Below are 144,179 nucleotides of genomic sequence, written 5' to 3' on the forward strand. Positions count from 1 at the left end.
GAGAAGACTCTTGAGAGTCCCTTGGACTGCAAGGAGATCCAACCAGTCCATCCTAAAGGAAATCAATCCTGAATATTCATGGAAGGACTGATACTGAAGCTGAAACTCCAACACTTTGGCCACCTGATGTGAAGAACTGACTCCTCGGAAAAGCCCCTGGTGCTAAGAATGATTGAAGGAGAAGGGGACAACAGAGGATGAGATGGTTTGATGGCATCACTGACTCGACGCACATGAATTTGAGCCTGCTCCAGGAATTGGTGATGGACAGGGAAGCCTGGTGCTGCAGTCCTTGGTGTCACAAAGAGCTGGACATGGCTGAGTGCCTAAAATGAACTGATAAGACTTTGCTGAAAAAACTGAAGAAGACACAGATGGAAAACATTCTGTGTTCATGGATCAGAAGAATTAGAACTGTTAAAATGTCCATATTTCTCAGAGCTATCTATAGATTCTGGAGTAGGAAATGGCACCTCACTCCGATATTCTTGCCTAAAGAACCTCATGGACATGTAGCCTGTGGGCTACAGTCCAGAGGGTCACAAAGAGTTGGACACAAGTGAGATGACTTAGCAGCATGTCTATACATTCAACACAATCCCCATCAAAATACCAATGGTATTTATCAGAGAGATAGAAAAAGCAATCCTAAAATTTGTATGGAACTACAAAAGACCTTGAATAACTAAAGCATTCTGGTGGAAACAAAACCAGAGGTATCACACTTCCTGATTTCAAACAAAATTATCAAGCCATAGTAATAAAAACTGAATGATACTGGTCCAAAAGCATATGGGACTACATCAAGCTTAAAACATTTTGCATAGCAAAAGAAATAATTAACAAATTTAAAAGGCATCCATGGGAAAAGATTTTTGGCAAAGCATATTCAGATAAGGAGTCAATATTCAAATATATTAAAAACTCATACAATTCAATAATTAAAAAAGAAAACAATCTGATTTCAAAATGGGCAGAGGACATTTTTCCACACAAGACACCCAAATAGTCAATGGATGCATTAAAAAAATGCTCAGCACCATAAATCATCAAGGAAATGAAAATCAAAACCACAAGGAGATATCACTTTACACCTGTTAAAATGGCTATCATCAAGGAGATAAGAGACAACAAATGCTGGTGAAGGTATGGAGAAAAAGAAATGCTTGCACAGTGTTGGTATAAACTTAAATTGGTTCAGTCACTATGCAAAGCAATATTGAGGTTCCTCAAAAAATTGAAAATAACCAATCACAGTTCAGTTCTGCTGCTCAGTCATGTCCGACTCTTTGCAACCCCATGAACTGCAGCATGCCAGGCCTCCCTGTCTGTCACCAACTCCCGGAGTCCATCCAAACCCATGTCCATTGAGTCAATATGCCATCCAACCATCTCATCCTCTGTCATCCCCTTCTCCTCCTGTCCCTAATCCCTCCCAGCATCAGGGTCTTTTCCAATGAGTCAACTCTTTGTAGCAGGTGGCCAAAGTATTGGAGTTTCAGTTTCAGCATCAGTCCTTCCATTGAACACCCAGGACTGATCCCCTTTAGGATGGATTGGTTGGATCTCCTTGCAGTCCAAGGGGCTCTCAAAAGTCTTCTCCAACACCACAGTTCAAAAGCATCAATTTTTCAGTGTTCAGCTTTCTTTATAGTCTAACTCTCACATCCATACATGACCACTGGAAAAACCACAGCCTTGACTAGATGGACCTTTGTTGACAAAGTGATGTCTCTGCTTTTTAATATGCTGTCTAGGTTGGTTATAACTTTCCTTCCAAGGAGTAAGAGTCTTTTAATTTCATGGCTACAATCACCATCTGCAGTGATTTTGGAGCCCAGAAAAATTAAGTCAGCTGCTGTTTCCTTATTTATTTGCCATGAAATGATGGGACCGGATGCCATGATCTTAGTTTTCTGAATGTTGAGCTTTAAGCCATCTTTTTCACTCTCCTCTTTCACTTTCACCTAGAGGCCCTTTAATTCTTCACTTTCTTCCATAAGGGTGATGTCATCTGCATATCTGAGGTTATTGATATTTCTCCTGGCATCTTGATTCCAGCTTGTGCTTCTTCCAGCCCAGCATTTCTCATGAGGCATTTTGCATATAAGTTAAATAAGCAGGGTGACAATATACAGCCTTGACATACTCCTTTTCCTGTTTGGAACCTGTTTGTTGTTCTATGTCCAGTTCTAACTGTTGCTTCCTGACCTGCATCCAGGTTTCTCAAGAGGCAGGTCAGGTGATCTGGTATTCCCATCTCTTTCAGAATTTTCCACAGTTTATTGTGATCCACACAAAGGCTTTGGCATCGTCAATAAAGCAGAAATAGATGTTTTTCTGGAACTCTCCTGCTTTTTCAATGATCCAGCGGATGTTGGCAATTTGACCTTTGGTTCCTCTGCTTTTCCTAAAACCACCTTGAACATCAGGAAGTTCACGGTTCATGTATTGCTGAAGCCTGGCTTGGAGAATTTTGAGCATTACTTTACTAGCGTGTGAGATGACTGCAATTATGCAGTAGTTTGACGATTCTTTGGCATTGCCTTTCTTTGGAATTGGAATGAAAACTGACCTTTTCTAGTCCTGTGGCCACTGCTGAGTTTTTCAAATTTGCTGGCATATTGAATGCAGCATTCTCATAGCATCATCTTTTAGGTTACGAAATAGCTCAACTGGAATTCCATCACTTCCACTAGCTTTGTTCATAGTGATGCTTCCTAAGACCCACTTGACTTCACATTTCAGGATGTTTGGCTCTAGGTGAGTGATCTCACTGTCTTGATTATCTGGGTCATTAAGATCTTTTTTGTACAATTCTTCCGTGTATTTTTGCCACCTCTTCTTAATATCTTCTGCTTCTGTCAGGTCTCTACCATTTCTGTCCTTCATTGAGTCCATCTTTCCATGAAATGTTCCCTTGGTATCTCTAATTTTCTTGAAGAGATCTCTAGTCTTTCCGATTCTATTGTTTTCCTCTATTTCTTTGCATTGATCGCTGAGGAAGGCTTTCTTATCTCTCCTTGCTATTCTTTGGAACTCTGCATTCAAATGGGTATATCTTTCCTTTTCTCCTTTGCTTTTCACTTCTCTTCTTTTCATAGCTATTTGTAAGGCCTTCTCAGACAGCCATTTTGCTTTTTTGCATTTCTTTTTCTTGGGGATGGTGTTGATTCCTGTCTCCTATACAATGTCATGAACCTCTGTCCCTAATTCATCAGGCACTCTATCAGATCTAGTCCCTTAAATCTATTTCTCACTTCCATTGTATAGTCATAAGGGATTTGATTAGGTCATACCTAAATGGTCTAGTGGTTTTCCCTATTTTCCTCAATTTAAGTCTAAATTCGGCAATAAAGAGTTCATGATCTGAGCCACAGTCAGCTCCCGGTCTTGGTTTTGCTGACTGTGTAGAGCTTCTCCATCTTTGACTGCAAAGAATATATCAGTCTTATTTCAGTATTGACCATCTGGTGATGTCCATGTGTAGAGTCTTCTCTTGTGTTGTTGGAAGAGGGTGTTTGCTATGACCAGGGCGTTCTCTTGGCAGAACTCAATCAGCCTTTACCCTGCTTCATTCCATACTCCAAGCCAAATTTGCCTGTTACTCCAGGTGTTTGTTGACTTCTTACTTTTGCATTCCAGTCCCCAATAATGAAAAGGACATGTTTTGTGGGTGTTAGTTCTAGAAGGTCTTATAGGTCTTCATAGAACCTTCAACTTCAGCTTCTTCAGTGTTACTGGTTGGGGCATACACTTGGATTACCATGATATTTAATGGTTTGCCTTGGAAACAAAGAGAGATCATTATGTCAATTTTGAAACCTACCACATAATTCAGCAATTCCATTTCTGGGTATATACGCAAAGGACATTTTTTAAAAACCAAGATATCAAAGATATATATATGCATTCCTACATGTATTGCAATATTATTCACAATAGCTAAGATATGGAAATAATCTACTATCCAATCAATGAGTGTATAGATACAAAAGATGTAGTGTGTGTGCAATAGTACTAGTGCTAGTTGCTCAGTCGTGTCCGACTCTTTGAGACCCCATGGACTGTAGCCTGCCAGGCTCCTCTGTCCATGGAATTTTCTAGGCAAGAATACTGGAGTGGATTGCTATTTCCTCCTCCAGGGGTCTTCCAAACCCAGGAATAGAACCTACATCTCTTTCATCTCCTGAATTGACAAGTGGATTCTTTATCACTGATCCATCTGGGAAGACTTAAATATACACAGTGTTGCATGTCAGATATATTTCAATAAATATATGTTAAAACCACACCAAAAAAAAAAAAAAAAGAGAAAGTGTACAAGACAAAGATAGGAACAAAGAATGAATGCAATAAAAAAAAAACAGTAGATATAACATGGTCGATATTAATCCAACTATGCCAATAATTACTCTGAACATCAATAGTCTAAATGCATCAATTAAAAAGACTCTGTCTGAAAGATTTTTTTAAAATGAGATCCAACTATCTATATGTTGTCTACAAGAAGCCCACTTTAAATATAAAGACATATATAGACTAAATGTTAAATGGATGGAGGAAATTGTACCACGCTAACATTAATTTCAAAAAGCAAGCGTAACTGTATTTCAGACAGTGAAGTGAAGTGAAAGTCGCTCAGTCATGTCTGACTCTTTGTGACCCCATGGACTATACAGTCCATGGAATTCTTCAGGCCAGAATACTAGAGTGGATAGACTTTTCCTTCAGACACAGCAGACTTCAAAGCAAGGACAGTTATCGGAAATAAAGGAGCACATTCAGTTCAGTTCAGTTCAGTTGGTCAGTCATGTCCGACTCTTTGCGACCCCATGAATTGCAGCACTCCAGGCCTCCCTGTCCATCACCAACTCCCAGAGTTCACCCAAACTCTTGTCCATTGGGTCGGTGATGCCATCCAGCCATCTCATCCTCTGTCATCCCCTTTTCCTCCTGCTCCTGATCCCTCCCAGCATCAGAGTCTTTTCCAATGAGTCAACTCTTCACATGAGGTGGCCAAAGTACTGGAGTTTCAGCTTTAGCATTGTTCCTTCCGAAGAACACCCAGGACTGATCTCCTTTAGAATGGACTGGTTGGATCTCCTGTAGTCCAAGGAACTCTCAAGAGTCTTCTCCAACACCACAGTTCAAAAGCATCAATTCTTCAGCACTCAGCTTTCTTCACAGTCCAACTCTCACATCCATACATGACCACAGGAAAAACCATAGCCTTGACTAGACAGACTTTTGTTGGCAAAGTAATATCTCTGCTTTTGAATATGCTATCTAGGTTGGTCATAACTTTCCTTCCAAGGACTAAGTGCATTTTAATTTCATGGCTGCAATCACCGTCTGCAGTGATTTTGGAGCCCTGCAAAAATAAAGTCTGACACTGTTTCCACTGTTTCCCCATCTATTTCCCACGAAGTGATGGGACCAGATGCCATGATCTTCGTTTTCTGAATGTTTAGCTTTAAGCCAACTTTTTCACTCTCCTCTTCCACTTTCATCAAGAGGCTTCTTAGTTCCTCTTCACTTTCTGCCATAAGGGTGGTGTCAAAGGAGCACATCACATAATGATAAAAGGGTAAATTCTAGAGAAGACACAACAATCCTTAACGTGTGTGCACCTAACAACAGACCATTAAATTACATGAGGCAAAAACTGACAGAACTGCAAAGAGAAATAAATGAATCCATTTTCATGGTGGGAGACTTCAACATCCATCTCTCAGAAATGGAAGACTGTAGGGAGAAAATTATAAGGCTATAGCTGAACTTAACAGCATTATCAATCAACTGGACATAATTGACATCTATAGGCTACTTCATCCAATAACAGAAAAATATACATTCTTTTCAAGCTCACATGGAACATTTGCCAAGATGGACCATGTTCTTGGCCATGAAACACACTTAACACGTTAAAAACAATAGAAGTCATACCATGTCTGCTCTCCAACCACAATGGGAATAAAGAAGAAATCAGTAGCAGAAAGATAATTGTAAAATCTCCAAATACATGTAGGTTAAACAACACACTTTAAAATAATACATGGGTAAAGGAACAAATCTCAAGAGAAATTGAAAAATGTTTTGAACTAAATAAAAATGAAAATATAATTTATCAAAATTTGTAGGATGCAGTGAAAACAGTGCTGGAGAGAAATTTATGGCATTGAACACATACATTAGGAAAAAAGGAACACATACATTAAATCAATCACTTAAATTTCCCCCTTAAGAAACTAGAAAACAAATAGCAAATTATATCCAAAAGAAACAGAAGAAATTAGAGCAGAAATCAATGAAATCAAAAGCCAGAAATCAACAGAGAAAATCAACAAAACTAAAGAGTTGCCATAATTAAAGAAAATAAGCTGACATACAGCTCACACCAAGGGGACTGCTGTAAAGGAAATCTGACCTGGAGGACCCACATCTGCCCTTGACTATTCATCTTTGGCCTGGGATCCACCCTCACACACCTTCTGTGTACTCCTGGTGGGAGTCAGGGGCCATCCCTAACTCTGATGTAGGACCTGAGTATGCCTCCACATGAAATCACTCAATCTGGCAAATGCGTATGGATTTGAGAGTTGGGCTGCCTCATCCATTAGATGCAGGAAGCATAGTGTCTAAAGCCCACAATAGTTTGGTGGGGGGAGTGCTTGAAAGTATTTCATTTCTTTTAAATTGAAAAAGGTAAAATTTGAGTTCCAAGAAAACGTTTTAATATATAATGTTGATATATTCATCTTTATATCATCTAAGTTTTAAGATATAATTTTAAATATCTTTTAAGTGAAAAAGGAGCCCACCAAGGTGAAGGTGCTTTTTGCCAAGGAAAGTCAAAATGATGCTCTGAAATCACTGGGGTGCAGTTTCTTGTTGGACGGATTTTCTCAACCAAACAGTGCTTTAGGTGAAGGAAGTCTGTAAAGCTTATGGCTAGAGAACTAGGGTAGGAACTAGGAAATAGAGATGCTCTCCACTGTAAACATTTTCCTTTCTTTTATCTTGTGCATGGATAAGTAATCTTAAATCCTTCCTGGAGCACAACAGGGCACACAGAGATTAAAAAAAAAAAAAAACCCTCTGCAGCATGGGACACTCAGTGCGAGTCAGTTTGTCTCCAGAAGGAGTTCATTGGCCTTAGAGCATTCACTGCAGACCAAGAGGCAGATGCAATGTGTTGGAAAGATTCCCATCACAGTGGCTAAGCAGTTAACATACATAGTGGGAATTTTTCTTTCTCTGGATATTTTAGTAATGACAGTAGTGTATTTTTTACAATTTGCTGAGAGAGGGAGAGACAGTGAGAGGCAGTTCACGTCACAAATAAAAGACTGAGACAGGGACTTCCCTGGTTGTCCAGTGGTTAAACTCCATGTTTCCAATACAAGGGACAAGGGTGGGTTCAATCCCTGGTTGGGGAACTAAGATCCCACACGCCACATGGGGTGGTTAAAAAATGACAATAAAAGGAAAAGACTGAGGCATAACAACCAAATGCATCGTGTTACCCTTACCTAACTGTACTCTGGAGAAGTGAGAAAAAAAAAAAGTTTTAAAGGACATTTGGGGAACATTGTCTAAATTAAGTATTGATGATACTTGGACAACAGTATTTTATCCATGTTACATTTGGGGATTGGATTGGTAGTTATACAAGAAAATTGGAAGATATTGTTATTCTTAACAAACACACACCAATATTAGGGGATCAAAGGGTGTGATGTCTACAGCTACTTTGTAAATGGGTCAGCAACACACACACACACACACACACACACACACACTGATAATGAGCAGGGCCCTATGGGGCTCCTGGGCACAAAGCTTTTCTGTATTCCCCCATTTCTTTGATTACAGAAAATAGTCTTCATTCAGCATGACCTTTCCTGAGTTCCAATGGGTAGACAGAGGAAGTTGTAAATTAGGGAAGAGGGGATGTGAGACAAACGAGAAACAAAGTCAAGTGAAACAATATTGCAGCCCTGGGACAAGGTCCTGGTTCCCCATCAAGGGATTCACACAAGAATTTTTGAGCTGTCTTGCAGATACTGAAATCCCTACTAGGTGGAAAAAATTAATGGCTGAGGATGGTATGCCATAGACCCCAGGCTGGTTGGAATCAGAAGGTTAATGATGCTGATTCCCACGTAGCTCACCACCAATCAATCAGAAGAAAGTCCATCAACTGATCATGCTCTCTTTGAGCCTTTACTGTGAAACTTCTCACTATCCCCTCCAAGTTGGGGGGACTCACAATTTTGAGGGCATTAGCTCACTGTGACCCCCTTTGCCTGGCCAAGCACTAAAGCTATTCTTTCAGTTTTGAACTTCACCTAAAACTCTGCCTCTAAGATTTAATTTGACCTTGGGACACAGAGGCCAGATTTAGCTTCAACACGAAAAGAAAAGAATAAAACAAATACGTCAAAATATTAACTGGTGAACCTTGGTGAAATGCTCTTTGGGCTAGTCTTGCAACTTTTCTGTAAATGTAATACATTTAAAAATAAGAAGTTAAAAAAATGAGACTGTTTAAAATTAATCCAGTGTTTAATTTTAAAGTGTTGAAATAAGGTCCAAAGAAGACAACACCACTAATACACTAATTTCACAGGTATTCAACCACGTATCTGTACTAGTAGGTTGTCATTGTTTGCAGGGCTTTCCTAATAAAAATCATTTCAAAAATTCAAGCTACAACTACTGGAATGAATAACTGAAAAATAACTGAAAAACTTTACAACTGACTTGCAGGATAAAATTCAGATACCAGTGCTTGTGTTCAGAGTGCGCATGAAACATGTTTTAAATGAATAAATACTGCATTTGCTTTCTGAATGAGGCTAGCCTAGTTTGAATAAAAAATGTTGCCTAAAAAAAGAGAAAGAGAGAAAAATGTTGCCTGATATATCAGTAAACATAGAATGTTAAAGTCGTGAAGTCAGCGTGTGTGTTCCTTGCTCAGTCGTGTCCAACTCTTTGCAATCCCATGCAGTCTGCCAGGCTCCTCTGTCCAAGGGATTTTCCAGTCAAGGATACTGGAGTGCATAGCCATTCCCTTCTCCAGGGGATCTTCTCAACCTAGGGATGGAATCTGGGTCTCCTGCATCCCAAGTGGATTCTTTACTGTCTGAGCCACCAGTGAGGCCCAAAGAACAGGATAGTGGCCCTAAATAGTTAAGGGGCATATCAAAGGAATAGTTTCAGTGAACACAGACTCTTGAGAAAGCTCATAGATAAAGCAAGAGGGTTCCAGAAAAATATCTACTTTTGCTTTATTGACTATGCCAATGCCTTTGTCTATGTGGCTCACAACAAACTGGAAAATTCTTTAAGAGATGAGAATACCAGACCACCTGACCTGCCTCCTGAGAATTCTGTATGCAGGTCAAGAAGCAGCAGTTAGAACTGGACATGGAAAAACAGACTGGTTCCAAATTGGGAAAGGAATACGTCAAGTCTTATATTGTCAACCTGCTTATTTAACTTATATGCAGAGTACATCATGCAAAATGCTGGGCTGGATGAAGCACAAGCTGGAATCAAGATTGCTGGGAGAAATACCAATAATCTCAGATATGCAAATGATACCACCCTTATGGCAGAAAGCAAAGTGGAACTGAAGAGACTCTTGATGAAAGTGAAAGAAGAGAGTGAAAAAGCTGGCTTAAAATCCAACATTCAAAAGACTAAGATCATGGCATCTGGTCCCATCACTTCATGGCAAACAGATGGGGGAACAATGGAAACAGTGAGAGACTTTATTGTTTTGGGCTCCAAAATCACTGCAGGTGGTGACTGCAGCCATGAAATTAAAAGACATTTGCTCCTTGGAAAAAAAGCTATGAACATAGACAGCACATTAAAAAGCAGAGACATTATTTTGCTGACAAAGGTTCATCTAGTCAAAGCTATGGTTTTTCCAATAGTCATGTATGGATATGAGAGTTGGACCATAAAGAAAGCTGAGTGCCGAAGAATTGATGCTTTTGAGCTGTGGTATTGGAGAAGACTCTTGGGAGTCCCTTGGACTGCAAAGAGATCAAACCAATCAATCCTAAAGGAAATCAGTCCTGAATATTCATTGGAAGGACTGATGTTGAAGCTGAAACTCCTATACTTTGGCTACCTGATGTGAAGACCCTGATGCTGGGAAAGATTGAAGGAGAAGGGGACAACAGAGGATGAGATGGTTGGATGGCATCACCAACTCAGACATGAGTTTGAGCAAGCTCTGAGAGTTGGTGATGGACAGGGAAGCCTGGCGTGCTGCAGTCCATGGGGTCACAAAGAGTCAGAAACAACTGAGCGACTGAACTGAACTGAACAGACTCTTGATACCTCTTCTCTTAGGAGCAGTCCCTCTGAGCTGAGAGACTGCCTCCCAGGCCTGAAGTCTGCAGAAAGACCGCTATATAAAACAAATTCTCAGCTGTTAAACTGTACTTTTTTTGTTTCAGTTGACACTAGGTTCCATCCAAAATAGAACCTGAGATAAGGGTTTGCATGCAAGTAGTCTATTTAGGGAAGTGATTGCAAGACACAGTAGAGAGGGAGAAGGAAGAGTGAAACAAGGGAGGATGGAGTCCACAGAAGAGTGAATTACCAGGTGGCCACCACTGTGACATTTGATACTTGACCCCACTCGAACCTTCTGTGAAGCCATAGAAGGTACCACAAAACAGTCTGCCCAATGGATGGAGAAGGGAGTATTTACCCATCATTTCCCATGACACACTGGCCAAGTGTGACATGAGATGTCAACTTCTTCACACTTCCAGGTTTGCTCCTCTGTTGGAATGGCTGGGTGAGTTCCTGTGGGTATCCTGCGGTAGCAGAGAAGCCCCAGGATAGAAGCTGGGGGGAGAGAGAGGTATGGTGCAGCTGAGGTTACACTGTGTGCAGCTGATCACCACAGCAAGGGCTGGAGCTAAAAGGTGGGCAGAAGAGAATGTGATGGGTGGCACACGATAAGACTTGTCCAGCACTAGGAACGTTATGAGCCAGTATGTGCATATGAACAGACTTGACACAGATATGAAACATGGCAGAAATTATATTAAATAAACTTTTGTAAAATGTGTTCCTCACACGTGCTTATGATAATAATGTCAAAGAAGGCAGTTAGCTAGACATGAGCAGAGAAAGGGGACATGGGCCAAATGGCAAGAACCCACATGCTTTGCAAACAGTGGGGGTCAGTGAGGATCCCTGGGCGGACAAGGAAGAGCAGGAATCTCTAGACACCATGACAATTCCAATCAAGACTAAATAAGAACAAAAATTCCTGCATCTCTCAGGAAGGTGGAGCTGGGATGAAAATCGGGAATATGACTCCCAAAACCTCCCCTCCCCAGTGAATATTCTACGTCTTCATTTCTACAATCCACATAACCAACCTGCCAAAGAAGCTCAGGACAGCCACTCACCTGAGTCTGCCTGCTTTCCCCTAAGAGCATATCACCTATATAAACCCTCATTTTGCTTTCCTGACCTCCTTCTTTTATCTTTGAATTCTTTATGCCATGATACAAGAACCTACTCTCTGGTATCAATAATAACTAATTATACAATTTGTTATTGTTGTTCAGTTGCTCAGTCGTGTCCGACTCTTTGAGACCCCATGGATTGCAGCACACTAGGCTTCCCTGTCCATTACCAACTCCCTGAGCTTACTCAAACTCCTGTCCATCAAGTCGGTGATGCCATCCAACCATCTCATCCTCTGTCATCCCCTTCTCCTCCTGCCTTCAATCTTTCCCAGCATCAGGGTCTTTTCCAATGAGCTGACGCTGCATCTGATGGCTAAAGTACTGGAACTTCAATGTTTATTACATGCCACACACTACACTGTGTCATTATTATTATTTCATTTAATCCTCAAAACAGTCAAAACAACTTTGAGAGGTAGCCATATCTTGGTGGGTCTTCATTTTTGTGTGTGTGGTTTTTTTTTAAGTTTTTTTTTTTTTTTACTGTGGACCATTTTTAAAGTCTTTACTGACTTTTTTACAGTAATGCTTCTGTTTTATGTTTTCGTTTTTCAGCTGTGAGGTATGTGAAATCTTAGTTCTCTGACCAGGGATTGAACCCACACCATATGCACTGGAAGGCAAAGTCTTTTTTTTTGAGGGCTGGGGGGGGGATTGCTCTGGGTCTTCATTACTATGCATGGGCTTTTCTCTAGTTGTGATGAGTGGGCGCTACTCTCTGGTTGCAGGGCTCAGAATTCTTACTTCAGTGGCTTCTCTTGTTCCAGAACATCAGCTCAAGAGAGGCGGCTCAGTACTTGTGGCACGTGGGCTAAGTTGCCCTGAAGCATATGTGATCTTCCTGGACTAGGAATCAAATCCATGTCCCCTGTATTGGCAAGTTGACTCATAACCACTGGGCCACCAGGGAACCCTCAGTGGTTTGTAATCTAGGGCAATTTACCCTGCAGAAGACATTTGTCATTTTCTACGGACATTTTTGGTTCTCACAATGACAAGAGATACTGGTGTCTAGGGAATAGAGGCCAAGATTACTACTAAACATCCTATAATGTATAGGACAGGTCCCCCTCTCCCCAAATAATGCGTTATCTGGGCCAAAATATGAATAGTGCCAGGGCTGAGAAATCCTGGCATACCTTTGTCTCCATTTTACAGCTGAAGAAACTGAGGCTAAATGAGATTAATTACACGTTCTTGAGACAGAAAGCTAGTGGGTTGAAGGAGTTAAGATATAAATTCTAATCTTTAGGACTCTAAAGCCCATGTGTGCTTGTAACCATGCTATGAATTCTCGGTTACAGGGAATACACAAGTGCCTTTAAAAATCATATGTGGAGGTCACAGTGTGAATTTATATGTCAGTTATTATAATAATTATAGTAGAGAGTTGAAAATGCAGATGATGATTGGAAATAATCAATATTTCTGATTTCATAATGAGTTACTATTTGGAAAATTGAAAGGATTTGACTGTTTGAAGTTGTCTGTGGTGTTCTCCACAACTGGGTATTGTTTTTGCTTTGGCTCCATCCCTTCATTCTTTCTGGAGTTATTTTTCCACTGATCTCCAGTAGCATATTGGGCACCTAATGACCTGGGGAGTTCCTCTTTTGGTATCCTATCATTTTGCCTTTTCATACTGTTCATGGGGTTCTCAAGGCAAAAATAATGAAGTGGCTTGCCATTCCCTTCTCCAGTGGACCACATTCTGTCAGGCCTCTCCACCATGACCCGCCCGTCTTGGGTTGCCCCGTAGGCATGGCTTGGTTTCACTGAGTTAGACAAGGCTGTGGTCCAAGAGCAATATTGCATAGGAATCTGGAATGTCAGGTCCATGAATCAAGGCAAATTGGAAGTGGTCAAACAAGAGATGGCAAGGGTGAACATCAACATTCTAGGAATCAGCAAACTAAAATGGACTGGAATGGGTGAATTTAACTCAGATGACCATTGTATCTACTACTTTGGGCAGGAATCCCTCAGAAGAAATGGAGTAGCCATCATGGTCAAGAAAAGAGTCCGAAATGCAGTACTTGGATGCAATCTCAAAAACGACAGAATGATCTCTGTTCGTCTCCAAGGCAAACCATTCAATATCACAGTTATCCAACTCTATGCCCCAACCAGTAACACTGAAGAAACTGAAGCTGAACGGTTCTATGAAGACCTACAAGATCTTTTAGAACTAACACCCAAAAAAGATGTCCTTTTCATTATAGGGGACTGGAATGCAAAAGTAGGAAGTCAAGAAACACCTGGAGTAACAGGAAAATTTGGCCTTGGAATGCGGAATGAAGCAGGGCAAAGACTAATAGAGTTTTGCCAAGAAAATGCACTGGTCATAGCAAACACCCTCTTCCAACAACACAAGAGAAGACTCTACACATGGACATCACCAGATGGTCAACACTGAAATCAGACTGATTATATTCTTTGCAGCCAAAGATGGAGAAGCTCTATATAGTCAACAAAAAGAAGACCAGGAGCTGACTGTGGCTCAGATCATGAACTCCTTACTGCCAAATTCAGACTCATATTGAAGAAAGTAGGGAAAACCGCTATACCATTCAGGTATGACCTAAATCAAATCCCTTATGATTATACAGTGGAAGTGAGAAATAGATTTAAGGGACTAGATCTGATAGATAGAGTGCCTAATGAACTATGGAATGAGGTTCGTGACATTGTACAGGAGACAGGGATCAAGATCATCCCCATGGAAAAGAAATGCGAAAAAGCAAAATGGCTGTCTGGGGAGGCCTTACAAATAGCTGTGAAAAGAAGAGAGGTGAAAAGCAAAGGAGAAAAGGGAAGATATAAGCATCTGAATGCAGAGTTCCAAAGAATAGCAAGAAGAGATAAGAAAGCCTTCTTCAGTGATCAATGCAAAGAAATAGAGGAAAACAACAGAATGGGAAAGACTAGAGATCTCTTTAAGAAAATTAGAGATACCAAGGGAACATTTCATGCAAAGATGGGCTCGATAAAGGACAGAAATGGTCTGGACCTAACAGAAGCAGAAGATATTAAGAAGAAGTAGCAAGAATACACAGAAGAAACTGTAAAAAAAGATCTTCACGATCCAGATAATCATGATGATGTGATCACTAATCTAGAGCCAGACATCCTGGAATGTGAAGTCAGGTGGGCCTTAGAAAGCATCACTATGAACAAAGCTAGTGAAGGTGATGGAATTCCAGTTGAGCTACTTCAAATCCTGGAAGATGATGCTGTGAAAGTGCTGCACTCAATATGCCAGCAAGTTTGGAAAACTCAGCAGTGGCCACAGGACTGGAAGAGGTCAGTTTTCATTCCAATTCCAAAGAAAGGCAATGCCAAAGAATGTTCAAACTACCGCACAATTGCACTCATCTCACATGCTAGTAAAGTAATGCTCAAAATTCTCCAAGCCAGGCTTCAGCAGTACATGAACCGTGAACTCCCTGATGTTCAAGTTGGTTTTAGAAAAGGCAGAGGAACCAGAGATCAAATTGCCAACATCCGCTGGATCATGGAAAAAGCAAGAGAGTTCCAGAAAAACATCTATTTCTGCTTTATTGACTATGCCAAAGCCCTTGACTCTGTGGATCACAATAAACTGTGGAAAATTCTGAAAGAGATGGGAATACCAGACCACCTAACCTGCCTCTTGAGAAATCTGTATGCAGGTCAGGAAGCAACAGTTAGAACTGGACATGGAACAACAGACTGGTTCCAAATAGGAAAAGGAGTACGTCAAGGCTGTATATTTTTACCCTGCTTATTTAACTTATATGCAGAGTACAATATGAGAAACACTGGACTGGAAGAAGCACAAGCTGGAATCAAGATTGCCAGGAGAAATATCAATAACCTCAGATATGCAGATGACACCACCGTTATGGCAGAAAGTGAAGAGGAACTCAAAAGCCTCTTGATGAAAGTGAAAGAGGAGAGCGAAAAAGTTGGCTTAAAGCTCAACTTTCAGAAAACGAAGATCATGGCATCTGGTCCCATCACTTCCTGGCAAATAGATGGGGACACAGTAGAAACAGTGTCAGACTTTATTTTGTGGGGGCTCCAAAATCACTGCAGATGGTGACTGCAGCCATGAAATTAAAAGACGCTTACTCCTTGGAAGAAAAGTTGTGACCAACCTAGATAGCATATTCAAAAGCAGAGACATTACTTTGCCAACTAAAGTCTGTCTAGCCAAGGCTATGGTTTTTCCTGTGGTCATGTATGGATGTGAGAGTTGGACTGTGAAGAAGGCTGAGTGCCGAAGAATTGATGCTTTTGAACTGTGGTGTTGGAGAAGACTCTTGAGAGTCCCTTGGACTGCGAGGAGATCCAACCAGTCCATTCTGAAGGAGATCAGCCCTGGGATTTCTTTGGAAGGAATGATGCTAAAGCTGAAGCTCCAGTACTTCAGATGCCTCATGCGAAGAGTTGACTCATTGGAAAAGACTCTGATGCTGGGAGGGATTGGGGGCAGGAGGAGAAGGGGACGACCGAGGATGAGATGGCTGGATGGCATCACGGACTCGATGGACGTGAATCTGAGTGAACTCTGGGAGATGGTGATGGACAGGGAGGCCTGGTGTGCTGCAATTCATGGGGTCGCAAAGAGTCGGACAAGACTGAGCGACTGAACTGAACTGAACTGTGGTGTTCTCAGTGTTTCTTGTCACTGTTAGTGTTCTCACATCAATACAAGTCAATTTTACTTGAGGTGGTCAATTTGGAAAACATTATGTAAAGATTATTTTTATATTCACAACAAAGCTCAGATTTTTCAAAAGTAGATTCCTTGTCCAGATTCTGTTCTTCACCTGCCTTATTTTTTTAACATGCAGTTCATGATCATTCACAACTTTCAGACTCATTCATTTTCTAAAAACAGATTTATTACAGTGGCTTCACTAAGCCAAGACTAGACTGGTCATCTCTGTCCAAGGCTACTATACCTCTTGCACTGCCAGCCCTCAGGGCTAATGGTTTCCCAAGACAACTTAATAAAAGAATATTCCGATGTGAAATATATAAATAAATAACTTCAATAAAACATCTATACAATAAGCAGTCTATAACCTCTGCACAAGCTTTCAATATATCCATAGATGTATTTAATAAAGTTCTACACATATTCATGATTAAAGTAATCTTTGAAAATTAAGATTAGAGAGGAGCTTCCTTAAAATGTGAAAGATTATAAACCTGATATTTATGGCAAACTCAGAATGGAAACATTTCAGACAGTCTCCTTAAAGTCAGGAAGAAAACAATATCAGCTATCACAGTCACTTTCAAAACTATACAGGAAAACTTGACCAACATGATAAGACAAGTAAAAGAAATAAGAATAAGAAGGGATGAGATAAAATTACCATTATTCATAGATGACATGATCATCTAAATGCAAGCTTAATGAAATCAAAGGACAAGCTATGTAAACTAAGGAGTTCAGCAAATCAGATAAACAATATCAACTTACAAAAATCAATATCCTGTATCTATATTAATAATAACCAATTAGAAAACATGATGAAAAAAGATATGCTTCAAACTACTAATAAAACTATGTTTCCATAATTAAATAATATATAAGGCTTTTATGAAAAAAGTTAAATTCTATTACAGGATATAAAGAGACACTTGAATAAATGAAGAAATATAACACAATAAGAGTGGCAGTTCTTCTCAAACTAATTTATGTATTCCATACAATGCCCACTGGAAAGTAATCAGGAATTTTAAAGAAGCTTGACAAACTTATTTTAAAACTTATATGGAAGAATATAGTTTGCAAAAAATAAATCAGAGAATCAAAAAAAATATCAAAGAATAAAGACTAACCCCACCAGATTTTAGGAGTAATGTAAAGAAACAATGCCGTCTATGGGGTTGCACAGAGTCGGACACGACTGAAGGGACTTAGCAGCAAAGAAACAATAATTAAAAGAGGTAAAGTCCTGGGACTTCCCTGGTGGTCTGGTGGTTAAGATCCTGTGTTTCCACTGCAGGGGCTGCAGGTTGATCCCTCCTTGGGGTACTAAGATCCCACATGCCATGCAGTGTGGCCAAAAAATAAAAATAAGTAAATGCTAAAGTCATTAAAATTCTTTTAAAGAGGTAAAGTATTGATTCTCTGAGCAGATATAAATAAGCAGAATAGAAATGGAAGACACAAAATCAGATTCAGATACATATGGGAATTTGCTATTTCTTCACAATGCCTCCAGAAACCATTACATAAATTTTATATATGATGTCAGGGGTAAACAGCTTGCCATAATGAGATAAAGTTAGATCCATACCTCACAGTATGCATATCATATAAATAAATATTTATATGTATAAATATAAATTCTTAAAGGATACAAGGTAGCTTATGTGACTAGAAAACATAAAATTAATAAATGTCATATGAAAGTGAAAGAAGTGAAAGTGTTTGTTAGTCCCTCAGTCATGTCCAACTCTTTGCAACCCCATGGACTGTCCATGGAATTTTCCAGGCAAGAATAGTGGAGTGGGTTGCCATTCCCTTCTCCAGGGTATATTCCCAACCCAGGGGTCAAACCCAGGTCTCTTGCATTGCAGGCAGATCCTGTACCACAGGAGCTACCAGGGAAATACAATGTCCTATGAAGTCCTAGTTAATTCAAGGCAGGGAAATTTTTCTTTCAAGAAAACCTGAAAACATTAGTAGATTTGACTACATCGAAATTAAGACTTGATTAGATAAAGAACGTCATAGTTAAAATTAACAAGTGATAAATCAAGAGTAGGTATTTGCTATGTTATGAAAAAAAGTCTTTCAAATGACAAGAAAAACATGAGAAGTACAATTTAAAACAGCCAAGGATATAAACAGACAATTCACAGAACAATAACAGAAAACCCTCACATCTATCACATAGGTGAAGAGATGGCTACCCTTTTTTTTTAAAGCATTCCTGCACATTTTTCTATTAATTTAATTTTAAATGAATTCTCCCAATGCCCCAGTAGGCTAATCAGATACTTCTCAGAAACAACACTGACATGAAATATTCAAAGAAATCAAGAAGCAGGAACAGGAGTGAGCAGGTAACACAGACAAAAAAGTGTGATGCAACCTTATATACACATCTGATGGGCAAAAACTAGAAAGCTGGATAAATTTGAGGAGGGGCAGTTCAGTTCAGTTCAGTCGCTCAGTCGTGTCTGACTCTTGGCGACCCCATGAACCACAGCACGCCAGGCCTCCCTGGCCATCACTAACTCCCGGAGTTCACTCAAGACTCACGTCCATCGAGTCCGTGATGCCATCCAGCCATCTCATCCTCTGTCGTCCCCTGCTCCTGCCCCCAATCCCTCCCAGCATCAAAGTCTTTTCCAATGAGTCAACTCTTCGAATGAGGTGGCCAAAGTACTGCAGTTTCAGCTTTAGCATCATTCCTTCCAAAGAAATCCCAGGGCTGATCTCCTTCAGAATGGACTGGTTGGATCTCCTTGTAGTCCAAGGGACTCTCAAGAGTCTTCTCCAACACCACAGTTCAAAAGCATCAATTCTTCGGCACTCAGCCTTCTTCACAGTCCAACTCTCACATCCATAAATGACTACTGGAAAAACCATAGCCTTGACTACACGGACCTTAGTCAGCAAAGTAATGTCTCTGCTTTTCAATATGCTATTTAGGTTGGTCATAACTTTTCTTCCAAGGAGTAAGCGTCTTTTAATTTCATGGCTGCAATCACCATCTGCAGTGATTTTGGAGCCCCCCAAAATAAAGTCTGACACTGTTTCCTCTATTTCCCATGGAGTGATGGGACCGGATGCCATGATCTTCGTTTTCTGAATGTTGAGCTTTAAGCCAACTTTTTCACTCTCCTCTTTCACTTTCATCAAGAGGCTTTTGAGTTCCTCTTCACTTTCTGCCATAAGGGTGGTATCATCTGCATATCTGAGGTTATTGATATTTCTCCTGGCAATCTTGATTCCAGCTTGTGTTTCTTCCAGTCCAGCGTTTCTCATGATGTACTCTGCATAGAAGTTAAATAAGCAGGGTGACAATATACAGCCTTGACGTACTCCTTTTCCTATTTGGAACCAGTCTGTTGTTCCATGTCCAGTTCTAACTGTTGCTTCCTGGCCTGCATACAGATTTCTCAAGAGGCAGGTTAGGTGGTCTGGTAGTCCCATCTCTTTCAGAATTTTCTACAGTTTATTGTGATCCACAGAGTCAAAGGCTTTGGCATAGTCAATAAAGCAGAAATAGATGTTTTTCTGGAACTCTCTTGCTTTTTCCATGACCCAGCGGCAGATGCAAAGAAAAGTCTGGCTGCAATCTCCCACCGCTTCCGGCCCACGCGCTCCCCGCCCCCTCTGGGCGCCGGCTCCACCCACGCGGGAGCCCCGGCTGCGATTCTGCGTAGATCCACCCCCTCCGCCCCTGTTGGTGCTGTGCTGTCTGGACGCCGGTGAAGAAGCGCCCTCACGGAGACTTGGCTGCCTCTGGGCTCCGCGGGGACATGAGCGGCCGCGCCCGCGGGAGGGCACGGGGCATGGCCCGGAGCCCCGTCGCCACGGAGGTGGGGCGTGCCCGGGGGCCTCCAGCTGAGCTGTTTCCCTCCCTCCGCTCCTCCGTGGACACTGCCTTTCTCTGCCCATCTCTTTCCCTCTTTGCTAGAAAGCAGCGACTTCTCTTCTCTTCTCTTTCAACTTTGAGTCTTTCCAGGGTTTCTCATATACATGTATATGTATTTTCCGTTGGGAAGCTTATCCGAGTATGATATTAATGTAGATGTTTTGGCCGCTGAAAAGGACTGAAAGTGGGAGGCGAGTGGATCACTCTTTTCTGTTTCCTGAGTTTTAATTACTTTATTCGTTTGCAAGGCTCCTGGTGAAAAAGACTGTACCTTTAAAAGTACTATTATTTGGTATGTAACTTAATATGACCCATCTCCCTAATTTATATAAAAAAGAAATAATTTCAAACACAAATGGCTGGTGCACTGGAATGACCCAGAGGGATGGTACAGGGAGGGAGGTGGGAGGGGGGTTCAGGATTGGGAACACGTGTACATCCGTGGTGGATTCATGTTGATGTATGGCAAAACCAATACAATATTGTAAAGTAAAATAATAATGATAATAATAATAATAAATTTTTAAAAAATTTAGAATCAGCCACTGTGCATAGGGCTTCTTATTAAACTTAGGCAGCTTGGTTGAATTGAGAAGCATATCTGCAATTTCTGAGTGATGTTACACTTGATATTTGGAGCAATAGTTAGCAAAAACTTAGTATTTGGAGTAACATCTTAGACCAGAAGTGCTGTGTGAGTAGTATGTCTTTATTATGCCTTTACTTTCATAAAGAGGTCTTCTGTTGATTTTTCCCTTTTTTTAAAAAAGTAGACTGATTTATACCTTCTTCAACAGAGAATTACTGTAAAGAGAAAATATTAATGGTTCTCCATCTGTTTTGTGAACTAGTTTTGGACCAGTTTTTTTCAGGAGTGTCATCATCAGACTGGTGGCCCAGATCCTCTGGGCTCAGTTTATTTTCTTGCTACAAACTTGTTCACATCAGAGTCCCTATGTCTGAGGGCTACAGAAGTGTGAGGTCTTTGATCATCTGTGTGTGTGTGTTAGTTGCTTCAGTCGTGTCCAGCCCTGTGCGATCCCATGGACTATAGTCCAGCAGGCTCCTCTGTCCATGGATTTCTCCAGGCAAGAGCACCGGAGTGGGTTGCCAGTTCCTTCTCCAGGGATTGAACCTGTGTCTCCTGCATTGCAGGCAAATTCTTCATCATCTGTCACCAGGAAGCTTGTGACCACCTGTACCTCCTTCCATTTGATGACCTTCTTGGAGAAGGAAATCCAACCCACTCCAATATTCCTGCCTGGAAAATCCCATGGACAGAGGAGCCTGGTAGGCTACAGTCCGTGGGGTCCCAAAGAGTCGGACACAACTGAGCAACTTCACTTTTGGGTGCAAGGCTCACACCTTTGCCTCTGGAGGCTAAAGGCCTCTGGCTCAAGGTTAGCATTGAAATCAAAGATTAATGAATGGGGAAAACTGTGGCTCTGCTTTATCTTCTTTTCTAAAATGGGCAGTCTTTGCTCCTCTCTCAAGCATCTTACCTGCAAACATTTTCTTTTCCTAGCTCATGGTACTCTAGTGACATAGGACATGATGCCATTCTCATTCTCATCTCGTGCTAAGGTTTTAGTTTATGACTTAATATCTTAACTCTGACCAAATATCTTTACTCATTTCAGCCTCCATCTATTGCGCTAATTGATAATGAAGCATCCTCTAGCAGTGACTGTGCGAGAACAAGCAGGATTTCACAGAAATGTAAGTGCAGCTCCGTCTGTTCCATTCAGTTCCATCCCATCTGAATGGAATAGGAGTGACTCAACCAAGCCTTTGAGCAGCAGATTCGCTTCTTGAGCATCCTGTCTTCCTTTCCTTGAAGCATCCCTCTGTGTTTGTTGTGTTTCTTTGAGACCTCCAAACACAGAGTCTGCCACTGAATTTCCTGATAGTGTTCGGCAGCTGGGAACCCCCAGACATTAGGAAGCGAGTTTTTCTGATTTCTTGCTGTTTCTTACTGAATAAATTTGGAAAAAAAATCTTTAAAAATACTTTATGACATACAAATGTCGATACTATTGCCTTGCAGAGATGGTAGAAACCTGGCATGCCTGTTTCCCATTCTGTCTTCCTTTCCCACCTGTGGTAGACATCACCATTTGATGGTAGTCCTCTTCCCTGCAAATCCAGATTTGACCTCAAGATACCTGTCGACATGCTACGCTAAATAGCCCATAGCACACAGTGCGAGTTGGCTGCCCAATGGGCTAGTTTCCCAGGGCCGCTGTGATAGAGTACTGCAGACCAAGTGACTTAGACAATGTAAATGTATGGTCTCGTAATTCCAGCCCTGTTGCCATTATGCAAGTGTTATTCCAGCTTTTTTTTTGAGAATTTCTTTCCACATCTGCTGCACATCCTTGTGACTAGCAAGTGATGGAAACTGTTCATCCGTTGAGGGTAGACTGAATATTTTTAGTTTTAAAAATCGTGGTAAAATATGTGGAATGTAAAATTGACCGTTTTAACAATGTTGAAGTGCACAGTCCAGTGGCATTAACAATATTCCCCCTGTTGTGCAACCATTGCCATTATCCATCTCTGGAACCTTTCTGCTCTTGCAAAATTGAAACTTTGTACAAATTTAACAATATTTCTCCATTTGCCCCTCCCCCCAAACTCTGGTGGTCTTCCCTGATAGCTCAGTTGGTAAAGAATCCGCCTGCAATGCAGGAGACCTGGGTTTGATCCCTGGGTTGGGAAGATTCCCTGGAGAAGGGAAAGGCTACCCATTCCAGTACTCTGGCCTGGAGAATTCCAGGGACTGTATAGTTCACGGGGTCACAAAGAGTCGGACACAACTGAACGATTTTCACCAGACTCTGGCAACTACCATTCTATCAGTTCAGTCACTCAGTCATGTCCGACTCTTTGCGACCCCATGGGCTACAGCATGCCAGGCTTCCCTGTCCATCACCAACTCCCGGAGCTTGCTCAGACTCCTGTCCATCGAGTTGGTGATACCATCCAACCATCTCCTCCTGCCTTCAGTCTTTCCCAGCATCTGTGGTAGGCTGAATTTTTAGAAACCACCAGACAGTATTTGAACAGTAAGTTATATGGATAATTAGCAAGAATAATCAAATTTTTAAAAATGAAATAAATTACGTTATTTTCCTGGAAGACTCCGACTCCACTGAAAGGGTATGGACAGCAGTTTTGGGTGAGTGGGTAGTGCCCTTTGGGGTAGTTGCATATCATGACTATATCAAAGGAAAGAGATTTGTATATTAATAGTCATGTTACTTTGTAGTAATAATTTTGTGATGTAAAATTTATATTTTCATATTATCTTCAAAGTGTCAAAGTTATATCCAAAATCGGCATCGCTATACTCGTTTAACAAAGGAGATATTCATCTGGAAATAGACTTCAGTTTCATGTTTTCTAGATCCTAAAACACTGACATGCCCCAAGGTGAAGTGCTGACTTTCATTCTCAGAGGAATGCTCTAGCATAAAAACTGATGACAGCCTCTGGGCATTTCTCTTCCTGTGGTTGGGAAAGTTGGGAGATTTTCAGCCTCAATCTGTGCAGAAGTTGATGTGGACAGTCTTAATTTGTAATTCTTCAGGTGTTATACAAGAGCTACAGGAGGGAGACCAACCCTCCAACAGTGGGCATGGAGCAGAATGTAGGGAGAGAGAGCCTCCTCCTTAGTCAAGAGGAGAATCAGAGCAGCCCCATATGTTATATGAGGTGGGACTAACCCAGGGTCTGTTATTCTTAAGAAAACATACCATGCTTCCTTCACAATTTTCAATTTTCAGGCCGCAGACTTCTGTACATTCCCCATTGTTTTCAGCAATATGGGTCAGTTTTATTAAAAGCCACAAAAATCTGAGTTTTGGTTCTAGATGCACTTTTTATATAATAGTTGTAAGCAGTATCACTAGCATGAAATATGAGATGTTATGGTGTTTTCTTCATATTTTAGATGCAGGTGGTATATCTTCGAGTGATTCTGGATGTACCTCCAAGGAAAGAGGTGGGAAAGTCAGACGAGACGTCATGGATTTGTCTGTCTGTACCAGGGAGAAACTGACCCATGTGAGAGACTGCAAAACAGGTACTCACTCTTCATGTTACTCACCTTTCTTTCTTTTTAATATTACCAAATCTTGCCTAAGGAATTTTAATTTCCAGATCTAAAATAAATTCATATCTTGACTTCAAAGATATGTATTGAACATCTGCTATATTTAAAACATTATGTAAGGGTGGCAGGAAGGTTTAGGAGGGAGGGGACATATGTATACCTACAGTTAATTCATGTTGATGTATGACAGAAATCAAACCAATATTGGAAAGCAGTCATCGATCAATTTAAAATAACTATAGAAAAAGAAAGGCAAAAAAACCCAAACCAAACAAAAACATTATCTAGACACTCATTGTTTTAGCCTTAATTATCTCTTTTAATAATCGGAAGAATGACATTTTCTGTAAAACTACATTTCATACATTGAAAACATTTTCTCCTTACCTCTGAGGTAGGGGCCTGCAAAGATGCTTTGTCCCTTTCTCAACTTTTTCTTATATGGGGAAAAATAACCTTTCTGGACTTAAGCTCTAAAAAGAAAAATGTAGCCTGTTTGGGGAATTCTTTATGATGATTCTAGGTTTACCCTTGAAATTGCAACCTAAAATTTTATGTGTATTTTTGGAAAAGTAGGCCTACTGTTTTTATAGGATCCTCCAAAGACTGTAATTCCCTCCAAAAAAAGACTCCGTGATGCAGAAAGCCTGCAGATCAGTCTTTTGCAAACTCTTTCAAACCATGCAACAGACATAAGTAGATAAATCCTTATCCATCATACACGCAATTGAAACAAAGTTTCATGCGGCAGTGTTGCCCTTCCAGTGGCAGGGCTCTTGGATCCATTCTGTTGTATCCTAGTCTTTCTGTGAAATGTGATGCTTTGCCTCACTTATTTTCATAACTGGAGCACTAATGAGACAGGATTACAGTTTGAACACACTTGGTTAAGTCATCTCAAAGGGTTGCTTGCCCACTCGGACACTGTAGTTTGTCCATTAATAGGAGCAGCTAAAATATGTTGGCATGGCCTTTGGGAGGACAGTGACAAAAAAGCTTTCCTTTGAATAAAATAGCACAATGATTCCTTGTTCCTACTGAGTATTTACACATGTCAATGAAAAAAAGCATTGCCTACTGTGTCAGTAAATTAAGGATGTTGTTAATTTACATTAAGGATGAAGCTGCCCACTGCTAAGCCCTCAGTTACTGCAGCCACTCTCCAACAGTGTACCCTAAGGAGACTTGGGGTGGGAAAGAATAGGATACTGGCCCCTGTAGCTGAGGTGCATTGCAAAGAAATGATTTCAGTGAACCCTGACCTTTGCATCTTCCCATGTAGAAAGAATCCATCTGCAATGCAGGCAACCCAGGTTTGATCCCTAAGTCAGGAAGATCCCCTGGAGAAGGGAACGGCAACAACCCACTCCAGTGTTCTTACCTGGAGAATTCCATGGACAGAGGAGCTGGGGTGGCTTATGGGGTTCGCAAAGAGCTAGGCATGACTGAATGACTAACACTGTCACTTTGATACATAGAAAGGTGCTAAAGTCATTAACACAGGATGTCTGGCTTTCTTTAATTACAATCATCTTTAGAGCTTCCGACTCGCTGGTCTTTGTTGCAAAAACTCCTATCTGGCTCTTCCCTTGCTTCCTTACAGGCAGACTCTCAGGAGTTATCTGAGATGCTGTATCCCAAGCTTAAGCCCTCAGTTTTGCCCACTGAATAAAACATAATTCTCATCTTTTAAGTTGTGTGTTATTTTTCAGTCAATACACATGTCAAAACTGAGGGAATATTTCCTAAGGTACACAGGATACTCTTTTATCCTCATGACCTCAGGGTTCATGTTTCCACTTCCTCCATGAGAAATGCAAAACAGTGACTGTTTGGTAATTCTGTCTTGTTAGGCGAAACACTGGATAGTTCCTTCGGAGGAGAGGTGAGAGTATTTCCTTTGTGCCCTCCTAGAGTTTGTCCTGTAGAGTTTTTTAAAACAATTTTTAAAATGTGTATTTATTCTTCGGCTATGCTGGGTGTCTTCATTGCTGCATTCAGGATCTTTGGGTGTGACTTCTAAACTCATGGCTTCCCTGGTGGCTCAGAGGTTAAAGCATCTGCCTCCAATGCGGGAGACCCGGGTTCGATCCCTGGGGCGGGAAGATCCCCTGGAGAAGGAAATGGCAATCCACTCCAGTATTCTTGCCTGGAGAATCCTATGGACGGAGAAGCCTAGTAGGTTACAGTCCATGGGGTCGCAAAGAGTCGGACACGACTGAGCGACTTCACCTTCACCTTCACCTTCTAAACTCTTGGTTGCAGTGTGTGGGATCTGGGTCCCTGACCGGGGATGGAACCCAGGTACCCTGCATTGGGACCTGGAATCTGCCACTGACCCAGGGAAGTCCCTGTCCTCTAGATTTTGAGGAGGTGAATAAAAGTTCTGTAGGGCCTGGAGTTCCGGGAAGCTCACATGGCCTTCCTATGCCTGCAAAAAACAGAAGCCCAGAGTCCTGTCTGTTCTCACACAGGGAAGATGTGAAATTTCTTCTTCTGTTCCTTCTCTGGGGCTTACAGAGCCATCTGACCACTGACTGTAGTGTTTCAATATTTTCTGAAATATGGTGAACTTTTTATTATCTGAATTTCCAAGAGAATGGGGTGGGGGGCTATATTCATGGTAAAAAACTGGAGAGTTTCTTTCTAATCTGAGAGCAGCATCTAAAGCTGTTATCAGACCAAGCAGGTCCCCTCACCCACGTGTAGTAAAGTCAGTCTACTGACACACTGTGTTGTAGTGAAGGAAATTGCAGTGTTTATTGTGAGGCACTGTACAAGGATCCATTGATCACACAGTCCATGGAATTCTCCAGGCCAGAATACTGGAATGGGTAGCCTTTCCCTTCTCCAGGGGATCTTTCCAACCCAGGGATTGAACCCAGGTCTCCTGCATTGCAGGCAGATTCTTTACCAGCTTAGCTATCAGGGAAGCCCTATAATTTAAGAGCAGCATCTGAAACTTATCAAACCAAATGGGTCCCCTCACCCACGCGCAGTAGTCAATCTGCTGACACACCAGGTTGCGGTTAGGGAAAGTGCAGTGTTTATTATGAGGCACTGAACAAGGAGTCTAGGACAGCTAATGCTCAGAAAGCCCAAACTTCCTGGTGTGTGTGTATGCTCAGTCGCTCAGTGTCCGACTCTTTGCAACCCCATGATCTATAGCCAGCCAGGCTTCTCTGTCCATGGGCTTTTCCAGGCAAGAATTCTGGAGCAGGGGATCTTTGTGACCCAGGGATTAAACTCATGTCCCCTGCGTTGGCAGGCGGATTCTTTACCACTGAGCCACCTGGGAAGCCCTATTAATCCTTAGGTGCCAGTAAGTCTAGAAGCTACATGATCACTTTTAGCATCTGTAAAACAGTTCAGGAAATGTGCACTAGATACTATTATCTAGGTACTTAGAGAGGAGCGAAAGCAGACGATAATGGAAGAAGGGTCTGTCCCAGGAAGGCCCCATGGGGTCTTGCTCAGTTACAAAATTTTCACTTGAATGATTTGAATTGCACAGAATCAGCGGGAAGGCAGTCTTTGGAAAGAGTTCTAGGGTAGTTGAATTCAGATGTTTCTCTTCTCCCCAAACAAGGTCACTTCCTGCTCTTTGGTTCTTATGAGGCCTGCTTTGCCAGTGTGATCCTTTAGTTTGTAGGACTCTGCTTTCCAGGTGGCTCTAGTGGTAAAGAATCTGCCTACTGATGCAGGGAACATGAGACATTGGTTCCATCCTTGGGTTGGGAAGATCCCCTGGAGGAGGGCATGGCAACCCATTCCAGTATTCTTGCCTGGAGAATCCCATGGACAGAGGAGCCTGGTGGGCTACAGTCCATAGGATCCCAAAGAGTCAGACACGACTGAAGTGACTTAGCATGCATGCATGTAAGGTTATCAGGCTGCTGGTTACTCAAGCTTACTTCGTATCACTGAACAAAAGTCCTTGCTTTCCAGTAGCAATTATGCATATGCACATAAATTTTTGAATGCCACGATTAATATGAACATGATGCATTTTTTTTCATTAAAAAATATTTTCTATTTGTTTTCTTCAGGTTCCAGTGGAATACCTGTGAAACTGGTCACAAATCTCTTTAATTTAGACGTGCCCCAGGACTGGCAGCTATACCAGTATCATGTGACATATAGTCCGGATATAGAATCTAGAAGGCTGAGAATTGCTCTGCTTTATAGTCACAGGGAACTCTCCAACAAAGCAAAAGCATTTGATGGTGTCATCCTTTTTCTCTCACAAAAGCTAGAAGAAAAGGTATAGTATGGTTAATTTTTAAACACACACATATGCATATATTTATACTCCTCCATATAGATTTTAGAGGTTAGCTGATTTTCATGACAGCTGGAATAAGTGGGTCACTCGCTCCTTTTCTTTCCTATTCCCATGCCTGAGAGCAAAAGACTTCTTAATTAAGACCTCATCAGCAATTGATTTCCTAATTAAGAAGCTGCTGGTCAGGCATTTTAGAAAGAAGAGCTGTAATACAAATACTGCTTTTTTGACAATTTTTTTTCAAGGCAAAGTGTCCTTGAGAGAGGAATCTTTTTTAAACTTTTCCCAAAATAGGCAAGAGTTTAAGAAACAGCGTTTACCCTGTGGCCTCAGACCTTTAAATTTACTTTTTTTTTTTTCCGCTCCTGTGCATTCTGTCCATCTGTCCAAAGGATTGACTTTACACCAATCCTGATTCTAAAACTGTCATTTTTCATGACTTGTTCCATCATATGAAATAGCAGTTACTTATATCAATCTTGCTCCTTGAAAGAAAAGCTATCACCAACTTAGACAGCATATTAAAAAGCAGAGACATTACTTTGCCAACAAAGGTCCATCTAGTCAAAGCTATGGTTTTTCCAGTAGTCATGTATGGATGTGAGATTTGCACTATAAAGAAAGCTGAGCGCCAAAGAATTGATGCTTTTGAACTGTGGTGTGGAGAAGACTCTTGAGAGTCCCTTGGACAGCAAGGAGATCCAACCACTCAATCCTAAAGGAAATCAGTCCTGAATATTCATTGGAAAGACTGATGCTGAAGCTTAAACTGCAACACTTTGGCCACCTGATGCAAAGAACTGACTCTTTGGAAAAGAGAAGGGGAAGACAGAGGATGAGATGGTTGGATGGCATCACTGGCTCAATGGACATGAGTTTGAGCAAGCTCCGGGAGTTGGTGAGGGACAGGGAGGCCTGGTGTGCTGCAGTCCATGGGGTCGCAAAGAGTGAGACAAGACTGAGTGGCTGAACTGAACTAGCTGAACTGAACTGATGTCGATCTTAGGGCTGCCCTGGTAGCTCAGCAGAAAAGAATCTGCCTACAATGCAGATGTAGGTTCCATCCATGGGTTGGGAAGATCCTCTGGAGGAGGGCATGGCAACCCACTCCAGTATTCTTGCCTAGAGAACCCCATGGACAGAGGAGCCTGACAGGCTATAGTCCATAGGGTCGCAATGGGTTGGACATGGCTGAAGCAACTGAGGACACATGCGTATATCAATCTTAAGGATATTTTTGAATGGTTATGACCTTTGGATATGGCAATTGCATGATTCATATCTATTTTTTTACACCTTCCCATTTTTAGTCCTAAAATCAAAATACAAATATTGAGGTTTTTATCATATGCTTTGTTCTAAGGCAATAGTAAAATTATTACAAAGAAAAAGAACCAGTTTCTGTATGAAAAACTAAAGCAGAATATTGAATTAAAACTTGATGCTTCTGTCCCTTGGAAAGTGTAATCATTTTAGTTCAGCATCTTGAACAGGATGACAAGCTAGAGCATAAATGTAAATTTCTAGATTCCCTGTGAACCTTTGTGAATTTCCTCAAGAAGTGCTTTTCTGAACACTCTTGGAGCCTTTATCGGTTCATGAAATTCTAGGATTTATAGGAGCTACCTGAGTGTTTATTTCATCTGAATATGGAATTTTAAAATTATACCATATGATTAGATTTAAGAACACGTAAAATCTGGATCTATAAATTTAGAAACATTTTCATTCATCCTAAGTCCTTATTGGTCCCTCAATATTTTGTCCCATGACAGATGTTGATAGCCTGCTAGTATAGTCTCATACTTAAATGACATATTTCAAGGGTATTACTATCATTGAAGATCATCTTGTCCTTCCACGTACAGGCAGATTCTTAATCACTGGACCACCAGGGAAGTCCCAGACTTTTGTACAGTTTTACCTGAGGCAAGAAACACTTCAGTGAAGTATCTCATCACTTGTGAAAGGGTGCATTTCTCTTTGTTTCCATCCCTGCCCTACATTCTTGGTTCAGCCTGAAAGCCGTTAAAACTACACTTTCACTATAGAAAATACATAAATGCCTGCTAATGAACTGGCCTCTTCTAATTCCTCACCCTTCTGAAAAATCCTCGACCATTGATTCTACTGGCTGATCTATTCATTCTTTTATTCCAAAAAAAATCTCTACTGAGCCTTGCTTGGTCTAAGGAGCTTTACATTTAGTTAGGCACCTGGTATAAAGACCCATTCATGCATTCACTATACTGTTAGCATGTGGTTCCGGATTATTAGAGCTCTAGGGCTTTCTCTAGGCCTTTTAAAAATGAAATCAGATTTCCTGTCTAAACTGTCATGGTTTTCTTCTCTCTTTCCACACTTACTTTCCCTATGGTCTGTTCTCTATCCTTTGCTTTCTTTTCCTCTGCTCCTCTGTTGTTTTTTGTTTTTTGTTTTTTGTTTTTTAAATGAACTTTTGAGAGGCTTCTTTCTGAAATCCATGAACTCAAAGTGGGCAACGTGCAACATGCATGCGTCCTCAGTCATGTCTGACTCTTTGTGACCACATGGACCATAGCCTTCCAGGCTCTTCTGTCCATGGGGTTCTCCAGGTAAGAATACTGGAGTGGGTTGCCATTTCCTACTCCAGGGGATCTTCCTGACCCAGGGATCAAACACACGTCTCCAGCATCTCCTGCATTGCAGGTAGATTCCTTACTGCTGAGTCATGGGGGAATCCCCAAGATGGGCAGGACACTTTATTAGTAGGCTTTTGGGCATCCATGAACTCCTATAAATGGGTACATGATATGCCTTGCTGTGGTATTCAAATACGTGACATTTTCTTGGGAGAATGTCTGTAACTTTCATCAGACTCTCAAAGTAGGTTGTGACCTGTTTTCCTGTACCTCCCCTTCCCCCCAAAAGGTCAAGAACCCTATTCCTGAATTCTCTTTGGATTGAATCTTTGAACCTTGAGTCTGGTTTTGATTCTCAATTAAGAAATCTGAGACCGGAGAGATGTGTTGCTTTTCTGGGATTAGCAAAATACAGAGGAAAAAACCTTCCAAACCTAACCCGATGATTAGATTATCAGTCCCATCACTAACAGCTGCAGCTTTGTTTTTGGTAGAGCTTGTGAAGTTTTGACGGCTTTAGCAGAGCCACATTCTGTGCATTGGAGGATAAGCTATAGAGTCCCTTTTAAGTACTTCTTTTTCCAGGTCACGGAGTTGTCGAGTGAAACCCAAAGAGGCAAGACTGTAAAGATGACTATCACTCTGACAAGAGAGCTGCCGGCAAGTTCTCCTGTGTGCATCCAGGTCTTCAATATCATCTTCAAAAAGTAAAGTGCCTCCAGTGTGAATTTAATTTAGGCCAATGATGCCTTTCCGCGTAGAGCCTGGGTATTAAAAGTATTTGCAATTTTGTAGGTGGTGTGCCAGCAGCAATGTCCTCTTCAGGGCAGTTTTCTGTGTACTTCTGTGTATTACTGCAGTAATACTCACCACAGCCCATCACAGCCTTGAACTGGCACCTCTGTCATTATTCAGTGTCATCTGTGTTGAGACAAGGGCCTCAAGGGTTGTGATGTCTCGGGGACCAGGGCAGGTGCCTTTGCCCTTTTCCTGTACCCACTCCCAGCCTCCATCCCCAGACGTAAAAACTGGGTCAGTAAACTGAAGGAGTGGCTTTTCTCCTGGCTGATTTGTTTTAGGTGTGAAAGGTCATCACCATCTGCTTTCAATGCTTTCAGACCCCTTCCTTTCCCCACTTGTCCCTGGGGACAGAGGAAGGTTGTCACTAAGCTTTTCAGTGTTCTTCAGACTGACCTGAGGATCACTTGCTTCAGCGTCAGCTTGGGTGTTAGGTGCAGCTTCACAAAATGCAGGTTCCCTAGCCCTTCACTGGACCTAGTGAACACAATCTTGTGAGTGAGGCCTGAAAAATCCATATTTTTGGCAAGCTTCCCAGATGGGAGCTCAGAAGCTTGAGAACCCCTGTTTTCCATGCTGTTGGTGTGGATCACTAGGGTGATATGTTAAAAACCTAAGATTTTAGCCCTTTGCTCTGGACAGGATGAGAGGAGTTTGGGTTTACTGAGTAGAACACATAGACGAATTTCCATCACACAGATACACTGATTCCTAATTCTAGTCAGAAGTCTAGGCAAGTGTCTTCCGATCTTATCTGGGTCTCAGCTCAGCACTGTAAAAAACGCTCTTCAGAATCCATTTTTGCATGTGCCGCCCTGATTATTTTAAGTCAGCTGACATTTGGAACGTGCTTTGTAGTGATAGAGCTCTTTCTTTGGTGCTAGAGTTTTCTTGATCTTTACTCAGTTGCCCTGAGGCAGGTATGATTAAACTCCCCATTTTACAGATAAGGAGGCTGAGGCTCAGGTGACTGTGGGTAGCCAAAAAGCACACAACTGGAACCTCTGTTTTCAGACTTGAAACTCTTCCATTTCCCCAATGCACAGGGCAGCTTCAGATAGTAATGTGTCACGTTCCAAAAGCAGCCAGGGTTAGTCGCTGAAGAGGCAGCCTTGTCATTTGGTAGCAGCGAGGAGCCGGAATAGACTCATTAGAAACAAACTCCTCAGGAATGTAACTTGGTGCAGATACTGCGGAGAACAGCATGGAGGTTCCTTTAAAAACTAAAAATAGACTACTGTATGATCCGGCGATCCCACTTTTGGTATATACCTAGCAAGAACTCTAATTCAAAAAGATACGTGCACCTCAGTGTTCATAGCAGCACTATCTACAACAGCCAAGACATGGAAGCATTGTAAATGTCCATCAGCAGATGAATGGATAAAGAAGATGTGCACATGTATGCAGTGGAATACTATTCAGTCTTAAAAAGAATGAAATAATGCCGTTTGCAGCAATATGGATGGACCTAGAGATGATCATACTGATTGAAGTAAGCCAGAGAAAGACAAATATCATATGATATCACTTGTATGTAGAATTTAAAAAATGATATCACTGAACTTATTTACAAAACAGAAACAGGCTCACAGACAGAAAATAAACTTATGGTTACCCAAGGGGATGGGGAGTTAGAGGTAAATTAGGAATTTGGGATTAACATATACACAATACCGTATATAAAATAAGCAACTAGGACCTACTGAATAGCACAGGGAACTATATACAATATCTTGTAATAACCTATAAGGGGAAAGTATCCAAAAAGGAATATACGTACATAACTGAATCACTTTGTTGTACACTGAAACCGATACAACATTGTAAATTACCTATACAAAAAGAAAGAAAGAAAAAGGAAACGACCTTCTCATTTCAAAATAAGAACGGGGCCAGAAGAGCCTGTGGACATGGCTTTTCTCGCCTCAGCCACAGCAACCAGGATGTTACCGTCACAGTCAGATCTACTAAGGGACCACTTCCTTTTGCAGTTAAACCCAGAAAAATAGAACTATTTTCAATTGTGTCATTCCCAAATATGGAGTGATAGTTCTTGTATATACCCTCATAGGTATATACAGTAGCTAACCTTTCAGCATTATAACAATAAGAGTTCTGGGCTTTTCTACTAGTTTTTATTTCAGCATGGGTGCAAACTTAGAAGTATACTGTTATAGACAGATGTTTAACACAGATTTAAAATATATATACTTTCAGGATCTTAAAAAAGTTATCCATGTACCAAATTGGACGGAACTTCTATAAGCCTTCTGAGCCAGTGGAAATTCCCCAGCACAAGTAGGTTTATTTATGTTTTCTGTTACTCTGAAATTGTTATAATGTGAGCAGTATCATTTATGATGCAATATTATACCATTATGCCTCCTCTGAGAGACTCCGTGGTAAGAAAAGTAATGGATTTTTTTAATTTTCAAGTTTTTTTTTAATAGAATGGTGAATGTCAAAAGGTAGCAGTCTGTTTTCTTATATTATTGTGCTAGATCATTATCATAAATCCTAGAATTTAGAAACTGAGCTTCCTGTGTGTGACAGTAATCATGAGAGCAAAATAAACTCTCTTATGTTATGCCTCATAACTTGGGCTCTGTTTTCTGGCTGACAGAAAGTTAACACAGGCAGGGTGGTAGGTAGGAAACTATTGGGTAAAAAGATGTCAGATACTCAAGCCAACTAAGCTGCCCTAGTGAATGATAGAACCATTAGGAACAGTTGCAAAATCTTCATCCTAAACTAGGAAGTAGAGACTGCAGCGAAGGTGGTCTTGAGCTTTCCAAAACATGTGGTTGAGCCCAAAACAGAGGCAACCAGTGACCCAGAGGGAGAAATACAGATGTTTCCACTTAATGACATTTTGGCTTTACAATCGTGTGAAAGCGATACACCGTCAACAGAAACCACACTTGGAATTGCGGATTTTGGCCTTTTCCGGGGCTAGCAATACGCGGTATGGTACTATCTGGTGATGATGGTTAGCTGCCACACCCACAGCACCCAGGCAGCCACCCCATCACGAGGCTAAACGATTGATATGCTCACAACCCTTCTGAACCCATACAACCATTCTGTTTTTCACTTTTAGTACAGTATTCAGTAAATGATGCAAAATATTCAACACCTGATTGTAAAATAGGCCTTATGTTAGATAATTTCGTCCAACTGTTGGCTAATGTAAGTGTTCTGAGCACACAAGGTTGGTGATGCTTAATGTTCAGTAGGTTACTGAAGAAAATGCATTTTCGACTGAGGATATTTCAACTTATGCTGGGTTTGTGAAGATAAAAACCCATTGTTGAGGAAGGTCTGTATATAAAAGAAAATGGATGCAGGGTGTTTGGCTTCTGCCAGGTGGAGGAAAAGGGCAGGGTGTCTGTGTGCTGGTTCAGTGGGTCAGACTGTTCTGTATAAAGCACCTAATCATTCACCCTGTCACTTATATCTCCACCTGGATTAGAAATTCTTGGGTCCAGTGTTGTGACGAGCTGTCGTTGGTACTGTTACCAACCAGGATTCTTTGTCTCCTTAATCAATAGAAATTGATCAGAGACCAGACAGAAAATTCAGGCAAGGCTTTATCAGGGACCCTGCTGCAACAGGGAGGAACAAGAACAAGTAATAGGTTCCCTTGTTCACTTACTCACTGAGGGGAGCAGCTGATTGCTTATGTGGGGTGAAAGTAGGGATATGTCCAGAGGTCAGGCCAGAGGGTTGGCTTAGGTGGTTTGCCCATCCCTTTGGTGGTGTTGAGTGTAGTGGCCATGCACAGTACCCTGATTTTGCTCCCAGCTCTTCAGAAGAGGCAATTGGCTTTTTGGTACATTTTTGTATCTTATTGTCCATAATTTGCCTCAACTGTGCACGCGTCCAGTTACTTTTAGTCCATGATAGTTTCGCTGCATTTTGTTGCTCGAGGAGATGTTTGTCCAGGTGCCAGTATTGCAGCAAAAGGCCCCAGATCCCAGCTTCTCTCAGTGCTAGTGCATATGCTGGTCCTGAAGCTGATATTTGGGGCTTCCCTGGTGGTTCAGATGATAAAGAATCTGCCTGCAATGCAGGACACCGGGGTTTGATCCCTGGGTTGGGAATATCCCTTGGAGAAGGGAATGGTTATTCACTCCAGTACTCTTGCATTAGTATCACAGTCAATGAAGTCCACAAAAATATCAACTGAAATGATTAAAAAAAATAATTGTTCTTTCTTGCCAGCTCCTGTAACTTTTTCTTATTCAAGACTTCAGACTATGATATTCATAAATATGGAAAGGAGATGTAGCCACTGCTGCAGTTTCTCTTGTGTGTCCATATGTGACGTCACTTAGATTATTTCTTTCTCAATGTGAAGTCTCGTCACTGTCTTTGCCATTGAATCAGTGTGCTTTTTTGAACCTAGATGTTTGCATGCTGGGACAGATCCCTCCACAAACACTTCAGTCTTGACAGCTATGCTCTCAGCCAGGGGCAGTTTTGCTCCCCAGGGGACATTTGAAAATATCTGGAGATGTTTTTGGTTGTTGCAGCATGGGAGTTGCTGCTGGCATCTAGCAGGTAGAGGGCCAGGGCTATGCTACACATTCTGCAATGCCCAGGCTTCCCTGGTGGCTCAGTGGTAAAGAATCTGCCTGTGAAGCAGGAGACGAAAGAGATGCAGGTTTGGATCAAACCCAGGGATCCTAGGTCAGGAAGATCCTCTAGGGGAGGAAATGGCAGCTCGCCTGGAGAACCTGGTGAGCTAGAGTCTATGGAGTCACAAAGAGTCAGACATGACTGAGCACACCACACCACACCATACCCCCCCCCTCCACACACATACACACTGCAGTTCACAGAACAGCCCCTAACACACACACACACACACACACACACACACACACACACACACAGTGCCTGGAGAACCTGGTGAGCTAGAGTCTATGGAGTCACAAAGAGTCAGACATGACTGAGCACACCACACCACACCACACCATACCACACACACACACACACACACACACACACACACACACACACTGCAGTTCACAGAACAGCCCCTAACACACACACACACACACACACACACACACACTGCCTGGAGAACCTGGTGAGCTAGAGTCTATGGAGTCACAAAGAGTCAGACACAAGTGAGCACACCACACCACACCACACACACACACACACACACACACACACTGCAGTTCACAGAACAGCCCCTAGCAAAGAATTATACAGTTAAAAGAAACGAAGCTCTAAAGAAATGTATTTTATCCTAAATATATGTTTAAATTTTACCCTTATTTGCTTCCCTTGTGTCTCAGCTGGTAAAGAATCTGCCTGCAATGCGGGAGGCCTGGGTTCGATCCCTGGGTTGGGAAGATCCCTTGGAGAAGGGATAAGCTACCCACTCCAGTATTCTGGCCTGGAGAATTCCACATGGGGTTGCAAAGAGTCAGACATGACTGAGTGACTTTCACTTCATTTCACTTCATATGTTTAAAGACACTCCAGCTGGAAATAGCTGAAGTGTTAAGTCAGTCGCTGAAAGAAATCAGATTTAAAGAAAAATTGTTTCATAAAATTGAGAGAATTAGAATATAAAGTCACCATTTTAAAACATTTATTGTTATCCTGATATAACATTTAAAATATTTATTTAAAAATTTTTATTTATTAAAAATGTTTTATTTTTTTGAAGATTGTCCCTTTGGCCTGGGTTCGCCGTTTCTGTATCACATTTTGAAAGCAAACTCCTGTTGAGTGCTGATGTGAGTTACAAAATACTCCGGAACGAGACAGTTCTGGAGTTCATGACAGATCTCTGCCACAAAAGTAGCGTGTCCTGCTTTACCCAAACGTGTGAGAAACAGCTGATTGGGCTCATTGTCCTGACAAGGTAAAAGCCTGCCTTTAAATAGACTTTCCTCTCGAGAATACATTATGTATGCCACGTAGGAAGAGGAAGAGCTGCAGGCACTGGCCGGAGCCCAGATCTGATGAGTCTGCTCCCTGCTGTCAGTTGCCTAGAGCTGAGGCTCCCTGGAGGGGTGTGCTGGGCGCCCGCCATCTCTCCTGGTCCTTCCTTACCTCCTCCAATACCCTCCCCTCACCCTCAGTGGTCTGCACTTTGCTGCTCCAGCCCCTCTACCTGGGTCCCCGCCTCTATTTCTGCCTTTTAGATTTCTGCTCCCAGAGTCCACTCGAAGGTCCACTCAGCTGGAATTATTCATTTCTCTGCTCTATGCTGCTCTGGAAACCCAGTGCTTATCATCACCTCTTTAGGGCCCTTTTATTTCATTTTATTACATCACCGTGTAACTGAGCAGGACCCTGTGGGGCCTTCCCGGGCAGACCCCTGCCCCATATCCTCTGCTTTAGCTCCTCTCTGAAGTTCCCACAGAGTCTGATGCACTTTCCTTCACCACAACCTGCTGTCAGGAGACTGGCTTTACTGTGCTGGGCAAGCCGACCCAACTTTGGTTCGGTAGCAACAAGACAGAGCATCAGGTCCGCATCTCATTTTCACTGTAAAGTTATGAGGTCCTTATGGCTGAGGACTTTTAAGCCTCTCGCTGTGTCTGTGTATAATTTGCCGTCAGTGTATATTGAAGCAAATGAAACATGGACAGTTAGGTGACTTCCTGAGGAACAAAAGTCCACTCTATGCTGCTGCCAGCCCATGGACACTTTTTACGGAAGACCCTCTCGCCTTCTCCTAGTCTAGGTTGCAATTTCCACTTGAAGTTGTTTTCCTGGGTTGTAGAGCAGAGATGTGGCACTGGTTGAGTTCCCTTTATCCTCTTGTCATGAGCTCTGTGAATTAGCTTACCACACTATTTCCAAGTCAGCTTGCAAGGTACTGAGAGCCTAGGAGAAAAGTGACAAGGAGGTTTCTGTCCCATGGCTGGGTTGGCATGAGAAGATGTTCCAGGCCACATGGTACCTGATGAAGAGGAGAAAGAGCTTAGAAAGATCTTAGCTGACCTGTTTTGCAGTTTTGCCCAGGGCCAGCCTTAGATGGAAGATGAGTCAGGCTGCCAGAATAGCATGGTTCATCAGCCTCCTTAGGATTTTTTTTTATGAGAAAAACTAGCTGGGAGTTCAGAAATTCTGAGTTGAAAACAGAAGCTGACAGGAAGGTTTGGAGCCATACTTCAGCTTTTGAACATTTAAGCATGATTTACCTGAAGCTACAGGGTCTCCTGGGCATGCCTCAGTTGGCTCAGCTGGTAAAAAAACCTGCCTGCCAATGTAAAAGATACAGGAGATACCAGTTCAGTCCCTGGGTTGAGAAGATCCCCTGTAGAAGAAAATGGCAACCCACTCCAGTATCCTTGCCTGGAAAATCCCATGGACAGAGGAGCCCTGGCGGGCTGCAGTTCATGGGGTCACAAAGAGGACTGAGTGCACGCACACACACACACACATGCGTGCACACACACACACAGTGTCTCTCAGTGAGAAAAGCAGATGGTGGGCCAGCGATTATTCCTTTGGTTTTGTTGCGATATGGGGGTCCTCTCATAAACAGAAGAGTTCATCAACGCTCTTAGATGATAGCTATCTTTTTTTTAAGTGACTATTCTTGAGTTATTATCTTTCATAATATCTGAAATTCTGGAAGATAACACTTTGAATTAAAGTGTAGTGAACTAGCCACTTACCTTGTAGGATTTCAGAGAGGAACTTAAAAGATTTCTTGTATTTGCCAGATACAATAATAAAACCTATCGCATTGATGACATCGACTGGTCGGTGAAACCCACACACACCTTCCGGAAGCGGGACGGTGCTGAGATCACCTACGTGGATTATTACAAGCAGGTAGCGCTTGTTTCTTCTTTCAGCCTCATCTCCCTCCTGCCTCACTCGGGGAAGGGCTATGGTCTGACTCCTGCCTGCCTCTTGAGCCGCATCGCATACCATCCTGTTTTCTTGGAAGGTTCTACTGTGCTTATGGTTCATAGTTCCTCAAGCCCATCACTCCCCTGTGCATTTTCTCACACCCCGCTTCCTCGTCCTTGACACCATTCACAGTTGGCCAATTACTGAACACCCTTCAAGACTCAGCTCAGCAGTCAACTCTTTTTTAATACGATTTTTTTATGTGGACCATTTTTAAAGTCTTTATTGAATTCGTTACACTATCGCGTCTGTTCTGAGTTCTTGGCTTTGAAGCGTGTGGGCTCTTACCTCCCTGACCAGGGATCTAACCTACACTCCATGCTTTGGCAGGTGAAGTCTTAACCACTGGACTGCGAGGGAAATTCCCCTAGCAGTCAAGGGAGCCCTAGGACTCTCCCCCAGGTCCCCTCTCTGTACTTAATTTCTTGCAGTTATCACAGGCAGGATATGAATGGTCCGACTCTCTCTCTTCAACTTTGAGCTCTTGATTTCTGGACACCCAGGGCTAGCATCTAGAAGATGCTCAAACACTTACTGATGAAATCTCGTGCTGACTCTGGGAGCTGGGTTCACAGTGATGAGAATTTCCCCATCCCCACTGTCCAACTTCAATCCCTTTCAGAGGCGCCTTCTCTTTATTGCATATTCAGTCATATTTCTGTCTCCAAAATCTCACCACTGTTTTACAAACAGAAAGAGAAAGCAAATGTGTTGACCTTTCTACACTTTCAAGAAAAATGATTTCCTTTTCCTCCTTAGCTTATTTCTTTAGAAGGTCCTCTAAACTAGCTCCAAGCACCTCTTCCATTCTTCCTTCAGGAAGCCTCAGCAATCTGGTATCCAGTTCTGCTGCTATGGAACTAGCTCTCCAAGGTCAAAGTCAGCTACTGACCTTATTTGAAGGAGCTTTTGGTGGCTCCGGACGCTAGTGACAGCTCCTGTGGGCTGAACTCCTCTTCCTTGGGCCCACGGCACATCCCTGGTGGTTCCCTGCCAGGTTTCAGGTGGTTTCTTCTTAGCCTCCTTCAACATTTTCCCCCTTAACTTCCCCCAAACATGAAATTCTGTGCCTCACCACGGCCCCTTTGCAGAGGATCTTTCCTTCATATTCTGAGATAGTTTCCAATATAGCATTTTTGTCTTGCCCTCCCTCCTAAATTATATCCTCCTCTCCATTTTCTGGCTGCATTTGCATGAGTATCCTGCAGGCATCTCAAACAAACAAAATTCAGACTGAATTCATTGTCTTTCCCACGCCTGTCTCTCCTTGGGAATTCTGCGTCTCAGGAAATCATTTTGTATCCTTCTTCTTCTTTGCCCTGTCCGCCTCATTCAGTTGTCCTTGCTAAGTCACTTCAGTCGTGTCCGACTCTGTGCGACCCCATAGATGGCAGCCCACCAGGCTCCCCCATCCCTGGGATTCTCCAGGCAAGAACACTGGAGTGGGTTGCCATTTCCTTCTCCAATGCATGAAAGTGAAAAGTGAAAGTGAAGTCGCTCAGTCGTGTCCGACCCTTAGAGACCCCATGGACGGCAGCCTTCCAGGCTACTCCGTCCATGGGATTTTCCAGGCAAGAGTACTGGAGTGGGTTGCCATTGCCTTCTCTGTCAGTTGTCCTTACAGGACACATATAGCTTTGGGCATTTGGCAAAGCATTTTGTGCAGAAAAGTGTTCTCCATTAGTGTTTATTAAATACAGAGTTTGTTAAACATTTGGAATTTTTCCTGCATGGTTAAATTCCTTTTTCTTTGATGTGTTTGAGAACCTGTGACATTCTGAAAAGGGAATCATGATAAAAATCCTTCTCACTTTCTTTGTAATGAGTTGTGATTCCCTGCATATCTATTGTAATTAGGGAGAAAGTGAAAGAAAATGGCACCAGTTTCTAGAATGTTTTCCTCTTTGTCCCAGGAAAGGAATGATAAATTACCATATAGTCTACTCTCAAAGTGAAAGACGTCCTTTTTTTCACTTCAGCCATAATGTTTTAATTTTTTCTACTATTTTTTGTGTTTTAATTTTTTTGGTGTTGGTTTTTGCCAGTATTTGTTTGTAGATTTTTTGATGACCATTCTGACTGGTGTGAGGTGATAACCTCATTGTAGTTTTGATTTGCATTTCTTTAATAATTAGTGATTTTGAGCATCATTTTATGTGTTTATTTTCCATCTGTATGTATTCTTTGGCGAAATGTCTGTTTAGGTCTTCTGCTCATTTTTGATTGGGCCGTTTGTTTCCTTGATATAGAGCTGTATGAGCTGCTTATATATTTTAGAGATTACTCCTTTGTCAGTTGTATCATTTGCAATTATTTCTCCCATTCTGAGGATTGTCTTTTAATCTTGTTTATTGTTTTCTTTGCTGTTCAAAGGTTTTTAAGTTTAGTTAGGTCCTATTTGTTTTTATTTCCTTTACTATAGGAGGTGGGTCAAAGAGGATCTCACTGTGATGTATGTCAAAGAGTGTATTGCCTATATTTTCCTCCAAGAGCTTTCTGGCTTTACAGTTAAGTCTTTAATCCATTTTGAGTTTATTTTTATATATGGTGTTAGGAAGTTAGTTTCATTCTTTTACATTTAGCTTTCCAGCTTTCCCAGCACCACTTATTGAAGAAGCTGTCTTTTCTCCATGATGTATTCTTGCCTCCTTTGTCAAAGATAAGGTTCCCATAGGTGCATAGGTTTATCTCCCGGCTTTCTACCTTGTTTCATTGGTCTGTATTTCTGTTTCTGTGCCAGTACCATACTGTCTTGATGACTGTAGCTTTGTGTATAGTCTTAAGTCGGAAAGGTTGATTCCTCCAGTTCAATTTTTCTTTCTCAAGATTGCTTTGGCTATTGGGGTCTTTTGTGTTTCCATACAAACTGTGAAGTTTTTTGTTCTAGTTCTGTGAAAAATGCCATTGGTAGTTTCATAGGGATTGCACTGAACCTGTAGATTGCTTTGGGTTGTATGGTCATTTGCACAATATTGATTCTTCCAGTCCAAGATCATGGTATATCTCTCCATCTTTGTGTTGTCTTTGGTTTCTTTCATCAGTGTCTTATAGTTTTCTGCAGGTTTTTTGTCTCCTTAGGTCAGTTTATTCATGGGTATTTTTGTTGTTGTTGTTGCAGTGGTGAATGGGGTTGTTTCCTTAATATCTCTTTCTGGTTTTTCATTGTCAGTGTATAGGAATGCAAGTGATGTCTGTGTATTGATTTTATAGCCTGTAATTTTACTGGAAGACATCTTGATATTGACCATTATACTTCTCTATTTTATCTTATCACAAAAATTATTGCCAAATGCTAAGAAAATTAGGGCATGGGAGACAGTAAAATTCACCTGATTACACAGCATAGTGAGTAGAATTCTTAACCATACTCCAGGTAAATAGTAGAATACCCTCTTCTTGGAATATGTCCCAGTTTTGCTTGAGCTGTTCCCAGAACTTATAATACTTCTGCATTTTCTTCAAGGTGCTGTCTTGGATTCTGCCTCCTTCATGAAGCGTTCCTTGATTTACCAGCCATAAATTGTTTTCACTATCTTGCTCCCTGTTCCTTGTGAGGGACCCAGCCTTGAGCGGTGTAACAAGCAGAGGCTCCCAAGTCTTAAGTGATAAATCCTGGTTTAGCTAATTTTCCGTTACATGACCTTGGGAAGTTATTTAATTTCTAATGATGTTTCCTCGTCAGTGAAGAAGATGGTAATAGTATTTGACTCACAGTCCCATTGTTAAGAGCTTCCCAGGTGGCTGAGTGGTAAAAAAAAAAAAAAAAAAAAAAAATCCGCCTGCCAGTGCAAGAGGCGCAGGTTCGATCCCTGGGTCAGGAGGATCCTCTGGAGAGCACATGGCAACCCACTCCAGTATTCTTGCCTGGATAATCCCATGGACAGAGGAGCCTGGCAGGCTGAAGTCCATAGAGTTGCAGAGTCAGACATGACAGAGCACACAACAGTCACACTCTGTTGTTAAGAATAAGTGAGGAAAGGGTCTTATTTACCAAAGAGAAATAGACTCACGAACATAGAAAACAAACTTACGGTTATGAAAGAAGTGGGGGATAAAACAAGAGTTTGGGATTAACATATACACTACTACTGTTAATATATATGTAGTAGGTATCCAACAAGGACCTACTGTATAGCACATGGAAGTCTACTAAATATTTTTATACTTAGTATTTAAAAAAAACTATACTAAATAACCTATAAGGGAAAAAATCTGGAAAGAATATCTATCTAAAACTCCATCACTTTGCTGTACAACAACATGACCTTGTAAATCAATTATAGTTTAATTTAAAAAAACACAGTACTGATCCATTAAAAAAAAGACTGGATGACGAAAAATATAACTGCTTAGCGTCGATGTATTATTTGTGCTTCTGATCTACGTTGCTTTGTAGATAATGTAGTTATGTGTAAAGGCAGGGACTGTGCCTCTTTTTTATTTGTATTCCCTTCAGTCCCTGGAATATAGCAAGCACAAGATGTGAATTAATGAAGTCATGTATAAAAACTCTTTCTACCAATGCTTCTCCAAGCTTTTCCGCCATAGCATTGTTGTAATCACCACTTTAAATTGCTGTTTCCTGAATTGTTTTTTATTTTAATGACTTAAAGTCTTTATTGAAGAGAGAAGCCCTCACTGCTGACTTCCTGCATTGTAATTATTGATGTCAGCATCACGTGGTCCCCAGGCATTTTGTAAATTATAATTCCAATTGTTCTGTCATCAGTGTTGAGTAAGCAATACTGGTGTTAATGGAAACTTTGCCTTTGGAAGGTAAATGAACTCATGGCAAGGTGAGAATGTTGAAATTCAAGTTTATGAAGGGAAAGGGGGTGGGGAAGCAACTAATGATGGCCGAGGACTCATTATAAACCAGACACCGAGCTAGTGGTTTACATGGGACATGTCTGGCCTCTTGTTCTCCTCATTTCATGGAGGAAGAAAGGTAAGCCCCTTCCCCAGCATCACAGTACAAGTAGATAGACCATCTGTGCACCAAATTTACATTTGTCAGAGTTCAAAGCTACTTCCCTGTAACATCATACTGTCTTGGAAAGTAAGGACAGTGATGCTCTTTGGGAAAGTCTGAGGTTGACTCAGTATGACCGTTGCCTCCGACTTGTGTATGATATTTGCACAATGCACACAGGTGCCAGAGCCAGTTAGTTGCACATGGGTCAGCTGGTCTCAGGCTCCAGCGGCAGTGCTGCGCTGGTCATGGTACTGTGGATTTCATCCAGCTTACGACTCTGGATGAAACTCAGAAGAGAGCAAGAAAATGACTGGGAAAAAAAAATGGTATTGAATTATAAGAGATAATAATTAAAATCATGAAGCTGGCTCTGAGATGTAAGAGATAAGTCCCAGGAAGGGAGTAGAAATGAGTAGGTTACCGTGGGGACTTTTTTTTTCTCTTCTATTGAAAAGATTTTCTTATCTATTCATTTGTTGCTTATAAGCAAGGATGCTCATTGTATAGTGTTTCCATATTAACTTTTCCCTCATTAATCTTGCATTCTGTAGCAATATGATATCACCTTATCTGACCTGAACCAGCCAGTTCTTGTTAGTCTGTTGAAAAACAAGAAAAATGACAACTCTGAGGCTCAGATGGCCCACCTGATTCCCGAACTCTGCTTTCTAACGGGTAATGTTTGTATTTTATTCTCTCTCAAGTTCTTGTGACACTTTGCAATGGGCAAAACCTCCTTAAGTTAGATGAGTGCCAGAGCTCTAATTTAACCCAGGGAGGATGACTCTTAGGTAATCTATTTGATCACAGAGGGAGTGGGAGGGTAGAGTGCCCTTTGGAAATTGGTCAACACCATGAAGGTTATCTATTTGCTTTATCTCGTGTATTCCATTTGTTACTTTGACGTTAAATTGGTTGCTAGATGTTTTCCTAAAACCAAGCTATCTTCCCCCTGTTTTTGAACTTCACTAGGCTAGGTGTTGCCAGTGCAGATGTGAGACACCCAGGTTCAGTCCCTGGATCAGGAAAATCCCCTGGAGGAGGGCATAGCAGCCCACTCCAGTATTCATGCTTGGAGAGTCCCGTGGACAGAGGAGCCTGGAGGGCTTCGGTCCCTGGGATCGCAAAGAGTTGAACATGACTAAAGCGACTTAGCACTCATGCAGGCTAGGAAATCATGTGATTTAACTTTCTTCAGGTGTATTCTTTGAGAGGTGCCAAAATACTCTTTATTTTCTTTTTGCATGAGCTCCAGAAGGTAATCTTCACTCTACACTAGAATTAAAAAAAAAAAAAGACTATCTAAGATTATTTTAATTTAATGTTCATCTGATTACCAGGGTGAGACTAAGATGGGAGGACTTTGTACATTTTACACTTATGGTGCTCGAATGAGTTTGATGTGCATGCGTTTATCCTGCAATTAGAGAAGTTAATAAGGATACCCTCATTGCAGAGAGGGATGAACGCTCTTAGTGATCCTCTGGCCTTTCACATCTGCCTGGTCCTCTTGGTGGTCTCTAGCCACACTGGCCACTGAGCACTTGACGCGCATGACTAGGGCGACTGAGGGGTTGGATGGAGCAGTGCCGGAAGTGTAAAAATACAGACTAGACGTCTAAGACGTAGTGTGAAACAAAAGCGAAACTATCTGATTAACTCACTTTTTATATTGGTTACGTGTTGAAATGATAATATTTTGGATATACTGAGTTAAATAATATATACTGTTTGAATAATTGCATCTATTTCTTTCTGGCTCTTTTTAAATGTGACTACTAGAAAACATTTTAAATGAAAAGGTGGCTTGCATTGCTGTCAGATGGTGAATCTGATTCAGTCTAAGTTCAGAGTTTTATTTCTCTGTGCCTAGATGGGCTGGATTACACTGAGGACTGCTCATTTTTCACTTTGTTTTCATTCACAATGTATAGGGATGCCTGGCCAGGCGACCTCTGATTTCCAGCTGATGAAGGCTGTGGCTAAAGAAACTCGTCTCGATCCTTTGGTAAGGCAGCAGCACCTGGCCAGGCTTGCAGATGACTTCCAGAGGTATGGGGACATCTCCACATCCAGATGCTCCACAAAATCTCTTTATTGATGTTTGTTATCAAGAATCATATCTTACCTATACTGAGCACCTAGCATGTGCCAGGCAGTGTGGTGGCACTGTCTGTGTATTACCATATTTAACCTTTTCATTACCCCTATGAAATAGCTAGGTTAGTCCTACATTTTGTCAATCAGGAAACCATGGCTTTAAAAGATTTCAGAGTTTGCTCAAGGTCCAGAATTTGTATTTGAAGCCTGACCTATTTGGCTCAGGGGCTTCTTCAGTGAGTCAGTAGTAAAGAATCCACCTGCAAAGAAGGAGATGCAAGAGACTCAGGTTCAGTCCCTGGGTCGGGAAGATCCCCTGGAGGAGGGCATGGCAACCCAGTATTCTTGCCTGGAGAATCCTGTGGACAGAGGAGCCTGGTGGACTATAGTCAATAGGGTCGCAAAGAGTCAGACATGACTGAAGTGACTGAGTACATATGCAGACACTGTTTGGCTCAACGGCCCATTTTGTTTACTGGAGGGCCACACTGGGAGCCTTTCCATCCCTTGGAGTCCCCCATGGGTGCAGTCCTCCCTGTAATTCCTTGGAGCAGAGAAAAATGGTGAATAGAAATAGAAGTCAGGAACCCTAAAAAAATCAGTCTCTGAATAATTAACATGATTTTATCTCTAATGAGTACAATTTTTAGATAGCAAGCATTTTTAATGCTTAAGACTCAACTCTGTCAACAGAAACAAGGATGCTCGTTTTGAGCTGGAGACCTGGGGGCTACATTTTGGATGCCAGATGTCTCTGACTGGCCGCATTGCACCCGCAGAAAAAATAATAATGCAAGACCACATAGTAAGTTCTGTGATTTTATTTTCATTTAAAAGTATTTTCTTGAATGTATGTCAGTTTGATCATAAGTCAGAGTGGGATTATAATATAATGTTCATATGCTTTCTCCGTGGCCTCTTCCCAGGTGGTACTAGTAGTAAAGAACCCACCTGCCAATGCAGGAGACGTTAAGAGATGTCGGTTCCATCCCTGGGTTGGGAAAATCCCCTGGAGGAGGGCATGGAAACCCCCTCCAGTATTCTTGCCTGGAGAATCCCATGGACAGAAGAGCCTGGCGGGCTACAGTCCATAGGGTCGCAAAGCACTGGACATGACTGAACTGACTTAGCACAGTATATTTCCCCACCCTCCCTTTGTCCTAAACCCCAAGACCCTCTGTTTTCCTTTTTAAGGTGCCACAAGTATTTAGTGGCACCCAGCAGATTTAGGTTAGTGTGATATGGTGTCACATTTACAGATACATTAGAAGACGTCCCTGGTCGTCCTTTGGTTAAGAATCCACCTGCCAAAGCAGGGGACGCAGGTTCGATCGCTGGTGCAGGGAGATTCCACATGCTGTGAAGCAGCTAAGGCCACATACTGCAATTACTGAAGCCCATGTGCTGTAGAGCCAGTTCTCTGCAACAAGAGAAACTGCCTCAATGAGAAGCCCCGCACTGCAATGAAGAGTAGACCCCGCTTGCCACCACAAGAGAAAATCCGCACACGGCAGCGATGACCCAGTGCAGCCAAAAATAAATAAAGATGCATTAGAAAATGGTACTTCACGCCATTGCAATCAAAACTTGTAACCTATTACTGGGTGGTGGTGTACTCTTATATCGCTTAAAAAATTTGTGGTACCTGAAAACGTTGTTTTAACTAATGGAGGCTAATTCCAGTAGACTGTTTCCTGATACCAGAGTTCTTTCTCTTCCCCAAAATAGAATGCTGCTCATTTGGCATAAACATGAAGAAATTCTCCCAGAGCTCACCTAGCCATAGCAGTTAGGCAGAGAGGCATTCAGAAACCTGGAGAGACAAATCATTGCCTCTCTGGGGTTTCCACTGGAAAAAAAAAATATGAACCAATTATATGCAAAAATTGTACATCCTCTGTTTTGCCCGTTTTAAAAGTGAGTTACATTTCATTTCATTTTTAGAGGTGTTCTTCTTGCCCTTATTTGATGCAGGGAAGTCAGCATATTGAAATTAATGATTGAGCAGCAAATGTTTTTTTTTGGCAGGATGGGGTTTCTTCTTTTTCATTATTGCTTTCTGATAATCTATTCAAATAACCAAAATCCTTGTTGGAGAAGCTAAGGAAAAATTACTTTAAACACAAAACAGTGTCAAGTCCTAAAATGTACACCCCCATTAAGATCTTGGTCAGGAGTCAGTAAAAAGAAGCTCGGTTTTAGTTCTACACGTGAAGTGAGATGTGAAATATTTTAAATGGTCTGTTTCATCATCTGTAGGTAATCATACTTGTTAGAGTTTTGTTTGCATATTTTGGCCCAGAATCAGATCTCCATAGGAGTACTGTGTGCTCAGTCATGTCCGACTCTTTGCAGCCCCATGGACTTTAGCCTCCCTGGCTCCTCTGTCTGTGGGATTTCCCAGGCAGCAATACTGGAGTGGACTTCCATTTCCTGCTCCAGAGATCCTCCTACTCCAGGGATCGAACCCGCATCTCTTCCATCTCTTGCCTTGGCAGGTGGATTCTTTACCACTAGCATCACCTGGGAATCCCCCCTTCATAGAAGGGGCACTAAAGTGGAGAACCCGCCCCCTAGAGGTGGTATTGGGTAGGTTAGAACTGTCTGTGTCAGCGACTTCTCAGCTGAACTGCTTTTTTAAAACTGGGTTTAAGAAACTGGTGCTTCCCTGATAGATGAGTTGGTAAAGAATCTGCCTGCAATGCAGGAGACCCCGGTCCAATTCCTGGGTCACAAAGATCCCCTGGAGAAGGGATAGACTACCCACTCCAATATTCTCTGGCTTCCCTTGTGGCTCAGCTGGTAAAGAATGCGCCTGAAATGCGGGAGACCTGGGTTTGATACCTGGGTTGGGAAGATCCCCTGGAGAAGGGAAGGGTACCCTGCCGGGGTCCAGCCCCGGTGGATCCAGGGAATTCGAAGGGTGGACGGCGTTGAAGATTAGATTAAGAAACAATAGTGTAGTAGGAGAATTAAGTGGAGGAAGAGGGCTGATTAACTTGGGTTACGTGGAAAACCAATAAAGTTCCAGACAAGGAGCTTGCACCATCTACGTTAGGCCGCCGGTGCCCGTTTGAATATCGGAGAGTGCCCCTCCTTGGGCTCTCTCTCTTAGGGATCTTAGAAGATCCGGGGCAAGTAAGTAGACATAGTGAGCCTCCACGCCCCAGATGGGAATTCAGCCTGAAATTAGAGTAAAGAGGAGACACGGGGGAAACCAGTCCAGCGACTGGCTCTCTTTCTATTGTCCTTCAAGGCCTTTTATACTTTTGATTATACATGGAGATCAATGGGTAATACAAATTATGTAGTGTTCGCAGCCCAGACTCTTTCTGTATATCTTTTTGTATACAAAAGGTCTCAGGTGATTTACATTATCTTCTGGCCAAGAGGCTTGTTACCACTTTTTGGCTCTCTTCCTTAATGAATGTTAATTTCGTTTCCCCTGAAGTGTTTTTCTTTAATCTGCATCTCCTTAAAGCATTAAAGTTACGTCTCTATAGAACAAAGGTGCAGTGGGTTATAACAAAGAAGGTACTTAACTCAAAGATCTAATGTTGGTAATACCAGGTCTACTACTTGTTTTTCTATATACCAACTATATCTAAAAATAAAGGATATGAAAATTTGGCAGCAAGTATTGACTCAACAAATGAAACCTTTAATCAGTCCTATTCTAAAGATTTTGACTCCTCGGAAGCCCCTACATTCCTAGGATGTTTTAAGCTTCCTGTGCCTCCTGCGGTCAGGAGGCCTCAATCACACGCGCAGCTGTACGAGTCCTGCAGGCAGGCTAGAAAGCCATCAGAGGGGATTTTGGGTTGAAACACTCTTTCAAATGCAGAAGACTAAAGCCCTGAATTGACTTTTTCCAGAGAATGTCAGAAGAGTGGAAAAGCAGAGCACAAAAGCCGGCAGATTTTTGTTGGGGTACATGCTTAGGAATTTCCAGAGGGGCCCCTGAAGTCTGAGCACGCCTTGCGTATGTCAGCTTCCTTCCTCATGACCTTGTCACGGGCGGGATTCCTCACACTGTACCCATTCCAGTATTTTGGTCTGGAGAATTCCATGGACAGTATAGTTCAGTTCAGTTCAGTCACACAGTCTTGTCTGACTCTTTGTGACCCCATGGACTAGAGCGCACCAGTCTTCCCTGTCCATCACCAACTCCCGGAGCTTGTTCATACTCATGTCCATCAAGTCAGTGATGCCATCCAACCATCTCATCCTCTGCCGTCACCTTCTCCTCCTGCCTTTCATCTTTCCCGGCATCAGGGTCTTTTACACTGAGTCAGTTCTTCACATCAGGTGGCCAGAGTACTGGAGTTTCAGCTTCAGCATCAGTCCTTCCAATGAACACCCAGGACTGATCTCCTTTAGGATGGACTGGTTGGATCTCCTTGCTGTCCAAGGGACTCTCAAGAGTCTTCTCCAACACCGCAGTTCAAAAGCATCAATTCTTCGGTGCTCAGCTTTCTTCACAGTCCAATTCTCACATCCATACATGACCACTGGAAAAACCATAGCTTTGTTTAGATGGACCTTTGTTGGCAAAGTAATGTCTTTGCTTTTTAATAAGCTGTCTAGGTTGGTCATAGCTTTTCTTCCAAGGAGCAAGTGTCTTTTAATTTCATGACTGCAATCACCATCTACAGTGATTTTGGAGCCCCCCAAAATAAAGTCTGTCACTGTTTCCATTGTTTCACCATCTATTTCCCATGAAGTGATGGGACCAGATGCCATGATCTTAATTTTCTGAATGTTGAGTTTTTAGCCAACTTTTTCACTTCCATCAAGAGTCTCTTCAGTTCCACTTCACTTTCTGCCATGAGAGTGGTGTCATCTGCATATCTGAAGTTATTGATATTTCTCCCGGCAATCTTGATTCCAGCTTGTGCTTCATCCAGCTTGCATTTTACATGATGTACTCTGCATAGAAGTTAAATAAGCAGGGTGACAATATACAGCCTTGATGTTCTCCTTTCCCAGTTTGGAACCAGTCTGTTGTTCCATGTCCAGTTGTAACTGTTGCTTCCTGACCTGCATACAGATTTCTCAGGAGGCAGGTATGGTGTTCTGGTATTCCCATCTCGTTCAGAATTTTCCACAGTTTATTGTGATCCACACAGTCAAAGGCTTTGGCAGTCAGTACAGCAGAAATAGATGTTTTTCCGGAATTCTCTTGCTTTTTTGATGATCCAGCGGATGTTGGCAATTTGATCTCTGGTTCCTCTGCCTTTTCTAAAACCAGCTTGAACATCTGGAAGTCCATGGTTCATATACTGTTGAAGCCTGGCTTGGAGAATCTTGAGCATTACTTTGCTAGCATGTGAGATGAGTACAGTCGTGTGGTAGTTTGACAATTCTTTGGCATTGCCTTTTTTTGGGATTGGAATGAAAACTAACCTTTTCTAGTCCTGTGGCCACTGCTGAGTTTTCCAAATTTGCTGGCATATTGAGTGCAGCACTTTATAGCATCATCTTTCAGGATTTGAAATAGCTCAGCTGGAATTCCATCACCTCCACTAGCTTTGTTTGTAGTGATGCTTCCTAAAGCCCACTTGACCTCACATTCCAGAATGTCTGGCTCTAGGTGAGTGATCACACCATCATGTTTATCTGGGTCATAAAGATCTGTTTTATATAGTCTTCTGTGTATTCTTGCCACCTCTTCTTAATATCTTCTGCTGTTGTTAGATCCATACCATCTCTGTCCTTTATTGTGCTCATCTTTGCATGAAATGTTCCCTTGGTATCTCTAATTTTCTTGAAGAGATCTCTAGTCTTTCCATTCTATTGTTTTCCTCTATTTCTTTGCACTGATCACTGAGGAAGGCTCTCTTATCTCTCCTTGCTGTTCTTTGGAACTCTGCATTCAAATGGGTATATCTTTCCTTTCCTGCTTTGCCTTTAGCTTCTCTTCTTTGCTCAGCTATTTGTAAGCCCTTGTCAGACAACCATTTGCCTTTTCTTGGGGATTGTCTTGATCACTGCCTCTTGCACAATGTCATGAACCTCCATCCATAGTTCTTCAGGCACTCTGTCTATCAGATCTAATCCCCTGAATCTATTTCTCACTTCCACTGTATAATCATAAAGGATTTGATTTAGGTCATACCTGAATGGTCTAGTGGTTTTCCCTACTTTCTTCAATTTAAGTCTGAATTTGGTAATAAGGAGTTCATGATCTGAGCCACAGTCAGCTCCTGGTTTTGTTTTTGCTGACTGTATAGAGCCTTTCCATCTTTGTCTGCAAAGAATATAATCAATCTTATTTCGGTATTGACCATCTGCTGATGTCCATGTGTAGTCTTCTCTTGTGTTGTTGGACGAGGGTGTTTGCTATGACCAGTGCATTCTCTTGGCAAAACTCCATTAACCTTTGCCCTGATTCATTTTGTGCTCCAAGGCCAAATTTGCCTGTTATTCCAGGTAGCTCTTGACTCTCTACATGTGCATTCCAGTCCTCTGTAATGATGAGGACATCTTTTTTTGGTGTTAGTTCTAAAAGGTTTTATAGGTCTTCATAGAACCATTTGACTTTAGCTTCTTTAGCATTACTGATAGGGGTGTAGACTTGGATTACTGTGATATTGAATGGTTTGCCTTAGAAATGAACAGAGATCATTTTGTCGTTTTTGACATTGCATCCAAGTACTGCCTTTTGGACTTTTTTTGTTGACTATGATGGTTGCAAAAAGTCAAACATGACTGAGCGACTTTCACTTTGAGAAATTGAGTACAGGAAAATTCACAGGACTCAGAGTGGCCTTGGGTGTGTGTCCTGAGTCACCTCCCAGCTGGTAAAGGTGAGAGTGTAAGTGAAAGGGCTGTGGTTCTCCTCACACTGGCTGTGACGGGAAAGAATGAATCCTGGCTCTAGACAGAGCCCTTCTGGAAGCCAAACCCTGCCCCTTGGTTCTTAGGTGAAGGTTGTCCCCTGAAGCTGAGCCCCTGCCTGGCCTTCTGTGACATGGCACTGAGAGAATGGCTGGGGCCGGGTAGTCAGAGCACTTGGTGGAAAATGCTCTGCCTGCAAAGTCAAGTCCACTGCCGCCAGCTGGCTCCATAACCGCTTTCATCCATCGCTTTTCAGTCTGTAAAACAAGGGGATTGCAATGCTTCTTAAACAGTACTGTGCGGACGAATCACTGGGGAACCCGTTAACATGCAGAGTCTGGTTCAGTGGGCCTGGGATGGGGCCCAGGACTGCATTTCTAACGAGCTCTCAGGAGACAGTGCTGCTACAAGACGACACTCTGAGTAGCAAGGGATTAGCTTATAGTGTCCTTTTAAATTCTACCGGTGGTTCTTCCTGCCTCACACACCAGGGACTTTTGATTTGATTTCAGAAGGCTGGGGACTAGTCTGAAGTCTGCCCTCTTCAATGTTGGGAGCTTGTTTTTCCTGGTTACCTGGGGAACCGTCTAAGAATAAGATAGGAGCCTGTGTCTTGGCTTCATCTTTGCTTCTGAATATAGCTACTCCTAGTATAATGTGTAGTCTTAATTGTAGGGTCTGTTCATCTCAGTATGGTGACCTGGAAGGTCAGTCATCAGCATTTCCCACTTAGGACTTCTAGATGCCTAAAGCAAAGAGACCAAACTGGACAGTCACTCACATGAGTCTTTGTAGTAAAGATCTTAGGCTTTTAGAGCTGGAAGGGAACCTAGAGATTTGTGTGGGGTTTGCTTTTGGGGTTGTTTTTTTTTCCTCTTGGTCACACTGTGCAGCTTGTGGGGTCTTAGTTCCCCCACCAAGGATTGAACCTGTGTCCTCCACAGTGAAAGCTTGGAATCCTAACCACTGGACCACTAGGGAATTCCTGGGAACCTTGAGATTTGAACCGGACACTTGCCTTTGCCATGGCAGAGCCCCATGAGGTGAAGGGGCTTGCCAAGGATCTACAGGCAAGGAAGGGTTGACCTGGGGTGTCATTCAGTTGCCTCCACTCCCAAGAAGTGTGTGTTGTGTTCAGATGTGAAGTACTTATATGTGTGTTTTAAGTCTGTGAGTAGCAAACTGTACTGAATTGTTATGTTATGACAAATATGAAATATCTCCATATTATCTTTTTTATTTAATTATTCTCTGTTATTTTTCTCAGTGTCACCCTGCCTCTGCAGCTGACTGGTCCAAGGATATACGAACTTGCAAGGTTTTAAGTGCACGGTCTTTGAATAAATGGCTGGTTATATGTAGTAACAGAGCTGAAAGTGTGACAGAGAACTTTCTGAACTGCTTGAGAAGAGTTGGAAGTCCCATGGGATTTAATGTGGATCACCCCAAAATGTGAGAAGATGCTGAAAATTCTCATTTTTTTCATATGTTAATATGGTTTGATTAGAAAGGTAATAGGAGTTAATGGCTGAAAGAGCTACAAATGTTTCTTTATGTCAGTAAAATTTCCTACTATAGAGTCCCAAGAAAATATTTATACATAGAGTTGGCAATGATTAAAATTTTATCCAGTTAAGATGTATTTTATGTTGGTTTTTGTAAAACTTTATTTTCATAATTCTTCCTAGGCAGTAGTCTCATTACCTCATGTCTTTCCAGTACTAGTTGAGATATGAATTCTTAATAAATCCATATATTGCCTTCTCAGCTTTTTTCTTAATTCCTCCATATCACTTGTTTATAAAACTTAACAGCAGTCAGGATATTAACAAAAGTTGCATTTCCTGACTAATTTGATAGATTTTATGATTTAAAATTTAATGTAAAAACAGATCTGAAACAAGTTTTCTTCTTCTGTTCCTGTGGCATAAGATTAGTCATCTAGATAGTTTGCTGATAGAACCAGGTCATTCATTTAGCCTTAGAACATTTGTTGAGTGTCTACTGCTACATAGTAAATGCTATGCTGTTTGCATGGGATGAGATAAATATGACGCTTTCTATTTAGCAAGGGGTCCATTCATATACAATCACACTCAAAGCTGAATACTGTTTCAATTTAGAAAAGCCACAAAGTTGGTCACGCCTTACTTCATTGCTTAAAAAAAGAACCACAGATACTTATTTCTCTTTGTTGTAGTGGAGGCGCAAATGTCCTAATTGCCAGGGTGGGGAGTTATTCTTTAAACACATGGTTACTAATTAATTACATCATCAGCCCAAGAATTGTTGTAAACCATAGCTGTTCCCGAAGTCTCATTTTACACTCTCGTCTAGAATTCTCTTCTAATCAAATCTGTTAACAAATCGCCTGGGTTGAGTTTCACCTGCTCTAATTTCTCTCAACCCATGAGGTAAGAAGACAGGAAAAGATTAAAGAAAGAAGCTACAGTCTCAGACCTGGACTGGCATCACAGGCTCTTTTTCACCCGGATTCCAACAAGTCTGTGCTCTTGTTCTGTTCTTGACCTGTTTTATTTGAAAGCTCATATTTTATTCCATCTTTTTCCCTCTCCTGTGATGTATCTATTTACTCATTATATTTATATGCGTAGTTTCTCCTGTCTGAAACAGCATTGCTGGTCACTCCTGTTGTAACCAGCGCGAGGCAGATAGTGGTCCTGCCACCTGGTGGGCAAGCTTTAAAAGGTCCCTGGGCACTGGGACCGTTCCAAGCATGTATACATATGAGAGGTTGAACCCATGTCAAGAAAATAGATCTATGAATTCCTCTGAGTGGAATCACTTTCTATAACCTCTGGCCCCTAATATACTGTAGCCACAGAACAGATAATTGATAAGTACTTGTCCACTGATTGATTGATTAATTAAGGCTAGATATTCCAGGCTCCATGCAAGGTGCCACAAGGAAAAAAAAATCTTTTGTTTGAATCATACAGATTAACTGGATATCTTGAGCTCATTAATCGGATGATTTTTATTTTAGAGTTCCCATGGAGATTCAGATTACAGAATTTTTAGTCCCGATTTAACTTGAACTCTGTTTCAAACGTTTGATAGTGAGACTTGTAGTTTCAAAAGTACGCCTTCAATTCCAGTTTGAACAACAGAATTGTGGTTTAGATAGAATCTGTGGGGACTCTATACAATGGAGAAAATTTTAGTTTTCACTAACCTGTTTTTTGTGTTAATAAAAATAGTAGTTAAATGTTTCTGGCATATCTTGTTTGGGAGAAGCAATTTTAGACGCAAAAGGTTTCAGTTTAATGATTTTTTCCCCCTCAAATTATAGTCTCTTATAAAAATCAACTGCTATTATTTTTAAGGCTATATGATTATGTGCTACTAAAATTTATACATTTTCAAAATTAATCTTTTTATGTAGCATAAAAGTACAAGAAAATCCAGCTGCATTTATTCACGCTATACAGAAGTATGTTAAATACGAGGTTCAGTTGGTAAGTATAGGATAGTTTTTTGTGTTTTGAGGTATAATTTTTATTTTTCTTCATATCTAACAGTCTTGAAAGAAGGAATTTGAACATATTCTCCCACGTGTTTTCAAATTGCCGTGCATTTCCCCAAACACCCAATAAAGTATTAATCTTGGTATTTTAACCAGATATTTTATTTTCCTTTCATATTTCTAATATTAATTTTTAACCCAGTGGCACTAATGGTAAAGAATCTGCCTGCGAATGCAGGAGACACAAGAGATGTGGGTTTGATCCCTGGGTTGGGATGATCCCCTGGAGAAGGGAATGGCAACCCACTCCAGTATTCTTGCTTGGAGAATCCCATGGACAGAGGAGCCTGGTGGACTACAGTCCATGGGAACCGAAAAGATTTGGACATGGCTGAGAGCCCACCCCTTTGTCAGCTTATTGGATATCTGCATATTTTCAGCTTGTTGGTGGGGGTCATCTTTTACTTAAGGTTTAAGATAAATTGACTCTCCTTATCGCATAAGTGTTGGGGCACGCAGTTTTCTTCTCGTGTTTCAGGGGGTTCTTGGAAGGTGTATGTTTTCACATCACCTATGGTCCCATGTTCCTCTTCCCCTGAATTCTTGTGCCCCTTCATGGGTGCCCTTTCCTTCTGCTTTATAACATCCTGAGGGATACCCACAATTGCTTCATTTCCCAAAGTATCGTGTGTGTGTGAGTGCATGTTGTGTGTGGTGAGTGTGTGTATGTGTGTGTGTGGTGTGGTGTGTGTGTGTGTGGTGAATGCATGTGTGTGGTGAGTGTGTGTGTGTGGTGTGGTGTGTGTGTGTGGTGAATGCATGTGTATATGGTGTGTGTATATGTGGAGGGTGTGTGTGTGTGTGTGGTGAGTGTGTGTGTGTGTCATGAGTATGTGTGTGTGATGTGGTGTATGTGTGTAGTGTCGGTGTGTAGTGAGTGTGTGTGTGTGTGGTGTGTGTGTAGTGAGTGCATGTGTGTGTAGTGTGTGCATGTGTGTGTGGTGTGTGTGTGGTGAGTGTGTGTATGTGTGTCATGAGTATGTGTGTGTGGTATGGTGTGTGTGTGTAGTGTGTGTGTGTGTGGTGTGTGTATATGTATGTGTGGGATGTGTGTGTAGTGTGTGCATGTGTGTGGTGAGTGTGTGTGTATGTGTGTCATGAGTGTATGTGTGTGTGTATAGTGTGTGTGTATGTGTGTGGTGTGTAGTGAGTGCATATGTGTGTGCTGTGTATAGTTTGTGTGTGTGTGTGTGTAGTGAGTGCGTATATGTGTGCTGTGAGTGTGGTGAGTGTGTGTATGTGTGTGTGTGGTATGGTGTGTATGTAGTTTGTGTGTGTAGTGAGTGTGTGTGTGTGTGGTGAATGCATGTGTGTGGTGAGTATATATATGTGTGTGTGGTATGATGTGTGTGTGGTGTGTGTGTAGTGTGTGCGTGTGTATGTATGTGTGGGGGTGAGTGTGTGTGTGGTGTGTGTGTAGTGTGTGATGAGTGTCTGGTCTGTGTCTGTGGTAAGTGTGTGTGTGTGTGTGTGTGTATGTGGTGAGTGTGTGTGTGGTGAGTGTGTGTATGTGGTGTGGTGTGTGTGTAGTGAGTGTGTGTGTGGTGAGTGTGTGTGTATGTGTGTGTGTTGTGTAGCTGACTTTGCTGAGGGTTTGGGGCCAAGGCACGAGTACATCACATACCACCATTCCAGACAAGTTAAAATTGACTTATATTTTCGTAAAGGATCTCTCAACCCTTCCCGTGTCTTGGAAATGTTTGCTCAGCCTCTCACTGCACTGCAGTGCTTCTCTGCCCCAGCTGTTGTCTTACTCCCCTGGCTTGTTCATCCCAGCTGCCAGCCTTGCTATGCATATCTCACACAGAGCAGTTTAGTTAGCTATCTCTTTCTTTCCACAAAAATTTGCCCATAAGGATGTTATTTTTTTATTTTATTTTTTAAAATTTTATTTTTACTTTATTTTGCTTTACAATACTGTATTGGGTTTGCCATACATTGACATGAATCAGCCACGAGTGTACATGAGTTCCCAGTCCTGAACCCCTCTCCCACCTCCCACCCCATATCATCTCTCTGGATCATCCCCGTGCACCAGCCCCAAGCACCCTGTATCCTGCATCGAACATAGACTGGCGATTCATTTCTTACATGATAGTATACATGTTTCAAGCCATTCTCCCAAATCATCCCACCCTCTCCCTCTCCCAAGGTCCAAAAGTCCATTCTAAACATCTGTGTCTCTTTTGCTGTCTCGCATACAGGGTTATCATTACATATATATGTGTTAGTATACTATTTTGGTGATTTTCTTTCTGGCTTACTTCACTCTGTATAATTGGCTCCAGTTTCATCCATCTCATCAGAACTGATTCAAATGTATTCTTTTTAATGGCAGAATAATACTCCATTGTGTATATGTACCACAGCTTACTTATCCATTTGTCTGCTGATGAACATCTAGGTTGTTTCCGTGTCCTGGCTATTATAAACAGTGCTGCGATGAACATTGGGGTACATGTGTCATTTTCAATTCTGGTTTCCTTGGTGTGTATGCCCAGCAGTGGGATTGCTGGGTCATAAGGCAGTTCTATTTGCAATTTTTTAAGGAATCTCCACACTGTTCTCCATAGTGGCTGTACTAGTTTGCATTCCCACCAAAAGTGTAAGAGGGTTCCCTTTTCTCCACACCCTCTCCAGCATTTATTACTTGTAGACTTTTGGATCGCAGCTATTCTGACTGGTGTGAAATGGTACCTCATTGTAGTTTTGATTTGCATTTCTCTGATAATGAGTGATGTCGAGCGTCTTTTCATGTGTTTGTTAGCCATCCGCATGTCTTCTTTGAAGAAATGTCTGTTTAGTTCTTTGGCCCATTTTTTGATTGGGTCGTTTATTTTTCTGGAATTGAGCTGCAGGAGTTGCTTGTATATTTTTGAGATTAGTTGTTTGTCAGTTGCTTCATTTGCTATTATTTTCTCCCATTCAGAAGGCTGTCTTTTTCACCTTGCTTATAGTTTCCTTTGTTGTGCAGAAGCTTTTAATTTTAATTAGATCCCATTTGTTTATTTTTGCTTTTATTTCCAGTATTCTGGGAGGTAGATCATAGAGGATCCTGCTGTGATTTATGTCGGAGAATGTTTTGTCTGTGGTCTCCTCTAGGAGTTTTATAGTTTCTGGTCTTACATTTAGATCTTTAATCCATTTTGAGTTTATTTTTGTGTATGGTGTTAGAAAGTGATCTAGTTTCATTCTTTTACAAGTGGTTGACCAGTTTTCCCAGCACCACCTGTTAAAGAGATTGTCTTTAATCCATTGTATATTCTTGCCTCCTTTGTCAAAAATAAGGGTGTCTATGCTGCTGCTGCTGCTAAGTCGCTTTAGTCGTGTCCGACTCTGTGCAACCGCAGAGACGGCAGCCCACCAGGCTCCCCTGTCCCTGGGATTCTCCAGGCAAGAACACTGGGGTGGGTTGCCATTTCCTTCTCCAATGCATGAAAGTGAAAAGCGAAAGGGAAGTCACTCAGTCGTGTCCAACTCTTAGCGACCCCATGGACTGCAGCCCACCAGGATCCTCTGTCCTTGGGATTTTCCAGGCAAGGGTGTCTATAGGTGTGTGGATTTATCTCTGGGCTTTCTATTTTGTTCCATTGATCTATATTTCTGTCTTTGTGCCAGTACCATACTGTCTTCATGACTGTGGGTTTGTAGTAGAGCCTGAAGTCAGGCAGGTTGATTCCTCCAGTTCATTCTTCTTTCTCAAGATTGCTTTGGCTATTCGAGGTTTTTTGTATTTCCATACAACATAAGGATGTTATTAAACCAAAGAAATTCTCACTCTAAGAGCATTTATTTTTCACTTTAAAATGAAAAATTGAACTTACAGAAAAGTTGCAAGAATAGTACAAAGAACTCTTAATTTACCATTCACTCAGATTCCCCGATTATTGGTGTTTGATTATGTTTACTATCATTTTCTTGTCATTTCCTCTCCTCTCTCTCTCCCTCCCTCTTTCCCTTCCTCCCTTCCTATCTTATTTATTTATTTTTTCCTGAACATTTGAGAGTAAGTTACAGGCATGATGCACATTACCCTTTTAATACAGTTACGCACATTTCCTACAAACAGGGTCACTCTCCTACAGAACCACAGAACAACCATCAAAATCAGGGAGCTGTACAACCAGCTAATCTACCAATTCCATTCACATTTCTCTATTTGTCCTGAGAATGTTTTCCTTAATGAATAGATCTAATATAGTGCATTTAGTTGCCTTTTCTCTTTAATCTCTCCTTCAGTTTGTAACAGTTCCATAGTTTCCGTTGACTTGGATGACCTTCCAGTCTTTAAGAGTATAATAGACCAGTTATTCTATACAGTGTCTCTCACTTTGGGTTTGTCTACTGTTTCTTTATCATTAAATTAAGTTTATGCACTTCGGGCAGCAATATCACAGGAATGATTCTGTGTTCTTACCAGGGGGTACTCCATTACTAGGTGGTTTCTGTCAAGCTTCTTCTTTATAAAGTTACACTTTTTGGTAATTAGGATTTTTTTTTCGGTAGGGAGATACTTTGAGACTATGTAAATATCCTGTTCCTCATCCAACTTCACCCACTAGTGTTAGAGTCCATTGATAATTCTTGTCTGAATCCATTCCTACAGCCTATGTGCATGCGCCCAGGTGCTCAGTCGTGTCTGAGTCTTTGAGGCCCTATGTCCAAATTGTCCTTGGTTTTGCCAGTAGGAACTCCATTCAATATGGCTTCTGTCTTTTTGATGTTTTCTTATCTTTCTTGGAACACTTCCTTACTGTCTGGCACAGTAAGATATTCCAGGTTAATTTAAGTTTTTCTGCCCAACTCTGGAATTGTATATTTCTCCAATGAGCCCTGACTCCTTTTGGAAGAGATCAGTATGACAAACCAAGATCTGGGCACTGGGTGTGCTTATTTATACTGGGATGTCACGGCCCCTAGGCTTTCCCAATGGGCAAAGCTAGGAAATATGTGTATATGTGTGTGAGCATGGGCATCCCCGGTGGCTCAGTAGTGAAAAGTTTGCATGCGGTGCAGGAAATGTGGGTTCAGTCCCTGAGTGGAGAAGATCTCCTGGAGAAGGAAATGGCAGTCCACTCCAGTATTCTCGCCTGGGAAATCCATGGACAGAGGAACCTGATGGGCTAGTCTGTGGGGTCACAAGAGTTGGACATGACTGAGCGACTAAACTACCATTGTTGCATGGGTGTGTGTATATATGCAAGAACATGTGCATCTATGTTATTACTGCGTGTGTCTATTTATATATTAAGATATTTTATCGAATTTTAAATATGAAGCGTGTTCGGGTCCCCAGTTGCAACCCAGTGCCACAGGAGATGGTTCTCCCTTTCCATATCTGTACCCCTTATCTCTGAGAGTGAGAAGCATGGCCCTTATTATTCTCCACATACTTGCTTACTTCTCATCCCTGGTGTGTAACCAGTCTCACTTGGCTCTCACCTTCTTATGGTCCTGGTTCCCATTGGGCCACTCCTTGCTTAGCCCCAGATTCCCGGGATGCAAGGCAGGAAAGCGCCTAAGATAATTTTCCTGGTACTTTCAAAATATTTTCTTCTGCTTTATATGATTAAGTGTAAATAATTTTAGCTTTTGATGTTGTGATATGGGACAATTCTATAGGTGAAAAAAAGTCACTATATTTGTTTTCTGTTGATTATGACAGTGCCTGTCTTTTCTATAATTTGGGGGATGGGGGTGGTTGAAAGTAGAAAATAAAAGACAGGAAGGAGATGGAGTTAGGCCAGGAGAGGTCCTTCTGTGAGGGAAATACCTGATGGTAAGTATAGGCAGTAACAGAGAAGACTGGAATTGACCAGGGCACCTGAAGCGTCTTTCTCCTTATTTTCCCTCCTGTCATACCGTACATTCAAGTCCGAGTAAACAAACAAAAACAAAAACTGTTGTTTTTTCTTTAATTTCGGATGTCCAGTGCCTAATGGGGAAAAGACTACAATTTAAGGGAATTCTCCACTTTGCTTGTCTGTGGATGCAGTTGGGGAGTGGGGAGGGGGGGCGCTGGAGAGCCACAGGGAAGGGTCACTGCAAAGAAGAGAGGTAACTGGAGGAAAAGCTAGGTTGGAAGGGAATTTGAGGAAACTGACCGAATCACATCAGGAGAGAAGCAGAGAGGAAGGAAGAGCCCAAGGAGGTGGCAGGATTGGAGGGGGGCTTGCTGATGAGATGGCATTTCAAAAGGCTTAGATTCATTTTCTTCTCTTTAAAGACCATTTAAGAAAACTGTAGGTGTGCTGTTTGCTTCTTGGGAGTGTAAGGGTGAAAGATGTTTTGGAAATTCATTGTTTTTTTAAAGCATCCTCTCAACATAAGTAGATTGACTTTCTTCTTTTTGATGTTGCTGCTGTCTGTTTTGTTTTTAGGTGATGTGTATTCTGCCTTCTATTCAGACGAGCTACTATGATTCCATTAAAAAATACTTGAGCTCCGACTGCCCAGTCCCCAGCCAGTGTGTGCGTGCTCAGACGTTGAATAAGCAGGGGATGATGCTGAGTGTCACCACCAAGATTGCCATGCAAATGATCTGTAAACTCGGGGGTGAGCTCTGGGCAGTGGAGATCCCGGTGAGGAACTGCCTCTCTTTTCCTTTTAGCCACAAATCAGTTATGAATTTTAAAAAGTAAATCAAAGTAGGAGATATTTTCATGTGATTCTGGAAATATTTGCACTGTTTGTTTATTGGGTCAGTTTATTGTTTATGTTTGTCTGCTCTGCGTTCCATTATACACCAGCCACTGGGAAGGTCTGGAGGGTGAGTTGTGGCCCCTGTTCTCGTGGCACGTTAGTCAAGCTGGTAGCAGACTATTTCACGGAAGAGAATCTAGTCTGGCATCGACTTGGAGGGACTTGATTTGGAGCCATCATTTAAAATCTGGGTTCTGTGGCTCCTGCCTTTCCCTGCTTTTAGCAGGGCACTACCTTGCAGAGGACCCTTGCACTCTAGATGGAACGCCTCTCCCCCCACACTCCAAGAGCTTAAGGAAGTAGCAGCACCTGTGATGTAAACCTCCAGTTTGTGTCGGGAACTGAAAAAATGCTATTCTCTTTCCTGAACTATGGGCACTGTGGAAGGAAGTGACGAAACAGGAATGAGAGCCCATTGCCTGTTCCCTTAATCAGGATATATGAGGTTACCCTCAGCTGCTCCTCCTGGAGGCATGCAGACAAGTGAGGATTCCTTTCGAGCTAAAGAATGGGGAATGGAATTTCTCTTCAAATTCCTTCAGCTCTGAGGCAAGGGATAAATGATGGACCGACCGCTTTACCGGAACCCTTAAGCCATCAATGGCCCTTGCCTACCCCAGCAGTGGTTGGTGGCCATTTTGGATTACTCTCTTAATCAAAGTATGTACTATATTCTTCCCTCTGTCTTTAAGTTTCTCTGGTTTCTGGTTTAATAACCTGCTTCATCTGGACCTTGATCTCCCTGGCAGAGATTAATTTAAATAATTTCATAACCACGGAGAGTTTTTTAAAAATTGCATACTAAGTCATTGCTTGGGAAAATAATACCTCATTCCATTAAATCATGAAAAATCTAATTTTACAGTTAAAGTCCCTGATGGTGGTTGGTATCAATGTCTGTAAAGATGCATTCAGCCAGGGAACGATGGTGGTTGGATTTGTGGCCAGTATTAACCCCAGAATCACCAGGTACTTTTAAAATTACCCTAACATAGTCTTCAACTGTTTGGACTTTAACTACAGTTTAGTTTGATTTAACTAAAGGCTATACAGCAAGGAATAGTTTGTATTCTTCACTCATTTTTAAAATATGAACACTTGTGGTCACAAATTATATTCACATATATAAATGTGATGGGTAATATTGGGGTAAAATTTAGCTTCAATAAAAAACTATTTTCATATGTACATTAGGACGGGCTATTTCTTATATGCTCTGTACTAGAAAGTTTACGTTCAAGATGTCACGCAGTTGAGAATCAGGTTGCCTAGATTTATATCCTGATCTACAACTTACCTATTCTGTGTAAATGTTCAAGACATGCTTGTTAATATTTTTAATAGTCACAGAAACTTGATATGGTGGTTGTTTATTTACACAGCTTTTAAAAACACAGGCAGTGGACTTCCCTGGTGGTTCAGTGGTTGAGACTCTGCTTTTTCACTGCAGGGGACACGGGTTTGATCCCTTGTTGGGGGACTAAGATCCCATATGCTGAGACACCCTGCCAAAAATAAATAAATAAATAAATAAGAAATAAAATACATCATCTTTAGGAAAAAGCAAACATAGGCAGGATGAGGGATAACACATTAAACATTGACTCATAGTACATGTTAAATTGTAGTTCTTAGAATTGTTTCAGTATTTATAACTAAACAATGTGTTTTGAGGCTGTTTGCAAAAGGTTTTCTTCCTAGAATTAAGCTCTTTGATTTACTCCATTAAATTTGTGATCAGGTATATATTTGGGATTGTGGGAAACAGACAAAGCAACAGTTTGCATGCCTCCAACTTCATTCCGGGTTGTATGAGATCCCTGTTCTGAGTGTCACTTCCTTAATCAAACACCTAAGGGACTTCTGGCTTCTTAGCAACATTTCTAATTGCACCATGATTATTGCACATTTTTAGAGAACTAGAGAAATGGAGATATTAGGTATCACTAAGTCATTATCTTCATGTTATAAGTGCTTTTAATTAATAATTTTAGCAAGAGAACTTGCTTCTGAAGTCTAGATTAAGTTAATCATGTTAGATTTCAATTCCCCAGAGCTTGCCTATAGAAATGAAGTTTATCCTTGAGAAATATTTGAATAATTTGAAAGTAGAAAGTCTACTGCTAAACTAATACATTTCCTTAATAATGTAGTGGCCTGTATTAATCAGTGCTTATTATGTACCAAGTGCCGAACCAAGTACTTTGGGTATTTTATCTAATTTTTACAACAACCCTATGAGATACTAACTGCTTTGCATGCTAAGTCACTTCAGTCACATCTGACTCTTTGCAACCCCATGGAACCCCATGGGGAGCCATGCAACCCCACCAGGCTCCTCTGTTCATGGGATTGTCCAGGTAGGAGTACTGGAGTGGGTTGCCATTTCCTCCTCCAGGGTCTCTTCTGATCCAGGGATTGAACCCAAGTTTTCTGTGGCTCCAGCATTGGCAGGCAGATTCTTTACCACTGAGCTACCTGGGGAGCCCACTAACTACATTACTATTTTGTATATTTCCTTGGCACAAATGAGGAAACTGAAGCTTAGGTTCATATAATAAAGTCACACAGTTGGTGAATTTACCAGCCAAGACTTGAACCCAGAGACATCTGATGCTTTAGTTTCTAGTATCAGTAAATTTTATTGAGTGGGAGGGGGGTGAGGGAGAGCATTTTAATATAATAGTGATCATATAGTGTATACAAAGTTATGAACATTGATTTAGCTATAATGTCTACTTCTTAAGTTAATACATATGCATGTTAATAGCAGAACTTTCAAAGGTGAACTTTACTTTGGTTCTTTGCTTACTTTAGGTGGTTTTCCCGCTGTATCCTTCAGAGAACAACAGCTCATGTTGCAGACTGCTTAAAAGTGTTCATGATCGGTACTAAACTCATAGCAGTGGGGTGGGCTCCACGGACTGCTCCTTCAGACCCAAAGTCCATAAGCTTCTAGCAGATCAGACAGGTGGAAACAGACTCCTTAAGTCTCCCTGAGTCAGTTGGCACCTAGTTGGAGACCCCAAAGCTGTGGCCTGACTCAGGCTGATAGATAGGCACTGTGAAATTTACGTTTCTGTCTCTGTGTGAAAAACTGAAAGCCAGGAGGAAAGAAAAGTTTGTAGCTGCTGGTGGCTCTGGCAAGCAGTTTGAAAGCCAAAAGAAACTTAGCCTGGAGGAATAAGGATTGTGACAGACCAGGTCTAGAAACAGGAGAGAAGCCTGAGGGACTGGCGTGGGGGTGCTGGCAGGTCAGGTGTGGCATCAGAGGAGAAAATGGGGAAGATAGCAGATGGGGCGGTGCCCTCCTCACAGAGGAGTGCAGTGGAAAGAGGGGTCCGGGGTTCACATATCTTTTCCAACCCAGGTCCGAAACTGGCTTGGCCCCTGCCTAGCAATGTGTACAACTCCCCCCGCCCCCAGTCTGCACCATCACAACTATAAACTCTGAGGGGTTGTAAATACTTGTTTCCCAAAAAGGTGCATTTGGTGATATGTACTGGTAGTGGACTTATGCATATGGTCATCTTCTATCAAACTAAAATTAATCTCCAGGACCATAAACTCTCCTAATACAATGGTGCCATATATGCAGGAAAAGAAATATTTTATCATATTACTTTCCCTTCACTTCAAAACCTGGTCATTTTTTTAGCAGTAGTTATGAAAGTTTGGGTAGGAGTCTCTGCTCTTTAGGCAGTTTCTTAAAGTGTGTGGAAATTTTTCAGAGTTCATATTGTCAGCAAGACTTACGGGTGAGTCGGTGTGAAGAGACGTTTTTTTACAGGAGCAGCCAAGTCTTTCCCTTATGTTTTCATATTTATGCTCATTAGAGAAGAAAATTATATAATATTACCCAGGCTTTCCTTATTGAGAGGATTTAAAGATTGAAAGAAACTAAATGAGAATTAATTTGGCTTGGGGGAATTTGTATGTCTATGGAATAAGTTGAATTTTAATTTATTGCTTAGATATTAAAATTTTACTAAAGAGATATGCTGAGTTTGAGTATATATTATGCCACAGAAGCCATTATGATTCCTTAAATAGCAGAAATGCAGCAATATTCCAGAAAGTTATCCAATTTTATATTATTGCAAAACAACCCAAAATAGGTATTACCTATCTCACTGTGGTCTGAAATAGCAAGCTATTTAAACATTGAAATATATGGGAATGTTATTCTTTGTTGGCATCGGACAAGTCATCCTTTTCTTTCTAACATCAAATCCCACAGGGGCACTGAACAGGTGGTATAGGAATAACCACGGTTTGCCAGCACGGATAATTGTGTACCGTGACGGTGTTGGCGATGGTCAGCTCCAGACACTCGTCGACTATGAAGTCCCACAACTGCTGAGCAGTGTGACCGAAGCAAGTTCAAATACCAGGTATCAGTTGAGTACTCTTTTCCTACTTCCAATTCTAGCACATTCATCGTAACTATTAAAATTATTATGTGCATCTCTTTTAATTTTCATGCAGTTAAGTTTTGCTCCATTTCTGCCTTATGCGAATGCAACCACCCCTAGATTGGAGAGTGGTTGGGATAGTCTTATGTAAATGGTCTGGGTGCTGTGAGTTTTTGGGGGCCCTGGGTAGGGGTACCAGAAGAAGGCAGGAATCTCCAGAGCAGCTGACACTGAGATTCAGCAGGAAGCTTGCAGGGCTGCTGGCAGCTAAAGATGCTTCATAAATATTAACATGCTGGGGGGAAAACAAGCTCTGGTTTCAAATTCGAGGCCCAGATCAACACAAGGGTGAAAGTCTCTGACGTGCAGGCACTGATCTGCAGCTCAGGTGTGTGGAAGATGCTGAGGGCAGTGTGGGTGCTGTGAAATCAAGGCTGAATTTGGAAATCAGACCATTCTAAACACCAAGAACCTTCCTCTACTTGTCAGATTTCTAGATTCGATGCCTTGGTCCACTTTCCTCCATGATTATATCCAGTGGTAAGTGCAAGAAAAATGTTAGAACCGGGAAAATGGAGAAGGATTATGATCTTAAGATGGCTTCTTAAAATCCTCAGAAAGCTTTACATTCCAAGTTGTGCACGGCACTCCCTCTCCTCTCTGGAGTTATACCATCATACAACTGTCAAGGCTCAAAGGAGCCAAACCTTGACCTCATCAGAGACCATCAGAGAGGAGGGTGAGCATCATAGCTCAGTGGCAAAACCACCTTTAGCTGCATTCAAACTATCAGAGCCAAACTTTCTCATTCCCCACTGACCTTGCATCAGTTCAGTCGCTCAGTCGTGTGTGACTCTTTGTGACCCCATGGTCTGGAGCACGCCAGGCCTTCCTGTCCATCACCAGCTCCCGGAGCTTGCTCAAACTCATGTCCATCGAACCCATGATGCCATCCAACCACCTCACTCTCTGTCGTCGCCTCTCCTCCTGCCTTCAATCTTTCCCAGCATCAGGGGCTTTTACAATGAGTCAGTTCTTCACATCAGGTGGCCAAAGTATTGGAGCTTCAGCTTCAGCATCAGTCCTTCCAGTGAATATTCAGGACTGATTTCCTTTAGGATTGAGTGGTTGGATCTCCTCCAACATCACAGTTCAAAAACATCAATTCTTCAATGCTCAGCCTTCCTATGGTCCAACTCTCACATCCATACATGACTACTGGAAAAAAACCATAGCTTTGACTAGATAGACCTTTGTTGGCAAAGTGATACCTCTGCTTTTTAATATGCTATCTAGGTTGATCATAGCTTTCCTTTCAAGGAGCAAGCATTTTTTAATATCACGGCTGCAATCACCATCTGCAGTGATTTTGGAGCTCAAGAATATAAAGTCTGTCACTATTTCCATTGTTTCCCCATCCATTTGCCATGAAGTGATGGGACCAGATGCCATGATCTTAATTTTCTGAATGTTGAGTTTTAAGCCAACTTTTTCACTCTCTTCTTTCACTTTCATGAAGAGACTCTTCAGTTCCACTTCGCTTTCTGCCATAAGGGTGGTGTCATCTGCATATCTCAGGTTATTGATATTTATCCTGGCTATCTTGATTCCAGCTTGTGCTTCATTCAGCCAGGCATTTCACATGATGTACTCTAAATAAATAAACAGGGTGGCAATATACAGCCTTAACATACTCCTTTCCCAATTTGGAAACAGTCCATTGGTCCACATCCAGTTCTAACAGTTGCTTCTTGACCTGCATACAAATTTCTCAGGAGGCAGGTCAGCTGGTCTGGTATTCCTGTCTCTTGAAGAATTTTCCACAGTTTGTTGTGATCCACACAGTCAAAGGCTTTAACATAATAAATGAAGCAGAAGTAGATGTTTTTCTGGAACTCTCTTGCTTTTCTATGATCCAACAGATGTTGGCAATTTGATCTCTGGTTCCTCTGCCTTTTCTAAAACCAGCTTGAACATCTGGAATTTCTTGGTTCATGTACTGTTGAAGCTTGGCTTGGGGAATTTTGAACATTACTTTCCTGGTATGTGAAATGAGTGCAGTTGTGCAGTAGTTTGAACATTCTTTGGCATTGCCTTTCTTTGGGATTGGAATGAAAACTGACCTTTTCCAGTCCTGTGGCCACTGCTGAGTTTTCCAGATTTGCTGGCATGTTGAGTGCAGCACTTTCACAGCATCATCTTTTGGGATTTGAAACAGCACAGCTGGGATTCCATGACCTCCACAGGCTTTGTTCATAGTGATGCTTGTTCAGGCCACTTAATTTCGGACTCCAGGATGTCTGGCTCTATGTGAGTGATCACACCATCGTGGTTATCTGGGTCATTAAGATACTTTTTTGTCTAGTTCTTCTGTGTACTCTTGCCACCTTTTAATATCTTCTGTTTCTGTGAGGTCCATACTGTTTGTGTCCTTTATTGTACCCATCTTTGCATGAAATGTTCCCTTGGTATCTCTAATTTTCTTGAAGAGATCTCTAGTCTTTCCCATTCTACTGTTTTCCTCTATTTCTTTGCACTGATCACTGAGGAAGGCTTTCTTATCTCTCCTTGCTATTCTTCGGAACTCTGCATTCAGATCGATATATCTTTCCTTTTCTCCCTTGACTTCAGCGTCTCTTCTTTTCTCAGCTATTTGTAAGGCCTCTTCAGACAACCACTTTGCCTTTTTGCGTTTCTTTTTCTTGGGGATTGTCTAGATCACTGCCTCTTGTACAATGTCACGAACCTCTGTCCGTAGTTCTTCAGCCACTCTATGAGATCTAATACCTTGAATCTATTTGTCTCTTCCACTGTATAATTGTAAGGGAGTTGGTTTTGGTCATACCTGAATGGTCTAGTGGTTTTCCCTACTTTCTGCAAGTTAAGTCTGAATTTGGCAATAAGAAGTTCATGGTCTGAGCAACAGTCAGCTCCTGGCCATGTTTTTGGTGCTTCTCCATCTTTGGCTGCAAAGAATATAATCAATCTGATCTCAGTATTGACCATCTGGTGATGTCCACGTGTAGAGTCTTCTCTTGTGTTGTTGGAAGAGGATGTTTGCTATGACCAGTGAGTTCTCTTGGCAAAACTCTGTTAAGCTTTGCCCTGCTTCATTTTGTACTTCAAGGCCTAACTTGACTGTTACCTCACTTCCTATGTTTGCATTCCAGTCTGTTGTGATGAAAAGAACATCTTTTTTTGGTCACTTTTTTGGGTTAGTTCTAGAAGGTCCTGTAGGTCTTCATAGAACCATTCAGCTTCAACTCTTTGGCATTAGTGTTTGGGCATAGACTTGGATTACTGTGATATTGAACGGTTTGCCTTGGAAACAGAGATCATTCTGTTATTTTTGAGATTGCATCCAAGTACTGAATTTTAGACTTTTTTGTTGACCCTAAGGGCTACTCCATTTTTTCTAAGGGATTCTTACCCACAGTAGTAGATACAATGGTCAACTGAATTAAATTCAACCATCCCAGTCCATTTTAGTTCACTGATTCCTAAAATGTCAGTGTTCACTCTTGCCATCTCCTGTTTGACCACTTCTAATTTACCTTGATTCATGGACCTAACATTCTAGGTTCCTATACAATATTGTTCTGTACAGCATCGGACTTTACTTTCACCACCAGTCACATCCACAACTGGGCATTGTTTTCACTTTGGCTCCGCCTCTTTATTCTTTCTGGAGTTATTTATCCACTCTTCTCCAGTAGCATATTGGGCACCTACCAACCTGGGGAGTTCATCTTTCAGTACCTCTCTTTTTGCCTTTCTATTCTGGTCATGGGATCCTCAAGGCAAGAATACTGAAGTGGTTTGCATTGAGTCAATCTAACTGATCCAAGAGTCACCAGCATGCAATTTGGGGATCTCAGGATACATTCTACCAGCTGACAATGCTAAAGAGTTAGTTCTCCTGCAGGATGACATCAATTTAAAAAGTTTCGAGATTGAAAACATCAATAAAGTATTTTCAAGATAAAGCGCTTGAAGTGAATTTTCGGTGATCTGGAGGTTTCTCCCATAATGGCAGACATTTGTTGTTGTTTAGTTGCAGTCATTTCTGACTCTTTTGAGACTCCATGGGCTGTAGCTCACCAGGATTCTCTGTCTCTGGGATTTCGCAGGCAAGAATACTGCAGTGGGTTGCCATTTCCTTCTCCAGGAAATCTGGATGCAGGGATTGAACTTAAGTTTCCTGCATTGCAGGTGGATTCTTTACCACTGAGCTACCAGGGCAAATATTTGGATTTTATCTATTAACACTTAACACCTGGTCATTCAGCATTTGGCCCCAAGGTGTATGTGGTCTGTCCATTCACCCTCCCAGGCATGTGTTTTGCAGGATTCAGAAGCAATGACTGGAGGAGTAAGGAGAGCTTCTAGTTTTCTATTTTTAGAAATTGAGAAGAAGAGTGAAGGTGAAACAGGGAGATGATTGCTAATGGAAAAAAGAATCTTGTCTCTGTGTATAATTCTATAGATGCTTTCTTTAGAAGTGTTAATTGTAATTTATTGTCCCATGAACCATTCTTGAGAGCCCCTTGGACTGCAAGGAGATCCAACCAGTCCATTCTAAAGGAGATCAGTCCTGGGTGTTCTTTGGAAGGAATGATGCTAAAGCTGAAACTCCAGTACTTTGGCCACCTCATGGGAAGAGTTGACTCATTGGAAAAGACTCTGATGCTGGGAGGGATTGGGAGCAGGAGGAGAAGGGGACGACAGAGGATGAGATGGCTGGATGGCGTCACTGACTCGATGGACGTGAGTTTGAGTGAACTCCAGGAGTTGGTGATGGACAGGGAGGCCTGGCGTGCTGCGATTCATGGGGTCGCAAAGAGTCGGACACGACTGAGCAACTGAACTGAACTGGTGAACCATCCTTCCCTATCCCTTTTCAGTGATGGAAATTGGTCAAGTGATTGGACATACCACACTTTGGCAACAAATGAAGATGATCCTTAATTTAAAGACTGGTTATATTTCAGGGAGGAGGGGAGATTAGGGGTAATTTTAATTTTCTTTGTTTTGCAGCATTTTGTGAATGAATGAATTTATTTCATTTTAAAATTACCAGTAATATATAAATAAATAGAAAAGGCTGCATGGCTTGGTTTTAGTTCTCTCTGTCTTCTTCTTATTATTATTACTATTATTTTTTACTTTGCCTCTCTGGTCTTAAGCCCCACACTCTCAGTGATTGTGGTCAGGAAGAAGGGCATGCCACGATTCTTGGCGGAAACTGGCCGAAATCTGCAGAACCCACCACTTGGCACTGTCGTGGATTCAGAAGCAACACGGCCGAAATGGCAAGTCTGTTAGAAAATCTATTTTTAACAAAGTTTTGACCATGTGTGGTCAGGTTTGGCCCTCTTCTGCTTGCCTTCTTTCTCACAATCCTTCCCTTCCCCTCAGGTATGACTTTTACTTGATCAGCCAGGTGGCCTGTCGGGGAACCGTTAATCCCACCTACTATAACGTCATTTATGATGACAATGGCCTGAAGCCCGACCACATGCAGAGACTCACATTCAAACTGTGTCACCTGTACTACAACTGGATGGTGAGTGTCAGCTCTGTACTTAGTTGCAGAGTAGAACTTGGGGTGCCCACCTGGAAGTTGTCACCCGATTCACCTTTGGCACAATGTCTGAATTTCCACAAAGGAGGGATGAATGAATGGATGGGTGGATGGATGATTTCTTAGTCCACACTGGATGAAACCCACTCTATCATAGACATAAAATACCAGTAACTATTAGGATGCATTAGCATTGATAATTTCTCGAAGACTTTACTATATATATTATTTTATACCAGTCTGGGAGGAAATGAGGGTATTGTTATTTCCCAGTTACACATGAGACAGTTGAAGGCAACTCAGATATTGTGTCTGGTGGGAAAACAATAGGCATGACTCTGTTCCAGAGCTGCTGTCAAGGTCCAAAGCCAGGATTTGATCGCAGCCCCTCAGAGTTTCAAGTTGTAGGAAACGTAGGTCAGCCCTCAGTGTGCGGCTCACAGGTCCGGGCGTCATGAAATCTCTCAGCTCCCCCATCCTACCCAGTGAATTTAAGTTCTCAGTGAGCAAGGGTGCCCTTTGTTGGTGAGTTCTTACTGATTTATACACATTCTAACATATGTATAACTAGTGGATGAAAAAAAACCTCAGGAAAAAATACTGCTTTGAAGAGTAAGTTTTCCTCTTAATTACTATCAATACATTTTCCTCCTCAGGGCCTAATCAGTATTCCAGCTCCCTGTCAGTATGCACGCAAGCTGACCTTCCTAGTGGCACAAAGCCTTCATAAAGAACCAAGTTTGGAATTAGCCAATTCTCTCTTCTACCTGTGATAACGTGAATGGAGGGCATCGCTGGTGGAGGATTCTGAGGAGCCCTTGGTGTACTCTGTACAAATCTGCTATAAGCTCAAGGCTGTGGCTCTGGGAAACAGATTGAGTGTAGTTTTAACTTCTGAGGAAAAAAAAAAAAAAGGCCATAGCCACTGAATCTGAAATGGTTCAGAAGAAATGATGTTTTATTTTTATTTTTATTATTTTTTTTAATTGAAGGATGATTGCTTCACAATATTGTGCTTATTTCTGCCTTTCATCAACATGAATCAGCCACGTGGTATACACATGTGTTGTTTTATTTTAAAGAGTTTTGTGCTCAGGGTGAATTCTGTGGTATATAGAATTAAAATATACTATCACCTGTAAGGTATACCAAAAAGTTAAATAAGTGCCTGTGTGATGTTTTGATGGTAGGGTCTAATTTCCACCCTAAAATTTGCAGAAGTTTTCTTAAAATTATGTTGTAGAGTGTTTTGTTGAGTGGTTTAAGTAGTTGTTAGAAAATAAAGAAAATTGAGAGCATCACATGTGTGTTTATTGTTATTTGAATTTTAGTTGACATTTCATGTGAACTTTATTATCTAAGGGTTTTCAGCAAAAACTCTTAGCCCCTAAACCACCTCACCATCACTCTTTGACGTTATATTTCCAAAAGTGAACATTTCACTTATTCTTTCTTTTTTAAGATTGAAGTATCGTTAATTTATAATGTTGTGTTGGTTTCAAGTGTACAGCAAAATGATTCAGTTATACATGTATATTTACACATATATGCATGCGTGCATGCTAAGCCACTTAAGTCATGCCTGACTCTGCGATCCTGTGGACTATAGCCTGCCAGGCTCCTCTGTCCATGGGATTCTCCAGGCAAGAACAGTGGAGTAGGCTGCCATGCCCTCCTCCAGGGGATCGTTCCAATACAGAGATCGAACCCACGTCTCTTAGTCTCCTGCATTGGCAGGTAGGTTCTTTACCACTAGTGCCACCTGGAAGCCCATATATACACACAAATATATGTATTCTTTTTCAGATTTTACTTATTCTCTCATGGAACTTTATTTCACTTTGTAGCAGCTTCTCTCGTTGTGATCTTGTCTCCTGTTGCTTCCTAAACAATAGGTGCCATCAGAAGAGAACTCGCACAGGCTCCCATCCGTCTGCCCACCTGAGGGCATCTGTGCGCATAGACCCTGCCCCTCCTCTCGTTACTGTAAACAAACTGTGCTCCTGCAGAATCCCTCCACCTGTGTACCAACTCCTGTTCCCTCTGGTCTATCCAGGATGCTTCTCTAACCATTCCTCCCTCTCCCTTCTGTATCATCAATTTCCCTCTCACACTGGATTCTTCCCACTCGTCAGCATTATCAAGACATTCTTATTTCTTCCATATTAAAAAAGAAACATTTGTCCTCAAGCTCCTACCTCGTTTCTTTGCTCCTCTCTACAGAGAAATTTCATCAACTTAAAAAATAGTCGCAGTCCTAAAGTTGGGAGGTATGTTTTATCCAGTGGGAATTTTTAGGACTTGACGCCTGGGAGACGGCATCTCAAGTGACCCCGAGAGAACTGCTCTGAGGAGAGGGGTGGAGGAGTCAGGTTGTAAAGGTTTGCAACAAAGGGCAGGTAGTCTGAATATCAAAACTAATTTTTAAGAATTCCAGAAATGAGATATCTCAAGGTATTTGGTGCTTTTCTATGTCTGGGAAGAGGCAAGAGTCTGGACTCACTGAAGTCATTACTTTCATAGGCATCTCAGCTCTCTGGGGCCAGTATCCTGTGTTTTTCACAGGGCTCCCTGTAGGGAGTGGCTGCAGCCTGATGGCTTCTGATGGCAGAGATTCTTCTCCTTCCTGAGTGCCCTGGAGGGCTGGAATCCGGATGACTGTAGCATCCTTGTTTATTGAAATGACAGGAAATATTCCAGTTCTCAGCTTCTCAAGAGTCGTCCATGACTGATGTATCCAATTTCATATGCCACACAGAATTTCACCACAACCATTACAGCAAAAATCACTTTGGTCAAAGAGGCAGTGACTTCCGCTTATTAAATCTGATGGTCAGTTCCCTGTCCTCGTCTTCGCTGACTTGTCACCCTATTTGACCCAGCTGGTCATTTCCTCCATCTTGCATCACTCCACGAGGCCTCTAGGGTAACACTCTCCTGTTTTCTCTCCTGCTGCGTCCAACACTCATTCTGTTTCCTTTGCTGCTTTTCCCTCATCTTCTATCCTTTTCATGTGTGAATGCCCCAGGGGTGGCATGCAAAAATATTTTGATGCAGGAAAGACTGGAGTCCAAATTCTTCTCCCAGGGGAGCGAGTGTGTAGAAGGCTGCAGAAGCAGAGAGGGGAGAGCAGGCACTAATGCAGATCGTATAAGAGGGCACCAAATGCAGGCTTTTCCTAATTGAGAGTGTTTGTCCAGGCTGGGCCCAAATGCACCCAACATGAGATCTTTCCTAGTAACGAAAACCTTTGCTGGAGTGTAAGGGATTCGGTTCAGTTCAGTCGCTCAGTCATGTCCGACTCTTTGCGACCCCATGATCGCAGGATGCTAGGTCTCCCTGTCCATCACCATCTCCCGGAGTTCACTCAGACTCATGTCCATCGAGTCAGTGATGCCATCCAGCCATCTCATCCTCTGTCATCTCCTTCTCCTCCTGCCCCCAATCCCTCCCAGCATCAGAGTCTTTTCAGTGAGTCAACTCTTCTCATGAGGTGGCCAAAGTACTGGAGTTTCAGCTTTAGCATCATTCCTTCCAAAGAAATCCCAGGGCTGATCTCCTTCAGAATGGACTGGTTGGATCTCCTTGCAGCCCAAGGGACTCTCAAGAGTCTTCTCCAACACCACAGTTCAAAAGCATCAATTCTTCGGTGCTCAGCGTTCTTCACAGCCCAACTCGTAGTTAATGCACTGCAGACACAGTACCAAGATTTTACATACATATTTAATCTTCATGACAACTGTACGAATTAAGCATTATAATGGCCATTCTACAGATGGTAGAACTGAAGATGAAAGATACCATGTGGCTCACCAAAATTTATAAAATTAGTAATTGTGAAGGGAGAATTTTCCTCAGGTGTTTTTGACTCCAAAGCCTGAGAGATGAACCATAAGACTCTACCACCTTAATAATAGGTACTAAAAGATTTAAAAAACTTCTCCCAGAGTTCTTAGATGAGGGAGTACCTCATACACTTTAAAGTTGGCGTTGTATATAGCAAGTCTTCAGAGGGAAGTTCAGTTCAGTTTAGTTGCTCAGTCATGTCCAACTCTTTGCGACACCATGAATCGCAGCACGCCAGGCCTCTCTGTCCGTCACCAGCCCCCGGAGTTCACTCAAACTCATGTGCATCACGTCGGTGATGCCATTTAGCCATCTCATCCTCTGTCATCCCCTTCTCCTCCTGCCCCTAATCCCTCCCAGCATCAGGGTCTTTTCCAATGAGTCAACTCTTTGCATGAGGTGGCCAAAGTACTGGAGTTTCAGCCTCAGCATCAGTCCTTCCAATGAACACCCAGGACTGAGCTCCTTTAGGATGGACTGGTTGGATCTCCTTGCGGTCCTAGGGATTCTCAAGAGTCTTCTCTAACACCACAGTTCAAAAGCATCAATTCTTTGGTGCTCAGCTTTCTTCACAGTCCAATTCTCACATCCATACATGACCACTGGAAAAACCATAGCCTTGACTAGATGGACCTTTGTTGGCAAAGTAATCTCTCTGCTTTTTAATATGCTATCTAGGTTGGTCATAACTTTCTTTCCAAGGAGTAAGCGTCTTTTAATTTCATGGCTGCAATCAGAGGGAAGGCACTGTACAAATCCAGAGTGGTTGTGTTTTTGTGTTGATAATGTGGTTTTCTTTCTTCTAAGTACAATGATGATGTAAAGTGCCACTAAGTAACAGCCAGCATGTATAGACCTACATGTAGCATGTTGATGAGGCAATGCTAAAGTTTACAGAGCTCCGCATTCTTTTACCCTGTTAAATAGTGGCCAAAGTGGTGGCTCTTTACCATTTTAACCCACCAGGGGGCACACAAGGACTGTTGGATGAGCTGAGTCCTTTGATTTTGCCCTTTGCTCAGTAGTGTCTGACTCTGCGACTCCATGAAATGCAGCATGCCAGATTTCCCTGTCCTTCACTATCTTCCAGAGTTTGCTCAGACTCATGTCCACTGAGTCGGTGATGCCATCCAACCATCTCATCCTCTGTCGTCCCCTTTTCCCCCTGCCCTCAGTCTTTCCCAGCATCAGGGTCTTTTCCAATGTGTCGACCCCTCCCATCAGGTGGCCAAAGTATTGGAGCTTCCGCTTCAGCTTCAGTCCTTCCAATGAATATTCAGGGTTGATTTCCCTTAGGATTGGCTGGTTTGATCTTCTCGCAGTCCAAGGGCCTCTCAAGAGTCTTCTTTAGTGCCACAATTCGAAAGCATCATTTCTTCAGTGCTCAGCCTTCTGAGAATAGCCAACCTCAAGTGAGCTACCAGAGGGCAACATGGATTAGGAGACTCAGCATTTGAACTTTGGTTCCAAGTCTTTCGGCTGAGGGATATAATAACTTTGCTTGTTTAAGACTCAGTTACCCGATCTGCAATATGAGAAGAGGTTGGATTAAATCAGTGGTGCTAAACCTCGGAAACATCAGAACTTCCTATATTTAAAGACTATTAAAAAAAAAAAAAAAGGCAGACACCTGGGCCCACCTCTAGACACAGTGATTTTATTGGTCTGAGGTGAAGCCTGATCTTCATCAGGTGGGATCCTGATGATTACCCAGAGTTGAGGAAGAGTGGGTCTAGGGCACTGAGTCTGCATTCCAGAAGCACCATTTACTAGCTCTACAACTTTGGGCAAGTTACTTAACTTCTCTGAGCTTCAACGTATCTACCTGTAAAGACATCTAACAGTGTCATGTTGTCGGGTTGTGGTAAGGATTAGAAATGTCCAATCTAGGGCATCTGGGTTTAATCCAGAATGCCATGTTATTTCACTTCATGAGGAGAAAAGGATCAAGTGACACAATTTAGGCAACAAGTACTCACAGGTCCCCGTAATGTGCCAGACGCTGTAGTTCTGGATTCTGAAATCTTGCTTAAGGAAATGCTAACGTTTTCTCTGGACACAATCAATCTACCAGTTGCTGTTTTAGGGAGAAGGCTTTCTGGGTTTGCTTTTATTTGGGGAGTGGAAAGGAGACTCTGCAGAGAGTACACTTTAAATACATTTCTACGGCAGCCATGTTAAGTACACGAACCGCACCTCCCACAGATGACTGACGACTTCCAGCTGCTACACTCAGGGTCCACCGCAGTGCTGACTTTGAGAGCAGGCTCTCCCCAGGCTGCTTCTTGCCACTGACTGAGCACAACAGAGGCGCTAGATTTGGGTCTTTTCTGCCCAACATGGGACTCTATTGTTGAGCAGTCCTCTTTGACTGCTCTCGGAGCAGTTGATAACACCCTAATGACAGAAAGTGAAGAGGAACTTAACAGCCTCTTGAGGAAGGTGAAACAGGAGAGTGAAAAAGCTGGCTTAAAACTCAACATTCAGAAAATGAAGATCGTGACATCCAGTCATATCACTTCTTGGCAAATAGATGGGGAAATAATGGAAACTTTTGACCAAGTCTTCCTCAGAACTGCCCTGTTGTCTGGAGCTCTTCCTGCCCATCCCCTTCTCCTGCCTATCTCCTGTCATGGACCCCTGTTGGCATCTTGGTCTGTATGCTCTCCTTGCTTGTCCTGCTTCCTCTCACCTTTGTCCTTCATGGGCTTTTCTCACAATTGTTGCTGTTTATTCACAAGTTGTGTCCAACTCTGTGACGCCATGGACTGCAGCACACCAGGCTTCCCTGCCCTTCACTGTCTCCTGGAGTTTGCTCAAACTCATGTCCATCAAGGCGGTGATGCCATCCAACCATCTCATCCTCTGTCATCCCCTTCTTCTCCTGCCCTCAATCTTTCCCACCATTAGGATCTTTTCCAGTGAGGCAGCTCTTTCCATCAGGTGACCAAAGTATTGGAGATTCAGCTTCTATCAGTCCTCCCAGTGAATATTCAAGGCTGATTTCCTTTAGGATTGCCTGGTTTAATGTCCTTGCAGTCCAAGGGACTCTCAAAAGAGTCTTCTCTAACACCACAGTTCAAAAGCATCAATTCTTCAGTGATCAACCTTCTTTATGGTCCAACTCTCACATCCATACATGACTACTGGAAAAAAAATGGCTTTTACTACTCAGACCTTTGTCGGCAAAGTGATAACTTTTTTTAATATGCTGTCTAGGTTGGTCATAGCTTTTCTCCCAAGGTGAAAGCATCATTTAATTTCATGGCTGCAGTCACCATCCACAGTCCACATCCACCATCCACAAAATCACCAGCCTTCTGATTTTGGAGCCCAAGAAAATAGTCTGTCACTGTTTCCATTGTTTCCCCATCTAGATGCCATGAAGTGATGGGACCAGATGCTATGATCTTTGTTTTTTGAATGCTGAGTTTTAAGCCAGCTTTTTCACTGTCCTCTTTCACTTTCATCAAAAAGCTCTTCAGTTCCACTTTGCTTTCTGCCATAAGAGTGGTGTCATCTGCATGTCTGAAGTTGTTGGTATTTCTCCCGGCAATCTTGATTCCAGCTTGTGCTTCATCCAGCCTGGCATGTCACATGATGCACTCTGCATATAAGTTAAATAAGCAGGGTGACAATATGCAGCGTTGACGTAGTCCTTTCCCGATTACTCACAATGAATCTCTGAAGTCTAACTCTGCCCTGGTGCCTGTCTCCTGAAGGACAGAAACTGACACAACTTCCATGAACATTATGTTGTTTTTAAGTTTTTAATAAAAATAAACTGATTCTTAATGTTAGGAATCCACTGGCTACAACCTGAAATTTAAAAGAAAACTATGTACCTTGAGATGTCATATTTTTAAAATATTGGATTTCAAGTTAGCGATTTTCCATGGCAGTTTACTCTTAAATCTTCCTAACAAACTTCAGCATGTCAGATATGAAGTAGAAACTGCTTTTGAGAAGTGCTGTCAAAGGCCTGAGTCTTGTTGCTCGGATTAACGTGAACTTTTCACTTCAATTTGACCCACTGCTTCCAGCCAAGAAAATCCTATAGTCCAGACAAGAATGATGAGGAAAGGACTCCTTTTGAAGGAGAGAGTGAGGACAACTGAGAACAAAAGATGAAATCAAGTTCCTTGAGAAAGCTTTTATTAAAAACTCTTAATTATTAATTTTAAAATCATAAAAAATAATAGATGTTCATTATGGAATATTTGTGGTGGAAAAATACAATGTTGTGGAAAAAATCTTCAATACAGCTACTACTCTGAAGTATATTCTGTCAACACTTTGATATATGCTTTTTGTCTAGTCTTCAGCTATACCATATGTATAGTTTTATATACTTCATTTGTACATAAGATTATAACATGAGTTTTTTTCCTATTCAGTTAAAAATTTTGTAAGCGTAAGTTTTAATAATTGAATAATATTCTACAGGTGTAACAATTTACTTGTTTCCCTCTCTTTTTAAAAATTTACTTCAACAACAAGTGATTTATATATACACACACATTCTTTTTCATATTCTTTTCAGGATATTGAACATAGCTCCCTGTGCTATATAGTAGGACCTTGTTGTTTATCCAGTCTATATAGAATAGTTTGCATCTGCTCATCACAGATGCAAAACTGTTATGTATAGTTCTCTTTATTATAGTGATAGGTTGTTTCCAATTTTTCTTTGCTATAAAAAGATAGCATAGTTTTTATTCACAGTATTTTGGGTTGCTTCCTTGGGTTAGATTACTAAAAGCGAAAATTCATAAATTCAAAGTTAGAATAGTTTCAAGGCGCTTGATTTATGTTGCAATTTTTCCTCCAAATGTCATATGTTACACTCATGTAGCTCATAAGCTTCATATATTCTTATTAGAGGCAAAATATTAATACTTTGTTAGTATGGCAGATGCCAGATAGTTTGTTTTTTTAATATTTATTTGATTATTGGTATAGGTAAGCAATTTGAAAATGTTTATTATTAGCCTTTTATATTTTCCATTTATATTTTTCTTAATGTCTATAAGGCTTTTATATTTTAAAGATATTAATACTTTGTCATACTTTTGTTGGAGAAGGCAAAGGCAACCCATTCCAGTACTCCTGCCTGGAAAATCCCATGGACAGAGAAGCCTGGTAGGCTGCAGTCTATGGGGTCACTAAGAGTCGGGCACGACTGAGTGACTTCACTTTCACTTTTCACTTTCATGCACTGGAGAAGGAAATGGCAACCCACTCCAGTGTTCTTGCCTGGAGAATCCCAGGGACGGCAGAACCTGGTGGGCTGCCATCTATGGGGTCGCACAGAGTCGGACACGACTGAAGCAACTTAGCAGCAGCAGCAGCAGCAGCAGCATACTTTTGTAGCTATGCCTCTAATTTATTATGTGCTTTTAAATTTTGTTTATGCATTTTTTTTAGCTTCAGAGATTTAAGGTTTATGTATTCAAATTATCACTGTTTTCCTTTAAGATTATGAAAGCACAGTGGGCTTTGAAACCTAGAAAATCTATCTCTATCTAGAGATTTGACGAATATGACTTTTTTTGTTTTAATTTCTTTTTCTGTAATGCTGTAAAGCCATCTAGATTATTTTAGTGTAAAGTGAGGATCTAAACTGTTTTTGCCCAAATCTGGAAAAGAATTGATGGATTAAAAGAGAACCAAATAGAAATCCTAAAAATGAAAAATAGAAGCATCAAAACAAAAATATCAATAGACTTGTTAAGCAGTAGACTAAAAATAGATGAACAGAGGATGAAGAAATTGGAAAGCAGACTTTAGGGAAATCACTTCAAATGCAGTACGGAGAGATTGATGTGGAATGTAAAATGAGATACTGCACCACACATTTGGTAGAAGTTCCAGAGACAGGAAATACAAAGTATGAGGTAGAAGGTGGAGGCAATTTTCAAGAGATAATGCCTTCAGATGTTCCAAAATCGAAATATACATTCTTAGAGTGAAAAAAAAATCACAAATCTTCCTACCTCATGCAGTGGGATAAAATTGTAGAACATCAAGTATAAATATAAAGGGAAAATCTTAAAACCATTCCTGAGAAGAAGTATACACATGCAAATTGCCTGCAAAGAAGGACTGACACCTCCTGTAGACTTCACATTTTAAGAATAGATGAGTATGACAAAAATCATAACAATATTGTAAACCAATTAAAAATAAATTAATTAATTAAAAGAGAATAGATGAGAAAAAATTGAATAGTGTCTTTAAAGTCTTGAGAGAAAAGATTAATGAAGCTAGAACTCTATGTGCAGCTAAATGATCATTGAAGAATGAGTGATGAATTAAAAAATTCATAGATCCACAGACCCTTGCTGAAAGAACTACTAAAGAATGTACCTCAGCATGACAAAAAATAAACCCATTGAGCAAAGCAAAGATGAGTAAAGAATATTAGCAAAACATGTTGTAAATTTAAGTTAATATTGGCTGTCTATGAAAACACATTTCATTTCCTGTTAATAAAAGTTGGAATCCATTATAGGCAACAAGAACCCAAATGAGATGAAAACATTTAGGAGAAAGTCAGGTTTTACTCATGGCAACCCACTCCAGTATTCTTGCCTGGAGAATCCCATGGATGGAAGAACCTGGTAGGCTACCGTCCACGGGGTTGCAAAGAGTCGGACACGACTGAGCGATTTCACTTAGGTTTTACTCAAGTCCTTATCTTATTAGGAAGGAGATTAGAGATAATTTCTAATTAGAGATAATCGCTTCCCTGGTGGCTCAGAGGTTAAAGCGTCTGCCTCCAATGCAGGAGACCCAGGTTTGATCCCTGGGTCGGGAAGATCCCCTGGAGAAGGAAATGGTAACCCACTCCAGTATTCTTGCCTGAAGAATCCCAGGGATGGAGAAGCCTGGTAGGCTACAGTCCACAGGGTCGCAAAGAGTCGGACACAACTGAGCGACTTCACTTTCTTCTTTCTTTCTTTAGAGATAATAGCTTTACACATGATTAGAAAATAACATTAAAATGTATGTAGATTTCTTCTAAAAGAATAAAAATACCATCCAAAGGAACTTCCCTGGTGGTCTAGTGGTTAACATCCCATGCTCCCATGGAGGAGGCCCAAGTTTTATCTCTGGTCAGGGAAGTAGATACTGAATGCTGCAACTAAAGATTCTGTATGTTGCAGAAATTTAGTTTCTTGCAGAAACTAAGATCCCGTGCAGCCAAACACATATGGCTACTATGTGACACTATGGTATGGGGATCCCATAGTGCATCCTGCGTGGCATGGCCAAAGGGGGAAAAAAAATACTGTTCATTACTTTGAATCAGTAGAAGGGAAGAAAACAGGATACTTCAGTTCACTAGAGGACAAGAAAAGAGGAAGAGTAAAGAAAAAGAACATGGTACAGAAGCACTAAATATGGTACATATACACTCAAAAATAAATTTAATATACTATATATTAAAACTATTTATTACTGGGGAAGGTGAGATTTTATCTAAAAAGTCTAGCAATATATTATATATAAGAGGTACATCTAAAATGGAACAACATAAAAAGTTTGAAAGTGAAAAAATAAAGATGACTTTAATTTAAATAGTCAAAATAAAGCTATTGGTATCAAACAAAGCAGAATTTGAAGTTAAAGGTAAGGATGGTGCATATTTATAAAAGTAGCAAAATAAAATATCCAAGTAGATATTATCATGAATGAGGAGCCATGAATTAGTATAATTTTGAAATATAAAAATAAAAGTAAAAGAATTACAGAAAAAAATTTACCAATTTCTTTATTCAGCTAAATGAAGAGGCTCTAACATGTGTCTCTCAAAAACTGATCAAAAAGACAAAATCATTAGAAATTTTATAGGTTAACTGAAAAAAATTGACACATATGATTTAACAATAGGCACAAAGCAAATCTGTACAAATTCCAAACAGCTGATATCATTTATGGACACTGTTCTAAAACAGTTTGGAATTTAAAGGAAATCACACTGGAAAAATATTTTTAATTAGAAAAGAGTACTACATAATAAAAGACCTGAAGGATAAAGTCAAATTGATATTTATAAGGAAATGTATGGCTTAAATGTGCATACTAGAAAACAAGACTAAAAATTACTTGAGTAAACATATAACTGGAGAAAGCTAAAGAACAGAGAAAACCCAAAGAATGAATTAGGAAATAAATATAAAATTACATATTAATGAAAAATAGCACAAATTTAAAAGTTCAATGGGTTATGAGAAAAACCAAATCTAATTCTTTAGAGAAAAACAAAATCTAATTCTTTAACTTATTTTATTTTTTATTGCAGAAATTTTCAGAAATGGATAAAAGTAGAGAATGGTATAAAGAGCCTTCATTTCTCAAACTTCAGCAATTATCATGCTACTCTCAATCTTGTTTCAAATATACTGAGTCACTGTTACACGACTTACTGTATATCTTAAAGCAAATCAAGACATCTTACAATTAAAACCTGGCTTTTTGCCTGGAAAGACTGGTAGAAAGAAGTTTGAGTCATAAACAAAAGTTTTAGACTTAAACAAAAAGAGAAGACAGAAATAAAGCAATATTATGGATAAAAAATCACAATAGATATTTTTAAATATGACTATTTTAATACCTTTATGCCAATACTTTTGAAAATTTGAAAAAAAGGTGTAATTTTCTAGGACTATGAAAAATAAGACAATTTACTCCTAAAAAATAGAAAAATTTAATATAGTATGGTGGTTAAGAGCATAGATCTTGCAGTCAGACTGCTTGGGCTTGATTTTGGCTCTTCCGTTACTGTGTAAGCTTCAGCAAGATAACCTAATCTCTTTTTGCCCAAGTTTCCTCACATGTAAATGGGAATAATAACTACACTAGGTCAGGACTTCCCTGGTGGTCCAGTGGTTAGGACTCCAGAGATAGAGAGTTAGGACCAGAGATAGGGAGGCCCTTTCACTGCTGAGGGCCTAGGTTCCCTAGCCAGGGAACTAAGATCCCACAAGCCAAGGGACATGGCCATCCCCTTCCCTCTGCCTCTTCCCTGCCAAAGCCCAAAGAATGTACTTAGGTCATAAGACTGTTGTGTCAATTATATTTGCTATTGAAATGCTTAGATTAGAACAAGGGCCTGGCACCACGTAAGTATTTGTTGTTGTTTAGTAGCTGAGTCATAGCCGACTCTTTGTGACCCCATGGGCTGTAGCCTGCCAGGCTCCTCTGTCCATGAGGGTTCCCAGGCAAGAATGATGGAGTGGGCTGCCATTTCCTGCTCCAGCATAAGTGTCACCTACTGCTCATATGGCAGAAGCAAAATAACAAGAGCTCCCTATTAATAGCCAACACTGTCCTCCCCGAAAAGGAAACAGAGCCACAAAGACTCACAGCTGAATTGTGCTACAGCCAAGGAACAGATCATTCCTGTCCTACACAAACTGTTCCAGAGGGTACACAAAGAGACAAAGCCATTCACTTTATTTTGTGAGACAATATAATTTCATTCCCAAGCGAGTCACAGCATAAAAAAAGCAGACTACATACCAGACTCACCATAAACATTGGTGTAAAAAGCCTAAGCAAACTATTAACAGATCCAGGTTAGCAGAGTAGAATATATTTTAAAAATGTAACCCAGCATGATTTATCCCAGAATGTACTGAAGTTTTTTTGAATTAAAATTTATTTATTTTAATTGGAAGCTAATTACTTTACAATATTGTATTGGTTCTGCCACACATCAACATGAATCCGCCACGGGTGTACACGTGTTCCCCATCCTGAACCCTCTTCCCACCTCCCTCCCCGTACCATCCCTCCGGGTCATCCCAGTGCACCAGCCTCAAGGATCCTGTATCGAACCTGGACTGGCGATTCGTTTCCTATATGATATTATACATGTTTCCATGATATTCCCCCAAATCATCCCACCCTCTCCTTCTCCCACAGAGTCCAAAAGACTGTTCTATACATCTGAGTCTCTTTTGCTGTCTCTCATACAGGGTTATCGTTACCATCTTTCTAAATTCCATATATATGCGTTAGTATACTGTATTGGTGTTTTTCTTTCCGACTTACTTCACTCTGTATAATAGGCTCCAGTTTCATCCACCTCATTAGAACTGATTCAAATGTATTCTTTTTAATGGCAGAATAATACTCCACTGTGTATATGTACCACAGCTTACTTATCCATTTGTCTGCTGATGGACATCTAGGTTGCTTCCATGTCCTGGCTATTATAAACAGTGCTGCAGTGAACACTGGGGTACACGTGTCTCTTTCAATTCTGGTTTCCTCGGTGTGTATGCCCAGCAGTGGGATTGCTGGGTCGTAAGGCAGTTCTATTTCCAGTTTTTTAAGGAATATCCACGCTGTTCTCCATAGTGGCTGTACTAGTTTGCATTCCCACCAACAGTGTAAGAGGGCTCCCTTTACTCTGCACCCTCTCCAGCATTTATTGCTTGTAGACTTTTGGATCGCAGCTATTCTGACTGGCATGAAATGGTACTTCATTGTGGTTTTGATTTGCATTTCTCTGATAATGAGTGATGTTGAGCATCTTTTCATGTGTTTGTTAGCCATCTGTATGTCTTCTTTGGAGAAATGTCTGTTTAGTTCTTTGGCCTATTTTTTGATTGGGTCATTTATTTTTCTGGAACTGAGCTGCAGGAGTTGCTTGTATATTTTTGAGATTAGTTCTTTGTTAGTTGCTTCATTTGCTATTATTTTCTCCCATTCTGAAGGCTGTCTTTTCACCTTGCTTAGAGTTTTCTTCTTTGTGCAAAAGCTTTTAAGTTTAATTAGGTCCCATTTATTTATTTTTGCTTTTATTTTCAATATTCTGGGAGGTGGGTCATAGAGGTTCTTGCTGTGATTTATGTCAGAGAGTGTTTGGCCTATGTTCTCCTCTAAGAGTTTTATAGTTTCTGGTCTTACATTTAGAACATTTAGAAGTTTTAACTTAAGAAAATCTATCATGTCATTTACCACATTAGCAAGCTAAAGGGGACAACCGACATGATCACTGAAAAGATGCCCACTAAGCTTTTAAGAAAATTTAGAACTAATTTGTGATTTAAAAAGACATTCTTAATGAAGTATAAACAGAAGAAAACTTGAACATCTTTGGCTTGGAAAAAGACATCTAACAAATACATATATCATATCATAATAAATTTTATCATATAAAATAAGTGCTTAGAAGCTTTTCTATTAGAGTTAAAAAGACAAAGATATCCACTACCACATCATCAATACTGTATTATATATTACACCTAATATAATATGTAAATACAATATATAATATTATATAATTATTATTTATTATGTAATATACGCTGTTGTTCAGTTACTACGCCATGTCTGACTTTTTAGGATTCTATGGACTGCAGCACTCCAGGCTTCCCTATCCTTCACTATCTCCCTGAATTTGCTCAAACTCATGTCCATTGAGTCAGCAATGTCATCCAGCCATCTTATCCTCTGTCAGCCCCTTCTCCCCCTGCCCTCAGTCTCTCCCAGTGTCAGGATCTTTTCCAACATATATATATGTATATATAACAGATACATACATATATATACATATGAAACAGAATATATCTTATATAATATATAACAATAATATAGCATTTAGCAGTACTGCATTAAAGTTTCTAGCCAATAAAGCAATGGAAATACATGGATCTAAAAGAGACAAAGCTATTGTTATTTGTGCTTGGTATGACTGTCTATTTAGAAAACCTAAGAAATTCTATAGAACTGATAAAATTATTCAACAGGATAAGTCATATAAAACTACTTTCAAAAACAAATAGCATTTTCACAGGCTGCTGCTGCTGCTAAGTCACTTCAGTCATGTCCGACTCTATGTGATCCCATAGACGGCAGCCCACCAGGCTCCCCCGTCCCTGGGATTCTCCAGGCAAGAACACTGGAGTGGGTTGCCATTTCCTTCTCCAATTTTCACAGGCTAGCATTACATAAAGAAACTGAAAAAATTCTGGTTTAACAATAAAGTGATTTGATGTCTAAGAAAAAATAAAAACTTTGTAAAATTTTTTGAAGCTAAATGAGTAAAACAGAATGGCTTTGGTTGAGTCATAGATAAAGGTCAGTTGTGCAAATGAGAAATTCCAGAGCAAGTCACTACATATATGGACATTTATTTAATGGAGCTGGCACTACAGGTCTGAAAGGAAAGGATTAAGGAGTCAATCAAAGGAACCAGGTGGATGGGCTTCTGACACTAACAAAAGTGGATTTTCATCTTATATGAAAAACAAAAATAAATTTCAAGTAGATTAAAAATCTAACAATTAAAAACAAAAATTATAACAACCAGAAGAAAACATAGTGAATATTTTTAAGATATTGAAGTGAAGTGAAGTTGCTCAATCGTATCCAACTCTTTGCAACCCCATGGACTGTAGCTTACCAGGCTCCTCTGTCCATGGGATTTTCCAGGCAAGAGTACTGGAGTGGGTTGGCATTTCCTTCTCCAGAGTATCTTCCTCACCCAGGGATAAAACCCAGGTCTCCCACATAGTATGCAGATGTTTTACCATCTGATCCACCAGGGAAGTCCAAAGTGAAAGCTGCTCAGTCGTGTCCAACTCTTTTTGACCCCGTGGACTGTAAAGTCCATGGAATTCTCCAGGCCAGAATACTGGAGTGGGTAGCCTTTCCCTTCTCCAGGGGATCTTTCCAACCCAGGGATTTAACCCAGGTCTCCCTCATTGTAGGCAGATTCTTTACCAACTGAGCTATGAGGGAAGCCCTTTAAGATATTAGAGTAGGGAAATTTCTTCCCTTAGAAGAAATGGAGTAGCCCTCATAGTCAACAAAAGAGTCCAAAATGCAGTACTTGGGTACAATCTCAAAATCGACAGAATGGTCTCATTTCGTTTCCAAGGCAAACCATTCAATATCACAGTAATCCAAGTCTATCCCCCATTCACTAATCCTGAGGGAGCTGAAGTTGAGTGGATCCATGAAGACCTACAAGATCTTCTAGATCTAACACTGAAAAAAAGATGTCCTTTTCATTATAGGGGACGGAAATGCAAAAGTAGGAAGTCAAGTGATACCTGAAGTAGCAGGCAAGTTTGGCCTTGGAGTATGAAATGAAGCAGGGCAAAAGCTAACAGAATTTTGCCAAGAGAACACACTGGTCATAGCAAGCACCCTCTTTCAACAACACAAAAGAAGACATTACACATGAACATTACCAGGTGATCAATACAAAAATCAGACTGATTATATTCTTTTCAGCCAAAAGATGGAGAAACTGTAACAGTCAGCAAAAAGAAGACCAGGAGCTGACTGTGGCTCAGATCATGAACTCCTTATTGCAAAATTCAGACTTAAAGAAAGTAGGGGAAACCTCTAGGCCATTCAGGTATGACCTAAATCAAATCCCTTATGATTACAGTGAAAGTGACAAGTAGATTTATGGGATTAGATCTGATAGACAGAGGGCCTGAAGAGCTGTGGATGGAGGTCTGTAACATACAGGAGGCAGTGATCAAGACCATCCCCAAGAAAAGAAATGCAAAAAGGCAAATGGCTGTCTGAGGAGGCCTTACAAATAGCTGAGAAAGGAAGAGAAGTGAAAGGCAAAGGAAAAAAGAAAGATATACCCATCTGAATGCAGAGTTCCAAAGAATAGCAAGGAGAGATTTTTTTTTAAGCCTGTTTAAGTGAAAAATGCAAAGAAATAGAGAAAAACAATAGGATGTGAAAAACTAGAGATCTCTTCAAGAAAATTAGAAATAGCAAGGTAACATTTCATGCAAAAATGGCCACAATAAAGGACAGAAATGGTATGGACCTAACAGAAGCAGAAGATATTAAAAAGGGGTGGCAAGAATACACAGAAGTGTAGAAAGAGGAACTTAATGACCCAGATAACCACAATGGTGTGATCACTCACCTAGAGCCAGACATTCTGGAATGTGAAATGGGCCTTAGGAAGCATCACTATGAACAAAAGTAGTGGAGGTGATGGAATTCCAGCTGAGCAATTTCAAATTTTAAAAAGAAGATCCTGTGAAAGTACTGCACTCAACATGCCAGCAAATTTGGAAAACTCAGCAGTGGCCACAGGACTGGAAAAGGTCTGTTTTCATTCTAGTCTCAAAGAAAGGCAAGGCCAAAGAACGTTCAAACTACTGCACAATTGCACTCATTGCACATATTCACAAAGTAGTGCTCAAAATCCTCCAAGCTAGGCTTGAACAGTATGTGAACTGTGAAATTCCAGATGTTTAAGCTGGATTTAGAAAAGGCAGAGGAACCAGAGATCAAATTGCCAATATCCTTTGGATCATAGAAAAAGCAAGAGAATTCCAGAAAAACGTCCATTTCTGCTTCACTGACTACGTTAAAGCCTTTGACTGTGTGGATCACAACAAACTGGAAAATTCTTAAAGAGATGGAAAAACCAAACCACCTGAACTGCCTCCTGAGAAATCTGTATGCCAAGAAGCAACAGTTAGAACCAGACATGGAACAATGGACTGTTTCAAAATTGGGAAAACATTACATCTAGGCTGTTTATTGTCACCATGCTTATTTAACTTCAAAGCAGTGTACATCACATGAAATGCTGGGCTGGATGAGGCCCAAGTTGGAATTAAGATCATGGGGGGTGGGAGAGGGAATATCAATAACCTCAGATATGCAGAATACACCACCCTTATGACAGAAAGTGAGGAGGAACTAAAGAACTTCTTGAGGAAGGTGAAAGAGGAGCATGAAAAGCTGGCTTAAAACTGAACATTCAAAAAACAAAGATCATGGCATCCGGTCCCATCACTTCATGGTAAATAGATGGGGAAACAATGGAAACAGTGACAGACTTTATTTTCTTGAGCTCCAAAATCACTGCAGATGGTGACTGCAGCCATGAAATTAAAAGACTCTTGCTCCTTGGAAGAAAAGCTATGACAAACCTAGACAGCATATTAAAAAGCAGAGACATTACTTTGCTGGCAAAGGTCTGTCTAGTCAAAGCTATGGTTTTTTCCAGTTGTCATATCTGGATGTGAGAGTTGGACCATAAAAAAGTCTGAGCACCAAAGAATTGATGCTTTCAAACTGTGGTGCTGGAGAAGACTCTTGAGATTTGTTTGGACTGCAAGGAGATCAAAGCAGTCAAACCTAAAGGGAATCAATCCTGAATATTCATAGGAAGGACTGATGCTGAAGCTGAAGCTTCAAATCTTTGGCCACCTGATACAAAGAGCCAACTCATGGAAAATACCCTGATGCTTGGAAAGATTGAAGGCAGGAGGAGAAGGGGATGACAAAGGATAAGATGGTTGGATGGCATCACCAACTCAATGCACATGAGCTGAACAAGCTCTGGGAGATGGTGAAGAACAGGGAAGCCTGGCGTGCTGCAGTCCATGGGGTCACAAAGAGTTAGCATGACTGAGTTACTGAACAACAGGGTAGAGAAATATATTTTATACATTCTTAAGCATTATATAAAATAGCATAGATTGAAAAAATTTATAGCTTCTAGCATGTCAAAATGTATTCCTAACGACAAATGAGATGCTAATTTAAAGACAAGCAGCAGATTGAAACAATATATTAGTAAAATACTCATAAGAAAAAGATTACTTCTCAAAACATGTAAAAAACAAAAGGCTATCAAGCTAATTAAAAAAAAAGAGAGAGAGAGAGAAAAGCACTCAATAGAAAAATGAGAAAAAAGGTGAACAAGAAATTCATGGTAAAAGGAGCCAAATGACTAATGAAGATATGAGATGATGCTCAAGCTCACCAGTAGTCAGGAAAATTTGAAATTAAATGTTAATGAGGTTTAATTTCAAGTTTATATTTTTGGAAAAATTCAAAAGTCTGCTAATACTAACTGCTGTTGAGAATGTAAGGAAACAAACATTGCTTTTATTTTAGAGTGTAAAGTCATACAACCATATTGGAAGGCCTATACCCTACAAACCAGTAATTGTATTTGAGAGTCTCCTTAAAGGAAGAGAATGTATAAGATATACTTCATCAGACCATAGAATACCATGCAGCAGTTAAAGGCAATAGCTGCTGCTGCTGCTGCTGCTAAGTCACTTCAGTCATGTCTGATTCTGTGCGACCCCATAGACGGCAGCCCCCCAGGCTAAATCTACATAAATCGTTCTCAAAATAATTTAGGCTTTTTGTTCACCTTCACTGAAGTATAACTGACAAGTAAAATTATAAGATACTTAAAATGTACACTGAGGTGGTTTCTTAAGTGTATACACTGTGAAAGGATTCTCACCATGTAATTAAGTATCACTTTCATCACCTCAAATTCTTATCTTTTCTCAAAAACAATCTTTTTGAGAGAAAGCAACAGAAATCAAGACATAGAATGATGTGTATATGATGCCACTCTTGGAAAATATTTTAAATACAGTGAAATGCCATATATTTTCCTGGTTGTATAGGTGTGAGCATACACACATATAAAAGGGAAAAGTGGAGACGGGAGATTACACATTAAATTGAAGACATCTCTGAGGCTGGGAGGATTGTGAGACTGAAGCTGTGCATGTTGAATGACAGAAATCATCTTTAAAAAATATTTTACTGAAATATAGTTGATTCACAGTGTTGTGTTAGTTTCAGGTGTAGAGAAAAGTGATGGAGTTATATCTTTTTTTAGATTCTTCTCCATTATAGGTTTTTACAAGATATTGAATATAGTTTCCTGTGCTGTGCAGTAGGTCCTTGTTGGTTGTCTATTTTACATTTTATGTATCAGTTCAGTTCAGTTCAGTCGCTCAGTCGTGTCCGACTCTTCGCGACCCCATGAATCACAGCACGCCAGGCCTCCCTGTTCATCACCATCTCCCGGAGTTCACTCAGACTCATCCATCGAGTCCGTGATGCCATCCAACCATCTCATCCTCGGTCATCCCCTTCTCCTTCTGCCCCCAATCCCTCCCAGCATCAGAGTTTTTTCCAATGAGTCAACTCTTCTCATGAGGAGTAGTATGTATATTTTCATCCCAAACTTCTAATTTATCTTTCCCCAACTTCTTTCCTTTTTGATAACCGTAAGGTTGTTTTCTGTGTCTGTGAGTCTATTTCTGCTTTGCAAGTAAATTCATTTGTGTCATATTGTAGGTTCCATATATAAGGGATATCATATGGTATTTGTCTCTCTCTATCTGACTTACTTCACTTAGTATGATAATCTCTAGATCCATCCAAATTGCTGCAAATGGTATTGACTGAAGAAAATCTAATTTCCATTCTATTTTTTCTTAAAAATGAATCAAATATCATAAAATGGTAACTAACAGCTGTCAATTCTGGGTTGAGGATACCTGTGTATGTAGATCCCAGGTTGATAATGAGAAAAATATCAGATAAATCCCAATTGAAGGAAATTCTAAAAAATGTCTGACAGTACTTCTCAAAACTGTCAAGGTCATCAAAAACAAGAAAAGTCTGAGATATTGTAGTAGTCAAGAGGAGCCTGACAGAATCTAATAACCAAGTATAATATGGTATCTTAGATCTGATCATGGACAACACAAGAACATTAGGAAATAATGAGGGAAATTTGAAAGAAATATGGATTTTTGTTAATGATAAAGGTCAGTTTTCATTCCAATCCTAAAGAAAGGCAATGCCAAAAAATGCTCAAACCACTGCACAATTGCACTCATCTCACATGCTAGTAAAGTAATCAAAATTCTCCAAGCCAGGCTTCAGCAATATGTGAACCATGAACTTCCAGATATTCAAGCTGGTTTTAGAAAAGGCAGAGGAACCAGAGATCAAATTGCCAACATCCACTGGATCATGGAAAAAGCAAGAGGGTTCCAGAAAAACATCTATTTCTGCTTTATTGACTATGCCAAAGCCTTTGACTGTGTGGATCACAACAAACTGGAAAATTCTGAAAGAGATGGGAATACCAGAGCACCTGACCCGCCTCTTGAGAAACCTACATGCAGGTCAGGAAGCAACAGCTAGAACTGGACACGGAACAACAGACTGGTTCCAGATAGGAAAAGGAGTACGTCAAGGCTGTATATTGTCACCATGCTTATTTAGCTTATATGCAGAGTACATCATGAGAAACACTGGGCTGGAAGAAGCACAAGCTGGAATCAAGATTGCTGGGAGAAATATTAATAACCTCAGATACACAGATGACACCACCCTTATGGCAGAAAGTGAAGAGGAACTAAAGAGCCTCTTGATGAAAGTGAAAGAGGAGACTGAAAAAGTTGGCTTAAAACTCAACATTCAGAAAACTAAGATCATGGAATCTGGTCCCATCACTTCATGGCAAATAGATGGGGAAACAGTGGAAACAGTGGCTGACTATTTTTCTGGGCTCCAAAATCACTGCAGATGGTGACTGAAGTAATGAAATTAAAAGACGCTTACTCCTTGAAAGGAGAGTTATGACCAACCTAGACAGCATATTCAAAAGCAGAGACATTACTTTGCCAACAAAGGTCCATCTAGTCAAAGCTATGGTTTTTCCATTGGTCATGTATGGATGTGAGAGTTGGACTGTAAAGAAAGCTGAGCGCCAAAGAATTGATGCTTTTGAACTGTGGTGTTGGAGAAGACTCTTGAGAGTCCCTTGGACTGCATGGAGACCCAACCAGTCCATCCTACAGGAGATCAGTCCTGGGTGTTCATTAGAAGGACTGATGTTGAAGCTGAAACTCCCATATTTTGGCCACCTGATGCAAAGAGCTGACTCATTTGAACAGACCCTGATGCTGGGAAAGATTGAGGGCAGGAGGAGAAGGGGATGACAGAGGATGAGATGGTTGGATGGCATCACTGACTCAATGGACATGGGTTTAGGTGGACTCCGGGAGTTGGTGATGGACAGGGAGGCCTGGTGTGCTGCGGTTCATGGGGTCACAAAGAGTTGGACACAACTGAGCAACTGAACTGGACTGAATGTATCAAGACTGGTACATTTGGGAAGATGCCCATGAGAAGGAAATGATAATCCATTCCAGTATGCTTGCCTTGAGAATTCCATGGACAGAGGAGGCTGGCGGGCTACAGTCCATGGGGTCACAAAGAGTCGACACAATTGAGTGCACGTGCACCCACATGCACACACACACACTAATACATGAATCATGACAAATGCATGATACTGATGTAAGATTTGTCACAATTCATGTACTGGGGGGGGCGGTATATGAGAACTCTTTGTACCATCCTGTCAACATTTTTAAAAGAAGGATGGGTACAGTATTATTCCAATATTTTGTGTATATGTGTAAAAAAAGAAAAAGACAAGTGAGATAATTGTCAGAAGTATCAAAGACAGTGATTAGGTCTAGATGGTGGGCTTAGGTATGGCCTTTCATTTTCTCTTTCATTCTTTCACTTTTATTAATTTCTCACTTTCCTAATTAGCTTTGATATCAGAAAAAATTCATAGTTTTCAAGCTCCTACCACTTATTCAATGGCAGATGATGTGTTGATACATATCAGATACCAGGGGTTTCCCTGATAGCTCAGTTGTAAAGAATTGTTCTGCAATGCAGGAGACCCTGGTTGGATTCCTGAGTCAGGAAGCTCCACTGGAGAAGCGATAGACTACCCACTCCAGTATTCTTGGGCTTCCCTTGTGACTCAGCTGGTAAAGAATCCTCCTGCAATGTGGGAGACCTGGATTCAATCCCTGGGCTGGGAAGATCCTGTGGAGAAGAAAAAGGCTACCCACTCCAGTATTCCGGCCTGGAGAATTCCATGGACTATACAGTCCATGGGGTCTCAAAGAGTTGGACACGACTGAGTGACTTTCACACTTTCACTATCAGATATCAGGAGCATCAAGACTTGACAATTTTCCTACCTGCACATTGGAGTTATTGACTCCATCCTCCTAACATCTTTTTCCTAGATTTGCCACGGGTACTTGCTAACAGTGGAAAACTCTAAGATCTGTACCAGGAATTTCCAAGGAAGAAGCCTGAGAATTTACTTTTTAAGAAGCCTCCAGGGGATCATTTTTTAAAATGTTGTTCCTTTAAGTTTAGAAAACTGACTCAGCTAGTTCTCTAATTCTAAGACTCAGCTCAGCATGAGCTCTGCTGTTAACCTTTCTCTATCTATGTCAGGCGCTTAGGAGCACACACATAGAACTCCATCACCACTTTCCTTGTAATATATTCTAGTTAGTTGTTTACACTTTGCCTAACTGTTCTGCATATTTTTTGTGATCTCAGTGAGGGCATGAGGTTGGTTCTCAATACATGTTCCTTGGGTAAATATGTGTGAAAGAATAGATAGAAGGATGGGCTGCTTTTACATTAACAGAATGATTCTGAGAATTCTACCAGCAGCAATCTTCAAGCCCCTCAAGAATGGTGTCCCTGGTTGCTTTGTGATGGGTGGGGTGAGCTCTTTTATCACCTCTGTAGAGTGAAGCATGATGCTATTCATTTTATTCCAAACTATTGAATTGGCCAAAAAGTGAGTTGCACAAGCTATTACAGAAAACTTGAACAAAAATTTTGGCTAACCCAATATATTGATGTAGGCTTGGATAATTATCAGAGAAACAAAGTGTAAATATGTTACTGAATATTTTGGGAACTGTCGAAGCCCAAACTCATATTTGGTGAATTGTGCTTACAGTGGGGCTTGTATGTGTGCATGTAAGTCACTCAGTCACATCCGACTCTCTGCAACTCCATGAACTGTAGCCAGGCTCCTCTGTCCATGGGGTTTCCCAGGCAAGAATATTGGAGTGGGTAGCCATGCCCTTCTCCAGGGATCTTTCCAACCCAGGGATTGAACCCGGTCTCCTGCACCACACGCTAATTCTTTACTGTCTGAGCCACTGGGGAAGCCCACCCAATGTTCAGTATGAAAGCTTCTAGTCAAATGTAGCTGCCGGGGTCCAGCCCTGGTGGATCCAGGGTAATTCGAACGTGGGGATGGAATCAGCGTCCTAGGAAAAAACTTATTTAATTACATATATAGAGAGAGATTAGAAACGGATAGTGTAGTAGGAAATATTAGTGGAGAAAAAGAGGCTGAATAACTTGGTTTACATGGGATACCAATAAAATTCCAAGACAAGGAATTTCAGAAGGCGCCCCTCCTTGGGCTCCTTCTCACATGGAACTTGAAAACCGGGGCAAGTAAGTAGACATGGCGGGCACCCACGCTCCAGATGGGAATTCAGCCAGAAAAACGGGGAGCAAGAAAGAACGACATGGGGGAATTAGTCTTTCCAGAAACTGATCCGATTTCTTTATTTTTTAGGTTTGCTTATATACCTTTTGTTATACGTAGGGATGAATACAGAGTCATGTGGGGGTCAGCAGACCTGACCCTTGTAAATGTATAAAAAAATGTCTTAGGGGTTTTACATCATTTTATGGCCATGAGGCCTGCTGACATTTTATGATCCTTTCTTTCTGATAACCAAAAAACTTATTTTTTCCAAGCGTGTTTTTTCTTAAACCAGGCACCACCCTGCAAATAAAGCTACATTCCTATAGGGTGAGGGTGTAGTGGGTTACAATCAAGAAAAGAATTTATTTAACCTAAGGTCAACATGATTAATCTTAAAGATTAATACTTATTTCTCCTATATGCTAGTTATATTCATTATAAGGGCAGGGAATATGGAGATTTAGCAGCAAACATCAGCCCAACAAATGAAAACCCTTCACCAATGTTCCCCTTAAGATCTATTTAGTCTTAAGATAGTGATAAAGTTACATTTTTACATAGCAAGGACACAGTGACTTATAACAAAGTACAGTGATCTATAACAAAAGAGAAAATCCATTAACTCAAAAAGTCTAGTATTGCTAACATCAAAAACTACTATATTTCGTTTTCTATATTCCAAATACATTGATTAATATATTCCCAGGTGCCTAAGATATGGAGGCCTGGCGGCAATCATTGACTCAACAATGAGAAAAGCCCTATGCTAATTAAGACTTTCAAAATACTCCAAACTCTCTGTGCTGTTTATGATTGAGAGGTAGTAAACAATCATGTGCGTAGTGGCAGGAGTATGGATAATCCTGTCACACAAGGTAGTCTGCCGGCAGAGAGGTTTGACCTGAGACAACCTTGTCACACCCAGGGAAGGGAATTAGCAGCAATTATTGGCACAACGAATGAAAAATCCTTCACCAATATAATTCCTAACCAACCCACTATACTAACAATTTCCAGCTTCCCAAAAGAATCTGCCTTCAGTAAATCCAAAACATCTCATGCCTCTCACGGCTGGGAGGCTGCAAACAATCACATGTGGCTGGATGAACCTGTACAGGCAGGCAAGATAACCTTCAGAGAAGTTTGTAAGTTGAAACACTCTTGTCACACCCAGGAATTTTTATTGACTTGGAGCTGTAAGTTAACTCCTTCTCCAAGAGAGGTAATGGGGGTCAGCCCCCCGTAAAGTCAGAGGTATAGGTGAGAGCATAAAACAGTAAAGTAGGCAGACCTTGGTTTTGGGGGTAGATGCTCAGGAACAGGGGGTTTCCTGAGGCTCGATCTCACCTTCGCGTAATGCCGAGCCTCCTTCCTCATGACATTTGCCAAGGGTAGAGCTCCTCACGAGGGCTCCCGGCATGTAGCCTTGGAAATTTAAAGTAATTAAAACTAAATGAAATTTAAAAGCCAGTTTCTTGGTCACACATTTCAAGTGCTCAAAGGCCACATGTGGCAATGTGTATTGTATTATTAAGTATATAGAGTATCTCCATGATGGCAGAAAGTTATGCAGGAGACAGCTGACATATATATTATTCCTCCCCATTCTTCAAAATCAAAATCCAGTAGTTCTCTAACACAAAGCCTTTTCTCATCCCTCCAAGCAAAGTTCTGTCTGGTTCACAGTGCCAGGCATGTCCGGGACACTAAGAATCAGAGAGGAAAAGAAAATGTGGCCGCTGCTTTGCTAGAGCTGACAACAGGCTTCTCAACTGGGGCAATTTGGCTGCCAGAGGACATTTGGCAGGAGACTCAAGAGACACAGGTTCAATCCCTGGGAAGATTTCCTGGAGTACGAAAGAGCAACCCCCTCCAGTATTCTTGACTGGAAAATTCCATGGACGGAGAAGCCTGATGGGCTACAGTCCAGGGGATTGCAAAGAGTCAGACATGACTGAGCACACACACATTCAATGTGTGTGTGACTGTGTGTGTGTGTGAGAGAGAGATCCTGGCACGTAGTGAGTAGGAGTCAGGAATCCTGCTGAACATTCTGCAAATACCAGTACGGCCCCTCCCCTGGTCAAACATTTATCTGGCCCCAAATGTCAATAGTATTGAAGCTGAGAAACCCTGGCTCAAAGCCTTGCTGGGGAGAGGGACCCACGAGCAGACAATGCCAGTATAATGGGGGAGTGAACGAGGGGAGGTACAGGAATGCGGTAAGAAGGTTCCCAAAGTGAGTCTAGAAGGAGCTAACTCCTATGGCCCCACAATGCTGTGCACAGTCCTCTCTCAAACAGAAGTGTCGCGTAATGCATCCTGATGTGAGTTATTTTGCTGGCTGAAGAAGCAGCTTCTAGAACAAGATGCAGGAATCTGTTGAATTAAATTTGACACCAGAGTCTTCAGAGATAGCCCTGTCCTCGAGCAGTTGTTCCTGCGAGATGAATTGGAGGATTTAGTTCACGTACCTTAGTGGTTTAAGTTACGTCTCCCTGGCAGCATCGAGTCATCATGAAGCATATTGTCAAGTCAGAACAGCCCACTCTGAAAACACAGTCACAATTTCATTTCCCCCCTTGATGCCATACATCTGGAACCAGGGAACATGGAAATATCAACTCCTTGGAGAAAAGATAATCAAGGCTTAATTTAATGCGGTCATTCCCTTTGACTTGTAGAGACTTTTTGTTACTATCCAGTATGTTGGGGGAAAAGTCCTGAAGCAATGTGAGTAAATACCACCTTGCCTTTTTTTTATCCCTTGAGAATGTTTTCACCTGTTAAGCTCTTGATTCCAATTTTTATAAAACCTCATCCTGAGCTAATTAGAAGTGTCTTGGGTTGCAGATCACATTTTACACAAAGATTTAACATCCAAGATAGACTTAAAGGCTTCCAACTCACAAAGAAAGTTGTAAAAGTTTTATAGTTTAGTAAAATGTAGGCAAAGGATAGAGGCAGGCAATTAACAGAAGAGGAAATGCAGATGGCTAGTAAATATCTGAAAAAGTTGCTCACCATCACTAATGATCAGGAAAATGCCAGTTAAAGCAACAGTGGGATACCATTTCATGCCATTATGTAGGCAAAAATTAAAATCTGAAATGCAGAGAGTTAGTGAGAATGTGGGGAAACAGGGCCTTCATATGTTGCTGGTGAGAATATAAATTAACACAACTATTCTGGAGAGTAATTTGGCAATTTCTGTTAAAGTTGAGCATGTTCAGATTCTATGAGCCCTGGTACCATACTATTTGAAGAGTGAATATTGTAAACAAGGTAAATATCCATCAGTAGAAGAATAGATAAATAGAGTGAAATACTATTCAACAATTAAGATGATGAAATATATTGATATATGCTGTTGCTTAGTCGCTAAATTGTGTCTCTTTGGGACTGCATGGACTGTAGCCTGCCAGGCTCCTTGTCCACAGGATATCCTAGGCAAGAAAATTAGAGTGGGTTGCCATTTGCTTCTCCAGGGTGTCTACCTGAGCCAGGAATCAAATATATGCCTCCTGCTTGGCAAGTAGATTCTTTACCACCAAGCCACCTGGGAAGCCCATACTCATATATACTAGTGTACAAATCTCTCTGAAGCACACACACCATTGAATGAAAAAAGTAAGTCACAGAATTATATGAAAACATATATAAAAATCTCAAAAAAAACACAAAATAATGCTATTCGGTACTTATTTATATTTAGGTAAAAAAGGTTAAAAATATACACAAAGAGCATACACCAAATTCACAAAATTGTCTCTGATGAGGGGGGAGAATGGAATACTGAGGTGAACAAATAAGAGGCCTAACTCTATCTTGTTAAGTTCTTTTTTTAAGATGAGGAGCAAAAATAACAAACTGTTCCCACTTGTTGCTTCCAGATGGAGGGGTGTGGGGGTTATTCCCTGTCGCCCTCTGCATCCACACTTTACCCTTCTCCACCCTGATGATCCAGGAGGCTGGTCCCTCTGCTTGACTTCCCAGCCCTCTGGCTCCCACTGGGTTCATCCTGCTGGGAATAGGGGCAGAGATGGGAGGGAGGGAGTCTGGGTATTCATTCCTCTACGCCATCCCTCTCTGCAGAAATGAAAGCTCCTATTAGGAAGCCTTCTCTTATCAGGCTCTGGTAACAGCACCCCATCTTGTGCCTTTAAGACGCTAAGGTTTCCTGAATGCTTGGGGTACAGCAGCATTTCTTGTGGTTTTCTTGCACCTCACTTACTCCTTTGCCATGTATTTCCTATCAGGACCCTTCTTAATATAGGTATATAAAGTGTTTGCTATTTTTCTGCAATCTTTGTATTTTTAAACCTAAGCAAACAGGGAAAAAAAGAAATATTAGAGATGTAAGGAGTTGAGAAGGAAGAAGTCAAAAAAGTAAAATCTTCTCAAGAAACTGGGATGCTTTGGAGATCTAGGCGTTTGGTAAATGAGGACCTTCACACTAGTATTATATGTGAATTGTGTTCCTTGCTTCTCCTCTCACAGCTGTCCCATCCTCCTGTAGAGATGCAGCCTGCAGCACTCGCCCCCACCCTGTTATCGACTTGGCAAGTAACAAAGACATTGCTCGAAGCCGTCAGTTTACGCTCCCTACTGGATTTTGTTTGATAAATTTGCCCGAGTGTCTCTGCTCTGTCAACCATTCAGCCAAAGGCTGGAGGTACAGTCATTAGCACCAGCCTACCTCTCAAGGGCTTTACAGCCTGGAAGCTGGACAGGGCTGCACAGGATGGGCTATTTTTCTAGGAAGCAGAAACTTGTTATTTTATTTTATTGTGGCAAGAACACATTTGTTAACGTACCCTCAACAAACGTTTAAGTGTACAATAAATAATTTTTGATGATAGGCACAATGTTGAACAGCAGGTCATCTTGCTTAACTGAAACGATGTCCATTGATTAGTAATTCCCCACTTTCCCCTCTCTCCAGCTGAGTGAGCACCATTCCACTCTTTTATTCTGTGTATGTGACTGTTTTAGAGACCTCATGTAAGTGGAATTGTACAATATTTGTCTATCTGTGATTGGCCTATTTCAATCAGCATAATATCCTCAAGGCTCATCCATACGGCTGCATATGCAGACTTTTCCTCTTTTTAAAACCAAACATTATTTCCATTGTAAGTCTATATCATATTTATTCGCTTGTTGATGGACATTTAGGTTGCTTCCACATCTTGACTGTTGTGAAAAGGGCTGCAATGAACTTAGGAGACTAATAGCTCTTCAAGATTCTGATCTCAATTATTTTGGATAAATACACACAAGTGGGATTATTGGAACATATGGTAGTTCTATTTTTAATTTTTTTAAAGGACTTCCATAATGTTTTACACAGCTGTGCACCATTTTGCATTCCCATAAAAAGGTGTGCTTTGTTCCAATTCTTCACATCCTTGACAACACTCATTATCTTTTGTTTTCTCAATTATAGCATTCTGACAGGTGTGAAGTGATATCTCATCTTGATTTTGATGTGCATTTCCCTGATAATTGGTGACTTTGAGCACTTTTCATGCACTTTTTGGGCATTTGTATATCTTCTTTGGAGAAACGTCTGTTTGAGTTCTTATTGGGGTTATTAGAGTTTTTTTTTTTCCTTTGCTGTTGAACTGTAAGAATTCCTTGTATATTTTGGAGCTTAACCCTTACAATATTATATATAGTTGCAAACCATGCATATGATTTGCAAATATTTCCTCCCATTCCATAGGTTGCCTTTTCACTGTCGATGGTTGGTTGATGGTTCCTTTGCCATGCAGAAGCTGTAGCTCAATGTAGTTTCACTTGTTTATTTTTGGTTTTGTTGCCTGTGCTTTTGGAGTCATATTCATGAAATCATTGCCAGTATTAATGGCATGGAGATTTTCCCTAGTGTTTTCTTTCAGAACTTTTACAGTTGCGGGTTAAGTCTTTAATCCATTTTGAGTCGATTTTTGTGTACTGTGTGAGGTCAGAGTCAGAATCTGACACACTAGGGATTCACCTCAGTCTTGGGGGGAGCACAGCATAGAACTCAGTGGGATCTTCGTGCAGAAATGAAGGCTAGGCTGAGATTACCAGGAAAGTCTAATGGCCATCAGTTCAAGAAATGATGGTTGAACACTATGTATGCACCCTGATACAGATTCTGTGAGGGAAACTGAGAAAGTCTGCCTTCGAGAGCAGTGCTGGCCAATAAAACTCTGTACTGATGGGAAAGTACTATTTGGAACCACTTGCCACATGTGCTTACTAAGCACTTGAAATGTGGCTATTACAATGAAGAAATTGAATTTTAAAACTTTATTTAATTTAAATTTAAAATTCTGTATGTGGCTCATGGTGACCATCCTAGACTGTGCAGTTCTAAAAAATGACAGTCTACCAGGACAAAGAGCAGGTTATAATTATAATGATTATATGATACAAACATCCAGAATAATTTTTTTTCATTCAATAAACATTTATCGCCAAGGTGGAGGGTGGCAGGAGAGAGAAGGATTGGAAGTTTGGGATTAGGAGATGCAAGCTTTTGTATATAAGAGAGAGAAACAACAAGGTCCTACTGTATAGCACAGGGAACTATATTCAATATCCTGTGATAAACCTTAATGGAAAAGAATATGAACAAGAAAATATATAGATACATATGTATAACTGAGTCACTTTGTTGTACATGGAAAGTTAACATGACATTGTCAATCAACTACAATAATTTTTTTTTAAACCCAACATTTCTTGAGGATGTAATTGATTTGTGCTGGCACCACAAGACAGAGATAATTTGGTTTTGGTCTCTGTCACCTCGTGGAACTTAAACACTAGCCAGGTTCAGTCTCTGACTTTGAGGATCTTTTGGTAACATGTAGAACAGTGTGTGCACGCTAGGTCGCTTCAGTCGTGTCCAACTCTTTGCGACCCTATGGACTGTAGCCTGCCAGGCTCATCTATCCAAGGAATTCTCCAGGCAAGAATACTGGAGTGGGTTGCTGTGCCCTTCTGCAGGGGATCTTCCTGACCCAGGGATTGAACCTACTTCTTTTATGTCTACTTGCATTAGCAACCAGGTTCTTTACAACTAGTACCACCTGGAAAGAACACCCAAATATAAATAAACCTCACTGAAACTAAGGTCTTTAACAGCATGGAACTGGGGAGTATTTAATTAGTGGGGCCCACTCTGAGCCTCAGAATCTTGATTGTGATCATCAGTTGTGATCATCAAATGCTCATCTACACAAGTATGACAACATTGGGAATGATCCTTTAACTTGGAACTATAGGAAAATCACAGGGGATTCGATGGTAATGCACCCACACCCAAAGGTAAGGACCACCCCCAGTTTATACATCACTGTGTACCTGAGTATAAGCCAGCTGTAAGACGCACAGAGATTCTGATACTGATTTCTCGTAAGTAAGAGTTGACGAGAGCTCTCAAGCAGCACGGCTGGGTTTAAACAATAGGCCCCATCTGGATTACCCTCTCTGAGTCTCACTCTGTTAGCAGAACTTGAGCTGTATAGTCTGTGCTGGAACATCCCCTTCCTCCTCCAGGGCTTTCGTTACTCAGATCTTTTTTGCTCTGTGCACTTACTCAAAGCATGCGCTTTCTCAGCCATTTCTAGGAAAGGTTTTGTCAGACATGCTGTGGCTCTGTCCCTAACTTGGGCCCTCCGAGCCTGCACCTACATCCTCTGCTGCTCCCGCGTTCTTGCAGTGGGATGACTTTTCCTCTAAGTGCTTTGGTCTTGGGAGCGTCATTTTAAACACATTAGCAATTAAGCATAACCTCTCCTGCCTCCTCCACTGCTACCTGAGGAGCCTTGCTACTAAATCACGTACAGGAAGATGGGGGAATGTGCAGACTGGCCACTGACAGTTCCTTACACCACGCAGTGGGGCCTCAGCCTCTTTGAGGACTAACCCCCTCTTCTCCCGCTACAGTCACCATGGATGGCAGCTATGGTCGGGATGTACATCCCCACTGTGGCCAGAGATGACTGCTCTGAAGGTGAGCAGACGTTAGAACTAGAGGCAGCAGGGAGAGAGGGAGAGAGAGAGAGAGAGAGATGGATTCCACTGGACACCAGAGACAGCATGGGCTTGGAACTGCAGAGTCAAGTGGGGATCAGATAAAGTCGGTCCACAGAAAGTGCCAATGATGAAGCAAATGCACAGAGAAACACAGCTTTCCTTACAGCATTCCACAGCCTAATCCCTGTTTTTGTCCAGGCCAAGCTGCGTTACTTCCCTTGGTCCACAAGGCATCTTTATTTCCTTAAGACAAATTTCCCTGAGTTTGTTGAAGTGAGTTGGAGCAAGTTGATTTCTGTGAGCGCGCACGTGTGTGTATGTGCACACACACACCACAGAAGCTCAGTGAATGAAAGATGTGGTTGGTAGAACTTTAATATGACCTCCTTTGATGTCTATCCTTGGTATCTACACTTCTGTGTAATCCCCTCACCTTGAGTTGTGGGAAGCAGGGAGCTGTAACTTGGTTCTAACCTATAAACCACAGATTGAGGGAATTTTGCAGTCCCTAATAAGCTGATTTTAAGTTAATCAAATAAGAGCTTATGCTGGATAGGTCTGACCTAACCAGGTAAATTCTTTTTTCTTTTTTAAACATTTTCATACACACATTTATTTATTTTTGGCTGTGCTGGGTCTTCACTGATGCGCGTGGACTTTCTCTGGTTCCAGCGAGTGGGGGCTACCCTCTAGCTGGGGTGCACAGGCTTCCTCTTGCAGTGATTTCTGTTGTTGTGGAGCGTGGGCTCTAGGGCATGAACTCAGTAAGTGGGGTGCAGCAGCTTAGTTATCTCTTGCCATGTGGGATTTTCCTGGGATTGAACCCATGTCCCTGCATTGGCAGGTGGATTCTTTTCTTTTTAATTAATTTTTTATTGAAGGATAATTGCTTTACAGAATTTTGTTTTCTGACAAACCTCAACATGAGTCAGCCATAGGTACACGTATGTCCCCTCCCTTTTGAAACTCCCTCCCATCTTTCTCCCCATCCCACCCCTCTAGGTTGATACAGAGCCCCTGTTTGGGTTCCCTGAGACATACAGTAAATTCCTGTTGGCTATCTGTTTTGCATATAGTAATATGAGTTTCCATGTTACTCTTTCCAAACGTCTCACCCTCTCCTCCCCACTCCCCATGTCCATGAAAGCGGGTCTACAAATCAGAGACTCATTGTTCCTTGCTGGCCTTAAAAAAATGAATGAGTTCTATAGCTACGAAAAACCTGAATTCAACTTTAGGGAAACAAAATTGGCCACCCTCCAATGTCTCTTTGGCATGTGGGTTATTTTGAATTGAAAACAATCAAAGCCTAAAAGACTCAGAAAGAAACTTTGACCTTCCCCTAAACTGCCTAAAGGATTTAGAGGGTTTGCTCCCAGAATAGAGTTATCACCACAGATATCCACAAAGAATATGGGTCAGGGCTGCTGCTGCTGCTGCTAAGTCGCTTCAGTCGTGCCCGACTCTGTGCTAACAGGGGAAATTCTAGGCAGGGTGTAGAGATCAGAGTCCATTCTGTGTCCCATTGTCTCTGCCTGGTCCAGCAAACCTTTATTTGCCAAACATTTGCTTTTCCGTCTTCATGTGAATTGCTTTCCTCCCCTGTGAAGTCCCAAAACACTACCTTCAACATCCTCTTTGGTCTTTAGCTGAAAGTAGTATTTGAGGTGAGGGTTTCAGCCATTTTGGTCAGTGCCTCATTTTTTAAATTCTTCAACCAGCCACAAAAGCCTAGAAGGATAGAGGAAAGTTTTTTCCTCCCTGAAACTACCAACCACAATCACATGAGCTTGGAAGAGAACCCCAAGCCTCAGATGAGACCCCAGGTCTCGTTGAGACCCCAGGCTTGTGAGACCTTGGGCAGAGGACCCAGATACATCATGCCTGGACTTCTAAACTAGGGAAAGTATTTTAAGTTTTAAGCTGTTGGTTTGTGATAATTTGTTACACAGAAATAGAAAACTAATACAGAATGGGAATGAACAACTGTGTTTTTGTTTTTGTTTTTCATACTTGTCTCCTTTCCCCACACTTTCTGCTTTAAATAATGACCAGCACTTTCTCCTTTAAATAATGATCTGTAATTGTCTAGATGGGCCCTAAAAGGTCAGATTAGCTATATTCCTAGCTCCTATTTTTTATATATATTTTTTTAGCTTTCTACTTCAACAAAATCTTATGAAGATCTTACTTGGCTCTGGGTGTCCCAGAACTGATGGCTTGTCATACAGGACAGCTCTGCTGCTGGCAGCAGTGAAGAGAGTGGGAGATGGAGATTTTTAGGGATGCCTGGTCCCTGGGCAAAAACCCGCAGAACACGGTGCTCCGCTGACACAAAACTCAGGCCCGAGGCTTACTGATGAGCCTTCCCTCATTTCTTTCCCCAGAGAACTCTGGGGAAACTGGGCAGAGATTCTGCTTTCTTGGGAAGAATCCTGGTTCATTGCCCACCTCTTTATCCCCCATTGGTCTGAATTCAGAAGTTATGGGCACCAGCAGGATCCTGGCCATTCAGCACTTTCCAGAAACCATGAAGCCTAAGAGGTTTGAGATTTGGGTGTTGGGGCTGTTGAATCCTCTAGAAACCAGCCCAACTGTGCATGAGTGTGTGCTGAGTCATTTCAGTTGTGTTAGACTCTGCGACCCTGTGGACCCTAGCCCACCAAGCTCCCCTATATATGGGATTCTCCAGGCATGAGTACTGGAGTGGGTTGCCATACCCTCCTCTAGGGGATCTTCCTGACCCGGGATGGAACCCGCATTTCTTCTATCTCCTGCATTGGCAAACGTGTTCTTTAACACTAGCGCCACCTGGGAAGCTCAAGTCAACTGTAAAAGGACAGGCATGGTCCTGAGCCATCAAATAAACAATCACAGAAATGATTAGTTAAAATGTGATCACAGAGATGTATAAGGTTCTGTGAGGGTTATTAGGGGGCTCCCTAGCCTAGTTTGCAGATCTGGGAAGGTTTCTTAGGAGGTAATATTTAAGCTGAGATCCAAGAGTCAGCGATTGTTATCCGGGAGAAGATTGACCCTGGGGACAGAATTCCTGACAGAGGGAATAGTCTGGCTTCTTCTTGAAAGCGTAAATTATGCTAATGTGGCTGCAAGGCAAAAATAGGAAAGAGTTGGGCAAGACAAGGATGGGGAAGTGGGCAGGGGCAGGACCACAAAGTGCCTAAATACTGGTTGAAGGCTTTTGCTTTCAAAAAGCAATGGGAGCATATATAAAAGATAACTAATAGGGATCTACTGCATAGCACAGGAAACTCTACTCAGTGCTCTGTGGTGACCTAAATAGGAAGGAAATCCAAAAAAAGAGGGGTCGATAAGATTCGGACACAACTGAGCGACTTCCCTTTCACTTTTCACTTTCATGCATTGGAGAAGGAAAAGGCAACCCACTCCAGTGTTCTTGCCTGGAGAATCCCAGGGATGGGGGAGCCTGGTGGGCTGCCGTCTATGGGGTCCCACAGAGTTGGACACGACTGAAGCGACTTAGCAGCAGCAGCAGCATACATATACATGGGCTTGCCTAATGTCTCAGAGATGAAAGAATCTGCCTGTAATGTAGGATACACAGGTTCAAAGAGTTGGACACTTAGCGACTAAATGGCATATGTATACGTATGGCTGATTCACTTTGCTGTGCAGCAGAAACTAACACAACACTGTAAATCAACCTTGCACCAATAAAATGTTAGTTTAAAAAAAAAAAGCAGTGAGAAGCTTTGATGGGTTTAACTAGAAGAGTTACGCATACAGATTTGTGTTCTGAAAATATCGCTCTGACTCCTATGTAGGAAGCTGCGTGGGGGTAGAGGATGGCAAGAGCGGAAATGGGAGACAAATGAGGAGCTGCTGTCATAGTCCAGGCAAAGGGGGTGCTGAGGATGGTGGCAAAAGGGATGCAGGGAAGCACATGGGCTCCCAGACTGACTACAGCGGAGAGGGAGACACACCATCAAAGATTTCCCACTCTCTGGTGTTACCTCCCAGGCAAGGCTTCTTGTGTTTGCTTTCCCTTCTTACAGAACAAAGACAAAACCAGGCCCATCCACACAGCAGCTGGAAGACAAAGGCAACCCAGTCAGGCTTTAACTTAGTCTCAGAAAACCTCTCCAAATACCCCATTGTTAGGGATTCCCACAGTATCCAGAGAGGAGGCACAGTGTTTCCCCTTGATGCTCACCTGTTTGATCAGAGTCTTTGAAAAAGGCATTGAATTTCTCCCTAGGGAGGAAAAAGAAATAACTTGTTAGATAACATGAAGGGGTAAATGTCACGTTATATAACATGTTCAAAACACTAGATTGATGTGAACCCATTGGGCTTAGCACAGTTTCTGAAGCCCAAGGGGGCTGGGTTTGGCAATGATAAGAGAATTATTTGGAATTAGAAAAAAAATTGTCCTTACATTTTCTAATCAAAAGTCGAGGTTGGAAGGGACAGTTTGAAATAAGAAGAATCAGGGCACCATTGAGAGTGAAAAAGTGGAAAGAAAGGATTTGGGGGACATTAAGTCTATGTCTGTTTTTAAGGACATGTATTAATTTATTTTATTTAGGCTGCGGCACATGCCATCTTCAAGTCACGCAGGCTCTTTCGTTGGGACACTCGGACTCTCAAGCTGTGGTGTTCAGGCTTAGTTGCTACGTGGCATGTTGGATCTTAGTTCCCCAAATTGAGCCTGCGTCCCTTGCATTGCAAGGGGGATTCTTAACCACTGGATGACCAAGGGAGAACCTTCCAGTTTGTGGCTATTAAAGAGTGATGTAGTAGAAAATACTGAGTTTGGTTCACATTCTGCTTCTTTCATTTCTGAGCTGCATAATGTTGAATAAATATTACCCTTTCTGTATCACAGATTCCTTGGGTCGGGAAGATCCCCTGGAGGAAGAAATGGCAACCCACTCCAGTATTTTTGCCTGGAGAATCCCCATGGACAGAGGAGCCTGGCGTGCTAAAGTCTGTGGGGTTGCAAAGAGTCAGACACAACTAAGTGACTAACACACTTCTCTGTATCACGAGTGGTGATAAAAAAACCTCTATGTCTCAGGTTATTATGTAAAGTAAGACAATGAATTCAAAAGCAATACAGATATAAAGTTAACTATAAAAATATGTTGTACAACATGGGGAATATAGCCAATATCTTATAATAACTATAAATGGAGTATTCAGTTCAGTCACTCAGTTGTGTCTGACTCTTTGCGACCCCATGGACTGCAGAGCACCAGGCTTCCCTGTCATCACCAAATCCTGGAGCTTGCTGAAACTCATGTCCATGGAGTTGGTGGTGCCATCCAACCATCTTATCCTCTGTCATCCCCTTCTCCTGCCTTCAATCTTTCTCAACATCAGAGTCTTTTCCAATGAGTCAGTTCTTTGCATCAGGTGGCCAAAGTATTGGAGCTTCAGCTTCAGCATCAGTCCTTCCAGTGAATACTCAGGACTGATTTTCTTTAGGATGGACTGGTTGGATCTCCTTGCAGTCCAAGGGACTCTCAAGAGTCTTCTCCAAATGGAATATAATCTTTAAAAATTATGTCACTATATTGTGCACCTGTAACTTACAATGTACAGCAGCTGTACTTCAATTAAAAAATATCACCTGGCACAGAGTAAACATTCAATAAATGTTAGCAGCAGTTTTGTCATGCTTATGCTTAAAGGAAAAAATATTTTGACTCTTGGAACTGAATGGAAAATTCTCCACTTTCACTAGTTCTGGTGGAAAAGATAACTTTAATTTGAAATCTAGTGCTCACAAAACAGTTTGATTTTGAAAAAAAAACTCAGCAAATTTTTATTGAGTATCTTTTGTGTGTTAAGCATTTTGCAAGATGCTGTGAAAGGACCCAAGGGGCATAAGACAAACACTCAGTGGGTGAGACACTAAGTAGGACCCGGAATGGAAGCTCAGTTAGGCCCAGGTGGGCTCAGCTGCAGGCGAGGCTGGAGTGGGTGGGGGTTCTCATCAATGACTATTGCTCTCTGGAAGGAGGGGTGGGGCTAGAACACTGGCTTGTGATAAAACCTACTTTCCCTGTGTTTAAATGCAACCCCTAACTGCTAGTTCAGAAAAAATAAGAACATTTTCACCAAGCAATTAACAGTTGATATGAAATGCACTGGAATAAAATATGGCAACTTTAGAATGTGTGAGATTGCTCTGACATTTACCAGCAAAGCTGGAGCCTTCTGACCTGTATCTAAGAGGCATATAACTCCATGAGTTTTCACCAATAATTAAAAAAGAAAATCTGCTTTAGAAATAGCTGCCAGAGAAACCTAGCCTGAACAGACCCCATTGTGAGAGATCTGAGGACTCCAACCAATTTTTGATTTATTTCAAATTCACACGTATGCTCTGAACTTCTTTTCTGTGGCAGTCCTGCGGGGTGCGATGCTTTGTTGATGATTTCCTGGGCGAGTGGAGGGGACAGGCATGTAAACAAACAAATTATGAAAGAACATGCAGAGTATAGCAGTACAGAGGTGTTCTAGGTCCTGAGGGCCCGCAGAGAAGGGTGTGGTGCTGGGAGCAGGGGAGGATAGCTAAGCTGGGTTTGACAAGAAGAGAACAGTAGGATTCATAGACGGATGAGAGAATGGGAAGGTGTGAAATAGTCTGCAGGAAATATAGGCAGTTGAAAACTCCAAACAAGCATCACCTCTCCCCACTCAGGAGGAGACAGCTGTGGACAACCTTTCTAGCTTTCTGATTCACAGGATGTGGAGCCAACTTTGCCCCAAACACCTTCACATTGTTATTCAGTGTGTCTACTTTTAGCTTCATGTCTTGATCCTTGTTCAAAAACAGATATATTTTAATCTGTAGCTGTTCATTTATACTTTACTGCTGATGAGTTCCATGTGTTGTATTAAGAGATGGTTTATCATACTTAAAGAGCAAGAATGTCTGAATTCCAGCTAGGAAGCTCGGTTATGTTCAGCCTCTCCCTGCCCCTCACTCCCATTGGCTTCAGAACCTTTGCCCAGTTGCTTGTATATTTAAAACTTTACCAACCTGCTGGCTTTTAAAGATGCTGACTTTGCTATATTTGTTTTCAATTACATTTTCTTTTTCTTGGATACATTCCTAAGACCCTCTAGCAAATATCAAGATGAGTCTTTTAATCTTAACATTAGCCACAAGTTTATCTTTACCTATAGTCTGTTTCTTCCTTTTAGATACAACATTCTGAGACAATCAAAGAAAGAGATTTCTCTCTTCCTTTTCTTTTTTAAATTAAACTAAAAAATAAAAATAAATTAAACTTACCTGGAAATGCACAAACTGTGCTCTATTCCTCCTGTGGCTCAGACCCAGCTCCTCAGAGGAGATCATGTGCCTGTCTCTATAATGGCTTAGGTTGCTATGCGAGTTTCCAAGCCTTTCTCCCAGCCATGCAAATACATATTTTGTGTCTTGCCAGGTATTGTGTGCTGCTGTTCTTGGCAAAATATTTTGTTCCATTACTCTCCTGCCCAGAGGCAGAAGGAACAGAAGGCCCTCTAAAAGCCAATCTGGCAATTCTATTCCTCCATGTAATTCAGAAGGTTCTGAGAATAGGACAAGGTGTCACTGAAGGAGAACTTTAATGAGATATTCAGTAGAAAGGAAATATTGACGTTTGGGGGAGATAAGAGACTTGGAAAGCCCAAAATCTCGGCAAGTTTGGCCATGTCTGAGAAGCGGTTATTGGAAATATTGCTAACTTCAGAGAAGGTCTCAGAAAAGAGACTGTTAGTTGACTTCAGGTGTCTGGAGATGGCCATGGATTTTTCTAATTATGAGTCAAAATATATCTGAGACTTGGTGAAAAGAGGGTGGGGGGAGAAATGAAGGGAACTGACCTTCAGTAGAAGATCCAGAGCAGCGGTCCCCAACATTTTTGGCACTAGGGTCTGGTTTTATGGAAGACAATTTTCCATGGACCCTGGTGGGGGAGTGGTTTGGGGATGATTCAAGTGCGTTACATTTCTTGTGCACTTTATTCCTGTTATGATTACATCAGCTCCACTTTGGACCATCAGGCATTAGATCCCAGAGGTTAGGGACCCCTGGAGAAGATCTAAAGCCATATGAGGCCAAGGACAGTGCATCCTTGCTCTCAGCAGTGGCTTGCTGAGCAAAGGGCAGCAGGAGCAGGTGTGGAGAAGCACCTATGTCTCTCTGGGGCTAAGAGAAGGTGGTAGCCTGCACGTATAGACCGGCAGGGCCTCCGAAGAGATGCACGTGCTTGTGCGCTAAGTCGCTTCAGTTGTGTCCAGCTCTTTGCAACCCCATGGACTGTAGCCCACCAGGCTCCTCTGTCCATGGGATTCTCCAGGCAAGAATCCTGGAGTGGGTTGCCATGCCCTTCTCCAGAGGATCTTCCTGACCCAGGGATCAAACCTAGGTCTCTTACATCTCATGCCTTGGTAGGGAGGTTCTTTATCACTAGGGCCGCCTGGGAAGCCCTTAATTCCAAATCTGCTCTTCTTTGTACCATATGAAACCTCATTTCAGGAGGAATTATCTCAATATGATTATACTCTGTGAACCCCAAGAAGAGTCCTTTGGGGGACTTTGATCCTCAACCAGTGTTCCCCAGTGATAGACACATGATGCTTAGGAAATGGGTGGGGGGTTGCTAGGGAGAAGACACCCATCACTCCAGGTGGCATCACTGACTTTGGAGAAACCACTACCATTATTCAGGACTTGGGGGAAAATCATTGAAATACTGCTGAATGAGGCCAAGGAAATCCTTCAGGATAATTTCAGTGGTCTCAGGGATATCTGCAAAGAACAAGAACAGCAGAGTTGGAAGAGAATAAAGTGATGACATTTGAAACTGGGGTACTTCTTCAAGCCTACAGTAGAAGAAAGTTTGCGTGATATCCACAGGGACTGGAGAGGAACGGACTGTGTGACGCAGAGGGAATTGGAAATGACACGGCACATAGGACTCTCCTCATCTCTCCTCATCTCCATAAGGGAAAATTCACACTCTAAACAAAACTCAGGGGCCCTCACTGATGTGGCCCAGGCCACCTCTCCAGCCTCAACTCTTCACTTATTACCCCTTGCCCACCCCACCATGACATTTGCTGTGTTCTTATTGGACTATTTGCCTGCAAAAGCCATGCTCCTTAAAGATGGTACACTTGTTGCTCCCTTGGCCTGCAATATCTTCTTTTGACGTCATCAAGACTGAATGCAAGAGTCTTTTTTTTTTTAAGATTATTTTTTATGTGAACCATTTTTAATGTCTTTATTGAATTTGTTACAATATTGCCTGTTTTATGTTTTGTTTTTTTGGCTCTGAGACATGTGGGATCTTAGTTCCCTAACCAGGAATTAATCCCATACCCCTGCATTGGAAGGCAAAGTCTTAACCTCTGGACCACCAGGAAGTCCTGCAAGACTCTTTTAGGAAGACTCATTCAAGGGGAATTAATTACTACATGCTTCTCTCTACTTTTCGCTTCATGCACCTACTGTACCCAAGGTAGCTGACACTTGTTATTAATAGCAATTTCTGATTTAAATTCCATTAGTTTGAATGCTATTAAGCAATTGGAACATTCACAACATATAAAAATGTGCTAGTTTTGCTGGGGCTGCATTTTGTATTATATATGCTGGGAGGCAGGTTTCCAGAAGGTGGTTACTAGCTAGGGAGAGAATTTAGTCAACTACTCAGCATTTGCCTCTCAAAGTGACATGTTTTCCTTGCTTGTGGTCACGTAGGCACTAACCTCAGGAAGGAATGAAAAAATTATGTAGACCCCTACCCACAATATTACCTATTCAGCCCCATACAAATAGCTTTTTCGTGTAACTCTTACAAAACCCCCATGAGTTCTTCTTAAAATTCCCATTTTGCAGGTAAGAAATTTGAAACTTCCGTACTTTTCTCACACTTAAACAGTCAGCAAGTGAAGTCAGAAATCAAACTCAGCTTCAAAACCAACAAAATGGAACAGAGAACGTATTGTACAACTTGCGCCAATGATCTCTAAAGTTGGTGAGAAGGGATAAAGGCTTTCAAGAAATTTAAGAATGGGATTATTCTTGACTTTAAAAAAGATTTTTAGTAAATGAAACAGAGGAGAAAATTATGTTAGAGAAGAGTTTGGCAATTGGAGGATGCTGGAAGTTGTCCTGACAAAGTTTCTGGACACAGAGCTTCAGTTGTTGTTATTATTCACTGACCAAGTGGTGTCTGGCTCTTTATGATCCCATGGACTGCAGCACGCCAGTCTTCCCATCCTTCACTATCTCCTGGAGTTTGCTCAGACTCATGTCCATTGTGATGCCATCCAGTGATGCCATCCAGCCATCTCATCCTCTGTCACTCCCTTCTCACCTTGCCCTCAATCTTTCTCAGCATCAGGATCTTTTCCACCGAGTCAGCTCCTCACATCAGGTGGCCAAAGTATTAGAGCTTCAGGTTAAGTGTCAGTCCTTGCGATGCATATTCAGGGTTGATTTCCTTTATGATTGACTGGCTTGACCTCCTTGCAGTCCAAGGGACAGATCTTCAGGAATAGCACTTAATGCTAAGGATCTGCCCTTCCTTGGCCTCCATGTTGGTAAATCCAAGCAGCAATCCACAGATTTCCAGAGTAATGGGCAGAGTCGATTATGTCTCCTCCTGGGAGAGCTCTCTTTGCCTGGCTCCTGGGACCCCAAGCTCACCTGGGTCTCCTGCCTCCTCACCGGCTACTCCTTCTCAGTCTCCTTTGCGGGTTCGTCCTTATCTCTCCAGCCTCTAAGTATCAGAGGACCCAGGGACACCTTGAGTCCATTCTCCTTTCTATTTACATCCTTCTTGACCCTTTCTAGTTTCCTGGCTTTACATTTCCCCTATAACCTGGCAACTTCCCTTGACCTCCAAGCAATGATATTCCAATGCCTACCAGACAACGATATTCCAGACCTCCAAGTTGGATACCTGGTAGACATCTCAAACATGAAATGTCTCCAAGTGTTTATCTTCTCCTTCAAACCTGCTCTATTTTTAGTCTTTCACATTGTTGCTGATGAAAATATGTTCTAGTTGCTTCAAACAAAATCCTCGAGTCTTCATTGATTCTTACTGATCCCTCACATCCAGTCTGTAAGGAGATTTCTGTCAGCTTGAACTTCAGCATCGACCCAGAACATGGTTACTTCTCACCACCCCCATTCTATCACCTGGCCCAGATCCTTGTGCTTCTCTCTTGGACTGTAGAGGATTTTCCTAACCGTTTCTTTTCTTCCACCCTTACCACCTACTCCCAACCTCTACTGTTCTCAGAACAGCAGCCAGCTGATGCTATTAAAGCATAACTCAGATGATGTCACTTTGTTAAAAATATCTCTTAAGGCACCCTTTGTTCAAAAAACTCTATATTTCTCAAAGTAGAAACCAAAATCCTTGCATTGACTTATTCTCTCTGACACCACCACTAACTGACACACCATATACTTCTTTATGTAGTAGACATCATCTCTTTCCCCTTCCATCAGAGAGCAGACATTTTGTTCTGCTTTACTTATTATGATTTTTATGTATCACCTACCTAGGGAACACTGGGAGATATTGGGTGCTTAAGAAGTATTTGCCTGATGTTGCAATGGAATGTCATTGAAGGCCAGTCCTTAGTGATGTGATTCTTGGCGTCTGTCACACGGGTGGTGGATGCTCTCCTGGAAGAGAGTAAAGTGCAAGTTAATATGGGAAATAAATTAACAGCAGTATAACTGTTACTCTTGAGAGTCCCTTGGAAAGCAAGGAGATCAAACTAGTCAATTTTAGAGGAAATCAACCCTGAATACTCCTTGGAAGGACTGATGCTGAAGCTAAAGCTCCAATATTTTGGCCACCTGATATGAACAGCTGACTCACTGGAAAAGACCCTGATGCTGGGAAAGTTTGAAGACAGAAGGAGAAGAGGGTGACAGAGGATGAGATGGTTGGATGGCATCACCAATTCAATGGACATGAACTTGGGCAAACTCCAGGAGATGGTGAGGGATAGGGAAGCCTGTTGTGCTGCAGTCCATGGGGTTGTGAAGATTTGGGCATGACTTAGTGATGGAACAACAACAAATGTTACAGGTGTTTGTTTGTGATACTGGTTTCCCAAATGGAAACTTCATTCTTAATGAAATCCTCTTTTCAAGTGACACCTCTTTCTAAATTAATCAGAGCAAACAAACCAGGCCAGTGTCAGTTTTTTTTGTTGAATGTCAGTATAAAATCGCCCGTCTGCTGCTTTACAAGGAGTCAGCAGTTGCCTGGGCACACAAAGAATCAGTTAGGTGGTGGCGAGGACAGATATGGCCTATCCTTCACCAAGACTGTTGATGGAGAATGGGTTAAATTCACCAAACTTTGAGTGAAACTTTTCCCTCCAAAGAATCTGATTCTTCTTTATAGAGGTCTAGTATTAACCAAGTGGCTTCCCTGGTAGCTCAGCTGGTAAAGAGTCTGCCTGAGATGCAGGAGGCCAGGATTCAGTCCCTGGGTTGGGAAGATCCCCTGGAGGAGGCCATGGCAACCCACTCCAGTGTTACTGCTTGGAGAATCCCCATGGACAGAGGAGCCTGGTGGGTTATAGTCCATGGGGTCTCTAAGAGTCAAACATGACTGAGCAACTAAGCACATCACAGCACACTGTTAACCACAAGCAGAGATAAATTTTGTTTAACACAGTAGATGTGATCCCAGCAAGCTGCAAATCAACATTCCGTGAATTAAATTGTGTGAAAGGAGGTGTGCACACTCTTAACAGGACCCTGATTAGGGGCCTAGTGGATATAGGGAAGCCTGGGCCTCCCACTTCCAGGAGAGCCTCCTCAATCTCTCTATAAGTACTATGCTGCTAAGTCGCTTCAGTCGTATCCGACTCTGTGAGACCCCACAGATGGCAGCCCACCAGGCTCTGCCTTCCCTGGGATTCTACAGGCAAGAACACTGGGTTGCCATTTCCTTCTCCAATGCATGAAAGTGAAAAGCGAAAGTGAAGTCGCTCAGTCGTGTCCGACTCTTAGCGACCCCATGGACTGCAGCCCACCAGGCTCCTCCGTCCATGGGATTTTCCAGGCAAGAGTACTGGAGTGGGGTGTCATCGCCTTTTATTTAATAGGTTTGAATACTACCTAAGTCATAGGGTTGTTGAGATTATCTGAGATCATCCATACATATGAAAGCGTTTTGTAGAGTATGAAGTGATGTCTAAATATTGGTCTATGACTAAGTAGTAAAACATTTCATAAGTCAAAATGCTCTTCCCATGATTGTCCTATGATTTATCCATCTTGTCAGTTTGGATTGTTACCTGCAAAGCTGGGTCAGATTCTTTTTTTTTTACATTTATTTTATTATTTTTTTTTTAATCACCATTTCTGTTGTGAAAACTGAAAGTTGCCTAGTCCATTCATTATTTGTTTGATGAGTTTATGCAAAAAAAAAAAAGGTGTTTTAGGTCAGCATCTGATTAAATGGATGATTTTCTGAACTTTCCTAGGCCTTCACCAGATTGCTTAGGTTGGCCACTTTTATAGGTTGAATTGTGTGTCCCACCCCCCGCACCCCTGCCCCCCACTGCCACCGCAAAAAAAGATGTGTTGACGTCCTAACTGTCAGTATCTGTAAGTGTGACTTTATTTGGAAACAGGGTCTTTGTAGATGAAATCAAGTTATCGTTAGGTGAACCCTAACCCAGTAACTGGGGCTTCTCCATAACTCAACAGTAAAGCATCTGCCGATAAAGCAGGAGACGAGGGTTCAATCTCTGGTCAGGAAGATCCCCTGGAGGAGGCCATAGCAACCCACTCCAGTGTTCTTGCCTATGAAATCTCGTGGACAGAGAAGCTTGGAGGGCCACAGTCCATGGGGTAGAAAGAGTTGGACACAACTTATAGACTAAAAAGCAACAACAATCCAATAACTGGTGACCTTGTGTAACAAGAAGAGGCACAAACTCACACACTGAGGGAAAACAACGTCATGACACACAGGGAGACCTATAAGTGATGCCCACGATCGGGGTGAGGTGCGCCGAAGCCAGGGACCGCCAGCAGTTCACGCCTAAGAGAAAGGAGTGAAACAAACCATCTTTTAGAGTCTTCAGACGGAGCAGGGTCCTGCTGATACTCGGATCTGGGATGTCTAAACTCCAGAGCTGTGAGAGAGTAATTTTCTGTTGCTTTAAGGCATGGGGTTTGTGTATTTGCAGCCCTTGGGCTTTCCTGGTGGCTCAGCCAGTAAAGAATCTGCCTGCAATGTGAGAGATTGACCAGGGTCCGATCCCTGGGTCGGGAAGATCCCTTGGAGGAGGGAACGGCAGCCCATTCCAGTATTCCTGCCTGGAGAATTCCATGGACAGAGGAGTCTGGTAAGCTACAGTCCATGGGGTCGCAAAGAGTCAGACACAACTGAGTGACTAACATTTTCACTTTCACGTCATGTCAGCCCTAGCAAACTAAATACAGCTGCTTCTCACACTGGCTCATTTGAGCTGGGGCTGGTCACTGTGATAGGCACATGGCTTATTGCTGAGGTTTGATAAATGATCTGCCAAGTCCGCAAGACTGCTAAGAGACAATGAGGAGACCTTGAAATAAGAGGTCTGGAGTGAAGGTTTCATCCATTTATGTTCCCAAATGAGCAGGCTTGAAACCTCTGTCATATAACTGACTGTACTAATGAACTACTGGTATAAGAACACCCTTCTTGTTGATTTCTTTCTCCCATCCCTCTCTTTCCACTTGTACTTGTGAATGGTTAAAAAAAAAAAAAAGCAATTTGATGTTTTAAATTTTGTTTTATAATATTAAGTTTTCGAACTTAGGGAAAGCTGCTTTGTTTTTTTATTTTTTCAGCACTCTAGAGTAAGGTAGATGCATATTTTTCCCCCCAAATATCTTTGGGGAACATATAAACATGTTGTTAGAAATTTTCTATTTTGACTTGTCTTCATTTAGCTCTTTGAAATGCATGTATATTCCTTTCTATGATATCATATATTATTAGATTTTTATTAGTGAAAAAAATGAAGGGGAGAGCTGTACCAGGCTTATGTCAATATGAAAGAGAAAAACTCAGGAAACTTAGTGACCTGCTCTTCCAGTGGCCCATGACCCTGGCTGCACTTCATAATTACCTGGGGCCCTTTCAAAATACTGTCACTTGAGTTCTACCCTTAATGGCTCTGATTTAACTGATTTGAGGTGGGACTTTGACTTTGACACTGGTTTAAGAACCCCAGACAATTCTCACCTCTAGCCAGGATTCAAACTCAAGAACTGTTGCGAAGATCTCATCTCACAGAAATGTTGAGATCAAGCCAGGTTACTGACTTGCTTGGATCAAAACATCTAGTGCCCAGCCACCCCATCCTCAGATCATCCTGCTCTCACCTCTCCATCTGCATAGTTCTTGGCCATTCATCAATGTTTAGCTCAAGTGTTGATTCCTCTCTTCCTCTCGGGGCCTTTTCTGACCCATTGACTCCTAACTTCACAGGCCAGGTCGGGCCTCTCTTCTGTCCCTTCACCTTTCACAATCACTGCCCTTGTCACACGCTCATTTTCTGTTCATTTTTAAAAATAACTTGGAGTACAGAATGAAGCAGGGCAAAGGCTAATAGAGTTCTGCCAAGAGAATGCACTGGTCATAGCAAACACCCTCTTCCAACACCCTCTTCCAGAGAAGACTCTACACATGGACATCACCAGATGGTTGACACCAAAATCAGATTGACTATATTCTTTGCAGCCAAAGATGGAGAAGCTCTATACAGTCAGCAAAAACAAGACCAGGAGCTGACTGTGGCTTGGATCATGAACTCTTTATTGCCAAATTCAGACTGGAATTGAAGAAAGTGGAGAAAACCACTAGACCATTCAGGTATGACCTAAATCAAATCCCTTATGACTATACAGTGGAAGTGAGAAATAGATTTAAGGGACTAGATCTGATAGATAGAGTGCCTGATGAACTATGGATGGAGGTTTGTGACACTGTACAGGAGACAGGAATCGAGACTATCCCCAAGAAAAAGAAATGCAAAAAAGCAAAATGGCTGTCTGAGGAGGCCTTACAAATAGCTGTGAAAAGACTGGAAGCGAAAAGCAAAGGAGAAAAGGAAAGATACACCCATTTGAGTGCAGAGGTCTAGCCTTCCTCAGTGATCAATGCAAAGAAATAGAAAACAATAGAATGGGAAAGACTAGAGATATCTTCAAGAAAATTAGAAATACCAAAGGAGCATTTCATGCAAAGATGGGCTTGATAAAGGACAGAAATGTTATGGACCTAACAGAAGCAGAAGATATTAAGAAGAGGTGGCAAGAGTATACAGAAGAACTGTACAAAAAGAACTTCACAACCGAGATAATCATGATGGTGGGATCACTCACCTAGAGCCAGACATCCTGAAATGTGGAGTCAAGTGGGCCTTATGAAGCATCACTAAAAACAAAGCTAGTGGAGGTGATGGAATTCCAGTTGAGCTTTTTCAAATCCTGGAAGATGATGCTGTGAAAGTGCTGCACTCAATAAGCCAGCAAATATGGAAAACTCAGCAGTGGCCACAGGTCTGGAAAAGGTCAGTTTTCATTCCAATTCTAAAGAAAGGCAATGCCAAGGAATGCTCAAACTACTGCACAATTGCACTCATCTCACACCCTAATAAAGCAATGCTCAAAATTCTCCAAGCCAGGCTTCAGCAATACATGAACCGTGAACTTCCAGATGTTCAAGCTGGTTTTAGAAAAGGCAGAGGAACCAGAGATCAAATTGCCAACATCAGCTGGATCATCGAAAAAGCAAGAGAGTTCCAGAAAAACATCTATTTCTGCTTTATTGACTATGCCAAAGCCTTTGACTGTGTGGATCACAACAAACTGTGGAAAATTCTGAAAGAGATGGGCATACCAGACCACCTGATCTGCCTCTTGATGCAGGTCAAGAAGCAACAGTTAGAACTGGACATGGAACAACAGACTGGATCCAAATAGGAAAAAGAGTACGTCAAGGCTGTATATTGTCACTCTGTGTATTTAACATATATCCAGAATACATCATGAGAAATTCTGGGCTGGAGGAAGCACAAGCTGGAATCAAGATTGCTGGGAGAAATATCAATAACCTCAGATAAGCAGATGACACCACCCTTATGGCAGAAAGTGAAGAAGAACTAAAGAGCCTCTTGATGAAAGTGAAAGAGGAGAGTGAAAAAGTTGGCTTGAAGCTCAACATTCAGAAAATGAAGATCATGGCATCCGGTCCCATCACTTCATGGCAGATAGATGGGGAAACAGTGGAAACAGTGGCTGACTTAATTTTTCTTGGCTCCAAAATCACTGCAGATGGTGATTGCAACAATGAAATTAAAATATGCTTGTTCCTTTGAAGAAAAGCTATGATCAACCTAGACAGCATATTCAAAAGCAGAGACATTACTTTGCCAACAAAGGTCAAGGCTATGGTTTTTCCAGTGGTCATGTATGGATGTGAGAGTTGGACTGTGAAGAAAGCTGAGTGCTGAAGAATTAATGCTTTTGAACTGTGCTGTTGGAGAAGACTCTTGAGAGTCCCTTGGACTGCAAGGAAATCCAACCAGTCCATGCTAAGGGAGATCAGTCCTGGGTGTTCATTGAAAGGACTGATGTTGAAGCTGAAACTCCAATATTTTGGCCACTTGATGCAAAGAGCTGACTCATTTGAAAAGACCCTGATGCTGGGAAAGATTGAGGTCAGGAGGAGAAGGGGACGACAGAGGATGAAATGGTTGGATGTTATCACCGACTCAATGGACTTGGGTTTGGGTGAACTCCAGGAATTGGTGATGGACAGGGAGGCCTGGCATTCTGCAGTTCATGGGGTCGCAAGGATTTGGACATGGTTGAGCAACTGAACTGAACTGAACTGAACATCGGGTTGTGTGTTTTCAAATTGATGTTTTGGGTTTGTTTGGATTTTTTTTTTGTATTCATACCTGGGATTGGAATTTCTGGGTCATATGGTAGTTTTAATTTTAGGCTTTGAGAAACCTCCATACTGTTTCCCACAGTGGATGCACCAATTTATATTCCCACCGACTGTGTATGATGGTTCCCTGTTTTCCACATACTTGTCAACATTTGTTATTTGTGGCCTTTTTGACAACAACTATTCTGACAGGTGTGAGGTAACATCTCATTGTAGCTTTGATTTGCATTTCTCTGATGTTTAGTGATGTCAGACATCGCATGTGTCTGTTGGCATCTATGCGTCTTCTTTGGAAATTATCTATTCAGGTCTTCAGTCCACTTTTAAAAATTGGGGGGTTTTTTATATTGAATTGTAAGAATTACTTATATGTATATTAGATATAACCTCTTATTGGTCATATCATTTGCAAATATTTTCTCTGATTCATGTTGTCTTTTCATTTTGACAATTGGTTTCATTTGCTGTGAGAAAATTTTTAAGTTTAATTAGACCCAATTTGTTTATTTTTGCCTTTGTTTATTTTGCCCAAGGAGACTTACCTGGTGGCTAAGATGGTGAAAAAAATCTGCCTGCAGTGCAGGCGATTCAGGTTTGCTCTCTGGATCATGAAGATCCCCTGGAGAACAGAATGTTTACCCACTCCAGTATTCTTGCCTGGAGAATTCCATGGACAGAGGAGCCTGGTGGGCTACAGTCAATAGGATAGCAAAGAGTCAGACACGACTGAGTGACTAACACTTTCACTTATGGTTCGTGTCAAAGAATATTCTGTCTATGTTTTCTTCTAGGAGTACTATGGTTTCTGGTCTTACATTTAAGTCTTTAATTCATTTTGAGTTTATGTCTCTATGTGATGTTAAAGAATGTTCTAATTTTGGGAATTCCCTGGCAGTCCAGTGGTTAGGACTCCTCACTTTCATTGCTACATGCTTGAGTTTATTCCCTGGTAGAGGAAATAAAGTCCTGCAAGCCATTCAGTGTGGGGAGAAAAAAGTTCTAATTCCATTCTTTTACATGTAACTCTCTAGTTTTTCCAGCCCTACTTACTGAAGAGACTGTTTTTTCTCCAGTGAATATTTTTGGCTCCTTTGTTGTAAGTTAACTGACCATACGTGCGTGGGTCTATTTTTTGCCTCTCCATTCTGTTCCATTGACCTGTGTGTCTTTGTGTGTGTGTGTCAGTTTTGATGACTGTAGCTTTGTAGTATAGTCTGGAGCCGGGGAGCATGATACTTCCAGCTCTGTTCTTTCTCAAGGTTGTTTTTCTCAGAGTCTTAGTTTCACACAAATTTTAGAATTATCTGTTCTCAGTTCAGTTCAGTTGCTCAGTTGTGTCCAACTCTTTGCCACCCCGTGAACCACAGCACACCAGGCCTCCCTGTCCATCACCAACCCCTGGAGTCCACCCAAACCCATGTTCATTGAGTCAGTGATGCCATCCAACCATCTCATCTTCTGTCGTCCCCTTCTCCTCCTGACCTCAATCTTTCCCAGCATCAGGGTCTTTTCAAATGAGTCAAGTCTTCGCATCAAGTGGCCAAAGTATTGGAGTTTCAGCTTCAACATCAGTCCTTCCAGTGAACACCCAGGACTGATCTCCTTTAGGATGGACTGGTTGGATCTCCTTGCAGTCCAAGGGACTCTCAAGAGTCTTCTCCAACACTACAGTTCAAAAGCATCAATTTTTTGGCACTCAGCTTTCTTTATGGTCCCACTCTCACATCCATACATGACCACAGGGAAAACCATAGCCTTGACTAGTCAGACTTTTGTTGACAAAGTAATGTCTCTGCTTTTGAATATGCTATCTAGGTTGGTCATAACTTTCCCTCCAAGGAGCAAGCGTCTTTTAATTTCATTGTTGCAATCACCATCTGCAGTGATTTTGGAGCCCAAAAAAATTAAGTCAGCCACTGTTTCTACTGTTCCCCCATCTATCTGCCATGAAGTGATGGGACCAGATGCCATGATCTTCATTTTCTGAATGTTGAGCTTCAAGCCAACTTTTTCACTCTCCTCTTTCACTTTCATCAAGAGGCTCTTTAGTTCTTCACTTTCTGCCATAGGGTGGTGTCATCTGCATATCTGAGGTTATTGATATTTCTCCCAGCAATCTTGATTCCAGCTTGTGCTTCCTCCAGCCCAGAATTTCTCATGATGTACTCTGCATATAAGTTAAATAAGCAGGGTGACAATATACAGCCTTGACGTACTCCTTTTCCTATTTGGAACCAGTCTGATGTTCCACGTCCAGTTCTAACTGTTGCTTCCTGACCTGCATCAAGAGGCAGGTCAGGTGGTCTGGTATTCCCATCTCTTTCAGAATTTTCCACAGTTTATTGTGATCCACACAGTCAAAGGCTTTGGCATAGTCAATAAAGCAGAAATAGATGTTTTTCTGGAACTCTCTTGCTTTTTCCATATTTGTTCTAGATCTGTGAAAAATACCATTAGTATTTTGGTAGTGATTGCATTAAGTCTTTAGACTGCTCTGGGCAGTATGGTCATTTTAGTAATATTAATTCCCCCAATCCATGAATATGGTATACTTTCTATTTGTGTCATCTTCAATTTCTTTTGTTAATGTCTTATAGTTTTCTGAGTACAGGCCTTTTATCTCCTTATTTAGATTTATTCCTAGATATTTTATCCTTACCACACGTTTTTAATTATAGGACTTTCTTTCCACTAGAGAGTAAGCTCTTTTGGTGAGACAGGAAATAGCCAAGTGGAAAATCATAAGAATTTGTTCCAAAGTTCAACAAAGATGGACCCCACAATAGTGACAGTTAACTAATTTGCATATAATTTTTATGGTCAAATTCATCTCTGATCTTCATTAACTTCTCTTGACCTCTTGCTTACACTTGTTTGCTCATGTTTATTGGATTTTTTTAATTAAAAAAGTAATCCACATTCATGGTTTGAAATTTGGAAAGCATTAATAATTACAAAGATAAAATAAAATTCCCACTGAAACTTCACCTGAAGATTTGTTGTCAGTGTGATTCCTCAATTAATCTGGGCTTCCCTAATAGCTCAGATGATAAAGAATCTGCCTGCAATGTAGGAGACCTGGGTCTGATCACTGGGTCAGGAAGATGCCCTGGAGAAGGGAATGTCTACCCACTCCAATATTCTTGCCTGGAGAATTCCATGGACAGAGGAACCTGGCAAGCTACAGATTCCAAAGAGTTGGACATGACGGAACGAACTAACCCACTTTCAATTAATCTAGCATTTATTGAGGGCCTATTATATGCCACCTGGTATCAACACCTGGCTTCAGGTCAACCTTCCATCTCTGTGTCCCTTATTTGTAAAATGTGATTTGATTGTAAAATGTTCATTCTCACAACAATTCCATAAAGTGAGAGCCTGAGCTCTGCTGGTTACCATAAAACACAATGTTAAGAATGAGTAAACAGTGTCACAAACAGCTGCACAAGTTGTACAGTCAACCCCGGGAGGTGTCATTCACATTACAGTCCACATGAACTGTTATACCAGACACTGTGCTGTGACAGAGACTTGAAGACTGGAGCCTGCACTGAACCCAGGACTGTAGCCCTGAGCTGAGTCAGAACATCTGCAAGTTGTGGAATGACAGAGGGCTAAATCACCTCGGATGGATGGTCAAGCCCCATGACCCACTTAGCCGTGGTACTGAAATACCATACTCATGCTGACCTTCTAAAATGCTCTGAAATGCTGCCAGTAAAACAGAACAAGAGGAGGAACGCTGGACAGGAGCTTTGCAGAGCAAGTCAAAGGCCACACTTACTCATCTCAAGGCAAAGCGCTTTTTCTGAGTGTAAAGCAGGAGGATGTGTTGATGGGCTGGCCACAGGAGGAGGAAGGCTCCTAGGGGCACTGAGAAAGTGTAGTGAGAACTACTCCTTAGGCCAGGGAGCTTACAGCAGATACATCCATGTCTGCTTGAGAAATATCCTCACTGATTCCTGGGCATCTTGGGGAAGTGAACAAAGCTGGCAGGGCTTTCTTCTCAGCAGGAAAGCGTTGGCCATGTCCCATAGACCCTCAGAGTGAGAAACAAAGTGCTCTCCCTTAAACTCAGAAAAACAATTAGGAGGAAGAGTTAGGAGGATGGTGGGAGGAGAAAAGCAACAAAAGACACCTGTAGGAGAGGCAGCATGCTGAGCTTTAATAATCAACATTGTAACCCTAGCAAACCTTGGCATTTCCAAAGCATTTTCATATGCTTTTCCCATTTGGTCCTCCCAACCACCCTGTGAAGTTGCAATCATCAACATTTTACTAATAAGGAAACTGATGCTCAGAGGGACCTGAGATCTGGCTCCTGTATATCAAGGGCCACAGACAGGACCTGATCTCCACATACAACCAAAGCCTCTGATAACACATCTGAGTTTCCATTGTAGGGGACTCTGTGGGAGAGGGAGAGGGTGGGATGATTTGGGAGAATGGCATTGAAACATGTATAATATCATATGTGAAACGAATCGCCAGTCCAGGTTTAATGCATGATACTGGATGCTTGGGGCTGGTGCACTGAGATGACCCAGAGGGATGGTACAGGGAGGGAGGTGGGAGGGGGGTTCAGGATAGGGAACACGTGTATACCTGTGGTGGATTCACGTTGATGTATGGCAAAACCAATACAATATTGTAAAGTAACTAGCTTCCAACTAAAATAAATAAATTTATATTAAAAAAAACCCTCATGGTGGGAAGATGGTCTTGGGAAACATTGGGAAGAATGATTAGGAAAAACTCCTAGAAAAACACACAGGACTCTAGCAGGCTGGTCCACCTTTGATCTTGCTGGGGATGGCCTCCTGATCCCTCAAGGTCTGGCCCCTGATTACTCTCCAGAGTCTTTACTTTCTATTATTCTTATTTCTGAAACTCCCAACGCCCTGAAGCCTAGCCATTTTGAACTGCTACTCTGCTCTACTCATGCAGAAGATAATTCTTTCCTTGCTTAATTGCTAACCAGCAGTTGCCTACTCCAGGAAGTGTGCCCTGATCCTCAGAGTGGGTGTTCCTGCTCTGAGTTCCCATAGCTTCCTTTTTCATATTTCTTTCAAAGCATTGACTAACTGGCCATTAGCTGTCTTGGTAGTTCTTGATACCACCTCCCACAGAGATCCCCTGTTACTACTAGCCAAGCCTTCACCCTCTCTCACCTGGTGACAGCTTCTTTTCTGCTTTTGTTCCCTTATGGTCCATCCTCCATATGGCAGTCAGAAGCAACTTTCTAGATCTAAATGAGAATGTATCACTATTGCTTAAAACTCTATTCAGAAGCTGGCAAATTACAACTGGTTGGCTGAATGGCCCTGAACATGTTTTTGTAAAAAAAAGTTCTACTGAAGCACAGCCATGCTCATTTATTATGTATTGTCAGTGACTGCTTTTGCTGTGAAACAGCAGAGCTGAGGAGTTGCCACAGAGATCCTCTGATCTGCTAGGCTCCCAATATTTACCATGTAGCTCTGTACAGAAAAACTTTGCTGAAGAACTCCTGTTTTATCAGCATCCCATCTGTTTGGGTTATCTACAGTTACATAACAAACCACCCCAAAACATAGGTGACTGAACAACAGCAATTGTTAATTTTGCTCATGAATATACAATTAGCACATGGCTCATAGGAGCAATGCTGCTCTGCTCCATGTGAGGTCAGCTGGCTGTGTGATTGGGGTGAAAGGCCCACTTTTTTTAAAAAACATATTGTATTCAAGTATAGTTGATTTGCAATGTTGTGTTAATTTCTGCTGTGCAGTAAAGTGATTCAGTTATATATATATAGGCAGAAATATAAATATATATACACCTTCTTTACATATTCTTTTCCATCATGGTTTATCCCAGGATACTGACTATAGTTCTCTATGCTATAAAGTAGGGTCTTGCTGTTTCTCCATTCTACATATAATAGTTGCATTTGCTAACCCCCAAATCCCAATTTATCCTTCCCTCACTCTCCCTCCCTCCTTAGCAACCACAAGACTGTTCGCTATGTCTGTAACTCTGTTTCTGTTTTGTAGATAGGTTCATTTGTGTCATATTTTAGATTCTACATAGAAGTGATATCATATGCGATTTGTCTTAATCTCACTTACTTCCTTAGCGTGATAATCTCTAAATCCATACATGTGCTACAAAAGGCATCATTTCGTTCTTTTGATGGCTGAATAGTATTCCACTGTATGAATGTACCACAACTTCTTTATCCATTCATCTGTTGATGGATATTTAGGTTGTAAATAGTGCTGCAATAAACATTGGGGAGCATGTATATTTTCAAATTATGGTTTTCTCCAGATATATGCCCAGGAGTGGGATTGCTGGATTATACGACAACTCAACTTTTAGCTTTTTAAAGGCCACTGTTGGTGGGTTCCCTCTTTTCCCACACCTTCTCTACCATTTATTTGTAGACTTTTTAATGATGGCCTTTCTGTTCAGTGGAAGGTGGTACCTCATTGTAGTTTTGATTACATTTCTCTGACAATTAGCGATGATGAACATTTTTTTCAGTGTGCCTGTTGGCTATCTGTAGTCCATCTTTAGTGACATGTACGTAGGTCATAGGCCCATTTTTTTGATTAGGTTGTTTGGTTTTCTGTTATTGAGTTGTATGAGCTATTTGTATATTTTACAAATTAAGCCCTTTTTGATCACAGTATTTGCAAATATCTTCTCCCAGTCTGTAGGTTGTTTTTCCTTTTGTTTTTTACAGTTTCCAGTGCTGTACAAAAGCTTGTAAGTTTGGTTAGGTTGCATTTGTTTATTTTTGCTGTTATTTCCATTGCCTCTGGAGATTGAGAACTGGTCACTGCTTGACTTGTCCACTCCCACGGCTCACACATTGATACCCTCTGTTTTCTGAGAGCTCAGTTTGAATTCTTATTCTAGGATTTCTGTCCCCCTTTGTGGATCTCTCCAAGGAGCTGTTTGGATTTCCTTGTAGCATGGGTTCCAAGAGTAAGTTTCCAAGAGACAGGAAGTAGAAGCTGTCTTTTAAAACCTGACACAGCGTCATGTTTCCTGATTTCTATTGGCCAGGCAGCCACAAAGGAAGAGGAAGAGACAGATCCCTGAATTCTCGATGGGATCACACATGACACAAAATCTAGGCTCTCCATGAGTCGAGCACGGACCCCCACTTTGCTCTTGTTTCTGCACGCTCCCCCTTATTTCCTTTGCTCCAGCCACACTGGCCTTGTTGCTGGCCCTCAAATATGCTGAATGGGTTGCTTTTTGCCTTTGTCCTGGCTCTTCCTTGTGCCTATTCCCACCGGTACCCTCTTGTCAGCTCCTCCCCATCTCTCAGCTTGACTGTCAACCCCCACTAGTGGCCCTCTTCCACCTTCTCATCCAGTTCAGTCCTCACCCCAGTCACTCCCTCTTGAACACATCCCTTTCTCTTCTTAGCATCTATCTACCTGAAATTCTCTTGTTTCTTGTTATGTGTTATTTATTTACTTACATGTTTACTGTCAGCTTCCCTCTCCCACAACAGAAGGTAGAGACTTTCAGGGGAAGGATAGATTAGGAATTTGGTATTAAAATATACACACTGCATGCATGTTAAGTCAATTCAGTTGTGTCCGATTCTTTGCTACCCTATGGACTGTAGCCTCGCAGGCTCCTCTTTCCATGGGATTCTCCAAGCAAGAGTACTGGAATGGGTTGCCATGCCCTCTTCCAGGGGATCTCCCCAACCCAGGGATCAAATCTGCATCTCGTGTGGCTCCTACATTGTAGGCAGAATCTTTGCTGATGAGCCAATAGGGAAGCCCAAAATACACACAATATATAGTATATTTTATACTATATATAAAATAAACAAGAACCTATTGTATAGCTCAGGGAGCTATACTCAATATTTTATAATAACCCATAAGGGGAAAGAATCTGAAAAAGAATATATATGAATCACCTTACAGTCCGACACACCATAAATGCTTATTAAGTAACTGTTGAAAGAATCTGATTTGAGTATCCTTAAACCAGGAATAGGAAAACCAGAGGTAGGTATCAATCCACCCCACCTGGCCCGTTCCTTATAGATTAAGCTATAGACTCAAAAGAGTCTCTCTGCTAGTTGGTTGGATTCTATAGCTGACAGCATGCACTCTCTCCCCCGCTGTGTCTCTCCCTTCTTACTTCTTCCTACATCTGTGTCTCAGTCTCAAATGGCTCTGAGGCTGCCCTCAGGATGCAGGTAGTCCATAGCGTACTCCATAGTCTGATGCTCACAGGCTCCAGGTACCACTGTTGGTCCTGACACTTTCCCAAGTGTTTGGATCTGCTACAGGATGGTCCCAAGATGAACTTAGGACCTAGATCTCTGACTCACTCCAGAAAGGGACCCTTTAGGCTATAACGTGAGTCCCAGTGTTGAGCCATGAGTAGCTCTGTCCAACCAACATTTGTCGAGTGTATAAATGAGTGTAAGGATAATCCAGGTCCCCCATCTAATTCTCTACCCTGACCAGAGATTCTCTTTCCTGGAGTTAAAGAAGGAAGGCGCAGGTCTGGCTGTGAGTCCCAGGGTCTGAGTCCCAGGCCAAGGGCTTCTCTGCTCCTGCCTGATCCCTCCTGCTTCTCTTCCTTTCCACCCTGAACCCCTGACATGTCTCTACAGTCACTGCCCTTTGGACTGGGAACAGTGAGCTCTGATGCTGGGAACCTTGGGAAGGAAGGATACCCACATACACATATATTCTAGAAAAAGAGGAGAAAATGGGCCAGAAGATGACTCTGGGCTCCTGCTCCTTAGGGAAAAAAAAAATCTCCTCACGAAGGCATAAAGTAGAAGGAACCTGGCAATTCTGTTTTAAATAAAACACTTCTCCTCCTTTAAGGTATTTCAACTTGGAATCACATTCTCCTCCCCCTTGGCCCCTGCCCCATTGCTCTTTCTTCCGTGTTCAGTTGCAGTGGGGAAATGTGAATTTCACTGATTAAAAGCAGCCCATGATGGGCCTGCCACCAGCTAGTTCTGAAGAGACATGTCCAATTAAAACAGACAACATTTCAAAGACCCCAGTCAGGCATTTCATATCCTCAGCACTTTCTCTAATGTATCAGTATTACCTCTGGCAGTTCTTTCTTTTTTTCAAAATTCTCCCCCAAGTGTGAAATTTAGGTCAGTGACTACAGAATCCACAAAAGCAACCCTGGCTGCCTGTCTCCCTCCTCCCACTTCTCTAGTTGGATGTTTGGAAATAAATCATTGGGCCCAGATATTGGCCCTGGCTGACTTCAGGGTTTGGGTGGGAACCCAGCCCTGGAATGCTGGGTGGCTGGTAGGCTCTGCTGCCCACAGGACCTGTGATGAGAAAAGGGCCCCAAAGTTGGTTGTGTGATCCAATAACAAAGTCAAGCCATGCTCCTGGCCCAGGGGGCTGGTGCACTATCTCACTGTGATACTAAACTCAGCCCCACATTGCAAGTCAATGGTGTGACCTCAGGAGAGCCACTGGCACTCTCTGAGCCCATTTTTCGTTTATAAAAAGAGGTGAGCCGGCTGCACCTCTACACCACCCCTTGATGCTTTTATGCCAACTCCTCTGTGCTTTGACAGAGCCTTTTGGGGACAGTTGCCCTCTCAGGGAGTAAAGAGCTCTCCTACTAATCGGCTGATGGTGAGTCTATGTCCACTTGTTTCTCTGGACGCCTTTGTGAGAATGTCCAGGCCCCAGGGAGATGCAGAAATGGGCCTCTGGACAGAGGAGCCTCCCTCAGCCAAACAAGCAGAGGGACTCAGCTTCCTTCCCATACACGAGCCAGGACGAGCGCTGTGCCTCCAGAGAGACAGCACTATGTTCTCAAACACGGGAGTAAACTCCGGGCTTGGACAGCAGGCTGGCTGGAGCCAGTCCCAGAGGAAGAGGACCCAGAAAATGTCTCTCTGCTCTACTCCTCTCTAGCCAGCTTCTCTTGCATGAGAAGATCTCTGGCATTTGCCAGGTGAACTCGGGAAAACCTTTTCATGCCTCATTTTTCCATGGGAGAAAGCAGGGGAGACTGACGTAGGAACTGTCCACTGGTTTTATCTGACCCTGTATGGCCCAGTACTGCAGCCCTGACGGGCCACATGGGGACACACTGGGGTGAGCTGTGGTCATTCATTCTCTGTTGGGTCACACTCACTTCAGGAACATATTGCTAGGAGAGCTCTTAAGATGTTCTAGAGTCCAACCTCTCCAACCTGCTGAGAGGTTGGAGGAACCTAAACCTGAACCAGGCTCAGACAGAGGAAGTGACTTGCCATGTTCATGCAGAGTTACTGACCCAGCTGGTGGGCCACGGTTTCCTAACTGCCCGGCTAATAAAATCTCCATCATCTTACGGCCTTCATGCTATCCTAGCTTCCTTCTTCCCTGTTTGAGAATTAGTTAGACTTGAAACAAGAGGTGTTTATGGAGGACCTGCCTTGTCCTGGGCATTGTTTGAGAGGTGAGAGGTGAAAAATCACAGATTCTGATCATAAGAAGCTCACTGTATGCCAGGAAGGAAATTTCTATGGAGAAAGAAGTGCAGGTGAGCATGATAAACCCTAAGCTGAGCCCCAGGAGTACCTTCCTCAGTAACTGCACTGGCTATGTTGAATTATAAGTGATGTCCACTCGACTCCAAGATCTTGGAACACAAGGTGTTGGCTTATTAATTTTGTATCCTCAATGCCCAAGACAGTGTCTAATACATGTCAGGTGCTTAATAAAAAGATATATATATATATACATATATACATATATATACACACACATATATATTTAATAAATGAGTAGATGTTTTACTTAAACATAGCAATCTGAGAAGTCATTGAACACTCCTGTGCTTCAGTCTCCTCATGTATGAAATAGGGACTAAATACTTTTTCCAACTCTGGTGGACTAGTTTGTATCTGAATAACTCTCTTGTTAAGAAAAGTATAAAAGCAGAACTATATATATATGAATTATATTAAAAATATCTATGTGCATATGTGTATATATACATATACCATTATATAAATGCATATTTAAAAAATTACATTGTGTATAGATAAAATATAGTTTTAAAGGGTATTGGCAGGAACAAGAAAAGTAGGACTCCAATGGTCTAAACCCCAAAAGAGAAGGAAAAAGGGAAGTTAGCCCAACATTTGGAAGCAGTTTTCTCCCCCAAGGTATTTGCTGGTTTCCAGCAGCAGCCAGGAGCCCAAGAACAGTAAAGAGCAGCCAAGGAGCTGAGAAGCTGAGCAGGGTTTCAGTAGTCACTCGGGTTTGGAAAAGTTAAAAATCGAATTTGGCTGTCCCCAGGATGGAGACATACGGAAACAAAGATGAAAAACTCCAGAAAAAAAGACGAATTTGAACCACTAGACATCACAGACTGAGGCACAGCTTAGAATCAGCTTAATCTCGGAATCTGTGAACCTGATCTGCTTCTGTCTTGACTGGCTTCAGAAGCTGAAGTAAATCCTCTCTGGAGAAAAATAACATCTCCGGAACCTTGAGCTATCTCTACCATTTTCCATGCACAATTACTAGCATTCAATCCCAAATCATCAGACATACCAGGAATCAAGAGCAGAAAGGAGCAAAGTCAAGAGAAAGATTGACAAGAGAAATAGACCAATGAGTGATCCAGCTACTGGAATATGCTTAAAATGGAATATACATAAAATCAAATATACATAAAATGGATATAACAATAATGCTTACTAAATAAGTTAATACATGTTTAATGCTCAGAATATTGCCTGGTATAGTGAGCCTAAGATTAAGTGTGTGTTATATATATAATAAATACTTTGGAGTCATGGGGGTTCTGATAGAAAATATCATTCGCTAAACAGACACTTATTGGATCAGGTAGGCACTGCACTAGATCCTGATTACAAACAGGCGATGATCCTCGTTTGAGATGGTCATACCGGATGAAGAGGGAAATTGTAACCAAGCAGGACACTGTTAGTCTTTCCCATGATAGAGCCCTCGCCCTAGGTTTTCTGCTTTGGGTCCTCTCTGAAGTACCTAGATACTCAATAATAGTATCTGATGAACATTTCCTGAATTGTTTTACAGATGCATAAACCACCACCAAATGGAAGAAATTTACTACTTGATGACCATGAGCATTTAGTGCCCAGACTTACTGGCACCCAAGGAGTGATCACGGAGAAGGCAATGGCAACCCACTCCAGTACTCTTGCCTGGTAAATCCCATGGACGGAGGAGCCTGGTGGGCTGCAGTCCATGGGGTCACGAAGAGTCAGACATGACTGAGCAACTTTACTTTCAGTTTTCACTTTCATGCATTGGAGAAGGAAATGGCAACCCACTCCAGTGTTCTTTCCTGGAGAATCCCAGGGATGGGGGAGCCTGGTGGGCTGCCGTCTATGGGGTCGCACAGAGTTGGACACGACTGAAGCGACTTAGCAGCAGCAGCAGCAAGTACTGATTATGACATGACACTGCCCTGTTACCTCACCATCAACCAATCAAAGAACTGTGAATAAGCTGATCACTTATCTTGGGACTCCCCTCCATCACCTTGCCTTTAAAAATGCTTCTCTGAAACCCATTAAGGAGGTTGGGTATTTTGATCACTAGCTGCCCTGGACTTCTTGTCTGGACCCTGCAATAAACGCTGCACTTTCCTTCACCACAACATGGTTTCACTAAATTGGCTATACTGTGCATGGGTGAGCGGACCCAAGTTTTGTTTTTTAACAAAATTTCTCTGTATGGGAGGGTCATATAAGGTTGTTTTAAAGAAAACAAAGAAGGGAACAATCATAGTGTATGGGGCCAATGGATCTAAGTAAACAAAATGAAGAAATAAACACTGTGGCAGGCACTGTGGACAGGGCAGTGGTCAGTTGGAGTCTGATGCCTCCCTATAGCCCTTGGCATTGGTTTGGGTAATCTCCAATTCCTGAGGCAGCTGTACTTGTCAACAGAATTCGCATTTTATACACCAGAGAGCAGAGACTAAGAGAGGTTAAGGGGTTTGCCCTGGTTGGCCAAAGCAGAGCTTGTGTTCAGATCAGGATATTTCCTAACTGCTACCTAGTATTCTTTTTCCCTTTCTATTATTCAACTATTTCAGAATATGGGACTTTGCCTTGAGACGAAAATATGTAGTATATAGCAAGACTCTCTTACTAGATTCCAGTGGAGTTATTTAACCCTAAAAGATGATGCTGTGAAAGTGCTGCACTCAATATGTCAGCAAATTTGGAAAACTCAGCAGTGGCCCAAGGACTGGAAAAGGTCAGTTTTCATTTCTATCCCAAAGAAAGGCAATGCCAAAGAATGTTCAAACTACTGAAAATTGCATTCATCTCACACGCTAGTAAAGTAATGCTCAAAATTCTCCAAGCCAGTCTTCAGCAGTCGTGAACAGTGAACTTCCAGATGTTCAAGCTGGTTTTAGAAAAGGCAGAGGAACCAGAGATCAAATTGCCAACATAAGCTGGATCATCAAAAAAACAAGAGAATTCCAGAAAAACATCTATTTCTGCTTTATTGACTATGCCAAAGCCTTTGACTGTGTGAATCACAATAAACTGTGGAAAATTCTGAAAGAGATGGGAATACCAGACCACCTAACCTGCCTCTTGAGAAACCTGGATGCAGGTCAGGAAGCAACAGTTAAAATTGGACATGGAACAGCAGATGGTTCCAAATAGGAAAAGGAGTATGTGAAGGCTGTATATTGTCACCCTGCTTATTTAACTTATATTCAAAGTACCTCATGAGAAATGCTGGGCTGGAAGAAGCACAAGCTGGAATCAAGATTGCTGGGAGAAATATCAATAACCTCAGATAGGCAGATGACACCACCCTTATGGCAGAAAGTGAAGAGGAGCTAAAAAGCCTCTTGATGAAAGTGAAAGAGGAGAGTGAAAAAGTTGGCTTAAAGCTCAACATTCAGAAAGTGAAGATCATGGCATCCGGTCCCATCACTTCATGGCAAATAGATGGGGAAACAGTGGAAACAGTGGCTGATTTATTTTTTTCTGGGCTCCAAAATCACTGCAGTTGGTGATTGCAGCCATGAAATTAAAAGATGCTTACTCCTTGGAAAGAAAGCTATGACCAAGCTTGACAGCATATTAAAAACCAGAGACATTACTTTGTCAACAAAAGTCCGTCTAGTCAAGGCTATGGTTTTTCCAGTGATCATGTATGGATGTGAGAGTTGGACTATAAAGAAAGCTGAACTCTGAAGAATTGATGCTTTTGAATTGTAGTGTTGGAGAAGACTCTTGAGGGTCCCTTGGACTGCAAGGAGATCCAACCAGTCCATCCTAAAGGAAATCAGTCCTGGGTGTTCACCGGAAGGACTGATGAAGCTGAAAGTCCAATACTTTGGCCACCTGATGTGAAGATCTGACTCATTTGCAAAGACCCTGATGCTGGGAAAGATCAAAGGCAGGAGGAGAAGGGGACAACAGAGGATGAGATAGTTGGATGGCATCACCAACTCAATGGACATGTGTTTGGGTAGACTCCGGCAGTTCGTGATGGATAAGGAGGCCTGGCATGCTGTGGTTCATGGGGTCACAAAGAGCCGGACACGACTGAGCGACTGAACTGAACTGAACTGAACTGAACTGCAGACTCTCTCTAATAGTTTACTTCTTTATCCTCCTGACACTCCATGCTCAGCTTCTAACAGTCTGGAAACCCAGACTGCTTCTCAGCTGACGGTCTGCAGCTGGGAGGAGCTGTGTCAGAGCCCTTACAAGGCAGAAACTTCTCCAGGACAGGACTTGTGGCTGTGTTCCAGGAAGCTGGGTTAGAGCCCTTGACCGTCTGCAGCTCACTCCATGGTCATCAAATGTGCAACAGTCAAACGGCTGTGGAAACCACAGAGCTGAACTTCGGAGCTTTCCCCACAGCTTGCTGCTTGGAGGAATGGCTAGATCATAACTGCACATTTAGGGACTTCTTTGGTGGTCCAGTGGTTAAGAACATGAGTTCAATTCCTAGTCAGAGAACTAAGATCCCATATGCCATGGGGCAACTAAGCCCGCACATTGCAACTACAGAGCCTGCATGCCACAACCAGAGAATCTATGCCCTGTGATGAAAGACTGTGCAAAACACAACAAAGATCCCAAATCTGCAACTAAGACCCAATGTAGCTAAATCAATAAATTATTTTTTTTAAATAACTGAAGATTTGTAATTCCTTAGGCCTGGAGGATCCCTTCTCTCCTGTCCTGTGTGACTTCTCCCATAGCTGTCTCCACTTGCTCTTGGCTTCTTCATCTAAAGGGGAAAAAAAAAGTAAAAGAGGCTCTGTCCAGGGAACTGTATTAGAAGGGAGTAGAGGGGGTCACTCACCATAGTACCTTGGCCCAACCTGGCAGGGTAAGAGCAACACGCCTGGAATCAGATCTGTGGAAAATGAAGCCTATTTTGATTAGCTGCCTGCTGTATCTCTGAGATAATCTCTCCCACGGGGCTGATGCCAAGCCCTTCAGGTAGTGAAATGTCAAGCGTTCAAGCAGAACTGGAAGAGGCCCTCCTGGGATGGCTTCACAGTGGGCGGATGGAAAGGGAGAGTCACCCTGCCTCTATTTATGATGCTGCAGAAATATGAGACAGAGGAACATGAGAAAGGTCATATGGGGTCACACATGTGGCCACCTATTCCAGATTCTCTTTCTGACATTTGTTTCTAGGGACGTGCTGGCCATGAAGCCCTCTCACCTCTCAGCAGTACTTTTCCACACAGCCTGGAAGAGAGGAGGCTGGGAGAGGCCTCTGGGCTTCAAATCCTGGCCTCCAATATCACTGATGAACATAGATGCAAAAACCTTCAACAGAATTCTAGCAAACAGAATCCAACAACATATTAAAAAGATCATACAACATCATCAAGTGGGCTTTATCCCAGGGATGCAAGGATTCTTCAGTATTTGCAAATCAATCAATGTGATATACCACATTAACAAATTGAAAGATAAAAACCATATGATCATCTCAATAGATGCAGAGAAAGCCTTTGACAAAATTCAGCATCAATTTATGATAAAAACTCTCCAGAAAGCAGGCATAGAAGGAACATACCTCAATATAATAAAAGCCATATATGATAAACCCACAGCAAACATTATCCTCAGTGGTGAAAATTGAAAGCATTTCCCCTAAAGTCAGGAACAAGACAAGGGTGCCCACTCTCACCACTACTAATCAACATAGTTTTAGAAGTTTTAGCACAGCAATCAGAGAAGAAAAAGAAATAAAAAGAATCCAGATCAGAAAAGAAGTAAAACTTTGCAGATGACATGATCCTCTATACAGAAGACACTAAAGACACCACCAGAAAATTACTGGAGCTAATCAATGGATATAGTAAAGTTGCAGGATATAAAATTAATACACAGAACTCTCTTACATTCCTAAACACTAACAATGAGAAGACAGAAAGAGAAATTAAGGAAACAATCACATTCACCAATGCAATGAAAAGAATAAAATACTTAGGAATAAATCTACCTAAAGAAACAAAAGATCTATGCATAGAAAACTATAAAACACTGATTAAAGAAATCAAAGATGACACAAATTGATGGAGAAATGCACCGTGTTCATGGATTGGAAGAATCAATACAGTGAAAATGAGTATTACTACCCAAAGCAATCTACAGACTCAATGCAATCCATATCAAGCTACCAATGGTATTTTTTACAGAACTAGAACAAATAATTTAACAATTTGTATGGAAATACAAAAACCTCAACTAGCCAAAGCAATCTTGAGAAAGAAAAATGGAACTGGAGGAATCAACCTGCCTGACTTCGGAATATACTACAAAGTTACAGCATCAAGACAGTATGGTACTGGCACAAAGACAGAAATACAGATCAATGGAACAAAATAGAAAGCCCAGAGATAAATCCACACACCTATGGACACCTTATCTTTGACAAAGGAGACAAAAATATACAATGGAGAAAAGATAATCTCTTTAACAAGTGGTGCTGGAAAAACACCAATACAGTATATAAATGCATATATATGGAATTTAAAAGGATGGTAATAATAACCCTATATGTGAGACATCAAAAGAGACACAGATACAATGAACAGACTTTTGGACTCTGTGGGAGAAGGCGAGGGTGGGATGATTTGAGGGAATAGCATTGAAACATGTATATTACCATTTGTGAAATAGATGACCTGTCCAAGTTCGATGCATAAAACAAGTTACTCAAAGCCAGTGCACTGGGACAATCCAGAGGGATGGGATGGGGGGAGAGGTGAGGTGGGAAGGGGGTTTGGGATGGCGGACACATGTACACCCATAGCTGATTCATGTCAATGTATGGCAAAAACCACCACAATATTGTAAAGTAATTAGCCTCCAATAAAAATTAATTAATTAATTATTTTTTAAAAAGTATGAACGGAAAAAAAAAATCATGGCCTCACTGCTGACCTGCTGTGTGACTTGAACCTTGACCTCTCTGAAGTTCACCTTCCCTCCTGTAAAATGAATACATGGAAACCTGCCTTGCCAAGCTCACAGGATTTTTCTGAGGGCAAAACCTCCATCTAAAAACCATTTGTTACTGATTCCATGAAGGAGCTTGGGCCAGAATGTGAATCTGTGGTCACCAAACACACAATTGAGAGGACAGTTTGTGTATGGTCAGGCCACTAAAGATGGTTGCTCTCTTGCTCTCTGTACATCCCATGCCAACCAGCGTCTGCTTCACCAACACACTACTCCCATGACTGAACTTCCTGCATTCTTGCCTCAGGCCATAGCTAGTAACTGTTCTTATAGGAGAAGTTGGTAGATGCAGCCAATAGCAACATAACATGGATTCCTCATTGCTTACAATGTTGCTGTCCCTGTTGTGGAAAAAGCACAGCTCCCAGGGTAAAAAATTAATTTTTATCTGTTTACAAATGTGATTATTGAGAAATTTTGATTGCCAAATACATATTTTATGGTTTATATTGTAGTGGTGTGTATAAAATATTTAGAATTTTACTTGTGGAAACTGTATATATAGAGAAAAGTATTGAAATAGGTCTTTCCAAATTATTTGAATGAAGAACCAGATATGACTGTACCTGATATGCAATAAACCAACTAGAAAAAGTGTATGTGCTTTAACTTCTCAAGTCAACTGCAGCTGAGATGCTGCTTATGGCTTCTCCTTCCAACTCCCCATACATGTATAAATATCAGAATAAAGAATGCACATTTCAAAAAAATAAATAAAAAGGGGGCACTGAGAGGCCTGCCCCTCTGCTGGTTTCCTTGGTAGTAAATGAGCCAACATGAGGTCAACTCCCCTTATAACTGCCAGTCTCCACCCTCTGCCCCTGGAGTGAAGTCTGCTGCCATGTCCTGCCATCTGCTATACATGGTGGGTTGTCACTCTAGGAGCTTGCTTCAGGCATGTACACGTCTCCATCTATTAAACCAGTGATGTCTCTGTCTCTGACTCCAGAGGCTCTTTCTTCAGCCTTGAACTGGGCAAGTACAGGATTTGCAGGCCTGTGGGATGCAGCCCAACAGTTTGTTTATCCTAAGACTTCTTCATGAAAGGAAGCAGTGCTGGGGTGAGTTCCTTAGCCCTTTGAGTGGCACTGCTGTAAACATGATACCTATGGGGATCTTTTGTCTTAGATGCTCTTGTTCCAGCTACCGTATGCTCTCCCCTGGCCCTCCCAGCCTAGCCACATACTAGGCTACAGCCTGCTGAACACATACACATTTTTCAAGATGGAGCTCAAGCATCTCCCAACTAGATTGCCAATCCCTTCCTCCTTGAGGAGGCAATTATGAATGGCAATTATGAATGCCATATCTGTAGTCCAACTGGGCTGTGACATTCATGAGGTCACATTCATCTCTGTTTCCAGAGACTGGCACAGAGGAGATGCCCAAAGCACATTTGTCAAATAAAATAAAGTTTAGAGATATGAGACGTGAAACAGTGGAATATTACTCAGCCATAAAAATAAATGAAATAATGTAATTTGCCACAATATGGACAAACATAGAGATTATCATGGTAAGTGAACTAAGTCAGACAGAGAAAAGCAAATATCATATATCACTGCCATGTGGAATCTATGGTTTTCTCAGTGGTCATGTATGGAT

The 144,179-nt window shown here is 41.6% G+C and overlaps 1 protein-coding gene and 1 long non-coding RNA gene across 2 annotated transcripts; one reads left to right on the plus strand and one right to left on the minus strand.

The window, feature by feature from the left end:
- PIWIL4 (piwi like RNA-mediated gene silencing 4) lies at positions 19,949 to 74,828 on the plus strand. Its single transcript, XM_018059851.1, has 21 exons — positions 19,949 to 20,093; positions 21,311 to 21,313; positions 21,766 to 21,850; positions 24,087 to 24,212; positions 28,292 to 28,506; positions 31,734 to 31,855; positions 34,167 to 34,247; positions 37,636 to 37,833; positions 39,650 to 39,761; positions 45,369 to 45,492; positions 46,752 to 46,869; positions 47,611 to 47,722; positions 55,025 to 55,209; positions 57,164 to 57,236; positions 63,685 to 63,885; positions 64,872 to 64,975; positions 66,824 to 66,894; positions 68,247 to 68,400; positions 73,608 to 73,733; positions 73,840 to 73,987; positions 74,662 to 74,828. The coding sequence occupies exons 1-21, from the start codon at positions 20,010 to 20,012 to the stop codon at positions 74,776 to 74,778; spliced, it is 2,559 nt and encodes an 852-aa protein (XP_017915340.1). The 5' UTR covers positions 19,949 to 20,009; the 3' UTR covers positions 74,779 to 74,828.
- LOC102183984 lies at positions 110,785 to 114,551 on the minus strand. The gene is made up of 3 exons (XR_310555.3): positions 114,355 to 114,551; positions 111,259 to 111,299; positions 110,785 to 111,134 (listed from the first exon to the last, which is right to left on the minus strand). It is a non-coding gene; the product is annotated as an uncharacterized LOC102183984 (long non-coding RNA).

This window comes from Capra hircus, chromosome 15, assembly GCF_001704415.2.
Source record: "Capra hircus breed San Clemente chromosome 15, ASM170441v1, whole genome shotgun sequence".
Classification (NCBI taxonomy): domain Eukaryota; kingdom Metazoa; phylum Chordata; class Mammalia; order Artiodactyla; family Bovidae; genus Capra; species Capra hircus.

Coding starts and splice junctions, on each gene's coding strand:
- PIWIL4 (XM_018059851.1), top strand. CDS start 20,010: ATGAGCGGCCGCGCCCGCGGGAGGGCACGGGGCATGGCCCGGAGCCCC. Junction 47,723..55,024: donor TAATAATGCAAGACCACATA/GTAAGTTCTGTG, acceptor TATTTTTCTCAG/TGTCACCCTGCCTCTGCAGC. Junction 57,237..63,684: donor TTAAATACGAGGTTCAGTTG/GTAAGTATAGGA, acceptor TTTTGTTTTTAG/GTGATGTGTATTCTGCCTTC.